This window comes from Cololabis saira, chromosome 4, assembly GCF_033807715.1.
Source record: "Cololabis saira isolate AMF1-May2022 chromosome 4, fColSai1.1, whole genome shotgun sequence".
Lineage (NCBI taxonomy): Eukaryota > Metazoa > Chordata > Actinopteri > Beloniformes > Belonidae > Cololabis > Cololabis saira.
Window position 1 is genome coordinate 46,508,547 of NC_084590.1, and position 143,461 is coordinate 46,652,007.

The following is a 143,461-nucleotide window of genomic DNA, read 5'->3' on the forward strand; positions in this document are numbered from 1 at the left end:
GCCATCATGATTATACTGATACGTTCAGTCTAAAAACATTGGCTGTCTTCCATCATGACATAACAATTACAGGAATAGCGACGTGAAAGTCAATAAATCTGAACCGCTGACAAGACAAACACTCTTCCTGGAAGCTGCTCTGCACAACTTTTATCTCTAATGAAAAGCATCTCAATGAGACAATTAAAATCTCTTTACTGATTGATGGCTCGCAGATGTGGGTCAGTGTTCGAAGAAATAAGACCCCAACGACAATCAAAAATAATGTAGTGGGCGGTTGGATTGACTCTGTGTTGAATTGTTGGCTTTTTGTAATCATTTTACACAGATTTCAGTGTTTTTGTGGGCCTTTTATGCCTCTTTTTGGTCACTTTGAATCGTTTTCTGGGGCTTTTGAATTGTGTTGTGGAGGGTTGGACTGTGCTGCACCGAGTAGTTGTTTTTAACAGATCAACTCTGGCACACTCAGAGGCCAAATATGATAAGAACTGGTGCTGTTGAAGCCTTTCTTTATCTTAATGGACGGGTCCATATCAGCAGGAGGGACTCCGCCCACCCCAGTGAATTCAAAAGTGGGGCAAATGGTCATAATGGACAAGCCTGAAAGTTAAAGTAGCCTGGCTTAGCTCATGATAAGCTATGGTGCCAGCCAATGCTACCTTACGCTTATTCTGATCCGTCCGTCTATTTCAAATGTCACGACTGAAATGACACCTGAAACGCGCCCTCCAGCCTGGCAGAGCTCCCGCAGCCTGCTTCAACTGTTTCCAAGAAGCTCCATTTCCTCATCTGCTTCACGGAGGAAAACCGGTCGCGGCCCTTTGGGCACGTTTCTACACGCAAGCGTTTCCTAAAAAAGTCACTAATCCGTTGGTTATTGTCAATAAGTTGCATGTCCTGAGGCTAAAGAAGTGCAGCTTCCTGCAGTCGTCCTGCAGACGAACAGGGAAGCGTTGCACTTTCCCTGCACCGCCGTTGTTCTCCTCCCGGACTCAATGCCGGAACGCGTGTCGGGGCGAGTCACCTATCAGCTGCGATCAACGCCCACGAGTCACCTGTCAGCCACATACCTGCACTTTCATTTCTACACCTGGGAAACAACGACGATACACAGTCTGAAAGTGGAGGAGAAAAAGGGAGTGGTTCACAGGTGTTTCTTTTTTTCACTATTGTGTTTGCGAAAAGCCACAGCAGCTTTGATTGACAGTTATTATGATCTAATTCCTGTTGGAGTTAATTACATTTCATTTAACTGGTGATATTTATAGACATCCAGCACTTAATTTATATAAAACTGCACTGTTTCTCAGTTGCATTGACGAAAAGTGTGTTTGTGGAAAACATGGGCAAATCAAAAATAACATTTAAAAAAAAAGAAGGCCAAGGATTGAGCCTTGAGGAACACCGGAGGTCACATGTTGCCATAGTTGCGGGTTCTCTTTTATGTTTCAGCTATGAGTCAAACTACTGTTTCCAAGAACTTAAACTGAGGAACTGAAGATATTTGGACAGACTTTAGTCATATTTAATGTAACGTAATATCAATTAGCATCCTAGCTTAGCATAAGGACAATCAGCTAAGCTAAAATGTACACTTTGGCAAACAACTACCAGCACTTCGTGTTTGTTGGACCAGCAGGGTGTTTATATGTATTGTTGCATTGTCGGCTCTGTTTTTTCCATTTGTCTTCCTCTTTTGAATGTCATGAGCTGTTTGGCAACTAAAATCGAATCGAAAAAGCTAACTATGACTGACGGGGGGGGGGTGTGTTCTATCCAACCGCAAGAGACAAAAAATGATGCGAAAGAAACCTGGCCTCTTCTGGATGGTCCTGGTTCCTCTGGGTGGTCCTGGTCCTCTAGACCAGCGGTCAGCAACCCGCGGCTCTAAAGCCACATGCGGCTCTTTAGCGCCGCCCTGGTGGCTCCCTGGAGCTTTTTCAAAAATGTTTGACCTTTTTTTTCTTTCCATTTTTCTTCTTTTATTTCTCTTTTTTTCTCTTTTTTTCTTTCTTTTTTTTCTTCTTTTTTTTCATTTTTTTCTCTTTTTTTCTTCCTTTTTCCTTACCTTTTTAATCTCGACATTTCGACTTTTTTCTCGAAATTGTACTTCAATATTAATCTCGACATTTCTACTTTTTTCTCGAAATATTGACTTTTTTCTTGACATTTCGACTTTTTTCTCGAGATTGTACTTCAACATTAATCTCAACATTTCGACTTTCGCCATTTGTCTTCATTCTAAGGCTTATACAAGACTTTTCATTTTTTGCGGCTCCAGACATATTTGTTTTTTGTGTTTTTGGTCCAATATGGCTCTTTCAACATTTTGGGTTGCCGACTCCTGGTGTAGATGGTCCTGGTTCTGGGTGGTCCTGGTTCACTGCAAAAACTCAACATCTTAACAAGAATATTTGTCTTATTTCTAGTTAACATGTCTAATTTGTAGTCAAAAAATCTCATTACACTTAAAACAAGACTCATCACTGGAAAAAACAACAATTTTCACCTGTTTCAAGTAGATTTTCACTTAAAATAAGTAGAAAAATCTGCCAGTGGAACAAGATTTTTTTGCCTGTAATGAGAAGATAAATCTTGTCCCACTGTTAGATTTTCCTACTTATTTCAAGTGAAAATTTACTTGAAACAGGTGAAAATTGTCAAATAAGTTATTTTTCTGGTAATGACTCTTGTTTTAAGTGTAATGAGATTTTTTGACTAAAAATTTGAATTTTTTACTAGAAATAAGACAAATATTCTTGTTAAGATTTTGAGTTTTTGCAGTCTTCTGGATGGTCCCGGTCTTCTCTAGTTGGTTCTGGTTCTGGCTGCTCCAGGGTTCAGGGTCCGAGGCTACCTGAGGAGGTTGTAAACATCAGATCTGTGTAGTTTTACTAATAAAAACCAGATCTGAGGTTTAATGTTTACAAAGTTCTGGAAGCAGAAAAGGAAGAAAACTAACGACTTTTACTGCAGAAAAAAAAAACCTGATAAGTAAATAAATGGAACCAGAGAGGAATGTGGAGCCGCTGCCAAACGAGCTGTGTGTGTGTGTGTGTGTGTGTGTGTGTGTGTGTGTGTGTGTGTGTGTGTGTGTGTGTGTGTGTGTGTGTGTGTGTGTGTGTGTGTGTGTGTGTGTGTGTGTGTGTGTGTGAACTATTTGGATGAAAACCAAACTGGGTCAGAGACCAAAGGAAACAGATTCATGTTGATAAAACAGCAGCATTGTTACACTGCTAGCTCTACTGATCCATGCTAACGCCGCTAATCCGCACACACGCCGGGGTTAGCGGCTAGCGGTTAGAGGCTAGCGGTTAGCAGTTAGCGGTTAACGACTTTCTTATTTGACATTCAGTCGCACCAGAAAAAGTAAACAGATGTTTATCTCAAATAAAGACCACTAGGGTCCAGATCCAGACCTGCAGGTCCTCTACAGACCACTAGGGTCCAGATCCAGACCTGCAGGTCCTCTACAGACCACTAGGGTCCAGATCCAGACCTGCAGGTCCTCTACAGACCACTAGGGTCCAGATCCAGACCTGCAGGTCCTCTACAGACCACTAGGGTCCAGATCCAGACCTGCAGGTCCTCTACAGACCACTAGGGCCCAGATCCAGACCTGCAGGTCCTCTACAGACCACTAGGGTCCAGATCCAGACCTGCAGGTCCTCTACAGACCACTAGGGTCCAGATCCAGACCTGCAGGTCCTCTACAGACCACTAGGGTCCAGATCCAGACCTGCAGGTCCTCTACAGACCACTAGGGCCCAGATCCAGACCTGCAGGTCCTCTACAGACCACTAGGGTCCAGATCCAGACCTGCAGGTCCTCTACAGACCACTAGAGTCTGGATCCAGGATTTGTGGGATGTATCGGGCCGCCGTGACCCGGCTGCAGCAGATCCTGCGTTAGCCTCGTTTCATAATGACTCTGATCCAGATGTTGTTGATGGTTCCGTGTTGTTTTTGTGGAGTTGTGAGCGTTTTAACGGCTGCAGCTGCCAGAGGAACGTTGAGAAACATCGTAAAATAATCTGAAGTAGCTCCCTTCGGTAGAACGTTTGATCGGGTTCAGAGCCAGCGTCTGATTTCATTTGATCTCAACACAACAATAACGTAGCTGCGAGGTTGTAAAGTCTCTCATTAACGAGCTCCTCGTCGGTTTTCGGGCTGCCGCCGTCGCCATGGCGATGCTTGTTTACGTAAAAAACTCACTTTTACGCAGCGGGACACGGAGATCCAGATCGTTGCTAACTGAAACCAGCGTAATAAGATAAACGCGAGGGAAAACCAGCCCCCGAAACCACCGGACGCCACGAGGAATCGATTCAATTTAGCGAAAGCCGACGCACGCATCAGGAACGGCGTTCATCGGTTGCACATGTTCATAAAAACCTGCAGCCTCGTGAGAAACGTGCAACTCCTGCTGCAGCAGCTGAAGCTGCTCGTAAACAACATCCTTCTACCACCTTACTGGGTCGGTTCTGGGTCGTTCTGGATGTTCTGGGTTGGTTGAGGGTCAGTTCTGGGCAGAGGTGTCAACTAACCAAGTAGAAATACTTCGTTACCTTACTTAAGTAGAAATTTTGGTTATCTATACTTCACTGGAGTAATTATTTTTCAGACGACTTTTTACTTTTACTCCTTACATTTTCACACAATTATCTGTACTTTTTACTCCTTACATTTTAAAAACAGCCTCGTTACTCTATTTCATTTCGGCCTTTAAAAAAAACTATCCAGTTAAATTGCTCCATCCGGAAAGAGTGAATTTGGTTGTGGTTGTTTCAGATGTTCTTGTCCAGTTTTGTTCTTACATCCGTTCCCTCAGATTCCTGCAACTAAACTTGGATGTACATTCAAATAAAGGTTAGGATAAATGATAACATGCCTCTGAAGTTTGACTTTTTGCACCATTACAATACTTATAGGCAACTAGTCATCATATCTCCTGCTCTCTGAAACACATGTTAATGCTCAATAGTACACATGCTTCTTTAATATATTTGCATTATATTAAGATGCATTCATTTTCAATGGCTTTTTTCCCCCTTAAATTACTTTTACTTTTATACTTTAAGTAGTTTTGAAACCAGTACTTTTATACTTTTACTTGAGTAAAAAACTTGAGTTGATACTTCAACTTCTACAGGAGTATTTTTAAACTCTAGTATCTATACTTCTACCTGAGTAATGAATGTGAATACTTTTGACACCTCTGGTTCTGTAGTTTCTACTTCTCCGGCCGTTGGAAGTTCAATCATTTGATGTTAAATGATGTTAAATAAACTGTCTTAATGAATAGTTCTGAAGTTAAAACACCAACTCCCTGGACCTGAACCTCACCGATGGTTCTGGATCTTTAAGGTCCTGGAGAACCGCCGTGGTCCGGACCGCGGCGCTGCAGGACGCACTGCAAAAACTCAGAATCTTACCAGGAATATTTGTCTTATTTCTAGTTAAAATGTCTCATTTTTAGTCAAAAAATCTCATTACACTTAAAAAAAGAGTCATTACCAGAAAAATAACTTGTTATTTGACAATTTTCACCTGTTTCAAGTAAATTTTCACTTGAAATAAGTAGAAAAATCTGCCAGTGGGACAAGATTTATCTTCTCATTACAAGCAAAAAAAATCTTGTTCCACTGGCAGATTTTTCTACTTATTTTAAGTGAAAATCTACTTGAAACAGGTGAAAATTGTTGTTTCTTCCAGTGATGAGTCTTGTTTTAAGTGTAATGAGATTTTTTTGACTAAAGATGAGACATTTTAACTAGAAATAAGACAAATATTCTTTCGTTAAGATTTGGAATTTTTGCAGTGTGGGTCGGTTCTGGGTCGGTTCTGGGTCGTTGAAGGTCGGTTCTGGATGTTCTGGGTCGGTTCTGGATCAGTTCTGGGGTGTTCTGGGTTGTTGAGGGTCGTTTAGGGTCGGTCAGGCTCGGCCAGGGTCCTTGAGGGTCGATCTGGGTCGGTTTTGGATCAGTTCTGGGTGAATTCAGGGTCGTTTAGGGTCGTTCAGGGTCGGTTCAGTAGTTTCTGCTTCTCCGGCCACTGGAAGTTTGACATCATTTGATGTTAAAAGATGAAAATAAACTGATATGATGAATAGTTCTGAAGTTAATACACCAACTCCCTGGACCTGAACCTCACCGATGGTTCTGGTTCTTTAAGGTCCATAAACCTGCCGGTCCGGACCGCGGCCCGGAGGACCTGAGTGTTTCTGAGGAAACGGCTCCCTCTAGTGTCCAGGATATTTATCTCACCTCTCCTCCTCCAGAACCTGGGGCCTCATTTATCACCTGAAAAGAAAATACAAGTACTCAGAGGTGGGTAGTAACGAGTTACATTTACTCCGTCACATTTACTTGAGTGAATTTTGGGAAATGTTGTATTTTTAGGAGTAGTTTTGAATCACTATACTTTTTACTTTTACTTGAGTAGATTTGTGAAGAAGAAACTGTTCCTCTTACTCCGCTACATTAGGCTACGTTGAGCTGTTACTTTTCTTTTATCCCTTTTATCCGCGTACGTGTCAATCTCATGACATCACTGGGTGATTCTTTGGGAAAAATGTTTGTTTTTGCATGTTTTGTCACATTTACACAGACTCAAACACACACAGAGTTTCTATGAGTTCATGTTTGTTCTAGTTCTGGTTAAAAAAGAAAAGTACAAAGGCTGGAAATTTTCTGCTACTTGTGCTTAATTTATTTTTTTTATTCTGTTATTTTATTTATTTTATTATTTATTAAAGTACTTGAATTTACAGCTATTTTTTATTTTTTATTAATTTTAATTTATTTTATTATTTTATTGATTTAATTTACCCGAAGATGATTATTTTGTACTTTTGTCTGTTTGAATGGTTGTTAAAAAAATAAATCAGACGTTACTCAACAGTTACTCAGTACTTGAGTAGTTTTTTCACCAAGTACTTTTTTACTTTTACTCAAGTAATTATTTAGATTACTACTTTTTACTTCTACTTGAGTCATATTATTCTGAAGTAACTGTACTTTTACTTGAGTACAATTTTTGGCTACTGTACCCAGCTCCGCAAGTACCATGGCTTATCTTGCACTGTTGGAGGATTTGGAGAACGGCGCGTTTTCAAAGAGCTGACCTGTTCAGTGAGAGCAGCGGCTTCTCAGCAGCGACCGCTTCCCCAAAAACATTCTGATGGATCTACGCCAGGATTTACAACCTATGTTGGAGCAAGAGACAAAACGCACCAAAGCCATCCCAGTCACATCCAGCTCCTGTCCACCCTGGGATTTTTGTCCACTGGAACATTTCAGAGAGAGACTGGAGACATGCGGCATTTCGCAGCCGACACTAAGCAGAATCATGCCGGCAGTGTTGGATGCAATAATTTCTCTGGCCCCAATTTACATCCACTACTGGAGTTGAAGGGGGATGGCATCCCCCCTGAAATAAAAACGGTAAAAATAAAAACATTTACAGTCATCACCACAAAAATAACACCACACAAATAACACAACAGTCAAAAAATCTTTACCAGAGTCATTACCAGAAAAATAACTTATTTCACAATTTTCACCTGTTTCAAGTAAATTTTCACTTGAAATAAGTAGAAAAATCTGCCAGTGGGATTTATCTTCTTATTACAAGCAAAAAAATCTTGTTCCCCTGGCAGATTTTTCTACTTATTTTAAGTGAAAATCTACTTGAAACAGGTGAAAATTGTTGTTTCTTCCAGTGATGAGTCTTGTTTTAAGTGTAATGAGATTTTTTTACTAAAATGAGACATTTTAACTAGAAATAAGACAAATATTCTTGGTAAGATTTTGAGTTTTTGCAGTGATCCATTTTACTTATCCTGTGAAGGACAGAGTCATATTGATAAGTTCTGAAAACTGTTTTTTATTGTTGTGTTTTGATGTATTTGATGTAAGCCCAGTGGATATTTAAAGCTTACAGAAGGCTGCATTTAACTGCTGCTATGTCATTCCTGCAGTATTTCTGCAGGTGTTTTGGTCACTGCTATTATTTGTAATATATTATATTATTTGTAATCAGCACAAATTATCTGTCCCCATATGATAAAATCCACCATCCCCCCTGATTGTTTTTTACAAATCGAAGCAGTTTCCATACACACATCACCAACAAGCCGAAACTAAACAAGGATTTCACGCTATCGCCGGATTCCCAAACATAATTGGAGCTATAGATTGCACCCACATCGCAATAAAAGCACCATCGCACAATGAATTCAGTTACGTGAACAGGAAAGGATTTCATTCAATCAATGCACAAATAGTCTACGAGGCAACTATGTCTCTGTCAAACATTGCTGCCCGGTGGCCTGGAGGAACGCACGACTCATTTATTCTGCAGAACAGCTCTGTTGGTGTTTGCACCTCCAAGCAGGAGCTGTTGTTGCTGCCATATACGGTCATTATTAAAGGGATTGTTGCTACCATATACGGTCATTATTAAAGGGATTGTTGCTACCATATACGGTCATTATTAAAGGGATTGTTGCTACCATATATGGTCATTATTAAAGGGATTGTTGCTACCATATATGGTCATAATTAAAGGGATTGTTGCTACCATATATGGTCATAATTAAAGGGATTGTTGCTACCATATTTGGTCATAATTAAAGGGATTGTTGCTACCATATATGGTCATAATTAAAGGGATTGTTGCTACCATATATGGTCATTATTAAAGGGATTGTTGCTACCATATATGGTCATAATTAAAGGGGCTTGAGGCTGGATTGTGGCAGGATTTATGAAAAAAATCCGTATACATTTTAAGTTTTCTAGTAATAATGTCAGATGAAGCGTTCCAAACCAAAAAGAATGATCCCTCTAGTGTATCTCTCCTTTGCCTTGAACAGGTTGTGTGCTGCAAAATGTGCTGCAATTCGGTCCCGAATTTCCCGCGCTGTCCTGCAGATGTGACGTCACATGACGCTGCATGCACGTTCTCCCCGTTCTCCCGTGCCGGCTTCACTGTTGGCTGCAGTACCCCCAACGGCCGTCGTGGTGAAGGGTGGCGCTAGAGAGTCTCATTTCTTAAAAGGAGCCTCATGCTCCTTTAAAGGGATTGTTGCTACCATATATGGTCATAATTAAAGGGATTGTTGCTACCATATATGGTCATTATTAAAGGGATTGTTGCTACCATATATGGTCATAATTAAAGGGATTGTTGCTACCATATATGGTCAATTGGAGACGTTTCTGAATGCAAATGACCCTAACCGTGCACGAACACGGCAGTTAAGAACAGGTGGGATTTATCAACACTGACTACTTACTAGTGTGCGTACGACCGGTGTCCGCACGTTTGATAAATTCAGATTTTTTCTAAATTCAGATTTTTTCTAAATTTCATTCCTACGACAGAATTTAGAACCTTTTCTACGCACGGTTGATAAATGAGGCCCCTGGTGTTCTCCAGGGGGGCAGAGGAACCTCCGGCCCCCCACATACACCCGGGTCACGTCAAGGACCGGCTGGAGAGACCGAGAACTGACCCGGGAACTGACCCGGGAACCAGGAACTGACCTGGGAACTGACCCGAGAACTGACCCGGGAACTGACCCGGGAACTGACCCGGGAACCAGGAACTGACCCGGGAACCAGGAACTGACCCGAGAACTGACCCGGGAACCAGGAACTGACCCGGGAACCAGGAACTGACCCGGGAACCAGGAACTGACCCGGGAACCAGGAACTGACCCGGGAACTGACCCGGGAACCAGGAACTGACCCGAGAACTGACCCGAGAACTGACCCGGGAACTGACCCGGGAACTGACCCGGGAACCAGGAACTGACCCGGGAACCAGGAACTGACCCGGGAACCAGGAACTGACCCGGGAACCAGGAACTGACCCGGGAACCAGGAACTGACCCGGGAACTGACCCGGGAACCAGGAACTGACCCGAGAACTGACCCGGGAACTGACCCGGGAACCAGGAACTGGCCCGGGAACTGACCCGAGAACTGGCCCGGGAACTGACCCAGATACTGACCCGGGAACTGACCCGGGAACTGACCCAGATACTGACCCGGGAACTGACCCGGGAACTGACCCGGGAACTGACCCGGGAACTGACCCAGATACTGACCCGGGAACTGACCCGGGAACTGACCCAGATACTGACCCGGGAACTGACCCGGGAACTGACCCAGATACTGACCCGGGAACTGACCCGAGAACTAACCCGGGAACTGACCCGGGAACTGACCCAGATACTGACCCGGGAACTGACCCGGGGACTGACCCAGATACTGACCCGGGAACTGACCCGGGAACTGACCCGGGAACTGACCCGGGAACTGACCCGGGAACTGACCCAGATACTGACCCGGGAACTGACCCGGGAACTGACCCGGGAACTGACCCGGGAACTGACCCGGGAACTGACCCGGGAACTGACCCGGGGACTGACCCGGGAACTGACCCGGGGACTGACCCAGATACTGACCCGGGAACGGACCCGGGAACTGACCCGGGAACTGACCCGGGAACTGACCCGGGAACTGACCCGGGAACCAGGAACTGACCCGGGAACTGACCCGAGAACTAACCCGGGAACTGACCCGGGAACTGACCCAGATACTGACCCGGGAACTGACCCGGGGACTGACCCAGATACTGACCCGGGAACGGACCCGGGAACTGACCCGGGAACTGACCCGGGAACTGACCCGGGAACTGACCCGGGAACTGACCCGGGGACTGACCCGGGAACTGACCCGGGGACTGACCCAGATACTGACCCGGGAACGGACCCGGGAACTGACCCGGGAACTGACCCGGGAACTGACCCGGGAACGGACCTGGGAACTGACCCAGGAACTGACCCGGGAACTGACCCAGATACTGACCCGAGAACTGACCCGGGAACTGACCCGGGGAGATTTTATTTTTGGTGTTATAAAATATGGAGTTAGATTTTTCCAGCAGAACTCCCTCCATATTAATGAGTTTGTAGACGTACATTGTGTCTCGCACATGTGGTACCATTCGTCCTCTTGTATTTGGATCTTTAGGCCCAATCCCAATTCTCCTTCACTCGCCCTTCTTTTCTCCACTCGCACTTCTTTTCTTCCCTAAGCCCTAAAAAAGAAGGAGGAGATTTTAGGGCACTTGAGATCTAGGGCACTTGGCCCAGGTGCCTGTCCCATTTCTCCCCCTACCCCTCGTTTTCATCCCTTCCCTGATCAGGAAGCTGAGAGCCAAAAGCTGTTTTAATTTCAGCTGTAGCGCTGTTAATATGGCACTTTATTAAGTTTTAATATTTTTTCAGGTATAATGGTAACCTTAAGATCCCCAACCGGGGCTCAGTTTATCCAAATAACGCCTGTTAAGAAATTTGACCCGATGTTTTCGGAGATGAGAAGAGCCGCCGCCCCCGGGGAGCAGCCTCAGCTCACAGCCCGAGAAGAGACGTCTCCGCCGGGTCAGGCTGCTCCGTCAGCCCCGGGAGAGACACTCTCTCCCGGGACGCAGCTCTGTTGAGAATCACGCCGGCTGAAATAAATCATTTAGGAATATGTTGGTTTAATAGATGAAATCTAACAGTTGTAGCTACGCCTGTTAAGAAATTTGCTCCGAAATTTAGAGATTTCTGTCTGCCGGGTCCGGAGCTTGGGTCCGCGTTAAATCGACGCAGAGCCTACGGCGAGGTTGCGTAACCTCCGCCGTAGGATCTGCGTTGGTGTAACGCGGAACCATAAATCCCTTTATTCTGGCGTGATCTTCCGCAACTTTATCTGAAAGTGTGTAAATTACCCAGATAACAGCTGGATTACTTTGTGGTTTCTGAAGACTATTATATCAGAAACATCCAAAACAAATCTGACGAGTCACAGGATTATTTCTCTCTATTTCTCTGAGACCAGTCTGCCTGTTTGCCTTCGGTCGGCGAGTCAAATCGACGCAGAGCCTCTTTTTTTCATACCCCCTCGCTCGCCAAGTCAGCATCTGAAATCCCTCGATTTGAAGGGGCTATTCTCAGCCCCTAGCCCTCGTTATGCCCCCTCCCCCTAGGTGAAAAGAGGAATTGGGACACCACTACCTTCACGGGAACGCGCAAAAGTTAGGGTTAGGGAAGAAAAGGAGGGCGAGGGGGAGTATTGGGACGCACCCTTAGTTCTGCTTCCCATTTTGCTTTTATATAGACCAGGGTTCTCCAACCCTGGTCCTGGGCCCTCATTTATCAACCGTAGAAAAGGTTCTAAATTCCATCGTAGGAATGAAATTTAGAATATTCAACATTTGGGGGGGTTGAGAGCAAAAAAAAAAAAAAAATACATTTACTGACAAGCTATGGGAAGTGTATTAATAAAAATGAAGAAACAAAGACATTTCATATAAGCTTTTGGCAATATCGTTTTTTTCACGCATCAGTTTAAGACAGTGTTTCTCAACCCTGGTCCTCGAGGCACCCCTATCCTGCATGTTTTAGATGTTCCCCTGCACCAGCACACCATGATACAAGGAGCTGTGTCAACAACAGAAGTGTCCGGACCTTGATGACAAGTTAATGACGACCATTGATTAGAATCAGGTGTGTTCATGCAGGGAGACACCTAAAACATGCTGGATAGGTCTCTCCAGGACGGGAGTTGGAGACCCCTGGTATAGAGGGTTGAGTCCCCTCTGCTCTCCCCCATAGCTTGGTAAAAAGCCGAGCTGGGCGGAGACCCCTTCTGTTTGTATGAATCCACAATGACTCCAATCACCTTGTTTATAGTTGCAACTGGCCTTATCGCTTTTGTGAAATAATCACTTAAAGGAGCCGTCTGTAAGAAATGTCCAAAACTGGTACTGCAGTCACTTCCAAAATATTGTTGAGCGGCGTGTATCCTCCCCCTCCTCTCCCCGACCAGAGGTTGCCAGGTAGGCTGCAGAATGCAGCAGGAACATAGGCTGACATGGCTGCGATAATTAGAGCCGAGCTGGCAACCCGGATGCTGAAACAATACTGACTTGGTGATTGGGAGATAGGTGGAGGGTGGAGCTTCAGAAACAATACTGACTTGGTGATTGGGAGATAGGTGGAGGGTGGAGCTTCAGAAACAATACTGACTTGGTGATTGGGAGATAGGTGGAGGGTGGAGCTTCAGAAACAATACTGACTTGGTGATTGGGAGATAGGTGGAGGGTGGAGCTTCAGAAACAATACTGACTTGGTGAGTGGGAGATAGGTGGAGGGTGGAGCTTCAGAAACAATACTGACTTGGTGATTGGGAGATAGGTGGAGGGTGGAGCTTCAGAAACAATACTGACTTGGTGATTGGGAGATAGGTGGAGGGTGGAGCTTCAGAAACAATACTGACTTGGTGATTGGGAGATAGGTGGAGGTGGAGCTTCAGAAACAATACTGACTTGGTGATTGGGAGATAGGTGGAGGTGGAGCTTCAGAAACAATACTGACTTGGTGATTGGGAGATAGGTGGAGGGTGGAGCTTCAGGCCAAAACAAAAAATGACAACATAAACATCAGTTGAGGGCTGCAACTCCTCTTTTTAAACTGGAATATCCTGGCTTGAGTGCTGTTGTCAGTGACATAAGTATTTGAAATGAACATGATTTTTAAATCTCTGTTGACATATCGGGGTCATTTTATGATTCGTTTTATTATTGCTCTTACATACAGCTCCTTTAAAGGAGCATGAGGCTCCTTTTAAGAAATGAGACTCTCTAGCGTCACCCTTCGCCACGACGGCCGTTGGGGGTAGAACGGGGAGACCGCGTATGCAGCGTCATGTGACGTCACATCCGCAGGACAGCGCGGGAAATTCCGGCCCAGAATTGCAGCACATTTTGCAGCACACAGCCTGTTCAAGGCAACGGAGAGATACACTAGAGGGCTCATTCTTTTTGGTTTGGAACGCTTCATCTGACATTATTACTAGAAGACTTAAAACATATATGAATGTTTTTCATAAATTCTGCCTCAATCCTGCCTCAAGCTCCTTTAACTGCATGTATCTATATAAGATTTATATTATAAGTCTTTGTTTTCGAGGCCGTACTTTGTCTTTAGCTCTTTAAAGCTTAGAAATTCCCCATCCTCCGAAACCGTACACATAGCTGTCATTCCTTTTTGTGTTTTCTTTGAATACTGGATCGAGCACCCCTGGTATGAATTTATTTACTTCCACTCTAGATAAAAAGTCTCACTAACAAAGTAGTTTTAGTGTTTCCCTCCCGTCAGTTAGGAGCCCTGCCCACCTGGGCTGTGATTGGCTGAGCTGGAGGCGTGACGGTTTATAAAGAGCTGGTATCTCTGCGCTGCAGCTGGACGACTCCGGGGCAGCAGGATGGGAACCAGCAGCTCCAGCAGCTCCGGCGGGGAGGAGGACGCCGGCACACAGGAGCTCCTTCAGGAAACCGGCTGTGAGTCTCCGGGTTTCAGGGTCCGGGTTTCAGGGTCTGGGTCAGGGTCCGGGTTTCAGGGGCCGCTTGTCTCTTTGGGAAGAACTAAGATGAAGGACCGGATGGAAAAGCTCCATGTGGACCATGTGGACCATCTGGAACCAGTTTCCCAGATGGAAACGGTTTTAACGGAGGCCGAGGAATGTAAACACTTTACTTTTGTGGACTAAATGAGGACTAAATGACCTTAAAAGATTTCCTTACGTGACAAAGGAGGAATGTCTCTGTGGAGGAAGTTCCTGAAGTGGCCGTTTCCATGGAAACCAGTTGAAAGATATTTACAAATACAATGGAACTTGATAGATTTATGATTCTGTCGGCTCGAGAGCAGAGCTGCGTCCCTAATCCCACACTTCCACTCTAACAAGTAGCAGAAACAGTGAGGTTTTTTAGTGCGTCCGAAACATTAGTACGTACTCAATAGTACGTACTATCCATACTCATTCTGGAGAAATGTATTAGTATAAATTGATGGACACTAGCTAAGCAGAAACTTCCCACAATGCAATGCAGCGGTGTTTGGTTGCTAAGTGCTGCGCAGATACAGATATGTCATAAGTATAATATTAAGTATAATAATATTAACTTATAATATTCGTATATAATAATATGATATAATCAGTACTCGAGTTGTAAAAATAAATCAGGGGGGATGGTGGATTTTATCATATGGGGACAGATAATTTGTGCTGATTACAAATAATATAATATATTACAAATAATAGCAGTGACCAAACACCTGCAGAAATACTGCAGGAATGACATAGCAGCAGTTAAATGCAGCCTTCTGTAAGCTTTAAATATCCACTGGGCTTACATCAAATACATCAAAATCAGTTTTCTGAACTTATCAATATGTCTCTGTCCTTCACAGGATAAGTAAAATGGATCACTGCAAAAACTCAAAATCTTAACAAGAATATTTGTCTTATTTCTAGTTAAAATGTTTCATTTTAGTAAAGAAATCTCATTAGACTTAAAATTGAAATAAGTAGAAAAATCTGCCAGTGGAACAAGATTTTTTTGCTTGTAGAAGATAAATCCCACTGGCAGATTTTCCTACTTACTTACTAATGGGGAAATACAGATTTTCCTACTTATTGCAAGTGAAAATTTACTTGAAACAGGTGAAAATTGTCAAATAAGTTATTTTTCTGGTGATGACTCTAAATGTTGAAATAGCAGCAATTCATTGATGAAATGACATAAGGGATGGAAAGGGGGGATGATTTGGACCGTTTTTATTTCAGGGGGGGATGCCATCCTCCCTCATCCCCCCTCAATTCCAGTACTGGATATAATATCATCTTGTTTGGGCCAGGATAAAGGGGAAAGAGCGGAGCGGTGCTGCTACTGCTGCTGTAACAGGAGTTGTTACCATGGTAACAACTCCCCCTCCCAACGGCAAGAAGTGCCGTGTGGCTCTGACTAGTACATCCCAATTAATGCATAAATACTACTGATATTTACTCAAAAGTGTACCGAACTTAAGTATACTTTTTGAGTATATACTGTTTAGTATGATCCGGACATGCAGGTTCTCTACTGACCACTAGGGTCTGGATTAATATGATCGATTGACAGCTGTTTTGGCCAATCGCTCGCCGTCATCACTTCCTCATCCGGTCGCCAGTACTGGAGTTGAGGGGGATGAGGGGGGACGGCATCCCCCTGAAATAAAAACGGTCCAAATCATCCCCCCCTGTAAAACTACCATCCCCCCTTTCCATCCCTAATGTCATTCCATCAATGAATGTGGTTTTACTGCTATTTTACATTTAGAATCATCACCAGAAAAATAACACCAGAAAAATAACTTATTTGACAATTTTCACCTGTTTCAGGTAAATTTTCACTTGAAATAAGTAGGAAAATCTGCCAATGGGACAAGATTTATCTTCTTATTACAACCAAAAAAATCTTCTTCTATTGGCAGATTTTTCTACTTATTTCAAGTGAAAATCTACTTGAAACAGGTGAAAATTGTTGTTTTTTCCAGTGATGAGTCTTGTTTTAAGTGTAATGAGATTTTTTTACTAAAATGAGACATTTTAACTAGAAATAAGACAGATATTCTTGTTAAGATTTTGAGTTTTTGCAGTGATCCATGTTACTTATCCTGTGAAGGACAGAGTCATATTGATAAGTTCAGAAAAGTGTTTTTTTTTATTGTTGTTTTTTGATGTATTTGATGTAAGCCCAGTGGATATTTAAAGCTTACAGAAGGCTGCATTTAACTGCTGCTATGTCATTCCTGCAGTATTTCTGCAGCTGTTTTGGTCAGTGCTATTATTTGTAATATATTATATTATTTGTAATCAGCACAAATTATCTGTCCCCATATGATAAAATCCACCATCCCCCCTGATCGAGAACCGGGCCGGGCCACCGGGACCCGCAGGTCCAGGAAAACCCAGACGGTTTTACGCCTGGGCGCCCTGATAGGAGGCGACCCCCCCTGAACCGGGTCCCCGCCCTGAGCGGTCCTGATACGGTCCTGATACGGTCCTGATACGGGCCACCAGGACCTGCTGAGGGTGATAACAGCTGCTCGTGGTCGTACAGCTGATCTGACACAAACTGGACACGATTACATGATGTTTTTTAATTCGGAATGAATTATTCTGAATTAATCTATTTTTTAGTAATACCGAATTGAGGTTTACATGGAAAACACGTTTGATCGGCTTTCTCCAATTCCTCTTCAGGTCTGGGGGTTGGGAAGGTTCTGATTGGATAGGGGGACGGACCGGAAGTTAAACTACCGGAAGAAAAACAAACTTAGTCGCTACAATTTTGAAAAGCTCACATTTTAATGTTTCCTGCCATCTGTTCTTTTAATTATTTCAAGATCCTCCAAGCTATTTATTAAATAAATTGTCGTGCTGCCATCTTGAAACTTTGTTTGAAAAACAAGCCCAGCGCGGAATATAAGTGTCATGGAGACAGACGGACGAAGGAACGAGCAGAAAGAAAGACCGGAATTAATTTAAAGAGGAATGAGTGTTTACATGATCGCAGAATTATTCTATTCGGATTTAAAATCAGAATAAACCAGCCAACTACTTCGGAATTAAGTTTAATTCGGAATGGCCATTTTCATTCAGAATTAGGTGTTTACATGATAATTTTTACTAATTTTAATTAATTTTAATTCTGAATTAAAGAGGAATTAAACTTCCTATGTAAACACACTCAACATTGAAACATAATTCTTTAACTTTAAATAATGTCAGAAAATCTAATACATTATATTTATATATGTTATTTAATCATAATGTGCTCCTGAAAGCTCTAAAGATTATAAATATTAAAAAGTATAAAGATAAAAACATCTTAAAAACTAAAATATTTAGTTCCATTTTAAAGGAATCAAAAACTGCAGGTCCTCTACCGACCACTAGGGTCCGGATCCGTGGCTGACCTCCATCTACAGTCAACGACGGCGATACGTTGACCATGGATTACCCAGAATGCCTCAGGACTCATTGATCGTGTGGTTAATAGGGATGGGCGGTATGGACTAAAAAATGTATCACGATAATTTCTGGCATTTATCCCGATAATGATACTAATGACGATAAAAAAAAAACCCAATTCAACTCCACCTTTGTAACTATAAATCTATCACCACATTCAGTCTTTGGAGCCAAAACACTGCTCTAAAAGATACTAAATACTACTAAATGTCATCAATTAAATTAAATTAATAAAAACCAATTAAATGAGTTACACCCTTTCCTTCCTTCCTTCCTTCCTTCCTTCCTTCCTTCCTTCCTTCCTTCCTTCCTTCCTTCCTTCCTTCCTTCCTTCCTTCCTTCCTTCCTTCCTTCCTTCCTTCCTTCCTTCCTTCCTTCCTTCCTTCCTTCCTTCTTTCTTTCTTTCTTTCTTTCTTTCTTTCTTTCTTTCTTTCTTTCTTTCTTTCTTTCTTTCTTTCTTTCTTTCTTTCTTTCTTTCTTTCTTTCTTCCTTCCTTCCTTCCTTCCTTCCTTCCTTCCTTCCTTCCTTCCTTCCTTCCTTCCTTCCTTCCTTCCTTCCTTCCTTCACGTACGTTGTGCGTGGATTTAACTCAGAACTCAGATGTGTAAATCATCTTTACACAAAAACGTCATCAACGGGAATTTATCGTTTTTTACCGCGTGATGACAAATTCTTACCGTGGGGAATTTTTTTGACGGTATATCGTGAACGGTAAAATATCGCCCATTCCTAGTGGTTAATCAATAACCTCTGTGTTTCAGTCTCGGCCGGCCACCTGCAGCGTCTCAGAGAGAGGTTCGACTACCTGGACAAGGCGGGCCGAGGACAGCTCAGGTGAGTTAGCCGGGCCACGCCCCCCCTGTTGTCGACGCCCACTTCTGTAGAGAATGTGGCCCGATTCTAGTCTGGTTCCTCTGGTTCCTGGACCCGGTACCAGTAGCTGAAACTGACATCCAACCCATCAGAGAGAGGAATGATGTGAAGTAGGTGGAGCTACAACCAGACTAGTGTCTGGTGGTTTTTGAATCAGAATATAAACCCCGCCATTCTGCCATTGGTCCGGTACGTTCTGTACCGGTGGCGGAGGTTTGAGGTGTCAGTCAAGTCAGGGTCCGTCTTTTCAGGCGTTTAAAGCAGCACTATGTAACTTTTCCACCTTAATATAATATTTCATCATCATCATTGTGATGGTACATCAACTTCCAACAGGTTTAATGAACCTCTGTCATGGTCTGTATCACCTTCACTGGCACTATGTAACTTTGAGGAGCATGGTAGGAACCCTTACACACTAAAAAACTACACATTTTTACGACTTTGACTGCTTTACGGCATACGTCACTTCCCCCTCCTTCCCGATTCGTAGTCGAGACCAAAGCTGGGCGGGGCGTGGAGCGCAGAGCTCAGCAGAAGCTGGTGTCATGGCCGAAGCAGCGGAAAAACCCAAGAAAATAAAAGTTTTATCGGAGGAGGCGAAAAAAGAAAGCGGGAGAGTAACAAGCTAAATGCCCGGACAAAAAAAAAATGCCCGGACAAGAATAAACATTGGCCCGGCGTTCACTCGCTGGCGTGAGCTGAAAGACGAGGAGGGATGTCCGACAAGAGAGACAGAATTGTTATGATACAAATGTAAATGTAGAGTTCTATGTTCAATAAGAATCAAGATTAGAATGTTTTCACATACAGGGGATTTGTCTTGGGTTCTAGTATTTTTCCTGAGAACTGTAAAATTGTGCAGGGCTGATCTGCAAAATATAAGGAATGGGCATTCAGTTATTCACAGGTTATAAAGTATTTTTTTATTTTGTCAGTAAGTATGTTGGACCAAAGATCCTACATCCTACAGAAGATAGCGCATTACCGTTACTGCCAATGGTATGAAATGGTATACACTTCCGGTCTCCTAAATGGGCGTGGCCGCCCCTCTCCCCACATCGTTTTGGAAGTATGTTGGACTACTAATTTATGACGAAGTCCCTCTAAAAAACGTGACAGGAAAAAGGTGCAGAGCGTATGAGTTTGTCGGGCGCATTATCTCGCTGAAACAACTTAATAAAACCAAGTTGAATTTAGTGATTTTCAACTTCGTCATATTATATTGTTTAGCCAAAAATAGATACATTACCTCTTTGCTATCCATCCTGCAAACGACCGCTGAAAACAGAAAAGTAGTTTTGAAAGTCTGTCCCGTCTTCTCTCATCAAAACAAATGCAACGACGGGGACAGGAGTTTTCCTGCAGTACGCGCTGGTGCTCATGGGAAATGTAGTGTTCTTTCTGGTAAAGCACTACCGCTTTTGTCCAAAGGAGCTGCCAAACTCAACCAAAGCTGAAAGTTACATAGTGCTGCTTTAAGGTCTTCGAGTATTCGCCCGCTGGATATCGATGACATCATCATCACGGGGCGGATCCGTGGCGGCGCCTTCTGATGTTTCTCTCTGCTTCCGTTTCAGGATGGAAGACTTCGAGTCCATCCCCGACTTGGACTCGAACCCCATCAAAGACCGGATCATCGCTGGATTCTTCTCCCCGGGGTACGGGAGGGACCAGAACCCGCCGTTCAGTTTTTGCTTTGATCGGTTTACAGCTTTACAGGAAGCAGTTGGCATTTCCTGTTTCTCTGCCCTCCAGACAGGAAACGGTGGACTTTCCCGCCTTTGTCCGGGTTCTGGCTCACTTCCGTCCCAGGGACAGGAACCGGAGCAGAGACAGAACGCAGCCAGAACCGCCCAACACCAAGACCCAGAAACTCAGATGTGAGTCTCTGCTCCGGGCGAGTGTTTTGACCGAAGCTCCGCCCAAAGCTGAATGATGCTAACAGCTGTTTGTGTTCAGTTGCCTTCCAGCTGTACGACCTGGACGGAGACGGGAAGATCTCCAGAGCCGAGCTCCTTCAGGTGCGTGGTGGTCCTGCTGGTCTGCAGGAACCCTCTAAAGCAGGAGTGTCAAATGTGCGGCCCGAGAGAGATTTTCATGCGACCCGCGAGAAGTTTCCAACGCAAAAAAAAACGAAATGTTAATTTACTAAAAAGGAAGGCATAAATAATTGCCATGAATCGCAGCATATCCGATAATATATTTCTTCTACAAATCCATCGTTATTCCACATTTTTTTAGTTTTCTAGACTGCATTTGCCGATTTTATTTCTTTGTAGACGGTCGTTTATTTTTATTAACTGACTGCTATTATATATTTTCGCAGGAAACATATCACTGCTAAAAAGATGATAGAAGATATTTATTCGGAGAATTTCAGTTTTGAATATAAGGATAGTGACAAAGTAAAACAGTTAAAAGAGAAGTGCTGACTTTTTCGGCACACTGGCGTAAATATCCGGGCCAATTTTTAAAAATAAATACATTTAATTGTACTGGAAAAATCTCTAAATCACAAAGAAACACTCTCGGATGTAATAAGAAAGATTTTGCTTTTAATTAAATTTCCTATAAAAAAGCGAAATATAAAAAAAATACTTATTTCTGTTTATCTTTGTAAAATGATATTAAAAGTATCTTACATAATTTGGAAAAAAAAAACAGAAATTTCAAGAAAAGATCCTGAAATATATTTTACATAATTAGAGTGTAAACAAAGTGCATATTTCCTTTAAAATTAACTAAACTGATATTGGATTAGATAACAATAGTAAAAAAAAATTATTTCGCACCGTTTTTGTTATTTTGAGCGTGCGGCCCGTGAGAAAAAAATTGGTCAAATCCGGCCCGCCAAGCAAAATGAGTTTGACACCCCTGATCTAAAGCTGACGGCTCGTATTAGAAAATAAACCAGGGCGTCATCGGCGTAGAGAATGACCAGAAACCGGAGCCCTGTATCAAGCTGTGAACCTGTCGGCTGGCTCTTTGATTGACAGGCTCTTTGATTGACAGGTGATTTGACTGACAGGTAATTTGATTGACAGGTGCTGCAGGAGATGCTGGGCCTGCAGGTGAACGAGGAGCAGCTGCGCTGCATCGCTGAGCGAGCCATCCAGGAGGCCGACCGGGACCAGGATGACGCCATCTCCTTTGACGAGTTCAAAAAGGTGCAGAAAGATTAGAATAGCAGCGCTGGTATCGTTTGTTCAGGTGAGACCCGGCTGGACCTGGACCTGGACCTGGACCCGGCTGGACCGTATCCGATTACTTCAGACCACCAGTTCCAGTTCTGATCTTTTTCTGAGAAAATACATGAATAAACTTTCTAAAATAAACATATTGAAATACTTACAAGTACTTCAAGTACTACAGGAGAAGTACAAGTACTCTGTTCTGGATGTAACGTGTGTTTCTTTGTGTTTTCAGTCTCTGGAGAAGGTGAACGTGAACGAGAAGATGAGCATCCGCTTCCTGGAGTAACAGAGGTCCAGACGGAGACGAGGAGACACCAGGAGACACGAGACACCAGGAGACACCAGGAGACGCCAGGAGACGCCAGGAGACGCCAGGAGACGCCAGGAGACCAGTGGCGATTCCTCTAAGACTGCAAGGGAAGCTCAGCTTCCTCTAAAATGTCAAAAAATAACTGGTCAAATATGTACTGTTGTGTTTACATTTCATTGACTATATATGCGCTAGAACGGGATCACCTTTACTTCAGCCTCTTATCAAAGTCACAGACGCAACTTTCTCCTCATTCATTCCTGCAGCTTCACGTGCAGAAGCTCAGCATCTATGGCAGGGGTCGGCAACCCAAAATGTTTTAGAGCCATATTGGAGCAAAAACACAAAAAACAAATATGTCTGGGGTCGCAAAAAATGAAAAGTCTTGTATAAACCTTAGAATGAAGACAACACATGCTGCATGTTTCTATATTAGTTATAACTGGGGGAGGATTTTATTTTTCATTATGCACTTCAAGTTAAAAAGTCAAAATGTCGAGAAAAAAGTCGAAATGTCGAAAAAAAAGTTGAAATGTCGAGATTAATGTTGAAGTACAATTTTGAGAAACAAGTCGAAATGTTGAAAAAAAAAGTTGAATTTCGAGAAAAAAGTCGAAATGTTGAGATTAATGTTGAAGTACAATCTCAAGAAAAAAGTCAAAATGTCAAGAAAAAAGTTAAAATTTCGAGAAAAAAGTCGAAATGTCGAGATTAAAAAGGAAAGGAAAAAGGAAGAAAAAATAGAAAAAAAGGAAAAAAAGAAGAAAAAGAATTTTAACCAGACCTCGACCCAGGTCGGTGTATCTGAGTTGTAGTTCTGGTGAGACGCCACCGGGGGGAGCTGTTGCTCAAACATTTCCTGCAGCAGACGGGACCCAGAACTGGTCCGGGGCTGGGGGACCATATGGTTCCTGGACGAACCCCCAGACTCCCCAGGACCCCCCGTGGAGGTTTAGACCATCTTTTACACTTTATTAAAGCTTTTAACCCTTGTGCTGTGTTTGGGTCAAAATGACCCAATTCTTCCTTCTTTCTTTCCTCCTGCTCTCTCCTTCCTTCTTCCTTTCCTCTTTTCCTCCTTTTTTACCCTCCTTTACTCCTTTTTCTTCCTACCTCCCTTCCATCATTCGTTCCTTTATTACCTTCTTTGATTTTGCTTCTTTCTTTCCTTTTCTCCATTCCTTCCTCCCTCCCTTCTTTCTTTGTCTCCCTTCTTTCTTTCTTTCTCTCTTCCTTCCATCTTTTCTCCCTTCCTTACTCCCTTTCCTACTTCCTTCCTTCCTTCTTTTCTCCTTTCTTCCTTCCTCCCTTCTTTCCTTCCTTCCATCTTTTCTCCCTTCTTTCCTCCCTTCCTTACTCCCTTTCCTACTTCCTTCCTTCTTTTCTCCTTTCTTTCTTCCTTCCATCTGTTCTCCCTTCCTTACTCTCTTTCCTACTTCCTTCCTCCCTTCCTCCCTTCCTTCTTTTCTCCTTTCTTCCTTCCTTCCATCTTTTCTCCCTTCTTTCCTCCCTTCCATCTTTTCTCCCCTCGTTACTCCCTTTCCTACTTCCTTCCTTCTTTTCTCCTTTCTTCCTAACTTCATTCTTTGCTCCCTTCCATCTTTTTTCCTTCCTTCCTTCCTTCCTTCCTTCCTTCCTTCCTTCCTTCCTTCCTTCCTTCCTTCCTTCCTTCCTTCCTTCCTTCCTTCCTTACTTCCTTCTTTCCTTCATTCCTTCTTTTCTCCGTTCACCCTCCCTTGACCCAAAGACAGCACAAGGGTTAAAGTCGTGCACCTCTGATCAGCAGGAAGTAAGACACCATGGGACACACAGGTGGAATTCTGGGAGTTTATTTTGGATCTTTTTTTAGATCATCATGGTCCCGCCGGGTGGGACGGGGGACAACGACCAGGATCCACACACAACAAACATTAGTGTCACACCGAGCCGAGCGTCTCTCTCCAGGAAGTAGACGGAGCCGTCCTCCTCTCTACTTGTGAGGCATCGCGGCGAACAGCAGCCAGTAGAGAGAGTAGCCGGTTCCTGTGGAGACACGAGCAGGTTAACGTCTTCAAGGACACATGAGACATATGAGACCTGATATGAGACCTGATATGAGACCTGATACGAGACCTGATATTAGATTACTGTAATGTGTTATTAGCAGGATGTCCAAGTAATTTGCTGAATAGGCTCCAGCTGATCCAAAATGCAGCAGCACGAGTACTGACAGGAATCAGCAGGAGAGACCACGTCACTGTTTTTTTAACATATATTTATAAAACTGTTTTTACATACTGCACAAAAGATCTTATCTGTCGATTCCTTGTATGTCTGACATGTGAAGAAACGACAATAAAGCTACTTTGACTTTGACTTTGACTTTGATTTGCAAAACCTGATAGTGCCTTATGTTCCTGTCAGAGCTCTCCGTTCTCAGAGTGCAGGTTTACTCGTTCCAGAGTATCCAAATGCAGATTTGGAGGGCGGGCGTTCTGCTATCAGGCACCACTACTATGGAACCAACTTCCAATCTGGGTTAAGGAAGCTGACACCTACTCCACCTTTAAAACTAAACTTAAGACATTTCTGTTTAGTAAAGCCTATAGTTGGTGTTTAGTAAACCTCTAGCTGGTGTTGGTAAATCTCTAGGTAGTGTAAACTCTAGTGTGTTAGAGTCGCTCCTGTAGTTTCTTGTGCTGGCCCCCCCTTCTCCTCCCTTTTCTCTCTTTTGTCCATGTTGCAGCATCCTCTGCCGGACACCGGAACCTGCAGCGTGGGAGTGAGAGGGGCAGGGTAACGGCCCGGGCAGGCGGGGGAGAGGTTTGTCCCTCAAGACTCCTCTCCCTGGCCCTGCCCCTTTTCAACCCTTCCCCGACCCTGCACCCCAACCTGGGACTTGCTGATTGGGCCGGAGCTTCGGGAGCTGCGTGCTGGCCTGCGGTCCCCACCCCTGGTCATCCCGTTGCTGCTTCCACCTGCCTGCTGTGCTGTTGACGTCCCTGACTCCCCCAGTCTGGCCCTCGGCAGGAGGGTCCCCCCTTATGATCCAGGTCCTGGTCCAGGTTTCTTCCCTCCTAAAGGGGAGTTTTTCTTGCCACTGTTTGGCTTAAGGTTTTTCTCCCACTAGGGGAGTTTTTACCTGCCATTGTTTATGTAATAATTGCTCGGGGGTTTATGTTTATGCTTATGTTTATGTTCATGTTCTGGGTCTCTGGAAAGTGCTTAGAGACAACTTTTGTTGTATTAGACGCTATATAAATAAAATTGAATAGAAAAATTGAATTGAATATGAGACCTGATATCAGACCTGATATGAGACCTGATATGAGGATCCAGACCTGCAGGTCCTCAACTGATCACTAGGGTCTGGATCCAAACCTGCAGGTCTCTCTGGACTCCTACATGTCCTCAGGAGCTGGTTACCTGCAATAGTTAGCGTCATGGTTGCCCGGTACATCAGCACGTCGGTGGTTCCTCCCTTGATGTGGACCGGCAGCCCGTTGTCCATCTGCGGCAACGCGTAGCGTTGGACATCATCATGAAGAGAACAGAAATCAGGTTTTAGTGTTTGAAGGAGAGAATTCAACAAACGTAGCGGCTGAACCCGCTTCACCTCAACTTATCACAAATGAACGCTTCATTTAAACAGATGGGGGTGTGTCCCTTCCTGAGATACGGCCTCGTAGACCAGGTCGGCCCAAACAAACCCGAGACGGCCTGGTTCTGAAGGGACTCGGTACATTTTGAAACATAAAACACACAAGTATTAAGGCCATGCAGGAGAAAAAATATTTGAGAGGGGAAGATTTTTTTTTTATTGTGCAGTTCGAGCAAAAAGTCGAAAAGTCGAGATTAATGTTGAAATACAATTTCAAGAATAAGGTTGAAATTTCGTGAATAAAGTCGAAATTTTGTTTTTTTCTCGACATTTCGACTTTTTTCTCAACATTCCGACTTTTTTATCGAAATTGTACTTCAACATTAATCTCGACATTTCGACTTTTTTCTCGAAGTGCGTAATGAAAAAAAAATCTTCCTCCTCTAAAATATTATTCTAATTTTTCTCCTGCCTGGCCCTAATACTCTTCCGTAGAAATGTCCAACTAGGATATTAGACAAACATTACGGAGATTAAATTACCATTCAAAATGTTTGTTTAAGCATTTTTCCTGAATAAAGTCTCCACTTATCTTGATTAAACACCAGGAAAACGGACCTGAGTCCAATAAACAGAGCAGGAAGTGGTGAAACCTCCTCGTCTGTTTTATTTGGGTCTTATTTCCACTAATCACCTCCAACTGCTGCAGTTTGAGCTGAACCCCACAAACATCGTCTGTGTTGACCCGCTTCCACCTGGAGCATTTGTGACCCGGTTAACGGGAACCAAACGGACCGGTGCTGCCGGTTCCTCACCTGGAAGAGTTTCTGGGCCTCGGGGACCTTGTTCCTCAGCCTGCCGGCGGTGCTGCTGAAGGCCCGGCTGGCCACCACGGGAACTTTCTGCAAACAGAGAGAGGTCAGAGGGAACCATTGTGGTTCTGGTTCTGGCTCCAGCTGTGGATGTTTAGTCCCCCTGTAGGGACCGTTTGGGTTTTTCTGGCTCATTTCTGTCCTTAATGGGGGAGTTTTGTTTTTGTGTTTGTGGTGATTTTATTCTCCTTTTGGAGGATTTTGTCTCTAAAGTTGTTAACAGTCTCTCAGAGTTCAGTTTGGAGTTTTGTGTGGTGATTCATCAACCATCCATCATACTACTGCTAGTACTGCTACTACTATTATTACTACTACTACTACTATTTTTATTACTACTACTATTTTTATTACTTCTACTATTACTGCCACTACTACTGCTACTACTACTATTGCTACTGCTACATTTAGCAGAAGCTTTTACCCGAAAGCGACTTACATCTGAGAACAACACAACAATAAACCACATAGGACTGCTGAGGTGCTGCCATACTAATGCTAATGCTAGAAATGTTTTCCTCCCAGGTAAAAAGCCAACTAGGGTTGCCACCTTTCAGAAATAGAAATAAGGGACGCCCTGATTTCAGCAGCGCAGGAGCCAAAAAAAAGCCCCAAAACTTCTAAACTGCATAAAAATGTGTTTATTTTATATGAAAAAACAAAATGCTTTAATTTAAAGTTTAAAGTGCTTTAATAGCATTGAACTTGCATGACTGCACAGACAGCCAACCATACTAGCAACAGAAATTGCCTCCTATGCTATTTATGTCCACATCAGCCAAGATGTAAAATATAGCCTACAGGTGAAGAATATGGTGTAAAAGTTAATTTATTTCAATAATTCAACTAGAATATGGTGTAAAAGTTAATTTATTTCAATAATTCAACTAGAATATGGTGTAAAAGTTAATTTATTTCAATAATTCAACTTCAATATGGTGTATAAGTTAATTTATTTAAATAATTCAACTAGAGTATGGTGTAAAAGTTAACTTATTTAAATAATTCAACTAGAATATGGTGTAAAAGTTAATTTATTTTAATAATTCAACTTACAAGGTGAAACTAATATATTACCTAGTCTTATTACATGCAAAGCAAGATATGTGAAACCTTTATTTGTTATAATTTTGATGATGGAATTGTTTATTGATTTCATAAAATACTCTCTAATTTATTCATAAACTGTGAGCCATAATCACCAAAATCATAATAAATAAAGGCTTGAAATATCTCACTTTGAATGTAGTGGGGAAATAATATATTTGTTTCACCTTTAGTTAAATTTACTACGAATGACGTTTTACTACTACTACTACTACATTTAGGAGACGCTTTTAATCCGAAGGCGACTTACATCTGAGAACAACACAACAATAAACCACATAGGACTGCTGAGGTGCTGCCGTACTAATGCTAATGCTAGTACTAATGCTAATGCTAGAAATGTTTTCCTCCCAGGTAAAACAGCCAACGAGCTCCGGGCCAGTCGGGTCGTCCAGCTGCTCCGTTAGGTTTCTATTTACAGCTCAGACAAAAGAGGAAGAGAAAGTCTCAGTTCCGGATTCCCTCCTCAGCTGAGGTTCTTGTTTCATAGATAAATATGTTTGTAGATATCTTTAGTGGAAGTGACAGGTTACAGTCTTTATCTGCGCATGTGCTGGTCTTGGGGGTCGATGGTCATTTTACGCTGCTTGTATCCAGAACCAGAACAATGATGTTAGCAGCAGATGAGCCCTCCAGATGTTCTCTCTGACAGAACATCTGGAGGGTTCCCAGTAGCTCAGGAACCTGGACTCCAGTTAAAAACAGAGAGAGGTTGGTTCAGATTTACCCCGACTGATAAAAGACTCAGACATTTAAGGTGATTACAGGTCCTGGTTTAATCTCCCTTAGTCCTGGTTTCACCTCAGATGTCATTTCATTAGCGACACTTCAAATGTCAGATTTGATCAAAATGAAAGTAAATATAAATACCATATTTTCTGCACTATAAGCCACACCTGCATATAAGCCGCATCCGCTCTATTTAAAAAAAAAAGATATGCAAGCCACAGATATTTATGTTGTTAGCGAGATTTACAAGAAGGTGAGCGAAAAGTTGCGCGAAGCAGCATTTGTTTTGAATTTGGATACAGGAAGAAGAAGCGGAAATGATGGGAATTGCGTCATGATGTTCTTCGCGCGTCGCTGGTTTGATCGGGATATCCTGAATGATTAATTACCATGTAAACGGAATATTCAGAATGTTTCAGTAACCGGAATATTAGCAATAACCCGAATTTTGACTGCATGTAAACGTAGTCAATGGTGCTGCTGTGGAGCAGGTCAAAGACTTCAAGTTCCTCGGAATTCACATATCGAGGGACCTGAAGTGGCTACACACATTACAAAAGTGGTGAAAAAGGCCCAACAGCGGCTCTACTGCCTGAGGCGTCTGAAGAGGTTCAATGTGAGCCCCCGTATCCTCAGGGCCTTCTACACAACCACCTGATGAGCGGCACCACTGCCTGGTTCGGAAACTGCACCGCTGCAGAACAGAAAGCAAAGCAGAGGGCAGTACGAACATCACAGCGCATTGCGGGAGGGGAAGCTTCCACCTCTCCAAGAGCTTCATGAGAAACATTGTGTGGCTAAATAATACACTGTGCGATTATTGGCTCGTTTTGAGCCGATTTTCCAGTCGTGCGACTATTTTTTGGATCGGGCCAGATTTCGACCCAATTGTTGCTCGTGCCTCGTGCAGTATACGTGGGGTAACGTCGAGAGAGTAACACCTCACGATGAGAGAGTAACACCTCACGACGAGAGAGTAACACCTCACGACGAGAGAGTAACACCTCACGACGAGACGGTAACAACTCACGACGAACTCCCGATCACAAATCGTGTGCTCGCAAGAAAATCAAACGTGTTTGAAATCCTGATCCATGTCTGCCCAACCATACGCATACGGCGTAGGGTTTGGGGCGACCTGCACCGTATGGGGCATGATGCCACGTAGCCTACGCCGTAGGCTCTGCGTTGGTGTAATGCGGAACCATAAATCAGCCTAGTGTGTGCTCTGTGTGCTTTTCTGAACTCTTCTCTTATCTGTTGTCTCATTTTGCTGTGACGCTGGGTCCCTCCGCCGAGACACAACTTTTGCGGTATGCGTTCATTGTTGTGTCTAAAAATGATGTGCAGTGCCCACCCAATCAGAAACGGTACAGATATTTTGGGATTTTTTTGTATATATAAAAAAATAAAATTATAAAAAAATAAAGGATCCCCATAACCTTTGATCGGGTGGGCAGGACGCATGTTTGGGTGGACACAGCCACCCCTGCCCCAAAACCGGCCTCGAGTTCCAGTACTCAGAAGTCCGACGGGAGGATTATGATCGTATAGTGTGAGCAGACGGGTCGCATCCGAGCATCGGGTCGTACAGTGTGAGACCATAAATCATGGGCTGTGAACTTTTGAACTCAGCGATCTAGTCGTGTAGTGTGAAATGGGGCTGAATCAAACGATTTAAAATATTGCACAGTGTATGCCCAGCTTAAGGCCCAAAACATAATTCGGGACATCCATCACCCCAGCCAGAGCCTGTTCCAGCCACTGCCTCACCCACGGCAACAAACGGTACCGGTGCATAAAGAGCAGCACCACCAGATTCAGCTTATAGACTGCTGAACAAGACCTAGTTCTGGTGACAGACTGAACTGAACGTGTCTCTTCTTAATAGAGATTCTTATATTATACACATAGGCCCAAGACTATTTATTTTTTCTATTTTTTATTTCACATACTGTATCATGTAGATTATTCATGCACTATGCATTTTGTCTTTTGTCTCTCTATCTTTTTAACTGCAATGATGAGCCTGCACAACCAAGATTTTCACCCATGTTACTTGTAATATGATGTGACAATAAAGATTGTTTCTGATTCTGATTCTGAACAGTCCAGGGAGTCCAGATCTGGTCCCTGGTTCTGATCCAGACTCTCTGCCGGTTTGTACCTTCGGCTCCAACAGGTGGAGTTTTATGGAGGTTCAGACGGAGACCAGAGTCATGACTGTTTAACGCTCCACCAAGGTCAGGGTTCCTGGGGGCGGGGCTACCCGCTCCTGGGAGCCAATCAAATCATCCGGAACGTGTGTGTGTGTGTGTGTGTGTGTGTGTGTGTGTGTGTGTGTGAGTGTGTGTGTGTGTGTGTGTGTGTGTGTGTGTGTGTGTGTGTGTGTGTGAGTGTGTGTGTGTGTGTGTGTGTGTGTGTGTGTGTGTGTGTGTGTGTGTGTGTGTGTGTGTGTGTGTGTGTGTGTGTGTGTGTGTGTGTGTGTGTGTGTGTGTGTGTGTGTGTGCGGCTGTTCTCTGTCTTTCAACACGTGAAACACTTGCGTTGTCACTCAGCTTCAAGTGTCGGCTAAAAACAGACGAGCAGGAAGTTCCTGCTTCTCCTCGCTACAAACGGCAGCAAGTGAAGAGTGTTTAACCTCTCCGGTCCCGTCCAGAACCGAGGACACGTCCTCTCTGGTTCGGTCCAGACCGGATTGAAGGACCTGGGCTTCGTCAACAAGAGCTGGGGCCTCATTTAAAATGGACTGCGTAGGAGTCATACTAAAAGTGCACGTACGCTCAAAAGCCGAAAATGCCGGGCGCAAAAAAAAATCCGGATCTATAAAACCGCGTGCACGCAGACTTCCACGTAAGGTTCTCTTTATAAATCACAGTCCAGCTGGAAGGCTGCGCACGTGAATCCGCCTGGTATCCCGCCCTCTACACGCCCACTTTCTACCGAAAATGGAATCATTTTGCATATGAATGAGCCTGTTGAGCATGCGCAGTGGCTTCCTGCAACCTGTTTGGCTTCAGAATGAATGAATGAACGTGTCGAGCCACCGTGCCACTGAATTTCACTGAGATCTGAGATCTAGATGTTGTTGATGAGGAGGAGGACAGGAAAACCACATTATTTCGTGGTCACAGTAAAAGTAGAAAAATAAATAGTATAAAATAAAGCGAGTGAGTGGCAGCACGCCGTTGCTGCGCGGAACGCCGTGAGTTCCCCGGTGCAACAGGGGGACACACGTCCCCCCGTCTTTTCAAAATCATGTTTATTTTCCCCTTACTTTTTACAGTTTAAAAACCAACGGTAGGCTCAGCCTTAAATTGCAAATTATCAAGACACTGTATGAAAGCGATACGAGAACGGCCCCGTCTCCCCTCAGAGCTGCTCAGGGCGGGTTTATGGTTCTGCGTCACCAACGCAGAACCTACGGCGTAGGGTACGCGGCGACGCGCACCTACGCCGTAGGCTCTGCGTCGTTTTAACGCGGGGCCATAATTTAGGCACCATACACCCGCACGTAAAGGTTTCACGCGCCCGTAAAACTCATATATATGAAAACAAATCTGAGTCCCTTTAGGGAAGAAATGAGGGGCTCCGTGGGGCTCCCTAAACGCAGCCCCTCATTTGTTCTGTCCTAAAGCGGTGAAGGAGGTTCCCGGCGTGTCCTGCACCGCGGCTGCAGCTCCAGCAGCAGCAGAGTCCTGACTGACTGAGCTTCACACACAGAGGAACACGATCAGCGCTATATTATTTTATTTTATTATTTTATTATTTTAAGTCTGATATATTTTGTGATATGTGATGACATTATTAAGAGTATGACATGAATCTGGCTTCATTTCACCACCTCAAACCCTGCGCCGCCAGTTCCCCGTGTCTTAAGTAAATTCTTACGGGAGGGTCCGAGTTGCCGTAAAGATAAGCAGATTTTTCGGTTAGTTTTTTCTTTTTAGATCCGAGGATTTGCGTAGAAGGCGGCTTCCGCAACTTTCAGGCGCTTTTTCTGCGCAAGCAAGCTTTATAGATGAGGCCCCTGATCATTAACAGAGGAGCAGGAAGTCCTCAGATCTCTAGATTAACCTTAAAAAACCAGACTATACGCTGAAAGTTCCCCCTGGAAAACAGGTCCAGTCAGTAGCGGGTCGGTTCCGGGTCGGTTCCGGGCAGAGCTGGGTAGATGAGCCAAAAATTGTACTCAAGTAAAAGTACTGTTACTTCAGAATAATATGACTCAAGTAGAAGTAAAAAGTAGTCATCCAAATAATTACTTGAGTAAAAGTAAAAAAGTACTTGGTGAAAAAACTACTCAAGTACTGAGTAACTGTTGAGTAACGTCTGATTTATTTTTTTAACACAACCATTCAAACAGACAAAAGTACAAAATAATCATCTTCAGGCAAATTAAATCAATAAAATAATAAAATAATTAAAATTAATAAAAAATAGTTGTAAATTCACCAAAGTCACGTTAGCACCATGGCTTAGCATAGCCAAGCTAAAATAGCTAAGTGGTGGTCGCTGAGCGGAAGTGCACGTGGTACAGCCCTATTGGATGGATGATGGATGATTGGATGGATGGATGGATGGATGGATGGATGGATGGATGGATGGATGGATGGATGGATGGATGGATGGATGGATGGATGGATGGATGGATGGATGGATGTCCCCAACAGGTGTCCCTGAGACGAGTCCCTGACAGGTGTCCCCTAGACCAGTGATTCTTAACCATAGGGCCGCGGCCCACACTTGGGGCGCGAGCGCCATCTAGTGGGCCGCGAAAAAAATCAGTTTTATACATGTGGGGACTGCATAGCAACTCCCGACCAAATGAGGAGAAGACACTCAGCTAGCTGTACGTGTAATAGTAAGAGAAATGGTGTGTATTTACAGAGTAAATCCTTCATTTTGCACAGAGTAGGTTTAGATCCGCCAGGGTCAGGGATCGATTAATTGGGTCTGCGCCCAGAGCGAGCGAGCGCGGCGTGATCATTTATCCTGACGCGTCCCCGCGGCCGGGGAGGTCGGTGCCACTCGGGCTTGCGGGCTCCGTCGTTACTGCTGAAGGATTGTACATGTAGATGCAGGGCTGACGTGTCTGCTGGACTGGACTGTTGTTCGGGCTTTCTCAAAAGCATCGGAAAGATTCGGCTACTCCGCAGCCAGAGAGCTGCCCGTCTCAGCTGATCAGGCTCGGATGAAACCTGACGCGCTGAGTCCTCTGACAACTGATTAATGTAATATCTTAAATAAAGTACAGTCAAACTAAGTTTTGTTCCAGCTCTATTTTTAAATATGCACACTTGTATGCTTGTGTGTGTGTGTTGACGGCGCCTTTCCACACGGCACGCTGTGTGTGTGTTTTAAATACAGAAATGACACAAAACTGAGGGTGCTCCTTTCCACACGGCGCCCGAATGGTCGTCAAAATACGGTAATTAGCTTGGCTCTATATACAGAGATGAGAAGCATAACAGGTGGAAACGAAAGTTCAACCCGGAATGGACAGATTCATCCTGGTTCAGTCTTCCCACTGGGACAAAACCAGTGTCTCATACGTTCAGAGACCGTGGCGTTCAAAGTGCGAAAGTGAAACGCCACTGAAACAAAACACAAAGTTTTTCATCAAACATATTCACTCAAGTCTGAACTGAAGTCACAGAAAATAAACTGACCATCTTAAAACATCCTGCCCATGTTTGGGTCCAGATACAGCTGTGAAGCAGCTTTCTCCACAGTGAACATAATTAAAACTAAATATCGTTCCAGGCTCATCAATGTTTATATTCATTTATTAGAAAAATGTGTTGAGACAATTAACAAAGAAAAGGGGAAATTCAAACTGCTGGTAGAGAAATAAAATAAGATGTATTTTATTTTTAAGAGAAAAAAATATGTTTAATTCAAGTTAAACATGTTAATTGGCAAATATGTACTTTTTTTAATATAACAGTCAGATGCAGATGTTGATACAACTATGAGGCTACTTGAATATATATATATATATATATATATATATATATATATATATTATGATGTTCTGGACCTTCGCTTTAGTACATTTTCTCTAAATGGACCTCTTAAAGTTTTAGTTAAGTACCCCTGCTATACAGTGTTAATATTTAATGGGCCCCGGGCCACTCTGTACTGAAAAAATTGGGCCCCAAGGTCAGAAAGGTTAAGAACCCCTGCCCTAGACGAGTCCCTGACAGGTGTCCGTCGGAGGTCAATGCTGTCAGGTATTGCTCCGCTGATCTTATCTCTACGTCCTGTGAGGCTTTGGTTTAATTCTGAGGGAGAGGTGTAATGATCAACTATTGATCAGAGATTGAAGGCTGATTGATCAGCTATTGATCAGTGATTGACGGTTGATTGATCAGCTGACCCCGTTGACCTTGTGACCGGGTCCTGTGACCTTGTCTCTAACTACAACGCCGTGGCGAGGAACAGAAAATGTTTCTGCTCCTCCTACGTGCCGAGCTGCACCGTCGCTCTCCACGGCTCAGGCGCAGCTGTCGGGGCGTCCGTGTGGGGAAACCCTGCAAACACGGGTCGTACCCTCCGACACAATCGCCACGGCGACCGCACCGTGACCCCGCCGCGACCCCCCCGGCAACCCGAGGTCGCCGCCGTGCTCCCGCTGATCCGATCTACAACCACGAAAAGAGAAAAACCCTGAGCTGTACTCACCAACAAGTGGTTCATGTCGAGCTGCTGTGGAGTTTACCCTCAAGGACACACACACGCACACAAATACACACAAATAAATACACACACACACACACACGCACGCACGCACGCACGCACGCACGCACGCACGCACGCACGCACGCACGCACGCACGCACGCACGCACGCACGCACGCACGCACGCACGCACGCACGCACGCACGCACACACACACACACACACACACACACACACACACACACACACACACACACACACACACACACACACACACACACACACACACACTAGCAGGCGGGACCAGAACCTCTGACTCGCTGCCAAACTACGATCCGCCGTAGAGGCCAAACTCCAGTGTGTTCGTGTTCGTGTGTGTGTGTGTGTGTGTGTGTGTGTGTGTGTGTGTGTGTGTGTGTGTGTGTGTGTGTGTCTCAGGTCGGGTTACTCGATGAACTTATTTGGACTTCAGGCTGCAGCAGTTACACCTCAACGTTTTAAAGGCGCAGTAAAGGTTTTATTTCCCAGCATGCATCAGCCTTCATTTATTTGACCCTGGATAGATGGATGGATGGATGGATGGATGATGTTTATATGGATGGATGGATGTTTAGATGGATGGATGGATCAATTTTCAATTTTATTTATATAGCGTCTAATACAACAAAAGTTGTCTCTAGACGCTTTCCAGAGACCCAGAACATGAACATAAACATAAACATAAACATAAACCCCCCAGCATTTATTACATAAACAATGGCAGGTAAAAACTCCCCTAGTGGGAGAAAAGCCTTAAGCCAAACAGTGGCAAGGAAAAACTCCCCTTTAGGAGGGAAGAAACCTGGACCAGGACCTGGATCATAAGGGAGGACCCTCCTGCCGAGGGCCAGACTGGGGGTCGCGGACGTCAACAGCACAGCAGGCAGGTGGAAGCAGCAACGGGATGACCAGGGGGGGGGACCGCAGGCCAGCATGCAGCTCCCGAAGCTCCAGCCCAATCAGCAAGCCCCAGGTTGGGGTGCAGGGTCGGGGAAAGGTTGAGAAGGGGCAGGGCCAGGGAGAGGAGTCTTGACGGACAAATCTCTCCCCCGCCTGACCGGGCCGTTACCCTGCCCCTCTCACTCCCACGCTGCAGGTTCCGGTGTTGTTCATTCAGATATGCTCTTCACCACCGGCAGATGATGCTGCAACATGGACAAAAAAGAAAAAAGAGAAAAAAAGGGGGGGCCAGCACAAGAAACTACAGGAGCGACTCTAACACACTAGAGTTTCCACTACCTAGAGATTTACCAACACCAGCTAGAGGTTTACTAAACACTAACTATAGGCTTTACTAAACAGAAAGGTTTTAAGTTTGGTTTCAAAGGTGGAGGTGGTGTCAGCCTCCTTAACCCAGATTGGAAGTTGGTTCCATAGTAGTGGTGCCTGATAGCAGAACGCCCGCCCTCCAAATCTACATTTGGATACTCTAGGAACTACGAGTAAACCTGCACTCCGAGAACGGAGGACTCTGCCAGGAACATAAGGCACTATCAGGTCTTGCAAATAATACACTAATACAATCTGGATGATGGATGGATGGATGAATGGATGGATGGATGGATGGATGGATGGATGGATGGATGAATGGATGGATGGATGATGGATGGATGGATGATGGATGGATGGATGGTTGGGTGGATAGATGGATGATGGATGGATGGATGATGGATGGATGGATGGATGGATGGATGATGGATGGATGGGTGGATAGATGGATGATGGATGGATGGATGGATGGAGGATGGATGGATGGATGGATGGGTGATGGATGGATGGATGGGTGGATTGATGGATGATGGATGGGTGGATGGATGGATGGATGGATGGATGATGGATGGGTGGATGGATGATGGATGGATGGATGGATGGATGATGCATGGGTGGATGGATGGATGGATGATGGATGGGTGGATGGAGGATGGGTGGATGGATGGATGGATGATGGATGGGTGGATAGATGGATGATGGATGGATGATGGATGGGTGGATGGATGGATGGATGATGGATAAATGGATGATGGGTGGATGGATGGACAGCGTTCACGTCTCCACGGGTCTCTGAAGGTTCCACCACTGCAGCATCTCAATCAGGTTCAGGTCTGGACTTTGGACCGGGTGGTTCCAGAACCTGATTCTGAGTGTTTATTAAAGCCTCTAGTTAGTGTTTAGTAAACCTCTAGTTAGTGTTAGTAAACCTCTAGTTAGTGTTATTAAAGCCTATAGTTAGTGTTTAGTAAACCTCTAGTTAGTGTTAGTAAACCTCTAGTTAGTGTTTAGTAAAGCCTCTAGTTAGTGTTTAGTAAAGCCTCTAGTTAGTGTTAGTAAACCTCTAGTTAGTGTTTAGTAAAGCCTATAGTTAGTGATTAGTAAACCTCTAGTTAGTGTTATTAAAGCCTATAGTTAGTGATTAGTAAACCTCTAGTTAGTGTTCAGTAAACCTCTAGTTAATGTTTAGTAAACCTCTAGTTAGTGTTTAGTAAACCTCTAGTTAGTGTTTATTAAAGCCTCTAGTTAGTGTTAGTAAACCTCTAGTTAGTGTTATTAAAGCCTATAGTTAGTGATTAGTAAACCTCTAGTTAGTGTTCAGTAAACCTCTAGTTAATGTTTAGTAAACCTCTAGTTAGTGTTAGTAAACCTCTAGTTAGTGTTAGTAAACCTCTAGTTAGTGTTCAGTAAACCTCTAGTTAGTGTTAGTAAAGCCTCTAGTTAGTGTTAGTAAACCTCTATTAGTGTAAACTATCTACCCCTCCTCCTTTTCTCTTCTGTGTATGTTTGCAGGCCAGAGCTTCAGGAGTTGCATGCTGACCTGCAGTCGCCCCTCTGATCATCCCACTGCTGCTTCCATCTGTCTGGATGTGTGTTGGATACCTGCTGACATCCTGCTGACATCCTGACCTGACATCACCTCGACCCCAGTGGCAGTTGTTGGTTCTGCAGGACCAGAACCGGGTCTTCAGGTTTCCTGGTGTTCTGGTTATATGAATCTAACAGAGACGGTGTCGTGTTCCTGCAGATGTTTGGCGGTAAAAAGCAGAAGCCTCCTCCCAGGTGGAGGAAGTGCTGGCAGAGGTCCACTTCCTCTAAAGCTTCACGCTGAGCGTAAACAGAGTCTCACTTCTGGATTCTGTGACCGACCCGGACCGGAGCAGAGACGGAGCTCAGAGCAGCAGCTGCAGCCACCTGGTAGGTTCCCTGCACCTTCTCTCCGACAGAACCGCTACTCTGGCACTCCGAGAACACTGAAGAGCTCGTGTTTTATGCTTGCTTTGTCCGACGCTGGCTCGCGGGGCGAATTAGTTAACAAACACCAACAGAAATTATGTAATTTAATAATTTAATTAAAATAGTCTGTTGTTGCGCGGAGCCTCCAAGCCACTAGGGGGCCCCAAGCAACCAGGTCAGCCTCTGTATTCTCTGGGTCGGGCCGCAGAAACGTTTAAAGGTTTTAAGGTTTAAAAAGTCTGAATTTCTTCAGAATCTTCAAGTTTATGACTTCAGAAATTGTTTGTATTTGCTGGATTAGAAAGTCGGAATTTTTAAGTGTTTTTTTGTGCGAGGTTCTGGTTCTGTGGGTCCAAATGTACAGGCTTTAGAGGGGTTTATAAATGTACGGAAGAGTATTAGGGCCATGCAGGAGGAAACATATTTGAGAGGGAAGATTTTTTTTTATTGTGCACTTCGAGAAAAAAGTCGAAATGTCAAAAAAAAAAGTAAAAATGTCGAGATTAAAGTTGAAATACAATTTCGAGAAAAAAGTTGAAATGTTCAGAAAAAAGTCAAAATGTCGAAATTAATGTTGAAATACAATTTCGAGAAAAAAGTCGAAATGTCGTGAATAAAGTCAAAATTTCGAGAATAATGTTGAAATACAATTTTGTGAATAAACTCGAAATGTCTCCTCTGGCCCATCAAATCCAGTTAGGAGAGCGACTGACAGCTAGGCACCCAGCAGCCGTAACTAGCTAACTAACTTAAATCCGTTTTTCTTTTGACTTTTTTCTTGACATTTCGACTTTTTTCTCGAAGTGCATAATGAAAAAAAAATCTTCCCCCTCTAAAATGTTATTTTTATTTTTCTCCTGCCTGGCCCTAATAGTCTTCCGTAATAAATGTGATATTCTCAGATATCTGGTGGATAAACGGTGTGATTGGTGATTCCAGTCTGGAGGAGATGCGTCGCCCGCTGCTCCCCCTGCTGGTCTGCCTGAGTCCTGCACTTCTGTTCCTGCTGCTGCCCTGCAGCACCGGCGCGGCGCAGGAGGAGTCCTGGGAGGACTACAAAGATGGCCACCAGCCTCCGCCGGAGCCCAAGTGCACCTGGGAGTGCGTCCTGTTCACCCTGCAGTGGCCGGGGGGGTTCTGTCTGGTGAGCTTCATCATCCTCATCCTCAGCCACGACCGAAGGGAACAACAGACGAAAGAGGAAAGGTCGGAGGGAACAAGGGAAGGAAAGGTCGGAGATGAAAAGGAGAATTAAAAAGGAAGGAAAACAGGGCATAGCTAAGGAAAGGACACGGAGGAGGCAAGATAAGGAAAGGAGAGAAGGAAGAAAAGCAGATAAGAGGAGTGAAAGGAAAAGACTGGAACGAAGGACTTCAGATGAAGTCGGACCAAACAACACATGAAATATTAATGCTGATGGATGGATGGATGGATGAATGGTTGGATGGATGGAGGATGGATGGTTGGATGGATGGTTGGATGGATGGATGGATGTTGGATGAATGGATGGATGGATGGAGGATGGATGGATAATGGATGGATGGATGGTTGGATGGATGGATGGATGGATGGAGGATGAATGGATGGATGGATGGATGGATGGATGGATGGTTGGATGGATGGATGGATGTTGGATGAATGGATGGATGGATGGAGGATGGATGGATAATGGATGGATGGATGGTTGGATGGATGGATGGATGGAGGATGAATGGATGGATGGATGGATGGATGGATGGATGGATGGATGGATGGATGGATGATGGATGAAATAAAGAGGTAGAATGTGAAAGGAAGGTTAAGTAGGAAATTAGGAGCTTAGAGCAGTGAGGAAGCAGGTCAGAAATCAAACGAGTAAAAGATAAAATAATTTAATTCAACAAAATTCCTGCAAACCAGGTTTATTTTTAAATTGATTTATTTCTAAATTAACTTGAATTTGGACTTTTTCACGACTGCAGCCAGTTTTCTTCTTAAAGCCACCCTATGTAGTAACGCCACGTTGACCACATGGGGGCGCCGGGATCTGCTGTGTTGATGAAAGAGCCTCTGACGACGGTCTCCTCGGTTGTGCTGCCCCCTTGTGGTTGGAGGTGGTGCTGCTGCACGACTCCACCCTCCTGCTGCAGTCGGACGTAACGATATATAGGAACTATTAATGCTACCGATTATACTGCTGGCTAACCGTCTGTCCGTCTGTTCTCAGTCTCTAAACAACGAGAGTCTCTGCAGGATCCCTGAGAGCGTCAACAACTGGACGATCCACGGCCTTTGGTAGCGTCACCTGCACCCCCCCCCCCCCACACCCTTAACCTTTAGCTAACACGTAAACACGCCGCTAGCCTCCGCGCTACCTGTCCTGACCCGTCACCTGGTGCTTCTGTGTTCAGGCCCATCAAGGCTCACACCTGCTGCAACTGCTGGCCCATGTTCCACTCCGACGTCCAGGTGAGTCCCTCGCAGGATCCACTTGCCCGGTTTTCCTGGACTGGTTCCGTCTCACGAGTCTGTTCCGTGTTTTCCAGGAACTGGAGGAGGAGCTGGATCAATACTGGCCGTCGCTGCTGAAAACCAAATCCCGCTTCCAGTTCTGGTGAAGTTCCGCATCACTGCAGTTCCTGTCTGCGCCTGTAGAGGGCGGTGTTGCTCCATAGCTACCTGCATCTATCTAGAGGGCGGTGTTACTATGTAGCTACCTGCCTTTAGAGGGCGGTGTTGCTCCGTAGCTACCTGCCTTTAGAGGGCGGTGTTGCTCCGTAGCTACCTGCCTGTAGAGGCGGTGTTGCTCCGTAGCTACCTGCCTGTAGAGGCGGTGTTGCTCCATAGCTACCTGCCTGTAGAGGGCGGTGTTGCTCAGTAGCTACCTGCCTGTAGAGGGCGGTGTTGCTCCGTAGCTATCTGCCTGTAGAGGCGGTGTTGCTCCATAGCTACCTGCCTGTAGAGGGCGGTGTTGCTCAGTAGCTACCTGCCTGTAGAGGGTGGTGTTGCTCCGTAGCTACCTGCCTGTAGAGGGCGGTGTTGCTCTGTAGTTACCTGCCTGTAGAGGGCGATGTTGCTCCGTAGCTACCTGCCTGTAGAAGGCGGTGTTGTTCCGTAGCTACCTGCCTGTAGAAGGCGGTGTTGTTCCGTAGCTACCTGCCTGTAGAGGGCGGTGTTGCTCCGTAGCTACCTGCCTGTAGAGGGCGGTGTTGCTCCGTAGCTACCTGCCTGTAGAGGGCGGTGTTGCTTCGTAGCTACCTGCCTGTAGAGGGCGGTGGTGCTATGTAGCTACATGCCTGTAGAGGGCGGTGTTGCTCCGTAGCTACCTGCCTGTAGAGGGCGGCGTTGCTATGTAGCTACATGCCTGTAGAGGGCGGTGTTGCTCTGTAGCTACCTGCCTGTAGAGGGCGGTGTTGCTCCGTAGCTACCTGCCTCTAGAGGGCAACCAAGACTCCCTGTTGGATCCAGACTCTAGTGGTCAGTGGAGGAACTACAGTTCCTGAAGGAAACCTAACTTCCCGTCAGGACTATTGTCCAGATCCAGAACCAGAAGAGACCTGGTCTACCGTTAACGTTGTTCCGTGTTTTTGTCCTACAGGAAGGAGGAGTGGAGGAAACACGGTGCTTGTGCAGCTTGCGTCGAGGGGTTCAACTCTCCGCTCAAATACTTCCAGATCTGCCTGAAACTGCGACACCACTTTGACATCCAGAGGTGAGTTCGCACCTTTTACCACATCGGTAATGAAGGTGGACTCAAGGCCACGTACAGGTCTCCTCTAGACCTCCTTTTCCATCTAGAAAGGCCACACTTTTCAAGGAACCGTCCCTCTGCCTTGTGCCTCCCCACTTTGGTCCCTCCGGCAGCTTCACCTCCATCACTAGTCCTGCTCTTTGTGTGTCTCTCTTTGTCTTGTCTCTTTATCGTCCTGTAAACGTTCCCCCCTCGAGTCTCGCTGCTACTCGTCTACCCCAGATAGATCCAGAGGCTCCTCTTTTCCTCGCTCTGAACCTCCTGCAGCGCCTAAAGGCTGAATTAACGTTCTCCGTTACACCAAAGCAGAGCTTACGCCATTGCCGTTACGCCGTCCTGAACCCTTCGGACTTCTCCGTCACTCCATTCCGCCGCGGTGCAATACCCCCCCAGAGCACTAGTTGATACTTGTTTGTTGTTTAGCTTCCGGGTTTTTCCGGTCAGAGTGAATCAAAGAGATAAGGACAACTATGGTGCAAAAAACCAAAACAACCCCCCCCCCCACCCCCCCAAAAAAAATCTCACACACACACGAAGAAAAGAGCGCTGAAAGTTCACTACAGCTTCACGAACCGGAATCGGGAATGCGTTGCTATCAAGCGAACCAATCACAGCCCTCTCGGGCTGCGTTGGGTCTGCGTGGCCTCGACGCGTAGTTACAATTTTTGGGAGGTGCACGTCAGGCTATGGCGTAGCCCTCGCCGTAGGGTGCCCGTCGCCACGTACCCTACAGCGTAGGTTCTGCTTCGATTTAACGCAGAAGCATAATTCAGGCTTTACTCCCCGGAAACGCCCGTCTCACCTCATCTTGATACATCCATCACCATAGCAACAACAAGGGGCTCCGGGCCGATCCTTGGTGCCGTCCCACCTCCTCCTGAAACCTCTCTGTAATGCCTACTCTACTCATGCGTGTTCTTTGAGTTTACGAAGACTCAAAACCGCATCTGTCCTGATCTTAACCGATCTCCTGACCCCGGATGACTCAGAAAGGTTCTTCTGTGTTTTTCAGGCTGCTGGAGGACGCCGGCATCACTCCGTCCTGCGAACGGCTGTACAAGGTAGCAGCAGCCGACATCGACCACACTCTGTAAAGTCTCCGGAACCAACAGCGTGTTTATGCTTCAGTACCAGAAAGATTAAAACATGAACATTAGCTTAAAACCAGGGAGTTCGGACAGGAAGTGACATCACAGACTGAAGCTGTGGAACATCTGGAACCGGGATGACACTGTTGAACATGTGTGTGTGTGTATATATATGTGTGTATGTGTGCTCAGGTCGGGGAATGGTCCAGCGTCCTGGATCCACATCTGGGGAACAAGACGGAGGTCCAGTGCGTCACAGACGACCAGGTGAGCCGGTCCGAGCCAGAACCGCTCAGCCGGTTGCCCTGGTTTCAATTTTCAATTCAATTTTATTTATATAGCGTCTAATACAACAAATGTTGTCTCTAGACGCTTTACAGAGATTCAGCAGCACACAGCAGACATCCAAGTAGGCAGGTGGAAGCAGCAACGGGATGACCAAGGATGGGGGGGGGGGGGCCGGGACCGCAGGCCAGAACGCAGCTCCCGAGGCTCCGGCCTGCAAACATGCACAAAAGAGAAAAAAGGGGGGCCGGCACAAGAAACTACAGGAGCGATGGACAAAAACGATAGCTATGAGATATTTATAATAAATAGAAATGGAAATGGAGAAGGTAACCGGGGGATCTGACCTGGAGACGTGTCCAGAATCCTGCCGGGCTTCTGGCGCCAGGAGCAGCTTCTCACGGTGTTAATGGACCCGGTCCTGGTGGTCCTGGTCCTGCCCCCCCCCCAAACCAAACAGACTCCTGTTTGTGCTGAATCCTCCCCAAAACCCAGAAAATGTTCTTCCAGAGAAAAGTTAGCAGAGTCTTTGTTCTAGGAGGCCCGTTTGAACCCGACCCGGAGGACATGAACGTCCCACATCCATTACTTTTTTTTTTTTTATCTTTATTTCATTCGTTAAATAAGGAAGAGTATTAGGGCCATGCAGGAGAAAAAATATTTTGAGAGGGGAAGATTTTTTTTTATTGTGCACTTATTGTGCACATGTCGAGAAAAAAGTTGAAATGTCGAGAATAATATTGAAATGCAATTTCAAGAATAAAGTCGAAATTTCGACTTTTTCTCGACATTTCAAATTTATTCACAAAATTTTGACTTTTTCTTCAACATTTCGACTTTTTTCTCGAAATTGTACTTCAACATTAATCTCGACATTTCGATTTTATTCTCGGCATTTCGACTTTTTTCTCAACATTGACTTTTTTCTCGAAATTGTACTTCAACATTAATCTCGACATTACGACTTTTTTTCTCGACAATTCAACTTTTTTCTCGAAGTGCAAAATGAAAAAAAAAATCTTCCTCCTCTAAAATATTATTTTTATTTTTCTCCTGCCTGGCCCTAATACTCTTCCGTAATTAAAAGAAAAACAAAACGGATCAATATAATTACAACAAATCTCTCTCCTTGAATGAAAGTGTTAGTTTATAAAGCCAGGAAAGAATTCCGATCCTCTGGCTCTTCCTTTTTAGCTGTTCCCCAGAGTAGAACTAAAACATTTGCTGCTTTTAGCCACGATGCTCCAAAACTGTGGAACAGCCTGCCGGAGGATCTGAGAGGAGCTGCAAATGTGGACATTTTTAAACTAAAAACTCATCTCTTTGGTCTGGCTTTTATGTAGCATCAAATTATATAGTTTATTCTGTTTAACTTTTTTTTTTTAGAGGTATTTGTTTTATTTATTTATCTATTGCTGTGGACTGATTATTTTTTCGCCTTAATTCTTGAACTTTTATCATTATTTCATTTTAATTAACTATATTGTATGTCAGTGTGCACTGGTCTCCCAGTTTTTATTTTTATTATGCTTATTTTTAGTCAAAATGTTAAGCACTTTGTATTTCATGTACCTGGATGAAAGGTGCTACATTAATAACATTTGATTGATTGATTGATTGATTGAAAGGGAACAAGAAAGAAGACTAAGCTTATTTTATCTGTCCCTTTTTCCTAAGAAATCAAATTTCAATTAATGTAATAAAAAAAAGACAAATTACGCAATTAAAAAAACAAAACAAAAAAAAACACTTTCCAATAAACATAATTAAAAAAAAACAAAACAACAAAAAAACAAAAAAAAACAAAACCAAAATTACAACAAAGTTATAAAATAGCTGTCGTCAAACACAGACAATATAGTGGAGCGGCTAAGAGTGGATTTTAGGCAGAATCGTGCATTTGGTGATACAAGCATGAAAATTGGCATGAGCAGTCTCCATGGGTCACTTGACAAGAAAATTGGTCGGGCCACTTGAAATTTCAAGTTGGCGGCCATTTTTCAAGATGGCCGCCACCTTGGTCGATCAATTAAGTGATGTAATTGTTTGGTTGGTGATATAGGCATGAAAATTGGCATGAGCAGTCTCCATGGGTCACTTGACCAGAAACTGCTACCAGCCACTTGATGGCAGCCATTTTTCAAGATGGCCACCACCTTAGTGGAGCAGTTAAGTGATGTAAAGTTGGTTATACAAGCATGAGAATTGGCATGAGCAGTCTCATTGTTCCCCTGACAAGAAACTGCTCATGCCAATTTTCATGCTTGTATCACCAAATGCACGATTATGTGACTTATCTGCTCCGCTAATACTTAGATCCTGATTCAGCAGCTCCGGCGTGAACCGGTTTATTCTCGTCTCGGGTCCCTGAACTACGGTGGCCGAGACCCGCCATTGCTGAAAATAAAAGTAACGCTGCAAACAGAAACAAACGCCGCTGCAAATTAAAGAAACGCTGCAAATAAAAACAAACGCCGCTGCAAATAAAAGAAACGCTACAAATATACAGAAACCCCGCTGCAAATAAAAAAAAAAACGACGCAAATAAATAAGCCACAACGGAAGTGAATTACCGGGGACTATTTTTGCTGATGCACCGGTGTGTTTTTTACATGAGAGGAGAAGAAGACGAAGACGACGTAAGTGAAAAGGAAGAAATAAGAAGAGCGAGGAATAAGAACAACAAACGAGAAAATAAGTGAAAAGGTTAGTGTTCATTGTCGCTACGCTTAATTTTTTTCTTCTTCTTCTCCTCTCACGTAAAAAACACCGGTGCATCAGCAAAAATAGTCCCCGGTAATTCACTTCCGTTGTGGCTTTTTTATTTGCGTCGTTTTTTTATTTTATTTGCAGCGGCGTTTGTTTCTGTTTGCAGCGTTACTTTTATTTTCAGCAATGGCGGGTCTCGGCCACCATACTGAACGGTTCCTAACAGCGGGAACTTGTGCTCTTGTCGTCCCAGGAACGGGAGGTTTTGTTCCAGGTGAAGGTCCCGCTGTCCCGCAACCTGACGGTTGGCTGTGATCACCATGGCAACGCCGACGGAGGCCCGGGACTTGGACCGGGATGGTCCTACTCCTCGGGGCACCCCTGCCCCCCCGGCGTCCCCTTCTTCTACTTCCCGGTGAACCACCAGCAGCCGCGGCGGCCGTGCGGCTGACGGCACCGCCGGGAACTTCCAGAACTTTCTCTGTAAATGTCGTTTCCTGTTTCTTTGTCGTCATTAAACACAGAAGTGGAGTTTCAGTTTGGTTCTTTTCAAAACGTTACAAAGGCCACGATTACATGATGTTTTTTAATTCGGAATTCATTATTCCGAATTAAACTATTTTCCTTCGAGTTTACATGGAAATAGTAATTCGGAATTGAGGTTTACATGGAAAACACATTTAATCGGCTTTATCCAATTCCTCTTAAGGTCTGGGGGTTGGGAAAAGGTTCTGATTACTCGATTAGCAACAAAATGGAGGACCACACTATTTCCACACAATTATTTCCAGGTCCTCCAAGCTATTTATTAAATAAATGGTCTCTGCTCTTGACCAGCGTTTACTGCGTGCTGTCATCTTGAAACTTTGTTTGGAAAACCAGCCCAGCGCGGAATATAAGTGTCATGGAGACAGACGGGCGAGGGAACGAGCAGAAAGAAAGACCGGAATTAATTTAAAGAGGAATGAGTGTATACATGATCGTGGAATTATTCTATTCGGATTTAAAATCGGAATAAACCAGCCACTTACTTCAGAATTAAGTTTAATTCGGAATGGCCATTTTCATTTGGAATTAGGTGTTTACATGATAATTTTTACTCATTTTAAATCAGATTTGAATTCTGAATTAAAGAGGAATTAAACTTCCCATGTAAATGCACTGAATGACCCGCAGAGTCCATTCCAGTCCGAGCTGGAACCGGCTGGAACCGGCGGTCCACCAGAGGTTCAAAGGTCGGCTTGATGATCCGTGTCAGTTTCAGAACCAGAACTTGAGTCGTATTTGCAAATTAGTGAGAAAATGAACTTTTTCTGCAAACATTAATGTAAAATCTAAGAAAATAGGAACTTCTGACGTTTTTCTTTAAGAACCGCAAGTTTAAAAAGTTAAAAGTTGCAAATTTGAGTCGATAAATTTCTAAATGTTGATATTTTTTTCCACGTTCAAATCTGTTTTTATCCCTTTGTACGTCTGGACGCGTCATTGGTGATTCCGAGGTTTTAAATTTTTAAGTTTAAAGTTTCCGATCAAACCTTCCCGGACCCGAGACCCGCCGGTCCAGTTTAAACCCGACCAGTTCAGCTGCAGTGACGTTTTACTTTGAAAGGCCAAGTTCCGCCGTCACATCTGGAGTTTCTCATAAATCGGATCATTTCAATCATCTCAGGACTTTTAAGTCATAGGACTGTCCAGGACTGTCTCAGAAAATTAGAATATTGTGATTTTCTGTAATGCAATTACAAAAATGTCATTCATTCTGGATTCATTACAAATCAACTGAAATATTGCAAGCCTTTTATTATTTTAATATTGCTGATCATGGTTTACGGCTTAAGAAAACTCAAATATCCTATCTCAAAAAATTAGAATATTCTGGGAATCTTAATCTTAAACTGTAAACCATAATCAGCGTGTGTGTGTGTGTGTATACACACACACACACACACACACACACACACGTGTATGTGTGTGTGTGTGTGTGTGTATATATATATATATATATATATATATATATATATATATATATATATATATATATATATATTTATATATATATATTTATATATATATATATATATATATATATATATATATATATATAAATAAAATACACACATACACACACACACACAGATATATATTCTATAGCAGCTAAAACAAACATGAGGAGGAAGGATTTTTCCTACACGGTTCTTTATTAGAAATCTTGAGACCAAACATGACGAGCGGTTCACAGTTTATTGACATGATGGTTTGAACCCAGAACCTAAAACCCCCCAGAACCAGAACCCGCCCAGAACCCGACCGTCCTCAGAACAAAGAGAAGCACAAAAACAGACAGAAAATAAAAGTAGAAAATAAAACTGAGCAGGAACCGGACGGACTGGACCCGGTTCCCAGGTCCCCCCGGGTCCCCCCGGGTCCTCCTGGGTCGGTCCAGAACCCCCGGTCCCCCCTCAGTGCTCCAGCCGGCCCAGGAACCGCAGGTTGAGGATCTTCAGCTGGTCGTCCAGCTCCATGCGGACGATGCCGTCGTCTCCGTCTATGCTGAGCAGGATCCCGGTGGCCTCGCGGTCCTCGCCCAGAATCACCTTCACCTGGACCGGATTAGAGGGTTAGAACCAGAACCACAACCAGAACCAGACCTGGACCTGGACCCCCCACAGGACCAGAACCAGACCTGGACCCCCCCCCAGCTCCTCCCCCAGAATCACCTTCACCTCCGGAGAGCACATGTTCCTATCAAAATAAAAGCCTGCACTTGGAACTTCCAGAACTTTCTCTGTAAACGTTGTTTCCTGTTACTTTGTCGTCATTAAAGACAGAAGTGGAGTTTCAGTTTGGTTCTTTTCAAAACGTTACAAAAGGCCCGCAGAGTTGAGTCCAGTCCAAGCCGGTTCTGGCCGGAACCTGGCCGGAACAGGCTGGTTCTGGCCGGAACCAGCTGGAACCGGCCGGAACCGGCTGGAACCGGCGGTCCACGGAGGTCCAAAAGTCGGCTTGATGACTCGTGTTCTTCCACATTTGAGACAAAGTTTCAGATCCAGAACTTGATTCGGTTTTGTGAATTCGTGATAAAAATGAACTTTTTTTGCAAACATTCGTGTAAAATCAAAGAAAATCTGAATTTCTGACGTTTTTCTTAAAAAAAAGTAAAAAGTTGCAAATTTGAGTTGATAAAGTCTAAATGTTCATTTCAGGTCCTTCACCCAGAATCACTTTCACCTGCGGAGAGCACAGGTTCCTATCAAAATAAAAGCCCGCAGCTGTGTCCAGGCACACATGCCCTATCAAAATAAGAGCCTGCAGCTGTGTCCAGGCACACATGCCCTATCAAAATAAGAGCCTGCAGGTGTGTCCAGGCACATGTCCTATCAAAATAAAAGCCTGCAGAGCAACTGTGTCCAGGGTCATGATCCTATCAAAATAAGAGCCTGCAGCTGTGTCCAGGCACACATGTCATATCAAAATAAGAGCCTGCAGCTGTGTCCAGGTCAATTTTCCTATCAAAATAAGAGCCTGCAGCTGTGTCCAGGTCAATTTTCCTATCAAAATAAGAGCCTGCAGCTGTGTCCAGGTCAATTTTCCTATCAAAATAAGAGCCTGCAGGTGTAACCAGGTTACCTTGTTGTTCTTGGTCGGGGTGACGGGCTCCAGGTGGTCGCTGCTGATGCTCACCACCTTCTCCGACTCCTGCATGAACACGGAGCACATGCCGCCCTGCAGAGACCCAGACAGGAACCAGTTAGACCAGCGGTCCCCAACCTTTTCTGAACCACGGACCGGTTTAATGTCTGACAATATTTTCACGGCCCAATCTAAAGGTGTAGCTGATAAAAGCTAAATAAAATGACAAGATCGGTATTAAAAACTCTGGTATTTTCTCTATAGTAATAATAATTATAATAATAATGAATAATAATAATAAAACATCATAAAAAAAATAAAATAAGCGAAATTGTAAATTACCTTTAATATGAGTATTTCTATAAATGTGTTTTTATGTTTGTTTTCTCATTAACGTTATTTAAAGCCAGGCTTTTATTTTATTTGTTATTTATTAAGGAGACCGATATTTAGCGCTTTTATTTTGAAGGCGTCTCGCCGAGACCTCGTAAACATCCGGCGCTTCGGACTTTAACGGTAAAAGTTTAACGGCTGTAGAAAGTGTGTCTGAAAGACTAAACTAGTGTCGGGATAGTGGAGCCTAACTGACACAAAAAGCACCTGCTGATGAGGATTGCTTTTCTTTGCAAATGTTATGCCGTACTTATGTACATATTGAGTTTGGTTGCCATGGTTACTCTCATGTATTGTGGTTAACGGTAGCTGTTATTACCGAGCGAGCAGCTGCTGCGTCGGTCTGGATTTAAGTTAAATTAAACTTATATGAATGTAGAAAGACTAGCTCTATTTTATTCCTTTATAGCTCTTACGGTGTGTTTGCAGTGTATTTACATCCAAGAAATAAAAACATTGTGAACCATCAGTTTGTATTATACCATGTATAATACATTTCAAGCCATAAAGCAAATGAAGCCAAAAAAGTTCAGGCTCCAAACAAAGACTACAATTAAACTGAGTAGATTAAAGCAAATCAAGTATCAGTGAGTTTATTGAGTACGTTTCTACTTTTCTCTGCCATAATGGAAACTTTTTTGTTAATAATTTCTCCTAAATATTCAGTAAAAAACCAGGAAAAGCAGCCCAAATATATATTTTTCAGCCCAATTGGGCTTTGAGGAAATTCTCCTCAAAACGATGAAATAAACCTTTTAATGATGACTGGATACATTCCCTCTAAAATTAAGATTTAAGACAAATTAAGACATTTAAAAGGCCTTATTTTAGGAAAATGGAATTTAAGACTTTTTAAGGACCCGCTGCAATAATATAACAGAACTAAACAGAGTTACTAGATGTTACATTAATCATGTAAACGGCACCTACAGAGCTTTTAAACTCTTCAGATGTTTGGTCTTTATTTGGTAGTTTATTTTGAAGGTCTGCGCAGCTACAAGTAGGACTTTTATTTTGAAAGATGGAGACAGAACCCCGGGTTCTCACCGTGACGCTGCGGATGACGCCCATCTGGCCCATCAGGTCCATGAAGGAGTCCTTGACCCGGACCAGGATGTCGGTGGTGACCCAGTCGCTGCTGCCTTGCTCGATGTTGGAGCCGGGCGTGTGAGGGTTGTAACCCCCGGGGGACGGGGCTCCGGGCGTCATGGGGCTGTAGCCCACCGGGCTGGGGCTGGGACTGGCCTGGGGGGACGGGGAGGAGACGGGGGGGGAGACGGGTCAGAACTGAGGCTGGTACCGGGGAGGTCCAGTCCTCCGATCATAGTAACTCTCAGTATCAGACAAATACACAAACACCTCACTGTTTTTATGTTCACTGTTCCAGTTATTATTTACCAGAAATGATTTATTATTATTAATAATAATAATAATAATAATAACAACATGAACAATAATATTAATCATAACGACGGTTATAATAATAATAATATTATTGATATGAATAATGATAATATTGATAATAATATGAATAATGATAATAATAATTATAATAATATTGATAATAATATGAATAATGATAATAATAATTATAATAATAATGATAATATTGATAAAGATAATAATAATGATAATAGTAATAATAAATAAAACAATACAATTATAATAATATTGATAATAATAATATTGATAATGATGGTCATAATAATATTAACAATACTACTACTACTGCTACTACTAATAAAATTGATAAAAATAATAAAATATTAATTACATAATTAAAAAAAAAATATTGATAATAGCAATAATAATAATATTGATATAAAAAAGATAATGATATATTGATGATAATAATAACAATGATACTACTACTACTAATAATGATAATATAAAAAAGGATAATAATATTGATAATAATAATATTGATAATAAAAATGATAACAATTATGATAATATTGCTGATATTGATAATAATAATAATAATAATAATAATAATAATAATAATAATAATAATAATAATAATAATAATAATAATAATAATAATAATAATAATAATGTAGGCAACCCTAAGTACCCCTTCCCTGCTCAGAGAGGGTTTAAGAGTCTCACTCAGCCCTTCATGAACTGATCGTCAGGTTCTGGTCTAGAACATTCAGGTGAGTAGTAACACAAGGCCAAGAGGGAACGACATCAGCACAGGTCTTAGAGAAGCAGGTGGTTTTAACTGGTACCTGGTAGGCCATGGGGGAGGGCGTGGGGTGGTAGCTGGCGGGCGAGTGTGTGTTCTGGTAGCCCACCGGGGACGGCACCACCTGGTGGTAGCTCTGGGGGCTGGGGCTGGGCTGGTAGGAGCCCTGGGGCGACGGGGCCGTGTAGGGTGAGTACTGCTCCGTGTTGTACCTGGGGAGACGGGGAGACAGCTCTCATGCTGGTTCTGTTCACCGGGACCGGGACCGGGTCAGGTTCTGTTCACTCACATGGCCGGCGTGCCGGGCGTCTGCGGGTTGTACTGGGGGTTGACCTGCGGTGACGGGACTTCTGGGTAACCGGGGGTCTGGGGGTTGGGCGTCCCGCCGTAGCCCTGCGGGGACGGAGACGGCTCGTCGTCGAAGCCGAAGTCGTACTCCTCATCGTTCCTGAGGGAGAGGGGGGTTAGACCGGAGGGGGGTCAGGTTAGGGTTAGGTGTGTGTGTGTGTATATGTGTGTGTGTGTGTGTGTGTGTGTGTGTGTGTGTGTGTGTGTGTGTGTGTGTGTGTGTGTGTGTGTGTGTGTGTATACATACAGGACTGTCAGAAAATTAGAATATTGTGATAAAGTTCTTTATTTTCTGTAATGCAATTAAAAAAACAAAAATGTCATACATTCTGGATTCATTACAAATCAACTGAAATATTGCAAGCCTTTTATTATTTTAATTTTGCTGATTATGGTTTACAGTTTAAGATTAAGATTCCCAGAATATTCTAATTTTTTGAGATAGGATATTTGAGTTTTCTTAAACTGTAAGCCATGATCAGCAATATTAAAATAATAAAAGGCTTGCAATATTTCAGTTGATTTGTAATGAATCCAGAATGTATGACATTTTTGTAATTGCATTACAGAAAATCACAATATTCTAATTTTCTGAGACAGTCCTGTATATCTATTTATACCACGGTCTGTGTGAATACTCGATTCTGATTGGCTGGCAGGTGTAGGTGAAAAGTGATAACCTACACCTAGAAAACAAGTTTGGTCAAATTGCCTGATAACTTTAATATCATTGCGCTGGATCAACTGCCAGGTGGTAACCACGGCAACGGAGATTCAGAGAAGAAGAGCCGGCTACCGCAGGACTGCGACATGAGTGACTACGTTTACATGCAGTTAAAATTCAGGTTATTGCTAATATTCCGTTTACTGAAACATTCGGAATATTCCGTTTTCATGCGTGAGCAAACAGGGTTATCCCTGTATACATGGTAATTCATCATTCAGGATATCTGGATCAAACCAGCGACGCACGGAGAACGTGATGACGCAATTACCGTCATTTCCGCTTCTTCTTCCTGTATCCAAATTCAAAACAAATGCTGCTTCGCGCAACTTTTTGCTCATTTTCTTGTAAATCTTGCTATCCCGGTACTTTCTACCGTCTCCGTGTTTATAAGAACTTCCTGGACTCAAAAGACCAGGATTCCTTGAGAACAGAGCATGCGCAGAAAACAAATTCCTGTTCCGTTTGATGGGGATATTCCGTTTGGTGTTTACATGACCCAATATTCAGGTTTTAAAAGGAGTAACCCAGGGGTCATATTCAGGTTTTTAAAAACCCAAATATGAGCAAATTCGGGTTATTCAAAGAGGTTATTGGTGTTTACATGGCCGTGCAAATTCGGGTTATTGCCAATATTCAGGTTTTAAAAGTGTTATTGATGCATGTAAACGCAGTCAGTGATTTTGTAATTTCTTTTAATTTATTTGGTGAATTTAACAATTTTGATGACTGGGATGTCTGTGTGTGTGTGTGTGTGTGTGTGTGTGTGTATGTGTGTGTGTGTGTTTTCATGTGTGTACCTGGAGGGTGTGCGTATGTGTGTGTGTATGTGTGTGTGTGTGTTTTCATGTGTGTACCTGGAGGGTGTGTCTGTGTGTGTGTGTGTGTATATATATATATGAATGTGTGTGTATATGTGTGTACCTTGAAGGTGTGTTGGGGTTACTGGGGTCCCAGGCTCCACTTTGACCCGGCGTTCTGCTCCCATCATGCAGCGGGGTCTGGGAGCCGTAGTGAGGCGTACGACTTCCTGTTGGACAGAACAACAAGAACCGGGTCAGGGATCTGAGACTCAGCAGGGACGAGCAGGGACCAGAGATCCGTGGTCCTGCTGGTTCTGCTGGGCCCAGTCTCACCGTCGTGCAGCGGCGTCTGCGACCCGTACATGGGTGTCCGGGACCCGGTTCCGTACATGGGCGTCTGGGAGCCGTACATGGGCGTGCGGCGGTGGGTGGACGTCATCCCCGCGTCCCTCTTGGCCCCCCTGCAGGAACAGAACCAGGACCAGAGTCAGAACCGGACCAGAACTGGTCCACCTCCCCGGTGGGGAAGCACAAACATCTGCATCTAAAACCATTTAGGGCAGCGTGGCCAACACGTCAGAGTCAGAGCCACAAGTGGTTACTGTGTTGCTGCAAAGAGCCACGTCAACTACCCATGATCCCTCACTCCCTGCTCTCTCTGAGACATAAAAATACCATTATAAAACGGAAAGGTGAAATCCTGCAATCTGATTGGTTGTTAACTGTGGTATAATGAGCATATACCACGGCTTCTATTCTAAAGCCTTATCACAACATATCATTCCTCGTCAGGAAAGCAACAATGTATCCATGACAACAACCAACTGTTACATATTTTTTGAAGGTTACAGCAGGTAGCAAAAAGTAGCTGGTGTCAAAGTTTATTTTTTATTTTCGTTAATTAATTATGCATGTTCACGGTAAACTTTGATCTCCGGGGAGAGCTAACGATGGATGAATGGATTGAGGAGTGTCTGTCTCTGAAAAAAAAGACTAGTAAAAGATGACATGCAGAGCTGGAGAGATGGGGCTATTTTTTTACTGGATAATATGTATTTCTGATTAATTAAAAACGACATAAAATAGATTGTCTATTCCTCTTTCATATTTACATTATTGGTAACCGTTTTATTAAAGCAATACATCACTTCATGTCGGGCCGGAGAACGCCCCTCAGCTGTGATATAATGAGCGCATACCACGGCCTGTTGTGACGTATTGCTTAAATATTAATATTTAATTTGTATTATATATATTAAACTCTCCCACTCTGTTAAAAACGTCCTGTGTTTATCTTCATATTTTCGTTTGGCCGTGCATTTTTTCCCTGCCATTTTTAGAATGATTTTTTAGAATGATTTTTTGCGCCCCTATAGTTCAACTAGTTGAGCAGGCAACGTATGTAAACCTTCCCCTGTACAGCAATGCGGGTTCGATTCCAGTCGCGGCATATTTTGCCCCCACTTCTTACGTGTCTGTCTTTACTGAACCTATCAAATAAAGTCGCAAGAGCCACGTGACATCGGGCAAAGAGCCGCATGCGGGTTGCGAGCCGCGGGTTGGACACCCCTGATTTAAAAGGTTCCACATGTAGGAACTACAAACAGCCACCAGAGGTCTCTGTAACGCCGCTCTCGTCCACTAGAGGACAGAAATATCTCTTTTCATGTTACGCCGACGACATGCAGATTTATTTGCCATTAACACAAAAACCCAGAAGTCGTTGCCGGATCGTCTGGCTGAAATTAAATCCTGGACGACCTCAAACTTCCTGCATGTAAATCGAGATAAGACTGAAATCCTCATGTGTGGATCTGGTCCAGCAGACTTCTGGCCTTCTGGGTCTCCTTATACCCAACATTAAGTGTTCTGTTTAGATTCACGGGGTGATATTTGATTGTTCAGTCATAAAAAAACTGTTTTTTAAAAGTAGAAGGATACTTGGAGACACTAATTCATGCTTTTATTAGCACCAGACTGGATTTATTGCAACTCTCTTTATTTTGACCCGGACCAGAGACTCGTGTTCCGCCTACAGCTGCTACCAAACATGCACATACTGGCTCCCTGCTGCTGTTAGAATAGGTTTGATCATTTTATTAATTGTTTTTAAAGCTTTTAATTAGGGGTGTAACAATATATCGTGCCATGAAATTTTGCGATACAAAAACGGTGCCTTTAAAGGGGACGGTACGTACATGGTGGTTAATCTCTGCCGGTCCACGGAGATGGTCTGGCAGGTGGAGTGAAGCTCCACACGGGCCGTCGACTCGGTGGCGTCTTTCACCACCCCGATGTAGCCTGGAGGATGGGGGGGGGGGGGGGGGGGGGGGGAGGAGGAGAAGAGGAAGATCAGAGTTCATGGTAACGCCGGGTGAACCAGAGATGCACCGATCGATCGATCGGTATCGGCCCGATAACGGCCCTGTGGGTTTTAATCAGAGATCAGAAAATAATCAAAACAGCCGATCAGAGACGTTTACAACAACAACAACAACCCGCCGCCAGCGCTGCGTTCCCGCATCTCAGAAAAGAACAACAAATTTGCAGTTTGCAAAGTGTGTGAAAAGGAGAAACCCCGAGGAAGAATGTTACAAAAGAATTTCAACACAACGAAGTTGATAAGATATTTGAAAGTTTTTCACACAAAGGAGTAGGGCTGTTCGATTTTGTCCAAAAATAAAATCTCGATTTTTTTCTCTCAAAATCCGATTTTCGATTACGATTACAATTATTTTGTGAATTGACAAAAGGCAAAGAAATGATTTCAAATATGCTGTTTTTTTATCGAACATTTGCCCCATTGGCCTTTAAGTGCAAACTTTGCTCTTATTAAACCAAAAATGAATGAATAAAGTGCAAAACTCTGTAAAATAAGTTTAAAAAAAGTTTAAAAAAATATAATATAAAGTTTTATCTCTGAAAAAAAAAATCAGCAAATCACCACTTGCAAACATACAGTAAGTTATATTTCCAATTAAATAAAACAAGACATTTTCTAATTAAACTAAACTGGGTCTTTGCATGCTAAATAATAATGCAACCCATGAAGGAGGTAGAGGTGTGTAATGTCAGTCATTACATTTGCTGTTCACATTTGCAAGTTTTTTGCAAGGAACACGAGCCGGTCTACCGCGTTAGGCTTGAGGTCTACCCGGTGGCATGTTACAACGCCCCCTCCTACACTAGAGAGCCTCTCCGATGGGGCACTTGTCGCAGGTATTGAGAGGTATTTCCATCAATCATTAATATGGTATCAATCATTAATATGTGTGCAGACAAGGTTAAAAAAAAATAAATAAATAAATTAGAAAAAAAAAAAGTGAAAAATCGATTTTACGATTTTCACGTTTTAACATCGTTCTAATTACATAATCGCGATTACGATTTAAAATCGATTAATCGAACAGCCCTACGAAGGAGTATATTGAGTTCTCAAAGTTGTCTGCCGCTAAAGCAGAGAAAGAACAGGAAGCAACGTTGCTAACTCAGTTGAACGTAACAGAGACCTATAAATGAAAACAAGAGAAGAACTACATCCTACGGTAATGGATTCATAAGTCTTGATCATCAGCCGGTTTTTGTTGTAGAAGACGTCGGGTTTAAACGCGTCGTTAGCTGCTCGGATTCGCAGGTTGGGCTTCACTCACAAGAGTTTCCTCACAGGCGGCGGATGCTATCGCTAAAACTTTCACAAAGGTTAATAATTCATAATTAAATTTTAAGATTTAATTCCTCTTTCCACAGGAAAACTACTGCCTTTATCAGGGCTGGAGAGCAGCCGCAGTCACAGCCCAAACCAGCAGCCGGCCTCCTCACCTCAGCAGTTGACTGGGATCTACAAGTGGACTTGGGCAAGCAGCTCAAGTTTCCAGAGCACATCACAACAACGTCTTTGAGGCCAGACATCGTGCTCTCATCAGTGTCTGCAAGGCAGGTGCTACTGATAGAACTGACAGTTCCCTGGGAGGACCGAATAGAGGAGGCGAACGAGCGGAAGCGGTCGAAGTACCAGGAGCTGGTCGAGCAATGCCAAAGAAGAGGCTGGAAGGCTGTGAGCCCGTTGAAGTATCTGTAGAGGGTTTGCTGGCCGCTCGCTGTGCAAGGTGTTCACGCTACTTGGCATTACGGGGGCTGCAAAAAGGAAAGCCATCAAGTCCACCATGGAGGCAGCAGAGAGAGGCTCGAGATGGCTTTGGATCAGGAGGAGCGATCTGTGGGCCAATGCTACTGGGACACAAGTCGGGGCTTGATCAACCCCGGCTGGGTCACCTGAAGGAGGGGGTATGATTGTTGAAAGACCCGAAACCCCGATGATCTCAGGTACATCACTGATGATGTGTCCCAGTGCATCCTAGGATGTATCTTTTACTCAACTTTTAGAGAGTGACATGTCTGCTGTTTGTCTGTGTTGCTGCACATGTTGTTCATAATTATTTATTACCACAGGAAAGCTGAAGCTAGTGAGCTACAAGAGTCTCTAGAGGGTGAAATATTGCACTTTGCCTCAGCTTGCAATAAAACAGTCAATTCATGATACTTTCTCATCTCCTAATTTTGATACCTAATAATATGATGTCAGTGTCGTGTACATGAGACAACACTATTGAAGAATTTATGGATTTCACACCGTGATCGGTGATCAAAATCCCGATCGGTGCATCTCTAGTGAACCAACAACCCCCATTTCTCACCTTTGTAGGGACCCTGGCAGATCCGAACCGTCTGACCAATCAGCTCGTTGTCTCTCCGCCCTCGGCCCCGCCCCATTCCGCCCCCACCGCCTCCTCCTCCTCCTCCTCCTCCTCCTCCTCTCTGCTGGGCTCCTGGGGGACAGAGGAGAAAATCAGCATCACTTCATCACTTCATCACTTCATCAGTTCATCTCTGTAAATCACCAGAGATTAGAAAGACCAAACTCCACAACGACTTTCTGCAGAAACTCAGATCTCAGTTTAGAAACGGTAAAAACGTCTCGGCAGATTTACTGCCGCTGATCCGGATCCAGGCAGGTCCGAGTCCAGAAAACCTTTTAGGAAGATAAACCGGCTGAAACAGCAAATACACTCTGGAACCCTTTAAACTATAAATAAAGACCTGCAGGGACCGGGGGCCTCATTTATAAAAGAGTGCGTAGGATTCATACTGAAAGTGTACGTGCGCTCAAAAGCCGAAAATGGCGTGTGCACACTTGCACGCAATGTTCTCTTTATAAATCAGAGTCCAGCTGGAAGGTTTGCGCATATCCGCATATTCGCCTCATATCCCGCCCTCTACACGCCCACTTCATACCATAAATGGGCAATGCAAACTACTTTATGACTGTATTTGCATATAAATGAGCCTGCTGAGCATGCGCAGCGGCTCCTGCAGCCTGTTTCTGCTGCGCGTCAGGATGAAAGACATGTGTCGAGTCGGTGTTCTGCCGAGCTGTCCTACCTCGGCAGAAAATACTACCGTACGATCCCTGTTTCTTTTATCTCAGTTTCTTTTTTTCAAAGGCTTTTTCATGCAAATAGACGATTTAACAGCAGGAAGTCAGAATGTGTTTCCACATAGGCATCAACATGTATCTATGTGGAAGCATGATCTGACGGGTTTTTTTCTTCCGCCGAAGCGTCGTACACATAGATCTACCGTATTGTCCTGAATATAAGACGACCCCCTCTTTTTCAAGACTCAAGTTTGAAGAAAGACTTTTTGAACACCAAATTCAATTTTTATACAGAAAATAATTACAGTACATCTGAAACAAATGATTATAACAATATATTCGAAAGAAAAAGCATGTTATTTTGCCTCATTGAAATCATTATCTTGAAGTTTGCATCACAACTTCTCCTCAGCTGCCGGTTTACCTGCCGAACTTCCACCCACTTTTCTCCAGATTGTCGCTACGTTTCTCCACTTTCTGTTATCTCTTCTCTTATTTTCTTCTCTTTTCTTTCTTATACTATTTTTTATTTTTCTTCTTCGTGACAGGAGTTCGCTTTGGCCTGGGGAGTTAAGTTCAGCATTTGCTTTAAAGATATCTGGCGCCATCTAGCGTTGTGAATGGGTATAATGTCTAGACCCCGAATGGAAGACGACGCCCACTTTTTCAGTCTTATTTCAATGCAAAAAACACCGTCTTATATTCAGGCCAATACGGTATGTAAAGCACATTCTGACTTCCTGCTGTTAAATCGTCTATTTGCATGAAAAAGCCTTTGAAAAAAGAAACTGAGATAAAAGAAACGGGGATGGTACGGTAGTATTTTCACCTCGGCAGAACACCGGCTTGGGTGTACATGGATCCATAAGTCTGATATGTGATGACATTAAAAGTATGACATGAATCTGGCTTCATTTCACCACCTCACCACCTCACCGCCTGCGTCGCCAGTTCCCCAGATCTTCAAAATGTTCGTGCGCGAGGGTCAGGGTTGGCGTAAAGATACGCACATTTTCCGTTAGTTTTTATTTTTAAATCCCAACCTTTGCGTAGAAGGTGGCGTGTGCATATTTCAAGCCCTGTTTTGTGCGCAAGCGAGCTTTATAAATGAGGCCCCGGGTCTGGTTCTGGATCTGGACTCACCTCCGCCCCCGTGGTGCATGGGGCTGCTGATGCGCGGGCTCATCGGGGCGAAGCCTCCCACCGTGAAGTTGGTCACGTCTCTCGGCTGAAACGGCAAAAAGGGAGATACAGTTTAATCTTCTGGGAGGCTTTTACTTTGAAACCAGCTCGCGTTGCTTTCGTCAATGAAAATTGACGAAAATTATGACTAAATATCGTCGTCAAAGAACCTTGACGACTGAGGAAAACGAGATGCAACGAGAATGCTGGTCATGTGACGATAACGATGATTAAATATATAATGCAATATCATAGAGGAATAAAAACCAGACTAAAATGTAGATTACAAAATAAAAACTCTGCTAAAATGTGTCTTAATTTTCGTTGACCAAAAAAAAAAAAAAAAAAAAAAAATATATATATATATATATATATATATATATAATTTATTGATTGATGGTATGACTGTTACCTTAATTTTATGTCTTTTAACTTACTTAATTTATTTTATTTAACATTTTATGTCTTGAGCTGTTTTGTCTTGTGATTTATTCTGTACAGCACTTTGGTCAGCTGTGGTTGTTTTAAACGTGCTTAACAAATATAATTGGATTGGATAGTTTATTGCACTGGATAATCAACCATTTTCAGTAGTGCAGGATGCAGGATTCAATGTAATCCACCTAGCCGGCGCTACGTTCATATAAAAAATACAAATATATTAAGTATTGGAATCGACAGATATGACCCTGAAGATATCGGATATCGGTCATTATCTGAATATCGTGCGTCCTGACTAAATATTAGGACTAGATGAGCAGGGGGCGTCGCTGCAACCACGCTTCAATCTCTGAACAAAGTTACGCAGACGAGTTCCATGCCTCAGCTGCAGACGTGACCCGGTCCAGGTTCCAGGCTCGGCTGACCTGCTGCAGACCCGGTCCAGTATGTAAACAACCGCTGCGTCTAAAGTAAACTGACGGGACGCCTCGGTCTGACGGCTGACACTGTTTATAGTGAGAGACTCCGGAGAGACTGCACTTCCTGAGGACCAGGATCCATCAGTCTGCTGGGGAGAGATCAGTTAACATCTGTCTGCTGGGGAGCAGAACCAGAACCCGAACCAGAACCAGAACCAGAACCAGCACCAGCACCAGCACCAGAACCAGCACCAGAACCAGCACCAGCACCAGCACCAGAGACTGATGAGGGAGACTGGTTCTGTTCTGGACCCTCTGGAGATGATTGGAGGAGGATACAATGAAGGGAGATCCTCCAGACCAGATCGGTATTAGAAACTGTGGTATTTTCTCTATAGTAATAATAATGAATAATAATAAATAATAATAAAACAATTTTCGAAAAAATATAAAATAATGGAAATTGTAAATGATCTTTAATATGTGTATTTCTATAAATGTGGTTTTATGTTTGTGTTCTCATTAACGTTATTTAAAGCCAGGCTTTTATTTTATTTGTTTTATATTAAGGACACCTATATTTAGTGCTTTTATTTTGAAGGAGTCTCGCCGAGACCTCGTAAACATCTGGCGCTTCGGACTTTAACGGTAAAAGTTTAACGGCAGTAGAAAGTGTGTCTGCCGTATTTCTGTCCAGCTTGCGTTTGGTTGCCATGGTTACTCTCATGTATTGTGGTTAACGGTAGCTGTTATTACCGAGCGAGCAGCAGCTGCTGTGTCGGTCTGTATTTAAGTTAAATGAAACTTATATGAATGTAGAAAGACTAACTCCATTTTATTTTATTTTATTCCTTTATAACTCTTACGGTGTGTTTGCAGTGTATTTACATCCAAGGAATAAAATAAAAACATTGTGAACCATCAGTTTGAGAGTCATCCATCATCAGTCGGGGATGTTACGGAAATTATTTTTTCTTTTCTGGATCAATAAAGTGTTTCTGAAATGAACCGACTCTTTGACCCCAACAACACTCAACTCTGGTTTACTGTTTTGTTCCTGAAACTTCCCGATCAGAACCACAGATGTTAGACATGATTGACGGGTCAGGTGTGCAGATGTTCAACGTGATTGACAGGTCAGGTGTGCAGATGTTACACTGCAAAAACTCAAAATCTTACCAGGAATATTTGTCTTATTTCTAGTTAAAATGTCTCATTTTTAGTCAAAAAATCTCATTACACTTAAAACAAGAGTCATTACCAGAAAAATAACTTATTTGACAATTTTCACCTGTTTCAAGTAATTTTTCACTTGAAATAAGTAGAAAAATCTGCCAGTGGGACAAGATTTATCTTCTCATTACAAGCAAAAAAATCTTGTTCCACTGGCAGATTTTTCCACTTATTTCAAGTGAAAATCTACTGGAAACAGGTGAAAATTGTTGTTTTTTCCAGTGATGAGTCTTGTTTTAAGTGTAATGAGATTTTTTGACTAAAAATGAGACATTTTAACTACAAATAAGACAAATATTCTTGGTAAGATTTTGAGTTTTTGCAGATGTTAGACATGATTGACAGGTCAGGTGTGCAGATGTTGGACATGATTGACAGGTCAGGTGTGCAGATGTTAGACATGATTGACAGGTGAACCCCCCCAGCCTCACCTTGGATCCTCCGGCCAGCACCAGGTGCCGGGTCTTGCAGACGAACATGCCTCCGTTCTCCACCAGCTTCTTGCAGTGCAGGAAGGCGAAGCCCCGGAACAGGTGTCGGATCTCGCCCTCGCGGCCCTGGAGGGGAGGGGTCAGAGGTCAGCGTGGCGAGGGGGGGGACCAACGTCAACACCGGTGGACGCCCCGTCTTACCGAGTGTGGGCCGTCGATGACCTTGACGATGTCCTTGACGTGGATGTTGTTCTGCTCTGAGTCCAGCGCCACGGCGAAGCGGTTGTCCTTGCGGCGGTTGACGGCCTGGTGTCGCACCGTCAGCACTTTGCCGTGCATGTTCAGCACCTGGAACGTCTCGCGCTCCAGACGCACGATCACGCCTACCGTCTGGGGGTCCAGCTGCACCAGCTCGCCCCACTCGTGCTGCCCGCCCGCGTCCACGCCCGACGCCGTCTCCGAGCAGAGCTGCAGGTCCCGGGGCAGCACCTTCAGCTGGGGGGGAAGGGGGGAGGAAAGGGGGGGGGGGTTAGATGTTGGGGTCAGAAGTCGGGTCAGAAGTCAGAAGTCGAGTCAGAAGTCAGAAGTCGAGTCAGAAGTCAGAAGTCGGGTCAGAAGTCAGAAGTCGGGTCAGAAGTCGGGTCAGAAGTCGAGTCAGAAGTCGAGTCAGAAGTCGAGTCAGAAGTCAGAAGTCGAGTCAGAAGTCAGAAGTCAGAAGTCAGAAGTCGGGTCAGAAGTCAGAAGTCGGGTCAGAAGTCAGAAGTCAGAAGTCAGAAGTCGGGTCAGAAGTCAGAAGTCGGGTCAGAAGTCAGAAGTCAGAAGTCAGAAGTCGGGTCAGAAGTCAGAAGTCGAGTCAGAAGTCAGAAGTCGGGTCAGAAGTCAGAAGTCAGAAGTCGAGTCAGAAGTCAGAAGTCGGGTCAGAAGTCAGAAGTCGGGTCAGAAGTCAGAAGTCGGGTCAGAAGTCAGAAGTCCAGTCAGAAGTCGAGTCAGAAGTCAGAAGTCAGGTCAGAAGTCGGGTCAGAAGTCGGGTCAGAAGTCAGAAGTCGAGTCAGAGATCAGAAGTCGAGTCAGAAGTTGGGACAGAAGTCAGAAGTCGAGTCAGAAGTCGAGTCAGAAGTCGGGACAGAAGTCAGAAGTCGAGTCAGAAGTCGGGACAGAAGTCGGGACAGAAGTCGGGACAGAAGTCAGTAGTCGGGTCAGAAGTCGAGTCAGAGGTTGGGACAGAAGTCGGGACAGAAGTCGGGACAGAAGTCGGGACAGAAGTCAGTAGTCGGGTCAGAAGTCGAGTCAGAGGTTGGGACAGAAGTCGGGAGAGAAGTCGGGTCAGAAGTCAGTAGTCGGGTCAGAGGTCAGAAGTCGAGTCAGAGATCAGAAGTCGAGTCAGAAGTTGGGACAGAAGTCAGAAGTCGAGTCAGAAGTCGGGGTTAGGGGTCAGAGGTCGGTACCTACCTCGTGCATGGTGAGGTCGGAGAAGAGGATGACGAAGTTCTCCTCCACCCGGACGATGAGGCCGGTGTCGCCCTCGTACCGCCCGGCGATCACCTTCACGTGGTCGCCCATCCGGAAATACTTCCTCAGCTCGTGGGCCGGGAACTCCAGGGGGTCCTGGAAGATTAGATTAGATCAGAGCCATGTGGGCGGAGCTTATGTGGAGACGCTGCAGCATCAGAGCCATGTGGGCGGAGCTTATGTGGAGACGCCGCAGCATCAGAGCCATGTGGGCGGAGCTTATGTGGAGACGCCGCAGCGTCAGAGCCATGTGGGCGGAGCTTATATGGAGACGCCGCAGCGTCAGAGAGATGTGGGCGGAGCTAGTGGGGGCGTGGCGCTCAACCCCCCTCATTGTGCTCATCTTTGTTTTTAACATTATTGCAATTTCAAGTGCTAGCTTAACTTAACACTTAACCAGCGTTTCCTCAACAGCTTCCTGCAAATATTTCACAATAAAAGCATTTTATAGAAATTAATGTTGCATGCTGAAATGGTGGAACTAGGGGGCTCTTAATTTGAAAAGGATGCAGATCGTGTTACGTTGTGTATGTGTGTGTGTATGTATGTATGTATGTATGTATGTATGTATGTATGTATGTATGTATGTATGTATGTATGTATGTATGTATATATATATATATATATATATAAAAATACGACTAATTACACAAAGAGTAAAAGAAGGTCATGTGACCCTCTGTAGTTTAGGTGGATAAAGGTTTCTATAAATGTCGGAGGATCTTTTTTTAAATATATATTTTAGTATCACGGACTCCTGGTTGAGAATCACTGGTCCGGGGTGTGTGATAATCGTGTGTGTGAGTATATGTGTGTGTGTGTGTGTGTGTGTGTGTGTGTGTGTGTATATTTGTGTGTGTGTATATGTGTGTGTTTGTACCTTCAGGTCCTCGTGTTTGGGCATGATGGTGATCTTGTTTCCGTCCACACTCAGGATCTTCCCCTGCAGGTTGATCAGCTCTCCCTCACAAACCTCCACGTTGTCTCCGGCCTGCAGGTTGTGTTCCCGCTCCTTACCTGGACAAACAGGTGGCAGCTCAGATTCTCATCCTCCTCTTCATCTCATCTCCTCATCTCATCTCAGCATTTCATCTGATCTCATTAACGCATCTCAGCATCTCCTCATCATCTCCTCATCACATCATCTCATGTCCTGAAGCATTCCAGTTCCAACTATCGAGGGAAAGCGTGCAATGTCATGTTGCCTCAATAAATGTCAATTTTTTTCATTCATTAACATTAAAAACATATTTTAATTGGTGGCAAAATGAGAGTAAAAGGTAAAAAAATGTAATAAAACTGAATTCCCAAAAAATTTAAAACGGAAAAAATTGATTGATTGTTCAAGGTGGACCCTGTAGGAGTTGGAGTATAGAGTTTGTCTAGAGTTTCCAAGATGAAGTAAGATGCCTGGGAATCGGCATAATACGGCAGTTTTAAGTAAAAACACGAATTTAACACACGTCTGTTCAGGAAAATTAAGACGCTCGAATGAGGGTAACAAAACCCGGAAGGACCAGCGAGCGTTCAGCGTCTCCGGGGACTGGATCCTACCTGACTCCGTCACCACCTCCAGGTCGATGCCCTCCGGCTGGTCCTCGAACTTCTCCAGCTCCGACAGCGTGGGCTTCACCCCGTCTGTGATCTGGGGGTCAGAGGTCAGCGTTAACACCTGAACCTCAGGACCAGCGAAGGTTGAGCTGGACGGATTGCAGACTCACCACGGCCGACATGGCGAAGCTCTTGAACAGGAAGCCCTTGCGGCTGTAGCGGTTTCCCTCGAAGATCATGAAGTCTCCGTCGTGGCTCACCTCCCCGCCCAGAGACCTGCGGAGAGCAACACACTTCATCTGGCTCCAGAACCGGACCGGGACCTCCTGGACCGCCCCGGCAGAAGACCAAGGCAGAAATATTCCTCAACCAACCTTTTTCACGGACCAAAACTAAATAAAAAGTCAGATATGACGACGAAAACTATGACGAAATATAACTGACGCTTTAGTCAACGAATAAAAACGAGACGCAAATGTTGGGAGGGACGAACGGACGAGAGATCCAATGTGCAAGTCTCATTGTGAGATTGATCTATTCAGAAGCAAGTGGCGCTTTTGCATTAGTCTCACTTCTCCCCGGTTCTACCCGCTATGGCCCCGTTTTGCGCTTTCGCACTAGGGCTGAGACGTGTAGAGCCGCTCCAAGTCGGTACTTTTTTCTGTAACCATTTTAGCCAGGTTCTTTGCGGGCTGAGAAGGGACTATTTCTGAGGTCACCACCCTCCTCGCCACTGATTGGTCGGGGGACGGGGACGTCACCACCCTCCGCGCCTCTGATTGGTCGGGGGGCGGGGCCGTCAGACGTTTGAATCAGGAAGCGGGAGTCAGAGCGAGGCGACCCGCGGCTCGCGGCGATTTTATTATAAAGCACAAAACGTCTGTTTGGTGATCCAACTCTGAGGTGCAGATGTTCATAAACCTGGTGGCTGTCGAGAAAAAATTAAAAAAGCGATGTAGACGGGCTGTTTTACTCTCAGCCGCTCCGGCTCCAGCTGATTTCTCATCAGCGCTGACGTGAACAAAGGTGTTGCGCAATCGAGTACGTCACAGCAGCTTCACCCAAACCTGCCCGCTTCTCCCCTGGCAGTGCGAAAACACACAGTGGAACCGTGTAAAGCCGCGCGGAGCCGAGTCGGGCCAAGTAAGTCCTAGTGCAAAAGCGGCAAAGCCTAAAACTCTGATATTTAGTCGACTAAAACTAGACTAAGACTAAAGCTCTTATGATATTTAGTGGATTAAAACGAGACTAAAACTTAAACTCTTATGATATTTAGTCGACTAAAACTAGACTAAGACTTATGATATTTAGTCGACTAAAACTAGGCTAAGACTAAAACTAGACTAAGACTAAAGCTCTTATGATATTTAGTGGACTAAAACGAGACTAAAACTTAAACTCTTATGATATTTAGTCGACTATAACTAGACTAAGACTTATGATATTTAGTCGACTAAAACTAGGCTAAGACTAAAACTAGACTAAGACTAAAACTCTTATATTTAGTCGACTAAAACTAGACTAAGACTCATGATATTTAGTCGACTAAAACTAGACTAAGACTAAAACTCATGATATTTAGTCGACTAAAACTAGACTAAGGGTGCGTCCCAATACTCCCCCTCGCCCTCCTTTTCTTCCCTAACCCTAACTTTTGCGCGTTCCCGTGAAGGTAGTGGTGTCCCAATTCCTCTTTTCACCTAGGGGGAGGGGGCATAACGAGGGCTAGGGGCTGAGAATAGCCCCTTCAAATCGAGGGATTTCAGATGCTGACTTGGCGAGCGAGGGGGTATGAAAAAAAGAGGCTCTGCGTCGATTTGACTCGCCGACCGAAGGCAAACAGGCAGACTGGTCTCAGAGAAATAGAGAGAAATAATCCTGTGACTCGTCAGATTTGTTTTGGATGTTTCTGATATAATAGTCTTCAGAAACCACAAAGTAATCCAGCTGTTATCTGGGTAATTTACACACTTTCAGATAAAGTTGCGGAAGATCACGCCAGAATAAAGGGATTTATGGTTCCGCGTTACACCAACGCAGATCCTACGGCGGAGGTTACGCAACCTACGCCGTAGGCTCTGCGTCGATTTAACGCGGACCCAAGCTCCGGACCCGGCAGACAGAAATCTCTAAATTTCGGAGCAAATTTCTTAACAGGCGTAGCTACAACTGTTAGATTTAATCTATTAAACCAACATATTCCTAAATGATTTATTTCAGCCGGCGTGATTCTCAACAGAGCTGCGTCCCGGGAGAGAGTGTCTCTCCCGGGGCTGACAGAGCAGCCTGACCCGGCGGAGACGTCTGTTCTCGGGCTGTGAGCTGAGGCTGCTCCCCGGGGCCGGCGGCTCTTCTCATCTCCGAAAACATCGGGTCAAATTTCTTAACAGGCGTTATTTGGATAAACTGAGCCCCGGTTGGGGATCTTAAGGTTACCATTATACCTGAAAAAAATATTAAAACTTAATAAAGTGCCATATTAACAGCGCTACAGCTGAAATTAAAACAGCTTTTGGCTCTCTGCTTCCTGATCAGGTTAGGGATGAAAACGAGGAGTAGGGGGAGAATTGGGACAGGCACCTGGGCCAAGTGCCCTAGATCTCAAGTGCCCTAAAATCTCCCCCTTCTTTTTTAGGGCTTAGGGAAGAAAAGAAGTGCGAGTGGAGAAAAGAAGGGCGAGTGAAGGAGAATTGGGATTGGGCCTAAGACTAAAACTCTTATATTTAGTCGACTAAAACTAGACTAAGACTGAAACTCATGATATTTAGTCGACTAAGACTAGAATAAGACTAAAAGATTTCAGATGACTAAATATGACTAAAACTAAATGGTGTGTTATTCAAAAGACTAAGTCAGGATTTGGCTCCGGCGCGGCGGCGTACCTGATCTTCTCGGCATCGAACAGCCGCTGCCCGGGTCTCTTGAACTTCTTCCTCTTGGCGAACCAGTCTTTCTGCAGAAGCAGCAGAGGCGGAGCTTAGTGAGGTTTCAAACGTACGTGCGGGGAGACGGGTCGGGTCAGAGGTCGGGTTACCAGGCTCATCTTGGCCTTGATCCGGTCAAGGTCGATGCGGGGGATCATCTTCAGAGAGATGGTGTTCTGGCTCGGCTCCACGTAGTCCACCTGGAGGCAAGGAGGGTTTATTTGTACAGCACAATTCAACACAAGCTCATTCAAAGTGCTTTACATCAACATTCAAAGCGACAAGACACAATTAAACAGTAAATAACAAATAAAATGAAATAAAATGATAAGAAAAGAGGTAAAATAATAAAAAGCACAAGTTGTTCAAAAGTAAGGGCAGTAGAGTCCAGCAGGTACATCTCATTCTTAAAACGGCAAGAATTACGTTTCTGTACGGTCAAAACGTACAAAAACCAGGTCAAATACAGTATTACAAAAGTAATCTGTAACAATTGGTACAGTGAATCAGACCAATTTGACAATTCTACATGACATGACTACATGCACTACTTCTTCCGGCTCTCGACGAAGGCGGACGCTTTTTCTGCTCTCTCCCTTATCTGCCCGCCCAGCTACTGCTTTGTTTTGTCTCGTCTTCAGAGTCTCTTCTTTTTCACTCCTCCGAAAACTCTACAATCATGGAATTGATTAACTGGTCTCTCAGCACAATTGACCAAATTTTTGCGACCAGAAGACAGGGGATAAGGGAGCCCTCTTGCCCCGATGGGACATTTTTCTCTGGGTACACAATGGATTCCTACAAATATTGGAAGCCTTTGTGTCTCAAAATTCTGTCCGTCGAGGATGTTGAAGACGCCTTCATAATTGGATTTATGATAGCAGGATTTCTCCTGATGATCCTCCTTATAGGAGGTGGGGGATTACTTGTCTACCGACAAACGCGTAAGACATCGACAGCTGTTTTGGCTCTTTCAGAGCTGCCAGACGTGGCTGAAGGATCAAGCAAGGCGACCAACGCTCTGACTTTAACGTTGGGGGAGCAGGGCCGCAAGCTGGATGCAATTCTCGAAGAGAATCGCAGGTTAGCGGCGGTCTTTGAGCTCATTGGCAAGATTGATAACACCCTGGAGAAGTTGGAAGCTCAGCTTGGCGGGAAGTGATCACAAATTCGTCTGATTGAAGTTGCCATTGCTAAACCAGAGGACTGAAGGCATAGGGAAAATTACTGGGCTGCCTGTTTTCAATATAATTGTTGATTCTATAATCTGCCCTTGACAGAGCGGTCTTAGGCCGATTGCTCCTGGTCACAATCTACCTGGTGGAATGTAAACAAGATGACTCTGCCCCCTCTAACCCTCCCCCTCTCCCACGAAGACCTGCGGATCCACGTCTCAGAACTGTACCAAGCCGCCTGATAACATCAAGGACATCGGCTGAGAGCAGCTCTGGGCGAAGGTTCACAGACGGACTCATCGCTTCACAGACACTTACTGATAAACACACACACCTCTCTCAATTCAACGCCTTCCTCGGCCCCTCCCTCTTATCACCAGCCCTCCCCAACACAGTCAACAGGTTTGAGAGCCGCGCCACTGGCTGCGGTGCTCACTAGGGGTACTGTGCCGGGATCCCCCCCGCCCCTAAAACATGTGCAAGCCTTGTGATGTTAAATTTGTCATGTTGCTTTCTGTGCAGAGGTGTTTTTTGCACTTTCACACTGTGAATTTATACACAGTATGAAGATGCCTTTTTTTCCCCTCCTCCCTCCCCCATCCCCAATGTCATTCTTTCTCTGATCTGTTCTCACCAGTTGACTCATGCCTTATGTTATTTGTTTTGTCTGTGCCCTGATGGGTTGTACTGGTTGTCATCTCACTGTGCTGGGACGCCAGACCGGCGACAATAAAGGCTATTCATTCATTCATTTCCATGCAGTCAATAACCCTTTTCTAACCGGAATATTAGCAATAACCCGGTTGCACACGGCCATGTAAACGCCAATAACCCCTTTGAATAACCGGAATTTGCTCATATTCCGGTTTTTAAAAACCCGAATATACTAACTGGGTAACTGGGTTACTCCTTTTCTAACATGAATATTTGGTCATGTATAGCCTAACGAGATATCCCATCAAAAGGAACAGAAATTTATTTTCTGCGCATGTTCTTTTCTCAGGGATTCTTGGTCTTTTGAGTCCAGGAAGTTCTTATAAAAATGGAGCAACGCAAGACCAGGAGGAGACTAATCACTTTCAGTAACCGGAATATTGACCTTAACCCCAATTTTGACTGCATGTAAATGTAGTCAATGCCTGCATCCAGGGCTTATCCATAATTTCGTGTGGTTTTCAAAAATCAAGTATTTAAATTAAGAGTACACTAAAATAACAAACAAAATGAAATAAAATGATAATAAAAGAGGTAAAATAATAAAAAGCACATGTTGTTAACCTACCTGGGCGATGTCGTCCTTGTACAGGCCTCTCTTCAGCCGGACCCAGGACTTGGGCTTCAGGTTGGTCACCTCCTTCACCACCTTCAGCACGTCCGTCATCTCCTTGATGGGAACCATCTGCTGGTTCCAGAAGCCCATCCTCAGGTTGCCGATGCCTTCGATGGCCGACTTCACGTGCGTCTGCTTGTACGACTCCACGTAGATGTAGCCCTTGACGTGGTCCGGCGCCACCACCGACTTGATCTGGAGAGGCTGTAGGTGGAGAAGGGCATGGGTCAGTTTCTACGAGTATAAACAGTTCCTACTGAAACTACAACCTCCTCACAGCCCAACAAAGTTCTGCAAAAAGCCCCAAAAAACACCCCTAAGTCCTCAAAAGTATGTGAATATACTACGGAAGAAATTTAGTCCCAAAGGCCTTTTGGAGTTGATACCAGACCGGCATGTTGGAGCATCTGAAGCCGAGGCCCCGCCTCCTCCTCTCTAATAATAATTACAAAATATAAAAAGCAAAATATCTAATAAAACGAACGTCACATGATCAAATTATGGCCACCAGCTCTTATATTTGAGGTTTTCTGGTCATAACTCAGTTTACCAGCATGAAAAACATTTATTTATACATTTTTTTTTTAATTTTATTTTTTTTTTTAAATCGGCTAGCTGTGCCACCGGAAAATGATTCCTACCGAAAACAACTTGCCTTTTTTTTTAGTTCCATGCACCATAGAAAGGTTCCTTTCGTGATTATACTTTTTTATGTAATAAAAATATGTAATTTAGTGTGAAACAGCGCTGTTTTATTCAAATATGTTATTTGTAATTCCACACATCTGGATAATTTGTAAGAAAAACATGTTGCCGTTTTTATTTTTTATAATTTTATTCTATATTATTTTGCTGTGCAAAACTGTTAATAAACTATATTATTAAGTATTTTATATATTTATTTGATAGATTTAGCTTTTTATTAATCAAACAACAGAAAAATAATAGTTAGAATAATCATCTAATAACTCATTAGATTAGTCGATTAATTGATAAAAAAAAAAAAAAAAAATCGCCCGATTAATCGTTTTAAAAATAATCATTAAAAAAATAAAATAAAATAATAATCGCTGTAAAAAATAATCGTTACACCCAGCCGTATTGATCAGGCGGCTGGACTTCCTGTTCTCGGAGACCTTTCATCTCTACTTGTTTTTGTCTTTGACAGAAAGCACCGAACACGACACTAATGTCTTATTTTGCTGCTCATCATTTGGTCCTGCTTAGTTTTCTCCAGCTTTTTTATGTCAGGTGGAGTCGACTGCTCCGACCAATCAGAGCGTCCCGCCGGGTCATGTGATGCAGCGCCGGCTCGTCTCACCGTGTCGGTGAACTGGTAGGCGATGAACTTCCTCATGAGGGCGATGGCCGTCGCTCGCTCCTCCCCGATCTGAGGAGAGAAGAAGGTGAGCAGAACGTCCTCCGGTGTGTGTGAGTGTTAGTGTGTGGATGGATGAATGAATGAATGGATTGGTGGATGGATGGATGGATGGATGGATGGATGAAGGATGGATGTATGGATGGATGGATGAAATGGTGGATGGTTGGATGGATGATAGATGTTTGTGTGTGTGTGTATGTGTGTATGTGTGTGTGTGTGTGTGTGTGTGTGTGTGTGTGTGTGTGTGTGTGTGTATGTATATGTGTGCGTGTGTGAGTGTGAGTGTGTGTGTCTACCTTGCACTTGACCGTCCACAGATTGGGATCCCTGCAGACAGAAAGACATGACCATGAAACAGCTCAACAACCTGAGGAGACGGGGACGGGGGGGGAGGACGTACTTGACCCCGGGGAGAAGCTGCTGCTGCGTGATGTCATCAGAGAGCTCCTCTGAGCCGCCGGAGTAGCTGCAAACCACACAAGAAGAAGAAGAAATCAGTGCTGTGTGACCGGATGAGACGCAGAGTTAACATACAGGTTTGACCGAGGTACATTTCAGACTTTTTAATACCATTTTCAAACTAAATTTAAGACCAAAAAGACGAATCACTAAGAAATCCAGCGCTGAGGTCGAGGTTGCCAGATCTGACAGGTTCCAGCCCAAACGTGATGTAAAACCCGCCGAAATGATGAAAAACCAGCCCAAATCATACTTTCTCCATGTTAAAACCATAAGTTATTATCACATGCGGAATAGATTTCAAGTGATAAGCAAATGACGCCAAAAAAAGCAGCAGGCTCTGCAGCAAACTGCAGACTCTCAAACTCCTAGAGGCTCAAACAGCCGAACCCCGAGCCTCCAACGCTCCGGTTCTGCTGCCGGCCGGACTTTTACAAGCTTTGGCTCAAACTTGGTTTTGCTTTTATGTGAGTGAACAAGCTGAACAACCCAGACCTCGTCTCAACCGGACAGGAAAACCAAAAATAATCTTGCAGACTGAAAACTTCTCATATCACGGCGTCTAACGGTCTGACAAAAGTAAATGTAAGACTTTTTAATACAATTTTCAAACAAAATTTAGGACCAAAAATGCGAGTCACTAAGAAATCCAACGCTGAGGTTGAGGTTGCCAGATCTGACGATCTAAAACCCGCGGAAATAATGAAAAACCAGCCCAAATCAAACAGTCTCTATGTTAAAACAGTCAATTATTACATGCATAATACATTTCAAGCTTCACAACACCACTGAAGAGCCCAAAAAAAGTTCAGGCTCCAAACAAAACTACAATTAAATTGAGTAGATTAAAGAAAATAGAATATCAGTGAGTTTATTGTGCAAGTTTCTACTTTTCTCTGCCATAATGGAAAGTTTTTAGTTAATCATTTCTCCTAAATATTTTGTAAAACAACCAACCAACCAACCAACAATCAACCTGGCAACCCTGACTGAGGCGTCTAACAACATTTATTTCTCCTCAAAACTATTTAATAGGCCTGTCAAAGTTAACGCGTTATTAATTTCTGATACACAACTGATACACGACGTCTCATTAAAAGCTAATTGCCGTGTAATTAAAGACTCGTCTCCAGTAAACAGGGAGCGGGGCTGTAATGGCTCAGACCCCGGCTGCAGACTGGGTGTTTGTACGAAGAGCAAACTGAAGCAGGAGCAGATGAGGCTCCAGGCAGGAGGAAACATAAACACAGCAGACTTTTGTCTCTCTGGCAGCAACACGTGGACCTGACGGATGACTGGAGCTTTTAAAGCTGATGTCGGGGTTGGACCTGTAAAGGCTCTGGTTGCACGGCGGTTGAACTTACTGCTCTCCTGCTGAAGACTTGGCGTATTTCCTCATGTAGTATTCACCCAGCGCCTCCTCCCTGGAGTCTCTGAAACACAAACAAGGAAGTTTTATTATTGTATCATGTTCAAGGAGATAGGAGATACCTGGATGGATGGATGAAGGACGGATGGATGAAATGGTGGATGGATGAATGGATGAAATGGTGGATGGATGGATGGATTGGTGGATGGATGGATTGATGGATGAAGGATGGATGGATGGATGGATGGATGGATGGTTGGATGGATGAAATGGTGGATGGATGGATGAATGACGGATGGAAGGATGGATGGATGGGTGGATGGATGGATGGGTGGATGGATGGATGGGTGGATGGTTGGATGGATGAAATGGTGGATGGATGGATGGATGGATGGATGGTTGGATGGATGAAATGGTGGATGGATGGATGGATGGATGGATGGTTGGATGGATGAAATGGTGGATGGATGGATGGATGGATGGATGGTTGGATGGATGAAATGGTGGATGGATGGATGAATGACGGATGGAAGGATGGATGGATGGGTGGATGGATGGATGGGTGGATGGTTGGATGGATGAAATGGTGGATGGATGGATGGATGGATGGATGGTTGGATGGATGAAATGGTGGATGGATGGATGAATGACGGATGGAAGGATGGATGGATGGGTGGATGGATGGATGGGTGGATGGTTGGATGGATGAAATGGTGGATGGATGGATGGATGGATGGATGGTTGGATGGATGAAATGGTGGATGGATGGATGGATGGATGGATGGTTGGATGGATGAAATGGTGGATGGATGGATGGATGGATGGATTGGTGAATGGATGGTTGGATGGATGGATTGGTGAATGGATGGATGTATGGATGAATGACGGATGGAAGGATGGATGGATGGGTGGATGGATGGATGGATGGATGGATGGATGGATGGATGGATGGATGGATGAAGGATGGATGGATGGATGGTTGGATGGATGAAATGGTGGATGGATGGATGGATGGATGGATTGGTGAATGGATGGTTGGATGGATGGATTGGTGAATGGTTGGATGTATGGATGAATGACGGATGGAAGGATGGATGGATGGATGGATGGATGGATGGGTGGGTGGATGGATGGATGGATGGGTGGATGGATGGATGGATGAACCCTCTTTTACCTCCAGAGATTCTGCAGCCGCCGGGACCCCGACATGTCGTCGTCCAGAACCATGTGGTCCATGTTGGAAACTGAGAGGAAGAGGAGGAGAAGAAAGCTGATCCGCGCTGCCGTTAGCACCAACCGTTAGCACCAACCGTTAGCACCAACCGTTAGCACCAACCGTTAGCACCAACCGTTAGCACCAACCGTTAGCACCAGCCATTAGCATCATTCTTACCTTCTGGCTCTTCTGCTCCGGACCATCGGCCGGGGGGATGGAGGGACCACCGAGGACGAGGAGAAGAAGGAAGGACAGAAACACAGAAGAAGAGTAAAAATACAGAAACAAGGAAGAGTGGAAGAGGAAAGGAACCAGAAAATAAAAGAAAGACGGAACAGAAGGTGGGAGGAAGAAGAAGACATGGAGATGGATGTCAGGACACGGATTACGATCGCAGTCAGGCAGCAGCAACAGAGAGCATGATGGGAAAAAAAAAAACACAACAGAAATGCAGTGGTTAATGGTAGCATGGCGGTCGTGATGAGGCCGACGCGACGCCGGGACGGTGCAGTAGAAACGCGGCCCTGCTCCTGACGCTTTACTGAGTGTTAAAGTAATAATATTAATAATAGTAATAATAATGATAATAATAAAATCAAACTGAACCCATAACTCCCTGGAGCTGCAGACGGGGCTTTTCTGAGGCCGATATCCCGTCTTCAGGGGTTGAAAACCCTTTTCTCTGGTCTTGCGGAGAACCTCATGGTTCCATGTTGGGCCCATCACTATTTTCTTTTAACCCTTGTACTGTCTTTGGGTCAAAATGACCTAATTCTCCTTCCTTCTTTCCTCCTGCTCTCTCCTTTCTTCTCCCTTACTTCCTTCTTTCCTTCCTTCGTTCATTCCTCCCTTCTTTTATCCCTTCTTTCCTCCCCTCGTACATTCTTTCCTTGTTTTCTCCTTTCCTTCCTTCTTTCATTCTTTTTTCCCTTCGAAATGAAAGAAGGAATTCTTTTTTTCCTTCCTTCCTTCCTTCCTTCCTTCCTTCCTTCCTTCCTTCCTTCCTTCCTTCCTTCCTTCCTTCCTTCCTTCCTTCCTTCCTTCCTTCCTTCCTTCCTTCCTTCCTTCCTTCCTTCCTTCCTTCCTTCCTTCCTTCCTTCCTTCCTTCCTTCCTTCCTTCCTTCCTTCCTTCCTTCCTTCCTTCCTTCCTTCCTTCCTTCCTTCCTTCCTTCCTTCCTTCCTTCCTTCCTTCCTTCCTTCCTTCCTTCCTTCCTTCCTTCCTTCCTTCCTTCCTTCCTTCCTTCCTTCCTTCCTTCCTTCCTTCCTTCCTTCCTTCCTTCCTTCCTTCCTTCCTTCCTTCCTTCCTTCCTTCCTTCCTCCGAAGACAGCACAAGGGTTAATAAGCTTCCCTGTGCTCAGTTTTTGAGGAATAACAGTCCGCCCTTTCATTGTTCAGTGGATGATACTCAAACTTATCTGTTAATGAAATCTAATCATTCTGATTGGCTGCGGTCATTTGGCCCAACAGGATTTGAAGACCTGGTTTGGACATCTCCACAAAAGTAAGAGATTATTAAGAAATATTTCATTTTCTACAGCATTTGATAAGCAGGTTGAACATGAAAACTGGATCATTGTAATTCCTGGTTTATTGGTTTGGACGAGCTGAACCACCACGTTCTGGTGGCACCGCCCCCTAATTATGCCAGTGGTTTATTTTCTTGGTTTTCTTGACTCCGATTATTGATCCAGAGTGTTTCTACTGCCCGTCGGCCTCCGGCGGCGTGAGGCATCATCACGGTGAGACCGACGATCGGCGGACCATCAGGCAGCAGGTTCAGCCGCTGTAGAGACGTCGTCCATCACAATTAAGCTTTTTATCCGTCGCTTCAGACTGAACAAAGTTAATATTTGGTGTCGTTTAGAGAAAAATAAATAAGTAAATTCCAGACTTAAACTTCAGAGTCGTGAGCTGGCAGCTTCAGCAACTCTTCAGGTACTGGTTCTGCTGGAAATCTGCCGGGACTCTTATCCACAGTCATTTCTTGTTAAACGTTTTTAGGTTTTGGGCCCCAGAGAGAAAAAAAAAAAATGGGCCGAGTTTCAGAGACAACCAATCAGGGATGCCATGGCAACGACTTCCATGTCTTTAAAGCAGCACAATGTAACTTTCAGCTTTTGTTGAGTTTGGCGGCTCCGTTGGACAAAAGCGGTAGTGCTTTACCAGAAAGAACACTACATTTCCCATGAGCACCAGCGCGTACTGCCGGAAAACTCCCGTCCCCGTCGCTGCATTTGTTTTGATGAGAGAAGACGGGACGGACTTTCAAAAAGACTTTTCTGTTTTCAGCGGTCGTTTGCAGGATGGATAATGAAGAGGTAATGTATCTATTTTTGGCTAAACAATATAATATGACGATGTTGAAAATCACTAAGTTCAACTTGGTTTTATCAAGTTGTTTCAGCGAGATAATGCGCCCTACAAACTCATACGCTCTGCACCTTTTTCCTGTCACGTTTTTAGAGGGACTTCGTCATAAATTAGTAGTCCAACATACTTCTGACAAGATATAAAAATACTTTATAACCTGTGAATAACTGAATGCCCATTCCTTATATTTTGCAGATCAGCCCTGCACAATTTTACAGCTCTCAGGAAAAATACTAGAACCCAAGACAAAAACATTCTAATTTTAATTCTTATTGAACATAGAACTCTACATTTACATTTGTATCATAACAATTCTGTCTCTCTTGTCGGACATCCCTCCTCATCTTTCAGCTCACACCAGCGAGTGAACGCCGGGCCAATGTTTATTCTTGTCCGGGCATTTAGCTTGTTACTCTCCCGCTTTCTTTTTTTGCCTCCTCCGATAAAACTTTTATTTTCTTAGTTTCTTAGTTTTTTCGCTGCTTCGGCCATGATTCCATCTTCTGCTGAGCTCTGCGCTCCACGCCCCGCCCAGCTTTCGTCTCGACTACGAATCGGGAAGGAGGGGGAAGTGACGTATGCCGTAAAGCAGTCAAAGCCGTAAAAATGTGTAGTTTTTTAGTGTGGCAGGGTTCCTACCATGCTCCTCAAAGTTACATAGTGCCAGTGAAGGTGATACAGACCCCTCAGACCATGACAGAGGTTCATTAAACCTGTTGGAAGTTGATGTACCATCACAATAACTCTGGAAATATTAGATTAAGGTGGAAAAGTTACATAGTGCTGCTTTAAATAGATGATTGACGGTTAAATTCACTTTTCTGAAGTTTTGTGTTTGTGGAGCAGGATACGGAGAGCAGTTTCTGGAACAGAAACCTCTTCAGATACTAAAAACTAATAGCGGGTTAGACGAGTCGGAGCAGTTTCTCTGAGCAGATGGAGGATGTTATGTTTGGATGGGTGTCAGTGATCGGGGAGGAACATCTGGAGCAGAATTACCGTTAACTGGAGGCCGTTCATGGTGGCGAAGGCCGAGACAGAGAGAGGGCCGTCAGAACACACAACAGCAGCAAACTGCACACTCTCAAACTCCTAGAGGCTCAAACAGCTGAACCTCGAGCCTCCAACGGTTCTGCTGCCGGCCGGACTTTTACAAGCTTTGGCTCAAACGTGGTTTTGCTTTTATGTGAGTGAACAAGCTGAACAACCCAGACCTCGTCTCAACCGGACAGGAAAACCAAAAATAATCCTGCAGACTGAAAACTTCTCAAATCACGGTGTCTACAGGTCTGACAAAAGTAAATTTAAGACTTTTTAATACAATTGTCAAACTAAATTTAGGACCAAAAAGACGAGTCAGTAAGAAATCCAGCGCTGAGGTTGAGGTTGCCAGATCTGACGATCTGAAACCCGCGGAAATAATGAAAAACCAGCCCAAATCAAACAGTCTCTATGTTAAAACAGCTTCACAACACCACTGAAGAGCCCAAAAAAAGTTTGGGCTCCAAACAAAGACTACAATTAAATTGAGTAGATTCAAGAAAATCAAATATCTGAGTTTATTGTGTAAGTTTCTACTTTTCCATAATGGAAACTTTTTTGTTAATAAACTTTTTAATCATGACTGGATACATTCCCTCTAAAATGAATACCCTTGGATGGAGATTTAAGACAAATTAAGACATTTAAAGGCCTTATTTTAGGAAAACATTTTTAGGAATTTAAGACTTTTTAAGTCTTTTAAGTCTGAGAGGCAGTTTAACAGGTTTATACCCGATACAGCATTTAGATATTGGCTTTTGACTCGTAACCACACGTCGTAAATAAGCTCAATCCTTTAGTAGCTTTATAAACAGTGGAAACAATGCTAACCCCCTCCAATAATAGCTTAAGTTGTGTTAAATGGTCTGCAGTGTTTGTGCGTCAAGTGGGAGCAGTTAGCGCCTGAGGTTTTCCGTAAACATGTGTTTCCACTTCTCGGAGCGTTTTATCGGAACATTATTGGAAAACTAAGTCTGATAATCTGCTGAAAATACAAGAAAACAAACAGATTTGTTTTCCTGACCCTGATGGTTAAACATGCTCCGACCATCAGAGGACCCGGGCGGGTCCATTAGACCCGAGCGGGTCCTGCAGGGACTTTGGGAGTTTATTCTGGGATGTGTAGTTCCTGCTGCTGTAAGGAAACAACTTTACCGTAGACGTAACTTCCGGTCCGCCCCCCTATCCAATCAGAACCTTCCCAACCCCCAGACCTTAAGAGGAATTGGATAAAGCCGATCAAACGTGTTTTCCATGTAAACCTCAATTCAGAATTACTATTTCCATGTAAACTCAAAGGAAAATAGTTTAATTCTGAATTATTTAATTCAGAATAATAAATTCCGAATTAAAAAACATCATGTAACTGCGGCCATTGATACCGAGGGGTTCACATACTTTTCTAACCATATTTAGTTCCTACATGCAGGTAGTTTGAGGTTTGAGGTTCTATCACAGTTAAACGGTGACGAGTCTCACCTTTCTCCAGGATGTCCTCGTCCCCTTCCCCCCACTGCTCCTCTTCGTCATCTTCGTCGTCAACATCTGCAGACACACAGAGGGACAGGTGAGCTACGGCTGCTTCCGTCCGTCTCCATGGAAACGCAGGGCGACGCGGCGTCGACGTCCCGCACCGGCTTCGTCCAGGATGAAGCCTCCGTGCTTCGGCTTCTTCCTGGGCCGCTCCTCGTCGTCGTCCTCCTCCTCTTCCTCGTCGTACTCCTCCTCATCGTCCAGGTCCTCCCCCTCCTCCTCCGCTACTTTGTCGCTGCCCACGGGACTTCGTGTCTCCTCCTGGCGACGGACCAATCGGGACAAAGAAGGGTCACAAAAACCTGAAGAAACGTCTTGGAGCTCGTCCGTATCTTAACGTTAAATAAAAACTGCTATTTTAATCTGAAACTTTGATCATAGTCTGCTCAGGAGCTGGTTACCATGGCGATCTCAGGGCAGAACCAGAAACCCTGGATTATTAAATTTTTCATTAAACAACTTTCAAATAAACAAACAAGGACCGTTAACTTAACTAAAACCACTAAATCTTATAAAAATACCAAACAGGGAGTCAATAACAGGGAGTCAATAAAGAAACAACTATCAAATATTCAAACTGATCAACATAGCATGGAAAAACTGAAAACAAGAAAACCAGAGCAAAAAATATTGCCGAAATTTGGGGAAAACTTGTAAAAAAAAATATAAAATCCTCATTGTGTGCATAAAATTTGTCAACAATTAAAATCTTTTTATCACAACACAAAAACTCAACTTTATTTTGAAAATTGAGGCCAAAATTAATGTTATTATAATCAAAGCTGGTTACAACACTCCTTAAAATAAATTATGAATATTCTGGGTAAATATTGTTTAGCATTTCAAAATAAACATAATCCATCTCAGGTAACAAAACTATTATTATTTTGACAGAAAGACAAAAACATATTTTGTTCATGGGTTATTGTGTCTAAAGTCGTTTCCGTGGATACAGAGTTGGAAACTAGGTCCTACATTACAATACTGACGTATTATTTTAACAAAACACCTTCAACAAACGTCCAGAACTACTGAAGATCATTGAACAACTTTCAAATATACAAACAAGGACCGTTAACTTCCTAAAACCACTAAATCTTACATATAATCAGTGCCGGGTCATCTGTACTACAATATTCAATCAGGCTTTAGGGAGGAAATAAAAGAAATAAGAAATAAAAATACCAAACAAGAGCTCGATAACAGGGAGTCAATAAAGAAACCACTATCAAATATTCAAACTGATCAACATAGCATGGAAAAACTGAAAACAAGAAAACTGGAGCAAAAAATATTGGGGAAATACTCATTTTTGTACATACAATTTTAGTCTTTTTTATCATAACACAAAACCTCAATAACTTAACCCCAAAATTAATGTTGTTATAATCAAAACTGGTTATTACATTCATTAAAATAAATTATGAATATTCTGGGTAAATATTGTTTATCATTTCAAAATAAACATAATCCATCTCAGGTAACAAAACTAAGCCCTTTACTAATATCAGCGGAAATCAGATATGTGTGGCGACTGCACTACCGCTATTTATTTTTTTTATTATTATTTTTTTTTTTTTACCTTGTCTGCACACTTATTAATGGTTGATACCATGCTGGTAAAAACCTAAGGCATATATATGTGCATTGTTACTATATTTAATATATATACATACATATATATATATATATATATATATACACACACACACACATACATATATATATATACGCATACATGTATATACACATACAAACCCAGTGTTTTTTTTTCTTTCACTACCGCTATTTCTACACTATTGGAGGATTGACTCCAATTTAAGGATTGACACGACTACTAACTAGTCCCAAAGTCATCTACCAGAATAACCAGCTCCAACACCCCCCTCCACCTCAGAAAAGGAATGAATAGTAAATGTTACTGATTTAAATTGGACTGAATTTGGAGATGAAACCTAAATTTTAAATATTAAAGATTGAAATTACATTATTTACCATTATAGTAATCAGATTACACTGTATATCAGCGTTACCTTAACGTAAAGACTAAATTTCTGACCTGCGTCGCATTAACGCACATCCCAGGTCACCTCTGTAGAGACTCACTACTCCGGCACTTTAGAACCAACTTGTTGCACATTTTTTCCTTTAATATTATTTGCTTGTTTGTATTCCACCAATCACCACAACTAATTCTTTGTGTTTTAAACCACTTGGGAATAAACGTCTCTCTGATTCTGAATACAGACACATGCACCAAAACATTAAGTCAGATGCCACAGTGGAGATCTAATGACAATTATGGTTTTATACAAAATAAACATTTGTTTAAACTAACACTGATATATGTTGTAGTTGTAGTTATAGTGTTGTAGTATATGTTTTATAGTAATCTAATATAACTGTAATAATAACCGATCTGCATGATGCGCAAGATGCTCGGCACGTCAGGCGTGAGAACGCGCAAGACTTTTCTATACGAAATATTTATTGATCAATTTTAAATCTACCTTATAAGCTGTTATTACTAAATGTTATCATTAAGTGAGAAAAATAAATTCCATGACTTTTCCAAAACTTTTGGGGTGAAATTATTTTTCCAAAACTTTTACAGGCCTTGAAAATGACATTTTCAAATTCCATGACTTTTCCAGGTTTTTTCAAAACGTATGAACCCTGTCAGTCAGTTCACATCTATGTTGTGGAACCGCTGGCGTTCATGTCTGGACACTTGACACTGTTTTCTTTTTGTGTCACTGTTGTTTTTAAGTCTTCTGTATTGTGGCTGTTGTTGTCTTTTATATCGTGTATATTGTATGTATAATTTTATGGTACTAGCCCAGGCCCGGTTCTACAAGGGTGCATAAGCATGCATTGCACCCTCAGTTTATGTGTTTGCATGCTCAGTTGAAAAGACGGGAAAAAAAACTGACAAGTGCGCGCGCGTTAAGCCTGATTTATGGTTCCGTGTTAAATCGACGGCGTAGGGTACGCGGCGACGCGCACCGTACGTTCGCGTCCCCGCGTATCTTACGCCGTAAGCTCTGCGTTGGTGCAACGCGGAACCATAAATCAGCCAGTGTCCGTCACTCATCTGCGTCCAGCAGTTTCCTGCACCAGCAAGACGCTGCTCTCTGCTGCTCCGTTAACACAAAGTAACCATGGATATTCAGAAGTGGTTCAAGCACAACCACGCCAGCACGTTTACATTTATAGTTATATTTATTTTTGTTATTTATTTTTCTCTGTTTTATTTTCTGTTGCTAGATTGCCTGATGGGTGAGGTAGCCCAGACTAAATGTAGCATTTTCTTTGTTCTGCAGCGATATTGCTGCAATAAAGCATTTAAAATAGACTTTAAATATTCTTGTTTTGCTAGTATCATTCCGCTTGAAATTATGGGAAAATGCATAATTTAGTGTTGAATAACGTGCCAGGCATGTGCACCCCCTCTGATCTGAGATGCAGCCCTAGTCATCATTTTCTAGAACCGGCCCTGTATAGAGCTCTTCTCGAGATGTGTCTCTAATAAAGTGTGAATTGAATTGAATTAACAGGATGCTTTTATTTTGAAAATCCCCGACATTCAAATCTCCCGCTGGTCTAAATGTCAATAAAGAGGTTTAAGAAATGGTTTGTTTCTGAAGACTGGACCCCCAGAACCAGCCCCAGAACCACCAGAACCAGCCCCAGAACCACCACCATTCCCCCCCAGAACCGGGCCGGTACCTCGTTGTCCTCCTCCGCCTCCCCATCACTGCTCCTCTCGCTCTGGTTGTCGGAGAAGTCGCTGTCCTCGCTGTCGGACATGTCTGTGGACGGAACCGGAGGACGGGTTAGTTCTGTAGTTCTGGACCGGGACCAGGACTAGGGTTGCCACCTTTCAGAAATAGAAATAAGGGACAGCCCCAAAACTTCTAAACTGCATAGAAATGTATTTATTTTATATGAAAAAACAAAACTCTTGCAAACTTGCATGACTGTACAGCCATATAGCAACTGAAATAGCCTCCTATGCTACGTATGTCCACATCAGCCAATATATAACCTACAGGTGAAGAATATGGTGTAAAAGTGAATTTATTTCAATAATTCAACTAGAATATGGTGTAAAAGTGAATTTATTTCAATAATTCAACTAGAATATGGTGTAAAAGTTAATTTATTTCAATAATTCAACTAGAATATGGTGTAAAAGTTAATTTATTTCAATAATTCAAGGTGAAACTAATACATGTATATTACATAGTCTCATTACAGGCAAAGCATTATGTTAATCCTTTATTTGTTATCATTTTGATAATTGAATTGTTTATTGATTTCATAATATATTCAAATTTTTTGAGATTTTTTATTTGGAGTTTTCATAAACTGTGAGCCATAATCACCAAAATTATAACAAATAAAGGCTTGAAATATTTCACTTTGAATGTAGTGAGAAATAATATATTTGTTTCACCTTTAGTTAAATTTACTACGAATGAAGTTCTGCAATATATTCATTTTTTCGGGTGGCAACACTAGTTCTGGTCCAGGGACCAGGCTAACGGCTAACGAGCTCCGTCCACAACAAGGGGGGGCGTTAGCATGGGTTAGCATCGGTTAGCTTCGGTTAGAATCGGCCCCGGATCTCTCTGATCTCCGTTGTAAAAACCTCCCCCCGCGGGGGCTCGGCGGCCCCTACTTACCTCCTTTTATCTCTGGCAGCGACTTAGTTCGCCTTGTTTTGAGGAATAAAGGAGAAAACCAGACGTATTTTGGAGACTTGAGGCGCTTAACGTGTATCTCCAAGACACGCGAGAGTATCGGGGACCTGGGTGAACTCTCGCGAGATTTGCGTTCCGGATAGATAAAAAATTATGGAAGAAGTCTCACTTGGGTATTTTTCTCTTCTCAAAATAACTGCAAACTGTTTAACTAGTTTTTTTTAAGCAGCTTTACTCGGTTACTTATGAATACAAACAACGAAATAAATGCAATTCAGTGACAAACAGCTTCAGTGGCTGCTGATCCCACCACTGCAAAGGATTAATAAAGTATCTATCTATTAACTCACCCTTTTAAGAAAGCTTTTAGCTATCTTTTATATGCTCTGTTTTTAAATATATTTTGTTCATGTTTTGAGATTACTATAAAATAAATAAATGTATAATAATAATAATAATAATAATAATAATAATAATAATAATAATAATTATTATTATTATTATTGCCATTATAAGAATCATAGACTGCAGAGGCTTTTAAACGTGATCTGAAAAATCACCTTTTTTAAGAAAGCTTTTAGCTAAATATATTTTTTTTAAATTCATGTTTTATTTTCCTGCTCTGTAGCACTTTGAGATTACTAAATATAAAGTGCGTTATAAATACAATTGTATTATTATTATTATTATTATTATTATTTATTTTTTTATTTTTTTTATTTTTAACAATAGACACAGACAAACACAAAACAATACAGAACAAATAAACAAAACGAAAAAATAAATAAAATAAAAAACATAAATAAAACAAAATAAAAAAACAATTGTCACACTCAATAGCTTCACAAACAAACAAAAATTGTCACACTTACTTGTTTTAAAGATATGTATATTCTATTGTTGCTTGAGAAAATCCATTAAAGGTGTCCATACTTCTTCGAATTCTTGTGCTTTACCTCTAATTACATAAGTTAGCTTTTCTAATGTAACACACATTGCTATCTCTCTAATCCAGGACGGCGTATTATTATTATTGTTATTATTATTATTATTATTATTATTATTATTATAAAAATCGTAGACTACAGAGGGTTTTAAATGTGACCTGAAAACTCACCTTTTTAAGAAAGCTAATAGCTAAATATATCTTTTATATGTTTTTAAATATAGAAAAGAAGAAATTTTCAATTCCTTCTTCTTCTTGTTATTCTTATTGATGGTTTCCTGGAAACGCTGCAATTGTTTTTTTATTTTGTTTTATTTTATTTTGTTTTATTTATTTATTTATTTTTTCCTTTTCCTTCCTTCCTGTTTATTTGTTCTCTATTGTTTTGTTTTTGTCTGTGTGTACACAGCAAGACCTGCTTGCATTTATTGTGCAATTAATGTGATACTTGCTGATTGTTTTTTTTGTACATTTATATTGAAATTCAATAAAATATTGTTAAAAAAATTTAAAAAAAAAATAAAATAAATAATAATAATAATAATAATAATAATAATAATAATAATAATAATAATAATACAATTTTATTTATAACGCACTTTATATTTAGTAATCTCAAAGTGCTACAGAGCAGAAAAATAAAACATGAAAATTTTTCATGAATATATTTAAAAACAGAGCATATAAAAGATATATTTAGCTATTCTTATATATCTATTCTTATCTTCTTCTTATTGGTGGTTTTTCCTGGAAACGCAGCGGAGTGATGCCTCCTCGGGCTCCGCGCATGCGCAGCGGGTCACGTGACGCGGCTCCCTCCCTTCCCGGAAAAGCCGCAGCAGCGTCGCATGTAGTTGGAACCTGCGGCGTCTCGACCTCTTTCTCCTTCTTCCCCTCCTTCTCCTTCTCCAGTCCCCGGAACATGAACAGCGTGGGCGAGGCCTGCACCGAGCTGAAGCGGGAGTACGACACGTGCTTCAACCGCTGGTTCGCGGAGAAGTTCCTGAAGGGCGACCGCGGCACCGCCGACCCGTGCCAGGAATCCTTCCGCCGCTACCAGCGCTGCGTGCAGAAGGCCATCAAGGACAAGGACATCCCGGTGGACGGGGTGGACTTCATGGGCCCCAGCAAGGACAAGCCGGAGGGCTGAGGGCCGAGGAGGGGGTCGGGGGGTCAGTGGGCCCACCCTGGACTAAACTGGACCAAACTGGACTAATCTAGACCCACCTGGGCTAATCTAGACCCACCTGGAACTACCTGGACCCACCTAGGGCCGCGGGGGGGGCTCTGCGCATGCGCGGCAATGGCGGGGCTCTGCTGGATTCAGCCCAAAGAGACGCTTTGATTTATTTGCCAGTTTTGCTGCTTGTGTGTGACGTTGAGGGACAGAATGAGCCAAAAGGGTTCTGGTTCTGGTTCTGGCTGCAGAAGTTTATCAACACAAACTCAATAATGTGACTGTGTGTGTGTGTGTGTGTGTGTGTGAGTGAGAGAGAGAGAGCTAGTGTGTGTGTGTGTGAGAGAGCTAGTGTGTGTGTGTGTGTGTATGTGACTGCTAGTGTGTGTGTGTGTATGTGACTGCTAGTGTGTGTGTGTGTGTGTGTGTGTGTGACTGCTAGTGTGTGTGTGTGTGTGTGTGTGTGTGTGTGTGTGTGTGTGCGACTGTACTAGTGAGTGTGTGTGTGCGTGTGCTAGTGTGTGTTTATTCCGATCAGTTTGACTTTTATTCAGTTTTTTTCCATCTGTCGTCGCTTAAACTGATTCATAAAGTTGATTTATTTCAAGATTAAACTTTTAAAAATGACATTTCTCCTGGAAATCATTTAATTCTGATGCTCTTTTGTTTCAGTTTGATGTCCTAAAAACACGAATTCAGCTGGTGGTTATTATTTCTTCAGCAGAGATGGTTTAAATTAAAAAGCCGTTGTGTTTTTGAGGGATTGTGTAAGAGATGAAATATTTAAAAAGAAAACGAATGAACTGAAAAGCGAAGGTCGAGTGAAGCCGGAGTGATAAAGCGCCACGTTGTGTTCTCATCTATCAGATAAAAGTTTGCTTTTATCTTTAAAAGAAAGATGTTGAGGGAGAAAAGAAACAAGGGAACTTGAGGATCAGGGGCCTCATTTATAAAGCTCGCGTGGGCACAAAACGGGTCTTGAAAGATGTGCACGCCACCTTCTACGCAAAGGTTGGGATTTAAAATAAAAAAAGGAACAGAAAAATGTGCGTATCTTTACGCCAACCCTGACCCTCCTGCACAAACATTTTGAAGATATGGGGAACTGGCGACGCAGGCGGTGAGGTGGTGAAATGAAGCCAGATTCATGTCATACTGTTAATGTCATCACATATCAGGCCTATAGATCCATGTACACCCAAGCCGGTGTTCTGTCGAGGTGAAAATACTACCGTACCATCCCCGTTTCTTTTATCTCAGTTTCTTTTTTTTCAAAGGCTTTTTCATACAAATAGACGATTTAAAGGGGACATATTATGGCATTTAATGTATATTTTAAACAGGCCTTGAATGTCTTAAAAACAATCTAAAGCTTGTTTTTTCTACCTAAATCAGAAATTCCGCCTATGGGCCATGTCTATAGTTTTACAGATAATAAAGCCTTTTTCTGTGGGTCATTTTCAGGGCGGTGGGGGCTATGATAATGAAGCTCTGCGCTGATTGGCTGCTTGAATGACGTGTAGCAGGGGAGGAAACAAAGCGTCGCTCCGGGCAGAAGAGCAGCGGCTGCTTAGCAAAGCGTGTCCATGGTTCTGCGTTAAATCGGCGCGTACCCTACGCCGTAGGCTCTGCGTTGGTGTAACGCGGAACCATAAATCAGCTTTTAGTCACCTCGTCTGCAAACAGGAAGATTGAATTTAATTCTAAACAGGTACACCACAGTTATTTACTCCGATTCCTCATCATTTCTCTTCTTATGTTACAAGACAAATGAATCATGTTAACTGTAAAGAAATCACAACACTGAATTTTCACAAATGGCAACTTTATTGTTAAAATATATAAATAAAATGTGTGCACTATTGCTGGCTCAAGGAAGGACTGCGCGTCTTCTGAATGTGAACAGCTCCAGGTGCTTGAAAGATCTGAAACCACAGAAGAAAAATGTATTACGGTACTAATAGAGCCCTGAGCCCGGAGCTCCTCGACAGTCCGGTCCGTGAGCAGCCCCCGCAGCTCCGTATGCGGCGCCGGTGCTCCGGAGCTAAGCTAAATACTTAGCCCTTGCAAAGATCATACAACCGCAACCCCACGGCGGGCGCCCGGCGCACAGATCGGCTCCGGGGCGCATCCTCTGCGCATCGTCGGTTACCGGGGATCAAACTGACAGATTTGGCTGAAAATCTCGGAGGGTGAAGCTGATCCGACCTGGGACGGACCCCCGAGGACCCAGCTCCCAAACCACCCGGGAACCTGGATGATTTAACCCGGATCCGCGGCGCCGCGTCCGACTGGCTCAAGGAAGGACCGCTCCAGTCGGCGTAGAGAGCTGGTTGTGGGCGTGGTTTCAGCAGTGGAGGCCGAACCTCTGCGCCTAGGGTGACGCCACCCTAGGCGCAGATTTTCTTCGGCTCAAAAAAAAATCACGTGACACTGGGGGATTCTGTAAGGCGGGGGTCAAAGACCTTGCAGAAATTCATGGTATTTTGTCTCCCCTGTGCTGGCAGGGTGAGGGGAGACCACTTTATATATGTTAAAACCAGAAAAAACGTGTTTTTCATAATATGTCCCCTTTAACAGCAGGAAGTCAGAATGTGCTTCACATATGGTGCTTTTGCACTAGTCCCGCCTCCGCCCAGCTCGGCTCGGTGCGGCCCCGTCTTACACGTTTGCACTAGGGGCTGAGACGGGTAGAGCCGCTCCAAGCCGATACTATTTCTGTAACCATTCTGGCGAGGTTCTTTGCGGGCTGAGCAGGGACTATTTCCGACGTCACCACCCTCCGTGCCACTGATTGGTCGGGGGGCGGGGCCGTCAAACGTTTGAATCAGTAGGCGGGAGTCAGCACGAGGCAACTCGCGGCTCGCAGCGATTTTATTATAAAGCGCAAAACGTCTGTTTGGTGATCCAACTCTGAGGTGCAGATGTTCATAAACCTGGTGGTCGAGAAAATTAAAAAACGGATGTAGACGGGCTGTTTTTTTCTCAGCCGCTCCCGGCTCCAGCTGATTTCTCATCTGCGCCGACACAAACAAAGGTGCTGCGCAATCGAGTACGTCACAGCAACTTCACCCCAACCCCCCCCCACTTCTCCCCTGGCTGTGGAAAAACACACGGGTGGAGCCGCGTCGAGCCGCGCCAAGCCGAGCCGGGCTGAAGCGAGACTAGTGGAAAAGTGCCATAAATCTAGGTGTACGACGCCGTCAGATCACGCTTCCACATAGATAAATGTTGATGTCTATGTTGAAGCGTGATCTGACGGGGTATTTTCATCTATCAAATCATCCTACCTACCAATATCTATGTGGAAGGTGCTGAAATTTAAAGGGACACATGGAACACGACTTTAACACTTTCCGACAATAACTTAAAAAGGACATGAAAGACAAACAACAAAAAACCGAAGGCTGTAAAGTCCATGGATGTTAGGGGTGTCACGGTACACACAAGTCACGGTTCGGTACGTACCTCGGTACAGGGGTCACGGTTCGGTACGGGTTCGGTACGGGTTCGGTACAACGGGAAAAAAAATACAAAAAGTCCCAAATGTATAAGACGAGTTTTTTCTTCCTTTATTTTGATCATAGCATTTGAAAGTTAAAGTTTGTTCAATTGGCTACAAAACTAAAAAGCATCTCTTATTAAAGTGTAAAATAAATAGAATAAAACATTTAACTTGTGCATTAGTGTTTTTAATTTTACCACGGACTGGTTTATGTGAGCGCGGGATGGGACATTGTAACGAGGCTCGAGCACTTTTAATAAATACTTGAACCCGGCTCCTCTACTGCTGCATATGGGCAGAGCCGTCTGGGGGCGGAGCATTCTCCATGGGCCTTATGATAGTCATTTTAACGTTCAACAACATCATCCTACCCATCAAACTACATTCATTCTCACTTTTATTGAGCCAAGCCTATAGGCCTATGCTGCAGAAAGCAGAGTAAAGTCACAAACTTGTTCAGAAGAACACACACACACACACACACACACACACACACACACACACACACACACACACACACACACACACACACACACACACACACACACACACACACACACACAGGCCTGACAGCTGTCAATCACATGGCTCTGAAAACTCAGGTAGTCACGGACTGACTCAGTTCATTCTTTGATACAATTTAAATACAAAAAAAACACAATTGGTCTAAATTACACAATCTATTTAGATAGATATAGACACAGCGGTCTATAACATAATTTCTGAGCTCTATAACAGAGAATAGACTCGGCGGTCTCGTTCACAACAACACAAGCTCATTAAAATAGGCAGCTGGTCAAGAAACTGATAAATAAATTATTTACTCACGGTAGTTGACTCTTCCATAACCCAAAATAATCCAGGTAACGTGGAAAACGGGGTAACATTCAAAACTGTGTACAAATTTAGTCCTCTTTTAAACTTTAGCGCTAATCTCCTTCACTGACTGTTAAGGCTGATTTATGGTACCGCGTTACACCAACGCAGCGCCTACGGCGAAGGTTGCGCGTCGCCGCATTACCTCGCCGTAGACTGCGCCGTACCCTACGGCGTATGCTCTGCGTCGGTTTAACGCAGAACCATAAATCAGGCTTTACAGCCAATCCGCGTTGGCACACGGCCCTGATGCGTTCAGGACAGTTGTAAATTAAGAATTAGAACATTTTATCGTTATTATAGCCTACAATTTATGATGATATATGAATTGCACATATATTTATTGATATGCACAGACTATCATACATTTAGGTCTGTAATGGAACGTGACTGTTGATATTTATAAGGGGGAAAAAAAACGATGATTGATTTTTTTTTTTTTTTTTTTTAACTCAGTCAGACGTATTCGCCGTATGACCGTGTGAACCGAACCGTGACCCCCGTACCGGGACGGGACGGGACGAATACAAATACCGTTACACCCCTAATGGATGTATTATATTAACTGGATACCGGACAGGAAAATGGCTGCCGTTCATTTCAACGTAAGTTGCTCGCCTGTCGCATACGCAGAAACATTTCCTGACTTCCGGGTTTACTTCCGTGTTATGGGGCCCATAGAGCATGCGCAGTTGAGTCACCTCCCATGCTGCTCTGGGCCTCCCATCATGCCCCGGGGCAATGAGTATTAATATAATATATTAATTAATGTATATTATTACATGTATATTATTACATATATTATTAATGTATTAATATAATATAATTATATAATATGTATTAATATAAAACATCCATGGAATGCACGGACACAGCCGTGACGTCACGCCCAGAAAGAGACTTTTCTTTGACTTTTCTGGCCGTTATAAAACATTTTTGACGGATATAAAGTCCATGACTTAAAAATATAGAATACAAAGATCAGTAATTGCCGGGGATTACAGCTGGAGGTTCCTGTGAACAGTTTTAGAGGCTTCTCTTTTACTATTGCGGTCTATGGGAAAAAAGCTTTCTGGGCCCCATGGGATTTTTGGTTGCAGTACCGCGGCTGGCCACTGGGAAAAATCGGCGCGCCTTCTGACTGCCAGACCCGGGGGCTGCTGCTGAGTGCGAGACTGGGGGGCTGGTACATGGATGTATTATATAAAACTGGATGGGACGTCAAAAATGGCCGCCCATTCATTTCAATGCATTCTGCTCAGCCAGCGCATAAACTGAAAAAATCTCTGACTTCCGGGTTTACTTCCGCATACAGCGGCCCATAGAGCATGCGCTGTTGAGTCACCTCCCATGATGCTCTGGGGCCTCCCATCATGCCCCGGGGCAATGACGCGAGTATTAATATAATATGTATTAATATAATATCTTAATTAATGTATATTATTACATGTATAGTATTACATATATTATTAATGTATTAATATAATATAATTACATAATATATATTAATATAAACATCCGTGGAATGCACGGACACGGCTGTGACGTCAGCCGTGACGTCACGCCCAGAAAGAGACTTTTCTTTGACTTTTCTGGCCGTTATAAAACATTTTTGACAGATATAAAGTCCATGACTTAAAAATATAGAATACAAAGATTAGTAATAGCCGGTGATTACAGCTGGAGGTTCCTGTGAACAGTTTTAGAGGCTTCTCTTTTACTATTGCGGTCTATGGGAAAAAAGCTTTCTGGGCCGCATGGGATTTTTGGTTGCAGTACCGCGGCTGGCCACTGGAAAAAATCGGCGCGCCTTCTGAGTGGGAGACCCGGGGGCTGGGCTGGTAAAGTCCCGACCACTTCCTGTTTGTGGGCGGGGCTATAGACTGAAGCCACGCCCATAGTCAGAAAGTGGGCGGGGCTTTGCTGAGAGCAAAGTGGCAGGTTTTACAGAAGTTTCTGTTAATGGCGTCATACGTTTGAATAAAATAAAATAAAACAAAGCTCCAAACATCCCTGAGAAGGAATTTAAAAGTATTGATATTTTCAGACACAAAGCAGCTGCACAACTTTTAAGTATATATTTTATTTTATACAAAAGACATTTCCATTCCATGGTTTCCTCCCAGCTCCGGATAAATTCTGGATCGGTTCCTGATCGGTTCTGGAGTGGTTATGGATCAGTTCTGTAGCGATCTGGAGCGGTTCTGGAGACCTCAGAACCTCTGGAGATCTCTGGTTTTCCGTCTTGACGGGCAGACGTTGCCCCGTTGTTGGTCCCGTCACCTTCAGGTTCTCAGTCGTTTATTGGGGCTGAAAACCTTTCGAACTCGGTCAACGTCACAGTCGTATGCAGAGCCGATCCGTCCAATAGATTTGGCGGGAACCCTGCTCTGCCGGTCCGGTGCTCCGGTGCTCCAGCGCTCCGGCACTCTGGCGCTCCGATTGTGTAAGAGATGAAATATTTAAAAAGAAAACGGATGAACTAAAAACCGAAGGTCGAGTGAAGCCTGAGTGATAAAGCGCCACGTTGTTTTCTCATGTATCAGATAAAAGTTTGCTTTTATCGTTAAAAGAAGGACGTTCAGGGAGAAAGAAAAAGGGGAACTTGAGGATCCGGTGCTCTGCCGCTCCAGTGCTCCCCCGCTCCGGTGCTCCGGTGCTCCGGCGCTCTGGCGTCAGGCGCCGAGGCGTCTCCGTCGGACCGTTCGACAATGCTGGCGGTTCATCATTTCAAGGGACAGGAAAAGGTTTTCCAGGAACCGCGGTGCGTTTTCCTCCTGGAGGACCTCGCAGAGGCGACACTCGGACTCCTCCTGGGGACGAGACGTGAGGTGGACGTTAGCCGGAAACAAGAACAACCCAACGACTCGTCTGCTGGACTCTGGTACGGTGGCCAGCAAGGGCCAAACGCACTGCAACGGCCTAATGCGTCTCAGTTAAGGAAAACGATGAACGAACAGCTGACTGTAACGTTAAAATATAATAAAGAAACGTCCCCTAATGTACAGCGTTGTACAGTGATATAAAACACATTATATCACATTACTGTTCCCGCTGTATGTTTAAACCATGGATATAAACACTGTGGTTCAGTCAGCTGTTCGGTCTCTGTTACGCCGAGAGCGCCCCCTGCAGGTTCGGAGCACTTCCGGTTGTAGTGGCCGGTTTACATCGTTTTGTGATTTGCATCGTTTCTCTATTTGCAGCGCGTTTGATGTGGTGCATTTGTCTTTGTTTTTTGCAGCACGTTTTTTCATTTGCACCACGTTCCTCTTTTTGTACCTCGTTTTGAGTTTGTGAATTTGAATCGTTTCTGTACTTGAAGCCGTTTTCCTTAACTGAGACGCATTAGGCCGTTGCAGTGCGTTTGGCCCTTGTCGGCCACCGAACTTTGGAGACCCTCTGACGCTCTGTAACAAAAGTAATCTGTAACAGTTTGTACGGTGAATTAAACCAATTTTACAATTCTATGCCACAATGCCTGTTTCCAGGTCTTATTTCACACAATTGACAAGAATTACTTTTCTATACGGTCAAAACGTACAAAGACCGGGTCAAATACAGTATTACAGAAGGTTCACCTGGTTGAACATCTGGGCCAGTCTCTTCAGCTCGCTGTTGATATTCTTCCTCCGGGACTTCTCCGCCCGGCCCAGAATCTCCAGCTCCTGGGTCAGAACCTTCACCTCGGAGGCGAAGCAGGTCAGGGCAGCCTTGGGGCATTTCTGCTGGAGGGAGGCAGGAAGAGGAGAGGAAACGGAGTCATGCTGAGAATCCAAAAAAATTAAAGCTGCAATCAGCGATGAACGGGCCCTTGCACGTGCAATTTCCACCAATAAAGGTCAAGTACTCAAAAAGAAGTCCAATGACTCTTTATGTCAAACCATTCAAAAGTTATTGCAGAAAGTAGGAACTATCAAACATGGACCAATCAGATGAAGGGGGGGCGTGCTTTTTGGCGTCTATCGTCGCCAGGGTAACGCTTTTGACTGAGAAAAGTAATGCCCATCGTCGCAGGATGGAGACGCACATTTTGATGTACAACACACCTGGGTGCACGTTACGGTTCGGGCGAAGAAGCGGCCGAAGAAATGGCATAAATTGCACCAAAATTACACGATTAATTCAAAATGGCCGACTTCCTGTTGGGTTTGGGCCATGGCGCCAACAAGAGGCACAAAGTTTTCTAGGGGGCGCTGTTGAGCCGTTAAGCCACGTCCATTAATGCAAACCATTAAATATCAAATTTTTCGCCAGGCCTGGCTTGGTGCAAAATTTGGTGACTTTTGGGGCACGTTTAGGGGGGCAAAAACGGCCCTCATTTCGTCGGAAGAAAAATAAAAACGAGAAAAACAATTCCTCCAGATCAGGGTAATCTTGTAATTGTTGTTTTTGTTGTGTGACTTGTGTCTGCAATTGTAATTTCTTTTATGCTGCTGTCTTGGCCAGGCTTCCCTTGAAAAAGAGGTCATTGTGTCTCAACGGGAACGACCTGGTTAAATAAAGGCAAAAAAAAAAGCCACATGCAGCTCTTTAGCGCCGCCCTAGTGGCTCCTGGAGCTTTTCCAAAAATGTTTGACCTTTTTTTCTTTTTTCCTTCTTTTTTCTTTTTTCTCTTTTTTTCCTTTTTTTCTCTTTTTTCTTTTTTTTCTTCTTTTTTCCTTTTTTTTCTCTCTTTTTTCTTCCTTTTTCCTTTCCTTTTTAATCTCAACATTTTGACTTTTTTCTCGAAATTTTGACTATTTTCTCAACATTTCGACTTTTTTCTCGACATTTCAACTTTTTTCTCGAAGTGCATAATGAAAAAAAAAAATCTTCCTCCAGTTATAACTAATATAGAAACATGCAGCATGTGTTGTCTTCATTCTAAGGCTGATACGAGACTTTTCATTTTTTGCGGCTCCAGACATATTTTTTTTTTGTGTTTTTGGTCCAATATGGCTCTTTCAACATTTTGGGTTGCCGACCCCTGCTCCAGATACGATAGGGCCTTCGCGCTGTGCTCGGGCCCTAATAAAGACCTGCAATGGATTATGGAGATGAAGGTCAAACAGCAATATAATCTAGCTGGTACTTCTTTCTTCTTTTATCTGAGACTGAGATCCTCGATGAAAGTAGTCCCCTGGGACAGAAAGCTGGACTCACCGCCTTTTCCACTTGGTTATTGTCAAGGCCAAAAAATCCAGAGGCTCAGCTTCATCGTTCTATGATGGGTATGTATGCAAATTTCCCCTCTGTGGGACTATTAAAGGATTATTTTATCTTATCTTATCTTATGATATATCGTATATTGCAGGGGTTCTTAACCTTTCTGACCTTGGGGCCCAATTTTTTCAGTACAGAGTGGCCCGGGGCCCGTTAAATATTAACACTGTATAGCAGGGGTATTCAACTTTAAGAGGTCCATTTAGAGAAAATGTACTCAAGCGAAGGTCCAGAACATCATAATAAATATATATATATATATATATATATATATATATATATATATATATATATATATATATATATATATATATATATATATATATATATATATTCAAGTAGCCTCATAGTTGTATCAACATCTGCATCTGACTGTTATATTAAAAAAGTACATATTTGCCCATTAACATGTGTAACTTCAATTACACATATTTCTTTCTCTTAAAAATAAAAGATTTTATTTTATTTTTCAAATGCTATCTTATTTTATTTCTTTACCAGCAGTTTGAATTTCCCCTTTTCTTTGTTAATTGTCTCAACACATTTGTATAACAAATTAATATAAACACATCTTAACAAATGAACAGTTTTGCAGTTTTTCTTTCTTCCCCTTAATCTTATGCCCCCACTTTCTGTCGTTCAGTGAGAGAACTGAGCTCTAACTTCTCCTGTCAGAACTTTAAATCTGGGCTGGATGGTGTCAGGTTCTCATGCACATGAGAAGGTGCTCATTGTTGAGCCTGGAACGATATTTAGTTTTAATTATGTTCATTGTGGACAAAGCTGCTTCACAGCTGTATGTGGACCCAAACATGTTTTAAGATGGTCAGCTTATTTTCTGTGACTTCAGTTCAGACTTGAGTGGATATATTTGATGAAAAACTTTGTTTTGTTTCAGTGGCGTTTTACTTTCGCACTTTGAACGCCACGGTCTCTGAACGTATGAGACACTGGTTTTGTCCCAGTGGGAAGACTGAACCAGGATGAATCTGTCCATTCCGGGTTGAACTTTCCTTTCCACCTGTTACGTTTTATTTACATTAATAAGTTGTCAGGACTGCGCGTGTCAGGTTTCATCCGAGCCTGAGCGGGCAGAGCCCGCACCGCAGCTCTCTGGCCGCTGCAGCCGAGTCAATTTCCGATGCTTTTGCGAGCCCGAACAACAGTCCAGTCCAGCAGACACGTCAGCCCACGCATCTACCATCCTTCAGCAGTAACGACGGAGCCGCCCGAGCGGCACCGACCTCCCCGGCCGCGGGGACGCGTCAGGATAAATGATCACGCCGCGCTCGCTCGCTCGCTCTGGGCGCAGACCCAAGTAATCGATCCCTGATCCTGGCGGATCTAAACCTACTCTGTGCAAAATGAAGGATTTTCTCTATAAATACACACCATTTCTCTTACTATTACACGTACAGCTAGCTGAGGGTCTTCTTCTCCTCATTTGGTCGGGAGTTGCTATGCAGTCCCGCGGCCCTCGCGGCCCACAAGTACAAAACTGATTTTTTTTTCGCGGCCCACTAGATGGCGCTCGCGGCCCACACTTGGGCCGCGGCCCTATGGTTAAGAATCACTGGTATATTGTATAATAATAATAATAATAATTCATTTTATTTGGAGGCGCCTTTCACGTCACCCAAGGTCACCTTACAGAATAAAAAAAAAAGAAGAAATACAATTTAAAAATACAATAAAACATCCATAAAAGCAACAATACAAATAATATAACAGTAGACAAACAAACTGGTGGGAAGTAGTGCGTGATGTCCGGTTATAGTGAATGGGCAAGTTTGAACAGGTGGGTTTTGAGTTGTGTTTTGAATGTGGTGATGGAGTCTATTTGTTTTATGTGTGGGGGGAGGGCGTTCCAGAGTCTGGGTGCCGAGCAGCTGAAAGCTCGGGCACCCATGGTGCTAAGGTGTGAGGTGGGAGTGAAAAGAAGTCCAGCAGAGGTTGAGCGGAGGGTACGGGAGGGGGTGTATTCTTTCAGTAGGTCACAGAGGTAGGTGGGGGCTAGGTTGTGAAGGGCTTTGTGGGTGAGGAGGAGGTTTTTGTAAATGATACGGTATTGGACTGGGAGCCAGTGGAGTTGGATAAGAACGGGGGTGATGTGGTCAGATGACTTGGTGCGGGTGATGATCCGGGCGGCCGAGTTCTGTGTGAGTTGCAGTTTGTCGGTGAGTTTGGTTGGGAGGCCAGTGAGGAGGGCGTTGCAGTAATCGATACGGGATGTGATGAATGAGTGGACCAGGATTTCTGTGCTGGATTGGGACAGTGCTGGACGGAGTCTGGAGATGTTGCGGAGGTGAAAGAATGCAGTCCGGGTGATGTTGTGAATGTGAGGTGCAAATGAGAGTGTGCTGTCTAAAATGACGCCGAGGCTCTTGACGTGGGGGGAAAAGGGTACCGGGAAGCCGTCGATGATGATGGGAGGGGCGGGAGAGGGTTGTAACTTGGTGAGGGTGGATTTGGAGCCGATGAGAAGAGCCTCAGTTTTATTGCCGTTGAGTTTTAAGAAGTTATTGCTCATCCAGGTATTGATGTCGTGTAGGCAGGTGGTGAGGGAAGCGGGAGGAATGGCAGCAGTGGGTTTGGAGGAGATATATATCTGAGTGTCATCGGCGTAGGTGTGAAAATGGACCCTATGGTGACGGAGAATTGAACCTAGGGGTAGGAGGTAGATGGTGAAGAGAAGTGGACCCAATACTGACCCCTGGGGGACACCCATTGTGACACCCGTGCACCCAGATTTATGGTTCCGTAGTTGGACAAACTGTTGACGGTCAGTGAGGTATGATGAAAGCCAGGAGAGTGCAACACCAGTGATCCCAATGCCAGCCAGGCGGTCCAGGAGTATTGGGTGAGAAATGGTGTCGAAAGCTGCGCTGAGGTCCAGGAGGATGAGGATGGTGAGTAGGCCAGAGTCAGCTGCACGGAGGAGGTCGTTGGTGATTTTAACCAGGGCTGTTTCAGTGCTGTGATTGGGGCGGAAACCAGATTGGAAGGGTTCGTGGAGGTTATTTGAATTGAGGTGGGACTGTAATTGTGCTGCAACCACCCTTTCCAGAGTTTTGGAGATGAAGGGAAGGTTGGAGATGGGCCTGTAAAGGTTGAGGTCGGATGGGTCTGCACCGGGTTTTTTTAGGGTGGGTGTGATGGCAGCTAGTTTGAGGATTGGGGGAACGGTTCCAGTGGTGAGGGAAGAGTTAATTATTTCAGTAATCACGGGGGAAATGGATGGCAAACATGCTTTGACAAGCAGGGTGGGGAGGGGATCAAGCTGACAGGTGGTGGTTTTGGCTTTACGAATGAGTTCTGAGATGGTGTGTTCTGATACCAGAGTGAAATTGGTGAGAGGACTGGAGAGAGGTTGGTTGGTGGTAGTTATCCAAGGTGGGTCATTTGTGGGAGTGCGTGTTGAGGCCAGTTGATGGTGAATTATGTTTATTTTGGAGCTGAAGAAGTCCAGGAAGGCGGTGCACTGGTTGGTGGAGATGTCTGGAGGGAGGGTTTTTGGAGGCTGAAGTAAGTGGTTGACAGTTGAGAAAAGGACTCTATTGTTTCCTGTGGCAGAATTAATGAGGTTGGAGTAATATGATGATTTGGCAGTATTAAGTGCATTTTTGTAGTGGTGAAGGTGGTCGGAGTACATTTGGTTGTGTACAGTGAGTCCGGTCTTTTTGTAGAGTCGCTCCAGTCGACGGCCTGTGGTTTTGAGCTGGTGGAGGTCAGGGGTGAACCAGGGGGCGGAGTGGGTAAATGAAACTGAGCGGGTTTTCAGTGGAGCCAGGGCAGTGAGGGAGGAGGAGAGACAGTTGTTGTAGTGGTTTACCAGGTCAGCAGGGGAGGAGGATGAGGGGGGATTGGGGAAGGAGCTGATAAGGGTAGAGAGATCTGTGGGGTTGATGTGTTTGATGTTCCTGAAGGAGATGATCCGTTGTTCTTTGACTTTGTGCAGTTGGGTATGGATGTCATAAAGTATGGCTTTGTGGTCCGAGATGGGGAAGTCCATGATAGTGAGGTTGGCGGGAGTGATGTCCGTGCAGCAGATTAAGTCGAGAATGTGACCTTTGTTATGTGTTGGTAGGTTGACGTGTTGTGTGATACCAAGGCAGTTCAGGAGTTATGTGAAGTCGTTTGCCAGGGTGCAGGATGGGTCGTCAATATGAATGTTGAAATCGCCATGGAGGATAACAGTAGGGGACATTGTGCATACAGATGTTAACAGTGATGAGAATTCAGTAAGGAAAACAGCGGAGGGTTTTGGTGGTCTGTAGATGGTAATGATGATGATGGGTTTGGGTCCAGAGAGTTTTACAGCTAGGCATTCAAAAGAGGAGTGTTGGGGGACAGTGAGAGCAGTGACTTTTATGTTTTTACGGTAGATAAGAGCCAGCCCCCCCCCCCTCCCAGTGGCGCGGGGTTTACTAAAAAAGGAAAAGCCGGGTGGGGTGGTTGCATTTAACTGGGTGAAATCATGTATGATATATCTACTTCTCAAGTCAACATATAAAAACCTTAATTTTCAGTCACATTGAAAGACTGATCTAGCCTGTATGGAAGAGTATTAGGGCAATGCAGGAGAAAAAAATATTTGAGAGGGGAAGATTTTTTTTTTTATTGTGCACTTCGAGAAAAATGAAATGTTGAGAAGAAAGTCAAAATGTCGAGATTAATGTTGAAATACAATTTTGAGAAAAAAGTCGAAATGTCGAAATTAATGTTAACATACAATTTCAAGAATAAAGTCGAAATTTCGCCTTTTTTATTCACGAAATTACGAATTTTTTCTCAACATTTCGGCTTTTTTCTCGAAGTGCATAATGAAAAAAAAATCTTCCCCCTCTAAAATATTATTTTTATTTTTCTCCTTCCTGGCCTTAATACTCTTCCGTAAATCTGTGATGAATTACCCTGGAAACACATTTTCACCAACTTAAAACTTAAAAAAATCCTAATCACCAGTTTATTCATTTTAACTTTCTGCATAGAACTTATTTAACACCAAAAAAACAACATGCATTGAACAAAATCAAGTCACACCACAGGATCATCCTTCGTATGTTTTGGCAAAAAGTCAGTGTATATATATATATATATATATATATATATATATATATATATATATATATATATATATATATATATATATATATATATATATATATATATATATATATTCAACGTCCCTGGAAAGGCTCCTGATTAATGATGACTCTCAGTTAAATTTACATTACAAAGAAAAAAGTTGTGTACCCGGCAGGATTAGCAGCCACTAAAAAAATGCTTGCTCTTCGATGGAAACCACCACACGATCTACCAACATTTCACTGGTTTAATCAGTTTATGGACATTTTGCATGGAGAGAATTCCTGGTTTGGGACCCAGGACATTAAAAATATGGAAACATGCTATTGAAAAACTGAAAGAACTGAACACTGACTGAACATTTATCAAATTTTTTTGGTTTTCTTGTCTTGCTTGTTTTGTCCTGTTGTTGTGTTATTGTTGTCTTGTTGGGTCCGTGGTGGGTGGGGTGGGCGGTTGATTTAAAGGTTTTTGCTATACAATTGCGTGCATAATTGTTCGATTTAATTCTATGCATCAACAAAATAATAAAAAAACAGCTGATCACAAAAAAACAAGAACCCGCAGTGGGATGGAAGCCCTCCAGTGTGGTTTAGCTCCACTGGGATGCTTGTTGACTCGAGATGTTGCATCTTATTGGACCATTTAAGCATTTCTATCTGAAAAAAAAACAAAAAAGTAGTAAAGTAAAACATATACATCTGGTTTCTGCTGACAGAATAGTTTAATGAAGTGCAATGATGCCTAATTTGACTCGATCGTCATGGAAACGGATGGAGCGGCCACCACAAGAGGGTCTGAGATGGTTTCCAGATGAGATATGAAGCAAACAGGGCGCACTGGCGAGTGGGGATTACAACACAACTAGAAACTCTACTTGAACATTAATGTTTTTGTTATTTTTTATTACATATCACTACATATACTACATATACATATACATATACTACATATACATGTAGCATATTTTACATAAACATATTTTAAATTTTTCAAGTAACAAAATAACATAATTGAACAATTTTTCAGATTTTTTCAGTTATTATATAGAGATATTGACAGATATTGTCTGAAAAATGGTTCAAATATGTTATTTTGTTATTTGAAAAATTTAAAATTTGTTTTTTTTGATGAGAAAATATGTTTCTCTATTTTTCTTATTTTTGTGAGGGGGGATATATATTGTTTTTCGGCACTACCTTGTTCTCTATAGCTGATATAACATGAATTACTCCTATGTGGGATCAATAAAGTTCTTATTTTTGCCATCTCAGAAAATTAAATATATTATATTTGGTGCCTAACTGTTTCCCAAGTATATTCGTGCGTGTGTGAACGAATAAATGAGACGTAAAACGTACATTTCTTTGTAGAAAGGCGCTTTATGAAAATAAGTCCATTTACTTGTATTAGTTTACGGCGCAGTCTTGAACATCCAATATGGCGGCGACGTTGACGTATCGCAGCAGCTCGATGGGGCGGATACGGATACATGTCTATAAGCTATATTATATTCCGGGCCCGAATTTCCCGCGCTGTCCTGCGGATGTGACGTCACATGACGCTGCATGCGCGTTCTCCCCGTTCTCCCGTGCCGGCTTCACTGTTGGCTGCAGTACCCCCGACGACCATCATGGCGAAGGGTGGCGCTAGAGAGTCTCATTTCTTAAAGGAGCCTCATGCTCCTTTAATAAAAATAGCATGTAATATTCTTTTGTCTCTCCTTTGTTGCCATCCTTAAAAGTGGGGGATATAAATATGTTAGATAAAAAATGTGACAACAAAACAATCAGCTTGGTTTTTAAGCTGAAAAACTGGGGAGATTTTAACTCTCGCTATGTCCGCGATAATATAGAAATCCCCTTAAGAAAACGTTCCTTCTCTTTTTACGTATCGTTACCAATTACCCCTAAAGTCAAGGAAACCCACTTTAAAATAGCATCAGCTATTTATCCTGTTAATGATTTGTTACACAGAAGGTTTAAATTGGAAGTTGATCCTTGCATATTTTGTTCTTCTGGGGCCGAGACCATTAAACATCTTTTTTTCAATTGCTCTTTTACAAAGTCCTTTTGGTCTGACATTCATAATTGGTTATCTTTAAAAATTTATGAAATTCCTGTTTTTACTTACAATGATGTTATTTATTATATGGATAACTTGGATCCTAAATATTCAAACATTATCAACCTGGTGATTATTTTGGGTAAATATATTCACACCCTCCTTTACTACTTTAAATCTATGAAAAAGATGGGTAATATGAATAGGGTTGCCAAGAAACTGCAGTCATCCATAACTCAGTCCTTGCTCTTTTGATTTTATTGTACCTTGCTATCCTTGTGCTTTTTGTTTGTTTTTGTTTCTTGTGTGAATCTGTCATATCCGTCTGTCAGTTCACAGAAAAAGTGAATAAAGAAGAACATGGCACATTTTCGGGGGTTTCACTGAACAGCCTTTGTAATCCATAAACCCTTGGCAGCTCTTGTAATCCAGTTTCCAGATGCACAGTCATCGTCTTGCCGCGGCTTCCAAGGTTCAGACTAAACATTCGCCCCGTATCAGGAGGAACATGTGGAAAGTGATCTCACAGCTGTCGGCGGGAAGCGCGGCCCAGGATTCTCAAGAATTCAGGAAATGACAGTACCATGATGCTCGACGAGACATTCAACAAAACAAACCCGGTTTCCCAGAGGCCAGATGACAAATACATAATAGTTCAGAGGATATATCATGTAACGTAGTACTCTATTTCCAGAGTTTGTGGTTTTATAAAGTTAAGAAAACCTCTCAAAGTCAATGACTACGTTTACATGCTGTCAAAATTGGGGTTACGGTCAATATTCCGTTTACTGAAACATTGGGAATTATCTGTTTCCATGCGTGAGGAAACAGGGTTATACATGGTAATTGTAATCATTGGGGATATCTCCATCAAACCAGCGACGCACAGAGAACGTCATGACGCAATTCCTCTCATTTCCGATTCTTCTTCCTGTATCCAAATCCAAAACAACAATAACAGCAGCACGGCGGATAATTGGACCCACTGGTACCGTTTTGTTTCTCGGTCCTGTAGTCGCCTTTTTCAGCGTCTTCCAGCGGTGCTTGATCTGGTCTGGCGTTCGTACAAATCCTGCTTCGCGCAACTTTTCGCTCACCTTTTTGTAAATCTGGCTATCCCAGTACTTTCTACTGTCTTCAAATGCCAAAATGTTCATATCTTTTATTACATTTATGAAGTGATTGGACCTGGACTAAACTAGACTAAACTAGACCTGGATTAAACTAAAACTGGACTAAACTAAACCTGAACTAAACTGAGGAAAACGAGACAAGACGCAAAAAAAATGCTGGTCATGTGACGGTAACAATGATTGAATATATAATGCAATATCGTAGAGGAATAAAAACCAGACTAAAATGTAGATTACAAAATAAAAACTGCTAAAATGTGTCTTCATTTTTGTTGACCAAAAAGAAACGAAATGTTCTACCAAAGATCCTTAATGTCCATGTTTTTGTCCAACTTTTCGCTCACCTTTTTGTAAATCTCACTATCCCGGTACTTTCTACCGTCTACAAATGCCAAAATGTTCACATCTTTCATTACATTTATGAAGTGATTAGTCTCCTCCTGGTCTTGCGTTTCTCCGTGTTTATAAGAACTTCCTGGACTCAAAAGACCAGGATTCCTTGCGAAAAGAACATGAGCAGAAAACAAATTCATGTTCCTTTTGATGGGGATATCCCGTTAGCCGCCTAGGACGGATTCCTCTGGATGTGTCGGGGTTCGCCAGACTGATGTTAAGGAAAGGGGCCAAGCATACCATGGAGAAGGTCTATGTGGTCAAAAACCTGAGCACGCCTTTGCTTGGGTTGCCAGCCATTAAAGCCCTTGGCTTGCTCATCCGCGTCGACAGCATAGACATGGAGACCCTCAAGACAACTTACCCTAAGCTGTGCAGCGGGCTAGGCAAGGTGCAACAACCTTACACCATCAAGCTCAAGCCAGATGCTGTGCCGTATTCTGTAAAAACCCCCAGTAGGATTCCATTACCTCTGGTGGGCGAAATTAAAAAAGAGCTCCAGCGCATGGAAGATCTGGGGCGTTATCAGCCGGGTAGAGGAGCCGACAGACTGGTGGCCGGCATTGTGGTCGTGCCCAAAACGGACAGAAAAAAGGTGCGGCTGTGTGTGGATCTGACCGGCTTAAATGAGTATGTGTGCCGTGAAAAGTACATTCTGCCATCAGTGGAACAGAGCCTGGGAACGCTTACTGGAGCTCAAGTGTTCAGCAAATTGGATGCCACATGGGGTTCTGGCAGATTCCACTAACAGAGGAATCAGCCAAGTACACTACATTCATAACACCCTTTGGGCGGTTCCACTTTAACCGTCTTCCATTCGGCATAGCCTCTGCGCCTGAACATTTCCAGTGCAGACTGGCAGAAATCACAGAGGGGTTCGAAAGTGTGGTCTGCCACATCGATGATCTGTTGGTGTGGGGGCGGGATCAGGAAGAGCATGACGCTCGACTTCATGCCGTGTGTAAAGACTGGAAAAAGCAGGCATCACACTGAATGTGGACAAGTGTGAACTCTCCAAGAGCGAGGTAGTCTTCCTGAGCCACATCATCACAACTGCAGGCATCCGCCCCGACCCAAGAAAGACAGAGGCCATCACAGACATGACAGAGCCCACAAATGTGAGTGAGTTAAGGAGTTTTCTCGGTATGGTCAACCAGCTTGGGAAAGTTTATTCCCCAGTTAGCGGAAAAAGATAAACCGCTCCGTGATCTCCTCTCTAAGAAAAACTGCTGGGTCTGGGATGTGGACCAGGCAGCAGCGTTTGCAGCGCTAAAGAAAGCTCTATCCTCGCCTCCTGTGCTCGCCATGTACGACCCAGGCAGAGACACCAAAGTATCTGCTGATGCATCATCATATGGCTTGGGGGGCGTTCTTCTCCAGAGGTGGGAGGAAGAAAGGAAGCCCGTGGCTTATGCATCTCAGTCGCTCACTCTAACCGAGCAACGATACGCACATGTCCAGAGACAAGTTCCACTGTAAACGTTACAGTTACTAGTACTTGAATCGCTGCATTGAGTCAGCTTTAGTTTTAATTTTGAATTGAGAGTCCGCTTAAGTGCCTATTTGAGACTCAGCCTTATTTTATTTCTGAATTTTATTTATTTAACTGTATTTGCATTGCATTTTTGAATAATGCACCTGGCCTAATTGGTTTGCTGATGTGCTTGAGCTTTTTCTTTTGAATTTCCTTTATGAAACACTTCACCAATAAAAATATCGATTTCAAATCTTTTCTTCTTCGTGTATTCAATTGATTAGTCATGCACTGCAATTTTGCAATGTCCTAGAATTCAAATTCTTTATGTGGGGACCTTTAGCAGATATGAGATTAAAATGCGATTAAAGCAGCACAACGTAACTTTCAGCTTTTCTGAGTTTGGCGGCATCTTTTGGACAAAAGCGGTAGTGCTTTACCAGAAAGAACACTACGTTTCCCATGAGCACCAGCGCGTACTGCCCAGAAAACTCCTGTCCCGTCGCGTGCATTTGTTTTGAGAGAAGACGGGACGCTTTTCTGTTTCACCATGTGAACAGACGGAACGCAAAAAAAAAGATGTTAAACTGCTGGAAAGGAACTGGAATTTACCGGGATACCTTAAACAAGGAAGCCAGGGAGCGGTATATGGAGAAAATAATGATTATTAACGGTCTGGATCCATATGAAATCCCTACTAAAGAATGGAGCTCCTCGTCGGAGCTGCACTCTTTAGAAGGATTTACTGCCGCAGTTCTGCACAACCACCGTCTCCAGCTACCTTGTTTAGGAGTGTTTGGCAGCTGCTTTGGTAAATGTTTGACTCGCCATGTGTTTCAATAAATTAGTATAATAGTACAACATACAGTACATGTTTTGTATTACTCTTACTTTTCTTTTCTTTTTTTTTGACTGCTTTGAAGAGGCTCCGAGGCGTGAGCAATATTTTTTTTTCCTCGTGAGATTATTTTTTTCCCCTGCAGCTACAAATCAAATAGTTAATATTTTTTCCTCAACAAAATTAATTGCAGCGCAGAGAGCTGGCCAACAACTGCATTTAGCTGGAGAAGTGGGGAATAAAACCCGTTTGGATGATCCGACCCGGTCTGTGAGTGTTTGTTTGTGGTTTAATAAACCCGTGTTTTGATCCGACGCCCGTCTGTCTGCGTGTGTGTTTGTTTACTGAGGAACGTTATGTTTGGTCGGACTCGTCACATCCGCGATCCAACCGAGCCGACTACTCTTTTACTCTTTTAATTTGTTATCTCAGATAATTGGCCTCCGTGGTTCTGCCTCCAAGCAGGAAAGTGGTGAAAAGTTAAACCATTAGTGATCTTTTCCCCACGTCTGTTATGTGGAGCTGCTGCAGCCACAACGCAGCAACGGGTTACCAGCTTCTGCTGAGCTGCGCTCCAAGCCCCGCCCATTTTCGTCTCGACTACGAATCGGGAAGGAGGGGGAGGAGTCAAAGCTGTAAAAATTTGTAGTTTTTTAGTGTGGCAGGGTTCCTACCATGCTCCTCAAAGTTACATAGTGCCAGTGAAGGCGATACAGACCCCTCAGACCATGACAGAGGTTCATTAAACCTGTTGGAAGTTGATGTACCATCACAATGACTCTGGAAATATGATATTAAGGTGGAAAAGTTACGTAGTGTCGCTTTAAATAGATTAATTAATTATAAATCCTGTAATTAATTAGATTAATTCTTTTAATCGCCTGACAACACTAATTATTATTATTAGTAGTAGTACTTCCTTTGCACTTTTCTGACCATAACCCTCTGGACAGGGTCCTCACGGGTGTCACATGACCCAGAGACGTGAGGAAGCTCACCTTGTAGTCCTGGATGGTGGGTGTGTACAGTCTGCAGTCCGAATACATCTGTAAGAGAAACACAGAGTCAGCTCTGCCCCGTTACACCGGTTTATATCCTGTCAGGTGATAGGGTCCGGGACCGATTACACCCACATGTGAATTGGAAAATGGACCGCTTCCATCCCAGAGTGGCTCATTTTCAAATCCACTGAAGGTTACAGCCATTTGTACATAATTGTTTCCATCCCTGCAGCCAAAGTGCAGTTGCTCTGCACCAGATTGAAATATCTGAAAGATATTTCATAAGGTAGGGTTTGCACTAAGATGTCTGGTCGATCTCAAAATGTTTATCAACTGTAAACAATTGTCATTCCGTCTTGCTGGACGCCGGTCCAACGCTAGCACGTCTGGGGCTGCTTCTGCTCCAAAGGTTCAGCTTAGGGTCGTGGAAATATGTGAGATCTTTAATGCCACATTAATTAAAGTTAATGTGGTATTAGAATAATGACTCAGTAAAATTTCCAGTAAACTGACATCGGTGTTGTTGCCAGTTTGCTGCTGTTATTACCCCACGGGCGAAAGCGTGTCTGGAGTAGTTGTAGCTGCAGCTGCAGGACCAGTATCTCATCACCATCATTGTTTATCATTAGTTTATCACCATTTATAATACATTTATAAATGTATTATAAATTTAAGTTAACAGTTAACTGTCACACGTGGTGACAATATACATTGTTCCTGGATTTGCACACATTGTGGTTGTGAAATGCATTTGCATTTCATGGCCACAATGTGTGTAAATTTAGGTGAGGTGAACTGTAGAATAATTTAATTTGATATAGGACTTTTGTTCATTGTTTTGGTTTAAATTTTAAGACAGGAGGTATTTGCTCCTGTTATAGGTATTTGCTTTATTTTCTGTTGCACACAGGTCACTTATGTTGTGAATGTTGTATTGCTCGAAATAAATATGAACTGAACTGAATGGAATTGTTCTCCATTGTTCTTGTAGTCTATTGTGTCTGTCTGCCCCCCCCCCCCCCCCCCCCCCCTTTTCTCTTCTGTGCATGTCTGCAGGCCAGAGCTTCAGGAGTTTATTGTTTATTGTTGGCTTTGTCTCGAACAACAACAAATCACCATCAAATTAAATTAAGTGTCAAATTAAGTGTCAAAATATAAAAAAAGCAAAACAATTTAACAGTCTCATCCAGAAATAAAGAACAACAACAAAATAATGTGTTGGAGAGGGAACAGGAGGAAAAAGGAACGCTTATTTAGTCCTGTCCCTTCCTCACAATATCATATCCTATGCCATAGAAAATATAAACATTAAAATAAAATAAAAAATAAGAAAAGAAAGAAAGAAGAAAATAATAACAAAAAATAAATAAATACAACACAAACAATTAATAAACAAAGATCCAGGCATAATTAAATTAGCCTCTTACAATATCCTAAACTTCTCTGCTGATCCATGACCAGCCATGAATGCAGGGAGTTACATTTGTATCATGATGTATCACATAAGGAACAGAATAATAATAAAAGAAATACATACAGAAGGTAAATTGAGTTATTCTATTTGTCAAGAATTATTTTCTTGTATGTGTTTTTAAACTGTATAGAGTTAGTGCTTCGTTTGATTTCTTCATCAAGACCATTCCACAAAGTTCCCCCACAGACTGATTTTTACATGCTTTTAAGAGTAGTACGTACACAAGGTTGTTTAAAATTTAGTTTTCCTCTTGGATGGTATTTTCCTTCTTTATCTTGAAACATTTTTTGAATGTTTTCAGGCAGTGCATTATTTCTTGCTTTGAACATTATTATTGCTGTTCTAATTTTCACTAAGTCCATACATTTCTAAATCTGCAATTTAAGGAATAGAGGATTGGTGTGATGGAGATACCCGGCATGATTTATGATCCTTACTGCTCTTTTTTGCAGTGTGCATATCCTTTGTAAGGTGCTCTTGTAGGTATTAACCCAAATTTCAACACAATAGATCAGATATGGTCATATCATATGAGTAGCACAGTACAGATTGTACTGTACAGTTTAAAAAGTTGAATGGAATTAAACCTCATCATACAAAACTTGCTTTTGAGCTGCTGATTTAAAACCATTAAATCTACTACAAGGAGTATTTGAAAAAATCTGGAAGCAAGTATTAAGTATAACATTAGCCAATAGAAACAATAAGAATTTAGTGTCCGGTTGGAACAAAAACTCAAGGTTTGCTCAAGAAGTTTCAAGGTTTTAGGACTTCTACAAAAAAAACCAGATTGAAATGATTTGGGATTTGGGATCAGATCATTCTGAAGTTTCCAAGTGGAATATGATTTATGATGGTGAAACACAAACAGAATTAAGTGTTTTTTTGTTATTTTTCGACTACTAGCTCAGTGAGATTTACTCTCAGAGGTTTTTTGTGTTTGTGATGTTCAGGAGGAAATGGAGATACGATTAGAGGTGAAGAGTTTCCCGTTCATTTGCTAAGCTAGACCCTTATATTGGGTCATGGTTTGATTTGCGAGTTTATCTGTACACCTCATTTCATGTACAAGACCATTGAAAGTGAACCGCTGCAGGACTGGGAACGAGGGGGCGTCTTCATTCCTGTCTGGTGGTTCAGGACGTGTCAGAGATGACTCAAGGTTTTCACTAGATTGTATCTTATCCTCTTGTTTTTGTGTCTCCGTCCTCGTCCACCGAGACGGAGCGGGAACTCAGAACATGGAAAAGATCAGCCGCAAACAGCCTCCCTCCCAATCTGTGGAGGTAGAGACCGCCTGCCTTAAAGAAATGTCCCAGAAAACAAGCCAAGGCAAGTTTATTTGTACAGTACAATTCAACACAAGGTGATTCAAAGTGCTTTACATCAACATTAAAAGCGGCAAGACACAATTAAAACACAAATAACAAATATAATGAAATAAAATGATAAGAAAAGAGATAAAATAGTAAAAAGCACAAGTTGTTAAAAAGTAAGGGCAGTAGATCCAACAGGTACATCTCATTCTTACACATTGCAAAAACTCAAAATTTGTCTTATTTCTAGTTAAAAAGTCTAATTTTTAGTCAAAAAATCTCATTACACCTAAAACAAGAGTCATTACCAGAAAAATAACTTGTTATTTGACAATTTTCACAGGTCTGTTTCAAGTAAATTTTCACTTGAAATAAGTAGAAAAATCTGCCAGTGGGACAAGATTTATCTTCTCATTACAAGCAAAATTTTTCTACTTATTTTAAGTGAAAATCTACTTGAAACAGGTGAAAATTGTTGTTTTTTCCAGTGATGAGTCTTGTTTTAAGAGACATTTTAACTAGAAATAAGACAAATATTCTTGTTAAGGTTATGAGTTTTTGCAGTGTAATAAACACGTCAGCATCCAGACTATCCATCAAACGGCTTCTCAAAGTCTCCTTTCAGTACCTCAGACTGCCGTTCCACATCATTTAAGCCGACATGTAATACGAGGCTTTTCACAGTTGGAGTTTGCAGGATCTTGTCTCTTACATCCGACACCGCGTCCTTGGGAAAGCGCAGTACTTTTGTACGTTTCCCGAACTCACATCTTTCCCAGCAGCATCCGGGTCTCAGGCCCCGTTTACACGTAGCAAAAACGGTGGCGTTTTCATGCGTTTTGGCCGTTCGTTTACACGAAAACGAAGCTCAAAGTCACCAAAAACTCCGGCCAAAGTGGAGATTTGCAAAAACCCCGTCTTCACGTTTTGCTTGTAAATGGAGGGAAACGGACATTTAGGCTTCAGAACGTCACATTATGCAACAGAAACGTCACCAGCGTCATGTGTGCGACCTGTGTTTACAATTTGTTTGGCCACCGTCAATATTTTCTTGTATTTTACCTGTTTTATATTCTAAAGTCACACTTAAAAGTAACTCCACTTCTCTGTCACTCCAAATGAAAGACTCTTGTTCCATCTAGGAAGTAACTGGAAGTTACATTTGTTGATCTTTTTTCCCAGGATTCCGATTGGCTATCATGACTTTATGCTTCTAGTTACACTGCCCCCTGTAGGTCTGGCTGCTCATAGCACCCCCTCGTGGCTCCTGGAGCTTTTTCAAAAATGTTTGACCTTTTTTTTCTTCTTTTTTTCCTGTTTTTCTCCCTTTTTCCTTTCCTTTTTAATCTCAACATTTTAACTTTTTTCTCGAGATTATACTTCAACTTTAATGTTGACATTTCGACTTTTTTTGATATTTCAACTTTTTTCTCGACATTTCGACTTTTTTGTCGATATTTTGACTTTTTTCTCGACATTTCAACTTTTTTCACGAAATTTTGACTCTTTTCTCGACATTTCGACTTTTATCTCGATATTTCAACATTTTTCTAAACATTTTGACTTTTTTCTCGACATTTCGACTTCTTTCTCGATATTTCAACTTTTTTCTCGACATTTCGACTTTTTTCTTGATATTTTGACTTTTTTCTCGAAATTTTGACTTTTTCCGTGACATTTCGACTTTTTTCTCGAAGTGCATAATGAATAAAAAAGTCTTCCCCAGTTCTAACTAATATATATACATGCAGCATGTGTTGCCTTCATTCTAAGGCTTATACAAGACTTTTAATTTTTTGCGGCTCCAGACATATTCGTTTTTTGTGTTTTTGGTCCAATATGGCTCTTTCAACATTTTGGGTTGCCGACCCCAGTCGTTGGCTTCCCTCTGAGTGGTTTTCCAGTTGACCTGCTGGTCCATCCAGGTCCTACGATGGAGGTCCAGACTCTGGTGCTGGTGGGAATCTGTCTGTTTGTGGAGGAGGAGGTTTTGTTTTTTGGTTTTCCATGGAAGGCAGTCCAAGTGTGGGTCCCGCTAACGACGGGAGTTGAGGAGGAGTTTGTTGGGCTTGTTGGTAGCGACGGCCAGTCGGGCGAATCCCAGATATCTATCCCAGACAGACAGGCCCGCATCTGTCTTCTCTCTGTGAGATGATTTATTCTGTCGCTTTGCACCAAACGCATTCCAGCGAATACTTGAGGATTCGTTAGTAAAAACAACATCCTCCCGTTTCCTCGTTAGCGCTGATTAGCTGTAGGTTAGCAGGGTCTTGTCCACTATCTTTGGTCGGAGGTAAAGTTGTGTAACTTCCAAATCCTGTAATGATTGCATAATTTGTTCATTCTTTTTTTAAAAGAAAACCAAAAGAAAACCAAAAAACAACTAGTTTTCTCAGTGTTTGTTAACTTAAATAAAAAAAAACTAATGGGAAACGGCCGTTTCCCATTTTATCCATTTTTGATCTGAAGCAATTTCAGTGAACCGGAAACTGCCTAGCGTAAAAGCTAACTTCACCAGAAAATTATTTAGCAAACACTTAAAAAAAAAAAGACCAAAAAAACCCAAGGGAAAACCAAACAAACAAAATAACTACCTTCTAAAAAACCAGTGTATCATTCGTTCATTCGTTTTTCAAAAAAACAAAAGATAATGAAAAACAACTAATTTTCTAAGTATTCGTTTCCAAAAAAAATGATAACGACTCATTTTTTTCACTCACTCACTCTCACTCATCTTCTCCCGCTTGTCCGTTGCCGGGTCGCGGGGGCAGCAGCCCCAGCATTTTTTTCAGTTTACAATTTTATGCTCAGATGAATCATAGAAAAAACAGATAACGACCGTTTTCCATTTTATCCATTTTTGATCTGAAGCAGGTTCAGTGAACTGGAAGTGGAACCGTCTCGGCTTTTACTGCAAGGGCAAAACAAACATAACAAACAAAACAAACATTCTCTGCTGTTTGTAGGAAACAGCCATGTAGCACCGGTAAGTCAGCGGTAAAATAATCCCCCAGTGATTTTCAAGTGTCCATGTGGTTCTGGTCATAGATATCCTGCAATGGAAATTAAAAACATAGAAGAGAGGGCCACCCCCCCCCCCATAGACGAGGGGGGTGGCTGGGGGGTCCCGGTTGGGGGGCAGTGGCCTTGGCGTCTCCGGTCCATTCCGGGGGCGGCCGGGCTGTGGATGTGGGGGTCCCGCTCAGAGGGCCCGGCTCTGCCTGGGTGGGGGGAGGCCGCATGCCCCTGCGTCTGTGGGGACTCCGGGGCCTTTGGGGTGTCCGCCGGGGGTGGGTGGGGCTGGGTCCTGGGGTCGGGCCTCCCCTGGCCGGGGGTTGCGCGGGCGGGCGCGGCAGTGGGGTGGAGTCATTCTCAGGTGTCTATGTCTTATGTCGTCAGTATGAATGGAGGGATGTTGGGCCATTTCCCCCTCCGCCTGGGGGCTCCGACGGCGCCGGGGGCGCTCATGGAGGTGGGGTGGGGCCCTGGGCCGGCCCCCATCAACCTGGATGGCCGGCGGGGAAGCGTGGGCGCCTTCCAGGGCTGGCTCTGCTGGCCCTGCCTCCTGGTTTCGGCCTCCGCTCCCCCTCCTTCCCCCCCTACACGATTCACACGCACATAGGTCTGAGGGGGCGGGGGGTCCGGTTCCTGACCTCCCCCTCCCTGTTTTTATTGCATAAACCACATGCACTCAACACCAGGGGCGGGAGAGGGGCCCACACCACCCGCGTTCCCTCGTCGGCCTGGGACGGGTGGGTCGCGGTGCCCAGGCCTGGCAGGGCTCGCCGCATAGCCTGGGGTGCCTTCTGGCGGTGCTGGAACCCCCCGGGGAGGGGGAAACGGTGCGTGATTGTGCGTCTTTGTCTGTGAGAATGCGGTATGAAAGGGTCCTGCCATGGAGGATTTGGGCCTCCATCGGCAGGACAACAAAATTTAATAATTTATTAGTATTATTATTATACAAGGATGGTTATTAATATTATTATTACGGGCCTCGCTGGCGGTAGGCAGTGACGTATGGCACGCAAGGCACGTAGGGCGGTGCTTTTGGGTTGGTTTGCCAGGTTTGTCAGGTACCACGACACATTAAACACCATTGACTCATTTCACTTTAAAATCGGGAGATAAGCCCCAGTCATCACCAAGTGCTTTGAGAAACTGGTCTTAAAGTAGGGGTGGGCGATATGACCTAAAATTAATATCACGGTATTTTTCATCTTTTGAACGGTGACGGTATAATATCACGGTATTTTTTGGTACGTTTTGGGAGGAGTAGCCTGTCCTGTCCCTTTATGTGAATAAGGTTAATATTTTTATAATAAGTAAATGGTAGTATCCTTATCAAAAAGAGACATGGGAGAGTATTATGCATTCTCAACATATCTATTTGGCAAAAAACCTAAAGATCTTACATATACATATACATATATATATAATTATATTTATTTTTATTATATTATATTTTAAATATTTTGTAAACCTGTCTTAAAATGTAATACTGGACCTCGGTTGGGCTGGTTGGACAGCGGGTGGTGGAAAATTTCCCTTAATTTTAAATCCAAAACTTGACAGGTTTATGCCATGAGTATTCATATACAGTAATCCCTTGTTTTTCGAGAGGGTTACGTTCCAAAAAGAACCCGTGATAAGTGATATTCACATAGTAGCAACCCTTTTTTTTTAATAATTATTATACAAAGCTTCAAATTGCGGAGATCAGCACGGCCTCGCACGTATCTCACTGCTCTTCTGACCCGCTGCATCCCGACTCGCGCTGCAGCGTCTTTTTCTTCTAAAGCCCGCGGTACAGGTGTGTTTTTTCGAGAGAAGAACATGGTTATGGGTATTTTTTTTTGTCACTCTTTTTTTCTTCTGGGCAAAAAGATTCTTTTAAACCGACATTCATTAATTTTTTCTCCATCTTGAAGTCTGTGATTCGTATTCCAGCAGGTTGAAACAGCGCTCTGCGCTCCGCTGCCGTCAAAGACCCGCCCAGCTCCACTTCTGATTGGCTAGTGTTAGTTTGGTTGAGCCAGAGCTGCTTTCCTCTCATTCCATTGGTAGACGAACTCGGTTGACTCAAACTTTTTTTTTCTCTCAAACCTTTCTTTTTTTTTTTTTTAAAGCAGTCAAACTCGCACGCCGAGAAAAAAAACTCCGTACGCCGGAGATCCGGCACGGTGCCGGAATACTTTAAGCCCTGCATTTCTTACTACTCTTGTCGTAAGATGTAGCAGCAATAAACGATGCAGTGAAAGCTGCGTAGTCTTGGGACCGCTGCTCCGCTGGTGCTGCTCAGCAGCTCCAGCGGTCCCAGCAGCTGGTCGTACTTGCGCTCGTTTTGGCCCGGGTTGCCTCTTCATATTCACGGGCGTGCGTGTTTTTTAAGTGATGAAACAGGTTGCTTGTGTTTCCACCTCTTGCTGTCACAACACGGCAGCAAACCTTGCATATCACCGACGTTTTTGATGCCTTATTTAGGCTTATTATTTTATAATTGATTTATTACGGTATTGACGGTATTGCAAAATCCATGTCGTGGCGCAGTTTCACACCGGTGATGACTATGACACCGGTTGTACCGCCCACCCCTATCTTAAAGCACATCAAAGCCTGTCTCCCCCCCACCCTGGACTCACACCAGTTTGCATACTGGGCAAACAGATCTACAGAAGACGCCATAAATACAGCACTCCACTCCGCGCTGAGTCACCTGGAGAAACAGGAGAGCTACGTGAGGATGCTCTTCGTTGACTTCAGCTCAGCCTTCAATACCATAAAACCGGACATTCTAATCCTCAAGCTATCCACCCTGGGGCTCCCACCATCCACCTGCTCCTGGATTAAGGACTTTTTGGTGAACCGACCCCAGCGCGTGAAGCTCGGTCCTCACCTCTCCTCCCCCCGCACTCTCAGCACTGGCTCTCCTCAAGGCTGTGTGCTGAGCCCACTTCTGTACTCGCTCTACACATCGGACTGCAGCCCCGCCCACCCAGAGAACGTCATTGTCAAGTTTGCCAATGACACAACGGTGGTGGGGCTGATCACAGGGGGAAACGAGGCGGCCTACAGAGATGAGGTCCTTAAACTTGGTGAGTGGTGCGCACTGAACAACCTGGCACTGAACACCACCAAAACCAAGGAGCTCATCCTGGATTTCAGGCGGAACCGAGCCGCCCCCGCCCCCCTGCACATCAACGGTGAATGTGTGGAGCAAGTGCAGTCCTTCAAGTTCCTGGGCGTCCACATCACTGCAGACCTCTCCTGGTCTGTCAACACCACTGCACTGGTTAAGAAGGCTCAGCAGCGGCTGCACTTCCTGAGGGTGCTCAGGAAGGAGAACTTGAACACACAGTTGCTGCTGACCTTCTACCGGTCCACCATTGAGAGCCTGCTGACCCATGCCATGACAGTGTGGCACTCCAGCTGCACGGAGGCAGACAGGAAGAGCCTGCAGAGGGTGGCAAACACAGCACGGAAGATCATCGGCTGCCCTCTGCCCTCTCTGTCTGACATCTACAGCTCCCGCTGCCTCAACAAGGCAAGGAACATTTTAAAGGACATCAACCACCCCGGTTTCCACCTTTTCGACCTGTTGCCCTCTGGGAGGCGCTTCAGGTCCTTACGAACCCGTACAAAAAGATTCAGGGACAGCTTCTTCCCCAAAGCTGTGAACTTTCTCAACCTATAAGCTACCTCATATTTTCTGTGCAATATTTTTCTACCTTCTATCCACAATGTCCCAATATTCTACTATCTATGTGCAATACTCCCATCCCTTCAAGGGCAATATTATTCTTCCATTCATTTAAGTGCGATATCCCCCCACCCATCCATGTACATTTTTTATCCTCCCATTCACTCTTGTTTATAGTGTGTGCACATATATATACATTTATGCTTCCTTGCTTACATAGTCTTTGCATGTGTGCACTTTGACGGAGCTGCTGCCTAATTCCACTGTACATGTACATTGATAATAAAGGCTTTCTATTCTATTCTATTCTATTCTATTTCTATTCTAAGCGGGAGAAATTACAAATCGGGAGCAGGGCGGGAGAAATGGTTGAAAATCGGGAGACTCCCGCATAAATCGGGAGTGTTGGCAGGTATGCCAATGCATATAAAGCCAGCCCTCTGCCCCACCTGGGTCTCTCCGACCACTCGTCCCTCTCTCTCATCCCTGCATACAAACCATTGATCTGTCGACAAAAAACAACAACAAAGAAAGACACACACACACACACACACACACACACACACACACACACACACACACACACACACACACACACACACACATATAGACAGATATACCGGCTCGTTCACCTGCATGCTTGCTCTGTAGTTTTTGGGGTTAGTTAATCGCGGTAGTTTAGCTCAGATTGTGATTGGATCTCAAGAACTGCGACGGTTGCTGCTCGTGTTTTGGCCGGTTTCGTGTCTTTTCTGTTTTTTTTTTCTCTTTTTGCAGATTTCCAGTGCTCGACGTGCGCCTCCATGTGTGTTCTCGCGTCCTGGATTAGCAGCGGATGTCCTGCGTGATTGTAGAACATCAGCCTGGTTCAGCTAGTTTCCATATGAGCTTGTATTCAACTGCAGCACAATAACACAGAGAAGTGGATGATGATGTTGAACTCACTATAAATGTTTTCATCCATCAGCTGAGATCAGATATGTTCAATCAAATATTTCAATCAAAGAAAAAAAGTGTTTGAATGCATAAAAATATTTGAGACAAAAAAATGCATTTGAACACTGTTTTTCCTTGATTGTAATTTTTTTTTCTTTTTAAAGATTTAAATTGGACTGAATTTGGAGACGAAAACTGAATTTTATATATTAAAGATTGAAATTACATTATTTACCATTATAGTAATCAGATTACACCGTATATCAGCATCACTGAAATGGACCTGATGCTTCAATCACAACAATATGCAAATATTATTCATATATTTATTCAAACAAGGCCGTTATAAATAATGAAATACAGACACATGCAGATGCAGCAACACATTAAATCAGATGTAAAATACAAATAGTTTACAAAACTGTACATTAATAAGAGGAAGAACTGCTGATACCAGATTCTGTCACCTTGGAGCAGAAGACGTCATTTGTTTGTAATAAAATGTGTTTGACGGGAAGACCTCAAGCCAGCCAAGGCAGATGGAGTTATATTTATCCCAAAAAAAAAAAAAACCCAAACCCCAAATATCTTGGACCTAGATGCAGGAGACAAAGAGGCAGGAGTTCAGAGGAACGTGATTCATTTGAACATAAAAGTAAATCAAAGGCGCTGCTGAGAAGAAATGACAAACAAAACATGATAGCACACATGGAGGCTGGAAACACTACAAACCAGCCAGACGTGAAGGGAAGACAAGCCAAGATATACACAGAGGGCTTGACGAGACACAGGTGCAAACGATCAGGGCAGACGGGAACAAGGGAAGTCAAGACGTAAATAAAACACAAGGACACAAGCGGTGCGTCCGAAATACTAAACAGTGTATACTCAAAAAGTATACTTAAAGGGGACCTATTATGAAAAACACGTTTTTTTCTTGCTTTAACCCTTGTGCTGTCTTCGGGTCAAGGAAGGAGGAAGAGAAGAAGGGAGGAAAGAAGGAAGGAAAGATGGAAGGAAGGAAGGAAGGAAGGAAGGAAGGAAGGAAGGAAGGAAGGAAGGAAGGAAAGAAGGAAGGTAGGAAGGAAGGAAGGGAGAAAAGAGGGAGGGAAGAAGGACAGAGAGAGAGCAGGAGGAAAGAAGGAAGGAAGGGAAAAAAGAAGGAAGAAAGGAAGGAAGTTAGGAAGGAAGGAAGGAAGGAAAGAAAGACGGAAGGAAGGGAGAAAAGAGGAAGGGAAGAAGGAAGGAGAGAGCAGAAGGAAAGAAGGAAGGAAGGAAGTTAAAAAGGAAGGAAGGAAGGAAAGAGGAAGGGAAGAAGGAAGGAAGGAAGGGAAAAAAGAAGGAAGAAAGGAAGGAAGGAAGGAAGGAAGGAAGGAAGGAAGGAAGGAAGGAAGGAAGGAAGGAAGGGAGAAAAGAGGAAGTGAAGAAGGATGGAGAGAGCAGGACGAAAGAAGGAAGAAAGGAAGGAGAATTAGTTAATTTGTACAAGGGTTAACATGTATAAAGTGTTCTCCCCTCAGCCTGCCAACTCAGAGAAGGAGGAAAGCAACCAAATCCTGCAGTGTCTGTACAGCCGCCCGGATGAGCCGTCCAATGTGATGTGGATCTACGAGCCGTTCAGATTCTGTGCATTTTCGTTACGTAACCAAAATGCAAACCACGCCCATATATAAAAACTATACTATAAAAACGTGTAACTGCATGCGAGCGTCCGACTATCGCTGGGCACTGCGTGACATCGGACGTTCTCTGTCCATCTCCCTCCAGCAGCTGCCACTTTATTGAGGTTTTGTAGTGAAATGAGGAGGTATCATCACTAGGACCCTGCAGACACCTGGTGTGTCGTCGGGCTGTGTTTTCCTTCATGCTTCCCTGCAGCGTCTCATGCAAACACAAACACACGTACCTGGCAGAAATATTTCTTTATATCATGTTGTCTGTCGCCCGCGATATTTTTTCTTTTTTTGGCCGGCGCCATAGTTGGCTGGCTACAAACTCTATACATCCCATAATGTATAATAATATGCCCGCGCTCTCAGCAGCGGTACTCGCATCGTTAAGGCTGATTTATGGTTCCGCGTTACACCAACGCAGATCCTACGGCGTAAGGTACGCAGCGAGCGGCCGTACGGTGCACGTCACCGCGTACCCTACGGCGTAGGCTCTACGTCGATTTAACGCAGAACCATAATTCAGGCTTCACTAGGCAACGAAGCAGGTTGACTCCCGTTGCAGAACAGCGCTGCAGAGGCGCTCATAAACGTAAATGATCATTGTTTTTTTTTTTTTTTAGGCCTGGCCCTGCCAGGCCTAAACAATGGTAGGGGAAACACTGGACTTGTCACAATTATGTGCTTAGCTCTTTAGTTCTTCATTAGTTTGTGCTTTTTTCTTTAATCTTAATACTTTCTCGGTGTGAGCGCAACTGCAGCAGCGCTCTGCTCCACAACGTGCGGTCCTCTACTTAAAATGTCCGTGTGGAAACTCGTTCGGTACGCCTCCGTTCCAAACCGAACACGCTATACCGAACGGTTCAATACAAATACATGTACCGTTACACCCCTACTAACTGGATCAGCCGTTCCTCATCCGTGACTGTTTCCTACAGCGCTTTCAACCGGCTTTCAAGCGGCTTTCAACGCGAGCGACAGGAAGAAAATACAAGCAGGGCGTCCGACAAATGTTCAGCTCAAAACGGCGCTTTTTGGCGTGAGTGCGGGGGCCCGTTCATCTTTCACTTTAATTTAAGCTTGTTGCCTCATCCAGCATGAGTCCAATTTTTGGAGCACACTCAACTATCCTGTCAAGCATTTTTCTTCTCGTTTCAGATGAAATGTGCTGTTGTATGTTTGAACATGCCACGTTAGAGTGGTGAATCCTCCCCATCTCCACACCTTTCAGCTCCTGGCAGTCTATTGCATTCTTGCTTGGCCTCCTCGTATGCTGTACGGAAAACCCTGGCAGTTGTTTGGACTTGCTCAGATTGGTTATTGATCACTGCATTTCTAGCAAATAGCTGTTGCTGATATATGTGCCTTAGTCTTCCCATGCTCAAAAACCTTTTTCCTTAAGGCCCTTTTTTGTTTTGTTGTGTCTGTCGCAGAGGACGTAACAGACCCTGAGACCCATTCCTTAGCCAGTTTCACGCTCGCAGTTTTTTCTGGACCCAGTGACCCGACCTTTTTACATATTTGGAGGTCAAGGACTCAATACAGAGTCTGATGACACCACCCATGACTCTCTATGTCAAACCATTCAAAAGTTATAGCAGAAAATAGGGACAACCAATCAGAAGAAGGGGAGGGGCTAATTTTCACCAATTATGGTCAAGGACTCAATACCGAGTCCGATGACACCACCCATCACACAATTCTTTAGCCACGCCCATTAATGCAAACCATGAAATATCAAATTTATCGCCAGGCCTGGCTTGCGTGCAAAATTTGGTGACTTTTGGGGCACGTTTAGGGGGGCAAAAAGGCCGTCCTTTTGTCGAAAGAAAGAAAGAAAGAAAGAAAGAAAGAAAGAAAGAAAGAAAGAAAGAAAGAAAGAAAGAAAGAAAGAAAGAAAGAAAGAAAGAAAGAAAGAAAGAAAGAAAGAAAGAAAGAAAGAAAGAAAGAAAGAAAGAGAATTAAAAAAAAAAATCCTACAGATACAATAGGGCCTTCGCACTGTAAGTGCTTGGGCCCTAATTACTCCTATGTGGGATCAATAAAGTTCTTATTTTTCCCATCTGAGAAAATTAAATATATTATATTTGGTGCCTAACTGTTTCCCAAGTATATTAGTGCGTGTGTGAATGAATAAATGAGACGTAAAACGTACATTTCTTTGTAGAAAGGCGCTTTATGAAAATAAGTGTATTTACTTGTATTAGTTTACAGCGCAGTCTTGAACATCCAATATGGCGGCGACGTTGACGTACGGCTCAGCCCTCGATGGGGCTTCTACGTAGATACGTAGCTGAGACGTAGCTGAACTATAAAAAAGCCTTCAGAGACTGCAAGTGGCGTACAATGATGCTCTGAGGAAACTGTTAATAGGCCCAGAGGGACGAGCGGGAGTGAGATGTTTGTGAGTGCTGAAGTGAACACACTGCAATCTGTTTTGAGAAATATAATGTACAGGTTTATCTGTTGGTTAAATCATTCGCATACCGGTAATCAAATTGTTGTGGTACTGGTGAACATTATGTACAGTGCCACACGCTACACGTCTCAGTTTCGGGAGCATTGCTATAAGTGTCTTTTAAAATGAGCCATTAGACTATTTTTTATTTCTGTGTTTGTTTGTTTTTTATCTTTTTTATTGTGTGTTTTTGATTGTATTTGTGTATGGACCTTGAGTCTGGAATAAAGCATATCTATCTATCTATCTATCTATCTATCTATCTATCTATCTATCTATCTATCTATCTATCTATCTATCTATCTATCTATCTATCTATCTATCTATCTATCTATCTATCTATCTATCTATCTATCTATCTATCTATCTATCTATCTATCTATCTATCTATCTATCTATCTATCTATCTATCTATCTATCTATCTATCTATCTATTCTATTGCCTCCTACTTAGGATGTCAACTCAGGTAACGGGTAAGACCCATCAGTGTTAAAATATCTGTTTCTCTTCATTGTCTTCACTTAAAGGGGACCTATTATGGCATTTAATGTATATTTTAAACAGGCCTTGAATTTCAGTATTTGTGATATTTTACATATGTCATTGATATACATGATAAACAGTTTAGGACCCAACACTGACACCTGGGGGACTCCACACTCAATGTCCAAACATTGTGACTGGTTTTCTCCCATCTTCACAAATTGTTTCCTGTTCTTTAAGTAGCTTCTGACCCACTGTAATGCACACCCCCTTATCCCATATCGTTCCAATTTATTGAATAATATTTCATGATTTATTGTATCAATGACGGCGGGGGGGGGGGGGGGGGTATTCTATCGTCAGTTATGCATTTCGTCCCAAATCATTTGGGCCAAATGCATATCAATAGGCGTTTCTTTAAGTGTACGTTTTTGAGCCTAATACAGTTTTTCTCAATTGGTTTGGTACATTTCTCACATGAGAATTGAAATTCTCAAAAGTTCTTGTTCAGTTTTCACATCATCATGCCATTTGTGCAGATGAAAAAGGCAGTTTCTCATTGCATTGAACAAATTGCAAATGCTTTTGTCCATCCATGCAAATGATTGTGTACAATTCTCAGTTTTTTCGTACATTATCAATTGCTTTTGTCATGCTAATCAAAATGCTTTGTTATAGGAATCTATCAAATAGTCTCTTTCCCCAAAACATTTAGGCTATAGTTCATCATATAAGTCTTCACATGCAAAATGATTTACCAAGCCATCATAACATGTCAAGCATATATACATTTCCATAAGACATTTGTCTGTAAATATGATCTAAATTGGTAAATTCCTCCCAGGTGAATCTAGATTTTCTCTAATGAAAAGAGTTGATCAACCAATGATCGACAGTTTTCTGAATGAGCTCAAGGGAGCATCTCATGAACAATCTACTGGGGAGTATATAGGTAACCAGAGCACAATAGAAAGTTACAATGTCTGACAATGGAAGGACAACAGCCAAGAAGCAGGAGAGGAAGAGGGGTGAGGCTGCGTGGTGGAGGAGTAGGAAGAGGAAGAGGCAGAAGAGGCCGAGGACACATGCGTGTTCCTGATGAAATCAGAGCAACACTTGTAGACCATGTTTTGAATCATGGGCTGACTATGGCTGAAGCGGGGAGAAGGGTGCAGCCAAATGTTGGCAGAACAACTGTGTCCTCAATTATTCAAACTTTCCGCAGAGAGAACAGGTGTGTAATCTAACAGTATGTGCTGAATTACATGGAGTTTACTGTATTTACATGTCAATACAGTAATGCCCCATACAAAATTACAGTAGCCTATTCCACTGATGCTCTATACAATGCCATTGTCACAGTTTCACAGTGTAGGATAGGTTTTTTTTTACTGTTTTACTCACTCCCCTGTTTTTCCAGATCCTGCCACCCTAATCAGCCAGAGATCCACTCATTCCCTTCACCTGTGCTTCCCCACCCAGCTCCACACCTGGTTTCCCTCGTCAGCAGTTCCCCTCATATACCGGCCCATTTCCACCTTCTAGTTTGCCAGATTGTCGTGTGTTTTTGCCTCGCTTTCCAGCCTGCATATCCTGTTTTGTTTCTGCCTGCCTGCCTGTCTTTGAGCCTGCCTGATTCTTGGGGTATGGATTTTTGCCTGTCCGTTTTTGGTTTTGTTTGCCTGATCTGCCTGACTACCCGGTTTGACCCCTGCCTGCCTTTTGACGAAGATTAAAGCCTCTTGGACTCTGATCCTGCCTGGTGTTGTGCATTTGGGTTCTCTGTCCTGTCTGAGCCGTGACAGTACAATCTGGCCAAGACTGAACCCAGCCAACATGGACCTACCACGTAAGGAAGAGGATTTGTGGGATTTTTTTTATGGGGACCAAGTGGCGTTCTACCACCGTACGGTGAAAGGGACGGGGACATGCCCCCAGTTCCGGCCTGTTGCTGTTCCCGAGGTGGTCCCAGACCCACCCCAGTCCCTTCCCCCTTTCTGGGGAACACGCCTGGCTCTGGGTGGGCCCAGGAGCCTGCAGGCTCAGGGGAGGCAACGACGAAGGCGTCAGCCTCAGCCTCAGCTTGCTCCAGCTCCAGCTCCTGCTCCGGCTCCTGTTCCAGCTCCTGCTCCTGCTCCGGCTCCTGCTCCTGCTCCTGCTCCGGCTCCTGCTCCAGCTGCTGCTCCGGCTCCTGCTCCAGCTCCGGCTCCGGCTCCTGCTCCGGCTCCTGCTCCAGCTCCCCGCATCCTGTCTGCTCCTGTTCCGGCTCCCCGCATCCTGTCTGCTCCTGTTCCGGCTCCCCGCATCCTGTCTGCCCCGGTTCCGGCCCCCCGCATCCTGTCTGCCCCGGTTCCGGCCCCCCGCATCCTGTCTGCCCCGGTTCCGGCCCCCCGCATCCTGTCTGCCCCGGTTCCGGCCCCCCGCATCCTGTCTGCCCCGGTTCCGGCCCCCCGCATCCTGTCTGCCCCGGCTCCGGCCCCCCGCATCCTGTCTGCCCCGGCTCCGGCCCCCCGCCTCCTGTCTGCCCCGGCTCCGGCCCCCCGCCTCCTGTCTGCCCCGGCTCCGGCCCCCCGCCTCCTGTCTGCCCCGGTTCCGGCCCCCCGCCTCCTGTCTGCCCCGGTTCCGGCCCCCCGCCTCCTGTCTGCCCCGGTTCCGGCCCCCCGCCTCCTGTCTGCCCCGGTTCCGGCCCCCCGCCTCCTGTCTGCCCCGGTTCCGGCCCCCCGCCTCCTGTCTGCCCCGACTCCGGCTCCCCGCCTCCTGTCAGCCCCGACTCCGGCTCCCCGCCTCCTGTCAGCCCCGACTCTTGTTCCTGAGGCGGTCCCGCAGCCCTCGGTTCCGGAGGCGGTCCCGCCGGTCTCTGTTCTGGAGGTGGTCTCTGTTCCCCTTCCTGAGGCGATCCTGGATGGATCTGCCGCAGTCCCAGACCGACCCCCTGACCAGCCTGCCGCAGTCCCAGACCGACCCCCTGACCAGCCTGCCGCAGTCCCAGACCGACCCCCTGACCAGCCTGCCGCAGTCCCAGACCGACCCCCTGACCAGCCTGCCGCAGTCCCAGACCGACCCCCTGACCAGCCTGCCGCAGTCCCAGACCGACCCCCTGACCAGCCTGCCGCAGTCCCAGACCGACCCCCTGACCAGCCTGCCGCAGTCCCAGACCGACCCCCTGACCAGTCTGCCGCAGTCCCAGACCGACCCCCTGACCAGTCTGCCGCAGTCCCAGACCGACCCCCGGACCAGCCTGCCGCAGTCCCAGACCGACCCCCTGACCAGCCTGCCGCAGTCCCAGACCGACCCCCTGACCAGCCTGCCAAGCCCCCAGACCGACCCCCTGACCAGCCTGCCAAGCCCCCAGACCGACCCTCTGACCAGCCTGCCAAGCCCCCAGACCGACCCTCTGACCAGCCTGCCAAGCCCCCAGACCGACCCTCTGACCAGCCTGCCAAGCCCCCAGACCGACCCTCTGACCCGCCTGCCAAGCCCCCAGACCGACCCTCTGACCCGCCTGCCAAGCCCCCAGACCGACCCCCTGACCAGTCTGCCAAGCCCCAAGGGCGACCCCCGGATCCGCCTGTTACGCCCCAAGGGCGACCCCCCGAACTGCCTGTTACGCCCCAAGGGCGACCCCCCCGAACTGCCTCGTCGGTCTGCCCGGCACCAAGGACGGCCCCCGGAGCTTTGGCCATGTGTTGGCCGGGGCCCTCCTCCGGGACCCCTCCTCCTGCCCGGGGTGGGGGGTTTTGGGCCATCTGGAATCTGTCCCTTGAGGGGGGGGTTCTGTCACAGTTTCACAGTGTAGGATAGGTTTTTTTTTACTGTTTTACTCACTCCCCTGTTTTTCCAGATCCTGCCACCCTAATCAGCCAGAGATCCACTCATTCCCTTCACCTGTGCTTCCCCACCCAACTCCACACCTGGTTTCCCTCGTCAGCAGTTCCCCTCATATACCGGCCCATTTCCACCTTCTAGTTTGCCAGATTGTCGTGTGTTTTTGCCTCGCTTTCCAGCCTGCATATCCTGTTTTGTTTCTGCCTGCCTGCCTGTCTTTGAGCCTGCCTGATTCTTGGGGTATGGATTTTTGCCTGTCCGTTTTTGGTTTTGTTTGCCTGATCTGCCTGACTACCCGGTTTGACCCCTGCCTGCCTTTTGACGAAGATTAAAGCCTCTTGGACTCTGATCCTGCCTGGTGTTGTGCATTTGGGTTCTCTGTCCTGTCTGAGCCGTGACAGCCATTGTGTCTTCCTCAAATTTGTTTTGGTTTACATTTCTATTTCCCACATAGGACTGCAAGACAAGTACACAGGGGTGGTAGAGGGCGGATTTTCACACCACACCAGGAGATGGCTATCTGCAACATTGTTGTTGAAAACAACGCCATTACACTGAGAGAGATACAGACTACTATTTTGCAGGACAATGACGCAAACATCCAAACAGTCAGTATCTCTACCATTGACAGAGTGCTAAAAAAACAACACATGCGCATGAAACAGCTATACACTGTCCCATTTGAAAGAAATGGTGAGAGGGTGAAGGAGCTGCGCTACCACTTTGTCCAGGTAACTTTTATTCCAAAACCATGTATAGATATGTCCTCGTTTGTAAGTCGCTTTGGGTTTACAGTAAAAGGTATCTGCCCAATGTAATGTAAAGATGTACACTACACTACTGTAAGTGTGGCATTTGCACATATGCTATGGCTGTAGAAAAGAAGATGCAATATGTCATATACGTTTGATCTAACTTCTTTTGCAAATGCATGTAATGCAGTAATTCCAAAAATAACATTTTGTCTTCTGTATTTAGCGCATGATGGAACTGGAAGCTAGTGATCCACCCTGTCACTTCATTTACATGGACGAGGCTGGCTTCAATCTGACAAAGCGCAGAAGACGGGGTCGAAACCTTATTGGACATCGAGCCACCATTGATGTGCCAGGCCAAAGGGGTGGCAACATAACTATGCGTGCCGCAATATCAGATAACGGTGTGCTGACACACATTCCACTGATGGGTCCATACAACTCTGAACGTCTAATAGCATTCCTAGACACTTTGTACAGGGATCATATCCTAGGTGGCCCAGCCGAGAATATGGCCCAGCCCAAATATGCCATAATATGGGACAATGTAAGCTTCCACAAGTCAAACCTAGTAAGGCAGTGGTACGCAAACCATAACAGAATGGTGATGGAGTTCTTACCACCATACTCCCCATTCTTCAACCCCATTGAGGAATTTTTCTCAGCCTGGAGGTGGAAGGTGTATGACCGAGAGCCCCACACACAAGTGACCCTTCTGGCTGCAATGGATGCAGCATGCCAAGACATTACTGCAGATTCCTGCAGAGCATGGATTAGGCATGCAAGAAGATACTATCCACGCTGCCTTGCACGGGAGGACATCAGGTGTGACGTGGATGAGAATTTGTGGCCTAACAGACAGGAACGGGAAGAAGCTGAAGATCAGGATTGAGATTAGAATTTGGGGAGTTCATATTTTTTTGTTTACCTACTGTATGACCTGTGTTTATATTTTTGACCTATGTTTACACTTACGTATTGTATTTCACCTTTGTTATGTGCAGTGCTGTCTTTTTTTTTTCTTTACGGACTGCAATGTCAATGTTTGCCAATGAAGAACTCATTCTGTAAATGTGAATCTTGTCTTTTCCAATCAATCTTACACGTATACATTGACTTACTTGACTTAAACCCTTTGGCTCTTTGGGGAGCATAGGTCATTTATGAACTTCTTCCAGCTGGTTCGGTGTTGTGCGATCTTCTCTGCTTCCTTCCAAGATGTTCCTTTCTCCTTGAGTTCTGCCTCGACAGACCTTTTCCAGCTGTTTTTGGGTCTTCCCGGTTTTCTTTTCCCCTGAGGGTTCCAGGTTAAGGCCTGCCTGGTTGTGTTGGATGCTGGTTTTCTCAAGATATGCCCGATCCAGCCCCATTTCCTACGTCTTATCTGGGTTACTATTTGTTCTTGTTGTGTGGTTTGCCAGAGCTCTGTGTTTGTGATGGTGTTGGGCCAGTAAATTCCTAAGATATGTCGTAGGCATTTGTTTATGAATGTTTGCAGTTTGTTTGTTGTTGCTTTTGTGGTTCTCCATGTTTCCGCACCATACAGTAACACTGACTTGACGTTGGAATTGAAGATGCGGAGTTTGACTTGAGTGGAGATGAGTTTGGAGTTCCATACTTGCCGTAGTATTAGAAAAGCTGTTCTGGCTTTCCCTATTCTAGCTTGTATGTCTTTGTCGCTGCCTCCATCCCTCCCTACGATGCTTCCCAGATACGTGTATGTGTCCACCTCTTCCATTGCCTCTCCATCCAGGTTTATGATATTGTTTGTTTTGTGGTCTATATTTATCACCTTTGTTTTGCTTTTGTTGATGTGAAGTCCTGTAGTGGCTGCTGTTTTGGCAAGTTTTGTGAGTTTGGTTTGCATTTGTGCTTGGGTGGTAGACAGGAGGACTATGTCATCTGCAAAATCTAGGTCTTCTAAATGAGACCACATTGTCCACTGAATGCCCAGATTTTGCACGTATACATTATATGAGGTCAAATGTACAACACTTGTCATCACACCTAAACCACATTTTACATCAACATGTCCCTTCAAAGTGCCTTCAATTGCCAACATGACTAATGAATTTGACTGTCTTATCTGTACACAATGACACAATGATTAAACATTCTGATGGCACTGACAAGTATATTGACACAAAAACTTGCTTTTGAGGGATGGACTAAGGATTTTGAGCAAGAGACTGGCTTTTGCAGGTGATCCACAGTGTTTTGCTATTTGTTCAAACTGTTTTGAGAAATGCACTTGATCTTCTGCAAATTGCAAGAATGATTGGAAAAATGTACCAAAGTGATTGAGAAAAATTGTAATAAAAAAATATATATTTATATATAAAATAAATAAATAAATAAAAAAAAAAATATATATATATATATATATATATATATATATATATATATATATATATATATATATATTAAAATATATATTATATATTAAAATGCATATATACAGTATATATATATATATATATATTAAAAATGCATATATACAGTATATATACAGTATATATATATATATATGCCTTAGGTTTTTACCGACATGGTATTAACCATTAATATATATGCAGACAAGTTAGAAAGTAAAAAAAAAAAAAAAAAGTATTTCTGAGCCTGTATACTACAACAGTATAATAAAGTCCTGTACTGATGGCTTTTAGTTGTGGTGTCCACCCCATGAATTTCAGTGGCCCCCTCTGGCCCCCCCTAGGAAAATATTTCAGTTACATTTTTATAGTTAGAGTTTTGGAGGCGCACCTGGCACCGACCCGTCTGTCAATCTCACGCTCCATCGTTCCCTCACTCGTGAACAAAGACCCCGAGATACTTGAACTCCTCCACCTGAGGCAGGACTTCTCCAACCCCGCCCACCCGCCCGGAACGCAACTTTTAATTCCCAATGACGTAACTATTCCGTACGATCAGTACTCGAGGTGTAAAAAAAAATCAGGGGGGATGGTGGATTTTATCATATGGGGACAGATCATTTGTGCTGATTACAAATAATATAATATATTACAAATAATAGCACTGACCAAAACACCTGCAGAAATACTGCAGGAATGACATAGCAGCAGTTAAATGCATCCTTCTGTAAGCTTTAAATATCCACTGGGCTTACATCAAATACATCAAAACACAACAATAAAAAACACTTTTCTGAACTTATCAATATGACTCTGTCCTTCACAGGATAAGTAAAATGGATCACTGCAAAAACTCACAATCTTAACAATTTTAAACAATCTTAATTTGTCTTATTTCTAGTTAAAATGTCTCATTTTAGTAAAGAAAATCTCATTACACTTAAAACAAGACTCATCACTGGAAAAAAACAACAATTTTCACCTGTTTCAAGTAGATTTTCACTTGAAATAAGTAGAAAAATCTGCCAGTGGAACAAGATTTTTTTGCTTGTAATGAGAAGATAAATCTTGTCCCACTGGCAGATTTTTCCTACTTATTTCAAGTGAAAATTTACTTGAAACAGATGAAAATTGTCAAATAAGTTATTTTTCTGGTGTTATTTTTCTGGTGATGACTCTAAATGTTGAAATAGCAGTAAAACCACATTCATTGATGAAATGACATAAGGGATGGAAAGGGGGGATGTCAGTTTTACAGGGGGGATGATTTGGACCGTTTTTATTTCAGGGGGGATGCCATCCCCCCTCATCCCCCCTCATCCCCCCTCAACTCCAGTACTGCGTCCGATGCTCCTACCTGCACGGTGGCGTTGAGGCTCTCCACCCGGGTGATGATGTCCCTGGAGCAGGGCTTGGTGGCCATGGCGGCCAGCAGACCCAGGGAACACAGAAACACCCTCCCCAGCGCACTCAGCATGGCACGAGCAGCATGGTCCGCGTCACAGGAATCCAACCCAGGGCCATGATCCGGGGGATCCAGGGGGGTCACCGAGGCCACGGGGGGGGGGGGGGCTTCAGGGATTCAGAGGACACCAGAAAAGCTCTGCACGCGCTGCATCACACCAGTCCAGTCCTGCAGACGTGGGAGGAAAATCAAGGAAAAGAGGATCCTGGGAACCCAGGATGAGCCAAAGTTTTTCCCACTTTAAGCTTTACAGAAAGACGTAAATCCTGGAGCTCCGCCGGCGGCAGCTCCTTCCCTTCCCGCAGGTCTCGGTCTGGTGAGAGGAAGGCAGGGATGATGGATAGCAGGCAGTTTCCCTCAGCTCCGCTCTCCCTCCCTCTCTGCCTCTCTTTTTTTGGTCTTGCTCTACAGTTCCCAGATCCGGACTCCTCCCATCCCTCCGCCTCTTTCTCTCTCCTTCAGGGGGTTCGACCAGTGATTTCATTTCCCATCACTTACAACCAAAGCTGCCAGAGCACTTCTCCTTCCATCCCTCCCTCGCTTTTGTTTCCTCCCATTAAAGTCTTGGAGAAAGAGAGAGAGAGAGAGTGAGAGTAGGTGATAAATCAGAGGAACCGGAGGGTGGATGAGAGGATGCAGCAGGTGGATGGCAGGGAAACCCAGATGTTCGGGATCTCAAGACTCGGGAGGAAAATCATGTCCCAAAAAAAAAAAAAAAAAAAGTAGCAACCTCCTTTTTTGTGGGAAATACATCATGAGAAGCATCTGATTGTATTTATGTCTGAGAAACCAGACAAATCAATCCCAGACGGACAGTGTTTATTGAGCAGAACGGCCAAAAAAAGAACAAGAAGAAAAGTGATAAATACTAAGAACCCCTTTACTGGATTTAAGAGGATTAGTATTGATCATCGGCAGCTATGAAAACCTCCATCGTTCTGTCGGGGTGTTTAACACAACGCCAAGAGGGAAAGACATCAGCAATAGGTCTTTGAGGAGCAGTTAATGTTGGACACAAATCTGGAAAATGGTTATAAAACCATTTCCAAATGATCCAGAACTAGGCCTGTGTTGAAAAAAAAAAAAGATTTTCCAATTCTAAAGCGATTCTCATATTGATTCCTAAAAATCGATTCGTATGTCTAAAGATCGATTTTTTTTTCATCATTACATTGCAACTTTTGGTATTTTTTTGTTTATGAGAATAACTGGTGCCATGTGTTTGCCTTAAAACAACATTAAACACAACACAACAACATTAAAGTTTTCAGTTATAATTGCATGAATTGTCTATATTTCATTACTTTATACAGTGTCTTGGGGCTACATTTGCATAAAATGCTAAAAACCAAATTCTCAAAAATTAAAAACCGAAATAAGACAGAAAATAGAAAAAATTAAAATGGAATGTGAGAAAAATTAGAACCAATTTCATCTGTCTCTGTTTGCTGCCCTGGATATGTTTGGTAATTAATTGTTTTCTTTCTCCTGGTACTCTGTAGCCCGACCAGATATTGGCCCAGGATCCCGGACGTCCCGTCTGACATGTTTTCCGAAGTCTTGCACAATTTTTTGATTTTTGATCTTGAAGGTTCAAGGTTCAACAATCTTTATGATTATTAATGTTTAATATAGAGCAAAGGTAGAAGTCAGAGAAAACACGCACATCCCAATATCCATGTAAGGCATGAGTCCTGGACAAAAAAGCGTCATATATAGAAAAAGCAACAATGTCCGCACATCAAAATGAGCTCCCACAAAAAACATTTATTCTAGCATGACGTTTCGAGCCACATTGCTCTTCCTCAGATCTTCCTACCTAAGTTACTTAAGCGGACATGTTCTTTTTCTTAATATAGAGAAAAGACATAAAATGAACATATATACAAGTATATTGGAAATACAGGAAATTGGGAAAAACTCTGAAGTGGTTCAGGAACCTTACGGCTTACACACCCCCCACCCCCAAACTTTAATTTTTTTGAGTTTTGAGCACTCTCAGGGTGCTTTAGGACATTCGTCTGAGACACAGACACCAGACACAATATTACCGTATTTTCCGCACTATAAGGTGCACCTAAAAGCCTTTAATTTTCCCAAAAACCTGGCAGTGCGCCTTATAATGCAGTGCGCCTTATATATGATCATTACGGTAATTTCTGTTACTCTAGTCAGGGGGATTGTGGGTAATGTAGTTGGTGTTGCTGAAGTAACAGCGCTAAAACTGGCAGGAACCATCACAGACGTTCAAGACAACAGCAGCGACGCTGACTCGCAACTGTGACGAGACGGAGCCGAGACCGTTGGATGCTAAACTCGCCCAGCTGTTCTATTCCAACACAGAAGAAGATTTCGAGGGATTCGGGGAATGAACTGGAAAAACGTTTCCCTCCGCGTTTGTTTTGGGAGTGAACAAAGTTTTCAGAAAGATGGTTTTTATTTTGTTAATGAAGTTTGACTTACAGTACTTCTTGTTTTGTTTTTTTTTGCATTTGCTGTAGCATTTTTTGTAGCATTTCCTGTAGCGCAGCTCCATCAGGTAGATTCTAACTCAACCCCAGCCACTATAGTACGGTATCTTACCATATATTCCGTGCGCCTTATAATGCGGAGCGCATTATATATGAAGAGGGTTTTAAAATAGGCCATTTATTGAAGGTGCCTTATAATACGATGCGCCTTAAAGTCCAGAAAATACGGTAATATAAATATAATTCGGAACTCCGAAGGTGAGACAGTAATGAACTAAGTTATCTAGATAGCTTACATCACAGTGGTCCCCCAGTCGTTAACGTTGCAGAAACAGCGCGAAGCCCTCCCGCTCTCTCTCTCTATTTTTTTTTTTTTTTCTTGGAACGGCAGCCGGGAACCAACCAGTGACAGTGAAAAAGGTATAGTCCACTCTAGGGGTGTCTGTATGGGTGTGTGTGTTTTACCACAACCCTCTTCCTGGCATGAATATGGAAAATACAATACACTGTAATATTTATGACACTGATAAGACACCCCCGTAATTTGCACTACGGCTACAACAACCTCTGGACTCCTGCAGAGGCTGGAAGGAGGTTCTGGCTTTTGCAAACCCTGCTGCAGATCCAGATTCCCGGGTCTGGTTCTGGCGGAGGTTTCTCCGAGTCCAGGTGGACCGCTGCTGGTCCATCGCCTCCCAGGTCAGCCCAGAATGGGGCGTGTCCGCTAAAAAAGCCACATTATCTTCATGCATGATGGGTTTTGGTGTAATTTCCTCTGATATAGCTATCAGGGATGTTAGATGTTGCCACAGAGACCTAAAACGAGGTCACTGGAGACCTGCTTCTGCAACCTGCCCCCTAGTGGTTATCCTTGCAACCGTAATCCAGATAAAAATCAGGGGACACAGAGAACAAGAATGTTTGGTTTTGGACCACACCTTTATTTTCCCGTACATCTCACTGATCGTCATGGTTACCAGATGAAAATTCATTTATCCCTTTTAAAAAAAAAAAAACAACCAGTTTCCATAAAACATCAATCTCACATCACGCTCTATTACCAACCTCTGGGATCCAGCTGTTGACATGGCAGGAACAAACCTTTTACTTGAACTGAAACCCAGATGTCAGGGAGGTTTCTGAAGGGACACCGACCTCTGCCGAGCGGAAGTGGATTAAAATGAGAACGAATATGGGATTTAAGAAAGAAAACTGCAGATTAAAGCTTTGTCCGAAGTCAAATGGGAACTTAGCAGACACGTCATTTCAAATAAAACACACATTTAATTACGCATACGCTCCAAAAAACACACACCCGAGAGCTGAGGACACTGTGCAAAAAAGACCAAGACAACTTTTAAGGGTACTAAGTGCCAAAAATAATGAGACTAACTTCATAAATAAACAATAAAATTAAAGAAATGGATAAGAATGGTTAAAAAGATACGGATTATTAATGACCACAGTTAAGCGCGGGGCCATCCACAGCCAGAAAACGATGATGCATAACGTGACTGGGATTCCAGTCTGCGCTGGTTTCATGCCGGACGTCCAAATTGTCGGCAGAAACATCATGTCCTTTGGCTTTTTAAAACGTTAAAAGTTTAAAAACTCTTTTGGGGAAATGTCTCTCCCTCAAGAAGTCCTTTTGCCGGCGGAGCAAGTCCAACTTCCAGCCGAAGCTGTTGAACGATCCCGTCTCACTGACTTATTCTCTTTTTTGCTTTTACGGAACACAAAGTCAAAGGTCCGGTTTGAGGAATGAATTCCAATATTTTCTTCCCGAAATACATCATTTGGTTTGCTTTACGCTGCCACATTTGGATCTGCAAATGAGTGCCACATTAGATGAATGGTCTTTCCAAACCAAACCCCCCACATACGGTTGTTTTGTCCCCACAGTCAGTCCACATTAGGGTGTATCACGGGTCAAAGTCCTGCCCGAGGATCAAAGCTAGCTGTGTTTCCATCAGTGGGAGTCCGGGGTAAAACCCAGGAGGACTGGGACTGGAACTGGGTTCACCTCACCCTCGGTTCTTTCCAGGAAGATCCAGTCACTCATGCAAAGTCCACACCACCCGGTGGTGGTGGTGCCCCCCTTTCACCGCTTTGCAAAGGGCAGATAACTAAAATAGGGTGATTATCTGGAACAATGAAGGTGGTTACAGCAACAGCACATCCAATCAGCACCAAGTCAACCGAACCCAAAGGTACCTGACCCAAAGCAGGTTAACCCAAATCAGAGATGTGTTTCTGTCCCGCAAGGGTTTCTGGAAATTCTTGTGGTGGGGATGTTTATGATAATTTAGACCCCATAAGACTTCGCCAGACCACCACTAACGAAAATTTGGCTGGGGAAATGACCCGCTGGGCCATGGCCGCCCCAACGACCTCAGAAGTGAATACCTGTCCTTAATCGCGGCCAGCAAGCTGAGCTCTTGAGAAGTCCATCCAAAGAGGGAACAAGTCCAGTAAAGTTCCCCGAAGGGCCTTTCATCCACTGGACGGGAACGACTGGGTCACTCCTCCCTTCATATCCTGTTGCAGGTTTGAGGAACAGGAGAAAGTCCGTTGATGCTCACTCGTCTCACCAGCTGTCCCGGTCCCGGACCCCCTGGACCGGTCTCGGACCCAGCCTGCAGAGTCTGGGTCAGACTAACCTGGGCTGTGCTGAAGGAGGTTATGCGTCCACTTCCGGCAATCTGGAGGTTCACGGTGGTGGCGTAGCTGGTCTTCTGGTTCCCCTGATTGGTAGGAGAGGAAATGATAAAGGACAGAGGGGACGACCCTGAGGGCAAAGGGGGGGTCTTTGAGGGTACGAGAGGCGTAGCGGTGACCTGAGGCTGTCTCTGGACTTGGGACGGGAGGTTGTTGTGTTGGTAGGGGAAAGGTGGAGGTGAGGTCATTCCTGAGGAGGAGAAAACCAGGCAAGAGGAGGGCAGTCTTTGCTCATGGGCAGGTCGGGGCACGTAAGCACAGATGAGCTGGCTGCGACAGTTGCCTTCCTCCAGCTCCGGGTCGCCCCAGTCGGTGGAAGCGTCTGACGGGACAGGAGAGGCGAGGCGGGCGTGATGAGGTGGGGACATGGGAGCAGGGGAGGAAGGGATGATGGTGGATGTGCCTGTTTCTGGGTAGTCACTATAATTATAGGATAGTTCCTGTACATCCGGCCACGGCACGCTGGTGAAATGGTGCCCTGCTGGGGTGGCCTGGCCTGGGGTAAACCTGCTGGGCGAGGGTGGCGACTGAAGCCCGGCTCGAGGGCTGAGGCAGGACGGTGAACCGCCGTGCGAGGACCATCCACCTATCGGACTAATCGGACCAAATTCCTGATGGTCGAAGGACCCTTGGGTGCTCGCGGTAAATCCCAGGGATCTCCGGCTGCCGTCTGCCCAAGAACGGCGCTGCCCGCTGGCGCTACTCTGGGCCGGACTGGGGGGTCGGTCCGCCAGGGTGGAGGAGAGGGACCTCCGGAGGGTCTGGGGGGCAGGAGGAGGACCGGATGCTGAGAGGGATGTCGGCGAGCCCAAGGTCACAGAAAAGGAAGGAGAGGAGGAAGTATGGCGAGGGTTTCGAGGCTGAGGAGTTGCCACCTTATTGGTCCAAACCGGCACGCCGATGGGAGGAGGGGAGAGGATGCGTGGGCTAACGCACGAAGGAGTCCCGAATCCTGAACTTGCCGAAGAGGCCCTGGGCAGATCCAGACTGAGACCTAGGGGGTTTTGGGAACTGGCACCGCCTCCCCTGGTGGAGCGAGGGTGAGGAGGTTTGTTGGCCAACGGGGATGAGTAGTTATGCTGCGGAGGCGGGGAGCAGAGGCGGGTAAACGACGCCGGCGTTGGCGAGGGAGAGGGACTCTGAACCCGCGAGCTGGGTTCAGATGCAGAAAAAGGTCGGGCCACTCGGTTGTGTGATGGCGACCACACGGGACTGTGGCTCTGCGGCGCCGCCCCGGGATTAGAGCCACCGTTAGCCAGCAGCGCCCTCTGGGGACCTGGGGACCAACCGCTGGCACTGTTGTTGTTGTTGGCATTGTGCGACGAATCGGTTTTGTGGTGAAGGAAGGAGGGTCGGGGGGAAGGGGATGGGGAGCAGGGTGGCTGGCGATGGGGCGGGAGGGGATAGTGTTCGGGAAGGAAAGGAGGAGGGGACTGCATGAGGGACGGTGAGGGACACGAGGACCGGAGGGTTGACGGGGTACTCCTCGGAGGAGGCTGGTACCCATCGTTGGCGAATCCCAGCTGGGTATAAGCCAGAGTGCTGGTGCCTTGGGGGTCCAGAGGGAGCTTAGGGGAAGGCGACCGCCTTCGCAGAAGAGGGGTGGAACAAGGGCTCTGGTTGACCGTGTTTATGGGCGGGGCTTGTTGCCGGGCCGTGATGTTCTTAGCCATGCTCTGACTGATGGACTGGCTGATGCAGGAAGCGGCTAACGATCTGGTGAAGGCAGAAGGTGGAGCAGTGGGAGACAGACACGGAGGTGAGCACAGGGAGGGTGATGGTGTAGGAGGGGAAGCTGGACCCGTCCTGGACGACGGCGGCCTCCCAGATGACGTGGGAGGAGTCGGAGAGGGGGCGGGCGGGGCTCTGACGGAGGAAACCGAGGAAGGAGTTGGGGATAAACATGACAGAGCGGCGGAGGTGCAGCTCGGGGAGGTGAAACCGGGAGTCGGAGAGGGAATGACTCTGAACGGCGAGGGGCAAGGAGAAGCTCGCACCGAGGAGGTGGGGGGGGCTCTGCATGGAGAAGGGGAGCGTCGTGAGAGGTTTGGTTTGAAGGCCGAGGGGGCAGTGGGGGGGTTGGGTCTCTTCAGAAGGCTGGGTGTCCTGGAGAACGGCCCACTCGTAAAGGATCCAGCGTCCAACTCAGCCGGTTTCCTGGAAAAGACAGAAACATAAAGCTCAGTGGTCGTGTTTTAACCTGCTCTGCTACCCTGAGGACTTCATCCGTCACATACATACCGGTGAAATGCAAACATTTTGTTAGACAAGTCTAGGCAATGCCGTTTCATAAATCAGTCAAAATCAGTCCAGGACGAAATAAAACTTTGAAAGTCAAATTGTTGAACTTCAAGAAGCCGAGTGGAAGTAAGAAATCTTCTGCTAACATGGAAGACATGGTAGACTTCTAGTTTTTCGAGACTGGTCTTGGTCCAGAGACTGGTCTCGAGACCACTTTTTTGTGGTCTTGGCCTCGGGTCTCTCAGTCTCTCCATGTCTGGGACTCTGAGATACCATTGCACCAGGGTGACAGAATCTTGTATTACCAGTTCTTCAATGTAATCTGATTACTATAATGGTAACTAATGTAATGTCAATCTTTAATATCTAAAATTCAGGTTTCATCTCCAAATTCAGTCCAATTTAAATCAGTAACATTTACTATTCATTCCTTTTCTGAGGTGGAGGGGGGTGTTGGAGCTGGTTATTCTGCTAGAGGACTTTGGGACTAGTTAGTAGTCGTGTCAATCCTTAAAAGCACTGGAGTCAATCCTCCAATAGTGTAGAAATAGCGGTAGTGCAGTCGCCACACATATCTGAACTCCGCTGATGGATGAAAACATTTATAGTGAGTTCAACATCATCATCCACTTCTCTGTGTTATTGTGCTGCAGTTGAATACAAGCTCATATGGAAACTAGCTGAACCAGGATGGTGCTGATGTTCTACAATCACGTGGGATCAGGAAATAACTGTCAGGATTGGTTAGATGAGGACCCAAACACAGGAGAGAGAGCGGGAGGCGGGAGGCAGGAGTTCTCAAAAACAAAGATTTATTAATTCCAACATAAAGCGCTGCTTGGCAGGATGGCAAAAACTCGGAACTGGGATCAAAAAACTGGAAACACATGGGAACACGGAGGGAGGAAAGGGAAAGACAAGACTAGATATACACAAAGGATAACGAGACACAGGCCAGGCCAACACATGGTCAAAGTTCAGGGGGCCGTCCTCGGGACCGGGCAGACCGGCAAGACAATTCATTAATGATTTTTATCTAGCTCAGTCGTATCTTTTAATGTTGTGTTTTTGTTGGTATGGATGTCATCTTGTCTCCTTTGTCTGCTGGTGTCCCATTCTGTGTCTGGCATTAATTTGCAGCGGGAATGAATGGTGGAAATTAGCCTTTGGCTACAACCATGCATATTTACACTTGTGTCTATTAATATGTACAGTCCCTGTTTAACAAATAAAAGTGAATTTAATTGAATTGAAGAATAAGACTTGAGAGTTGATCCAGATCCAGGCACAGGATCGGGCCAAGGGCACACAATACAACAACCCTAACTATTAAGTATCTGGACTGCCGCAGCTTACAGAACAGAAGTTGATGAGGAACCAAAAGGCTCAAGATTGAGCTGAGCCAGCAAACATTATGGGTCTTAACTGCTTAGTTCATCTCCACCTACTATTTACCTCACGGCTACATTGTTTGAGTAATCATTTTATCCTCTTTATTTTTTCCTGCTCTCTTTTATAAACGCGAGTTAAGAGCAAAACTGTGTTAACTTGACAGTATTTGGAGTTATGTTATTTATATAGATGTTATTTCTTGTTCAGCTTTGCCTAGAACACTTAGTTTATAGTAGAAGGAGAGTGTTTATAAGAGAAAGGTTGAAGGTTCAATGCTGGTAGCAAAGGAGTGTAAGGTTAGTTTTACAGTACACAGTATAGTTACAGATGGATGTTGTATAGTGTTTGTCCGTATTATTAGTTTGCTTTTTGTTTTTTTGCAGACAAGTTAAAACGCTTACAAAGAACAACTATATAGATTATACCAAATGTGTAGTGAGATACAAGTTAAAATCACTGCATGGAACTGCAAAGGGGTAAAAAAGAAAGTTAAACAAGTCATGAACAGGATAAAATCAGTGCAGTCTAAAACGGTGTTACTGCAAGAAACGCACCGTAACAACGAGGATCTGAAAGCGAGGAGGAGGTAGAGAGGCAGAGTCTTTTCTGCACAAGGAAGAGGTGTAACCACCTTGGTGCATGAGTCAACACCAATCCAGGTCAATAAGGTTATCAAACAGTGGCGGCTGGTGATAAAACATTTTGGGGGGCGCACTGGGATTACAACACAACTATAAACTCTACTTGAACATACATTTTTTAATGTTATTTTTTATTACATATTACTACATATACTAGATATACATATACATATACTACATACAGTGGAACAGCCTGCCAGAGGATCTGAGAGGAGCTGGAAATGTGGACATTTTTAAACGTAGACCAAAAACTCATCTCTTTGGTCTGGCTTTTATGTAGCATCAAATCTTATAGTTTTATTCTGTTTAACATTTTTTAAAGGTTTTTGTTTTATTTATTTATCTATTTCTTGTAATGTTTTTATTATTATATTTTATTGTTGTGGACTTTGTGGACTGGATATTTTAGCCTTAATCCTTGAACTTTTATCATTATTTCATTTTAATTAACTATATTGTATGTCAGTGTGCATTGGTCTCCCAGTTTTTATTTTTTTGTTTTTTATTACGCTTATTTTTCAGTCAAAATGTCAAAGCACTTTGTATTTCATGTACCTGGATGAAAGGTGCTATATAAATAAAATTTGATTGATTGATTGATATACTACTACATATTATTTTTTACATATTTTTTTATTTGTATTATTTTGTAATGAAACAATCGAATGTAGTTTTTCTGCTGCCATCGTCTCCTGTCTTGTAGTTGTGATTCCG

At 43.9% G+C, this 143,461-nt stretch overlaps 7 protein-coding genes across 9 annotated transcripts in view; 3 read left to right on the plus strand and 4 right to left on the minus strand.

Annotated features, from left to right (window-relative positions):
* The first annotated feature begins 14,302 nt into the window (after positions 1-14,302).
* On the plus strand, positions 14,303-24,652 carry chp2 (calcineurin-like EF-hand protein 2). Its single transcript, XM_061719930.1, has 7 exons — positions 14,303-14,399; positions 18,679-18,751; positions 20,371-20,451; positions 20,549-20,673; positions 20,753-20,814; positions 21,838-21,960; positions 22,220-24,652. The coding sequence occupies exons 1-7, from the start codon at positions 14,324-14,326 to the stop codon at positions 22,271-22,273; spliced, it is 594 nt and encodes a 197-aa protein (XP_061575914.1). The 5' UTR covers positions 14,303-14,323; the 3' UTR covers positions 22,274-24,652.
* LOC133442043 (cytochrome c oxidase subunit 7A2, mitochondrial) lies at positions 24,111-35,383 on the minus strand. The gene is made up of 4 exons (XM_061719931.1): positions 35,270-35,383; positions 26,693-26,779; positions 25,703-25,787; positions 24,111-24,319 (listed from the first exon to the last, which is right to left on the minus strand). Exons 1-4 carry the CDS (start codon positions 35,282-35,284, stop codon positions 24,267-24,269), a joined length of 240 nt encoding a protein of 79 aa, XP_061575915.1. The 5' UTR covers positions 35,285-35,383; the 3' UTR covers positions 24,111-24,266.
* A 2,403-nt stretch (positions 35,384-37,786) lies between these two features.
* On the plus strand, positions 37,787-46,872 carry rnaset2l (ribonuclease T2, like). Of its 2 annotated transcripts, none has more exons than XM_061719936.1 (9): positions 37,787-38,490; positions 39,432-39,673; positions 40,736-40,803; positions 40,920-40,977; positions 41,055-41,122; positions 42,107-42,220; positions 43,272-43,320; positions 43,540-43,614; positions 46,595-46,872. In XM_061719936.1, the coding sequence occupies exons 1-9, from the start codon at positions 38,286-38,288 to the stop codon at positions 46,790-46,792; spliced, it is 1,077 nt and encodes a 358-aa protein (XP_061575920.1). In that variant the 5' UTR covers positions 37,787-38,285; the 3' UTR covers positions 46,793-46,872. The 2 variants fall into 2 exon arrangements, with proteins under 2 accessions (XP_061575920.1, XP_061575921.1); XM_061719937.1 differs by having other exon boundaries at positions 38,449-38,490; positions 39,469-39,673.
* A 1,696-nt stretch (positions 46,873-48,568) lies between these two features.
* supt5h (SPT5 homolog, DSIF elongation factor subunit) lies at positions 48,569-86,349 on the minus strand. Its single transcript, XM_061719935.1, has 29 exons — positions 86,115-86,349; positions 85,156-85,238; positions 81,528-81,687; positions 81,373-81,438; positions 76,659-76,670; positions 76,440-76,509; positions 75,261-75,329; positions 73,838-73,903; positions 73,734-73,764; positions 73,378-73,446; positions 72,009-72,260; positions 69,662-69,751; positions 69,510-69,580; positions 66,798-66,903; positions 66,631-66,721; positions 65,957-66,093; positions 65,017-65,172; positions 63,769-64,062; positions 63,568-63,693; positions 61,005-61,089; positions 59,122-59,253; positions 56,626-56,728; positions 54,761-54,888; positions 54,549-54,654; positions 52,842-53,000; positions 52,596-52,764; positions 51,412-51,609; positions 49,969-50,064; positions 48,569-48,941 (listed from the first exon to the last, which is right to left on the minus strand). Exons 2-29 carry the CDS (start codon positions 85,234-85,236, stop codon positions 48,801-48,803), a joined length of 3,264 nt encoding a protein of 1,087 aa, XP_061575919.1. The 5' UTR covers positions 85,237-85,238; positions 86,115-86,349; the 3' UTR covers positions 48,569-48,800.
* Positions 86,350-87,886: 1,537 nt separating this feature from the next.
* triap1 (TP53 regulated inhibitor of apoptosis 1) lies at positions 87,887-88,882 on the plus strand. Its single transcript, XM_061720467.1, has one exon. The coding sequence runs from the start codon at positions 88,001-88,003 to the stop codon at positions 88,226-88,228; it is 228 nt and encodes a 75-aa protein (XP_061576451.1). The 5' UTR covers positions 87,887-88,000; the 3' UTR covers positions 88,229-88,882.
* Positions 88,883-94,703: 5,821 nt separating this feature from the next.
* Positions 94,704-133,594, minus strand: il15l (interleukin 15, like). Of its 2 annotated transcripts, none has more exons than XM_061720469.1 (4): positions 133,177-133,594; positions 109,830-109,877; positions 96,218-96,361; positions 94,704-95,449 (listed from the first exon to the last, which is right to left on the minus strand). In XM_061720469.1, the coding sequence occupies exons 1-4, from the start codon at positions 133,294-133,296 to the stop codon at positions 95,312-95,314; spliced, it is 450 nt and encodes a 149-aa protein (XP_061576453.1). In that variant the 5' UTR covers positions 133,297-133,594; the 3' UTR covers positions 94,704-95,311. The 2 variants fall into 2 exon arrangements, with proteins under 2 accessions (XP_061576453.1, XP_061576452.1); XM_061720468.1 differs by having other exon boundaries at positions 96,218-96,364.
* A 3,081-nt stretch (positions 133,595-136,675) lies between these two features.
* LOC133442045 (mucin-2-like) overlaps positions 136,676-143,461 on the minus strand; it is a 20,398-nt gene continuing 13,612 nt past the window's right edge. The window contains exon 6 of the mRNA XM_061719932.1: positions 136,676-140,630. Within this exon, the coding sequence (XP_061575916.1) occupies positions 138,287-140,630 (2,344 nt within the window). The 3' untranslated portion in view covers positions 136,676-138,286. The remainder of the gene's footprint in view (positions 140,631-143,461) is intronic.

Coding starts and splice junctions, on each gene's coding strand:
- chp2 (XM_061719930.1), top strand. CDS start 14,324: ATGGGAACCAGCAGCTCCAGCAGCTCCGGCGGGGAGGAGGACGCCGGC. Junction 18,752..20,370: donor GCGGGCCGAGGACAGCTCAG/GTGAGTTAGCCG, acceptor CTTCCGTTTCAG/GATGGAAGACTTCGAGTCCA. Junction 20,452..20,548: donor GCTGGATTCTTCTCCCCGGG/GTACGGGAGGGA, acceptor TCTGCCCTCCAG/ACAGGAAACGGTGGACTTTC.
- LOC133442043 (XM_061719931.1), bottom strand. Junction 25,788..26,692: donor AGGCCCAGAAACTCTTCCAG/GTGAGGAACCGG, acceptor GCGTTGCCGCAG/ATGGACAACGGGCTGCCGGT. Junction 24,320..25,702: donor CATGACGCTAACTATTGCAG/GTAACCAGCTCC, acceptor GTGTCTCCACAG/GAACCGGCTACTCTCTCTAC.
- rnaset2l (XM_061719936.1), top strand. CDS start 38,286: ATGAATCTAACAGAGACGGTGTCGTGTTCCTGCAGATGTTTGGCGGTA. Junction 38,491..39,431: donor GCAGCAGCTGCAGCCACCTG/GTAGGTTCCCTG, acceptor TGATATTCTCAG/ATATCTGGTGGATAAACGGT. Junction 40,978..41,054: donor TGTTCCACTCCGACGTCCAG/GTGAGTCCCTCG, acceptor CGTGTTTTCCAG/GAACTGGAGGAGGAGCTGGA.
- supt5h (XM_061719935.1), bottom strand. CDS start 85,236: ATGTCCGACAGCGAGGACAGCGACTTCTCCGACAACCAGAGCGAGAGG. Junction 66,904..69,509: donor TTCGATGCCGAGAAGATCAG/GTACGCCGCCGC, acceptor TGCTCTCCGCAG/GTCTCTGGGCGGGGAGGTGA. Junction 63,694..63,768: donor TCATCGACGGCCCACACTCG/GTAAGACGGGGC, acceptor CCTCCCCTCCAG/GGCCGCGAGGGCGAGATCCG.
- triap1 (XM_061720467.1), top strand. CDS start 88,001: ATGAACAGCGTGGGCGAGGCCTGCACCGAGCTGAAGCGGGAGTACGAC.
- il15l (XM_061720468.1), bottom strand. CDS start 133,296: ATGCTGAGTGCGCTGGGGAGGGTGTTTCTGTGTTCCCTGGGTCTGCTG. Junction 109,878..133,176: donor GCCTCAACGCCACCGTGCAG/GTAGGAGCATCG, acceptor TTTCTCTTACAG/ATGTATTCGGACTGCAGACT. Junction 95,450..96,217: donor TGGCCCAGATGTTCAACCAG/GTGAACCTTCTG, acceptor TCTCGTCCCCAG/GAGGAGTCCGAGTGTCGCCT.